Source organism: Rhamphochromis sp. 'chilingali' (assembly GCF_963969265.1).
Source record: "Rhamphochromis sp. 'chilingali' genome assembly, chromosome: 12".
Taxonomy (NCBI): domain Eukaryota; kingdom Metazoa; phylum Chordata; class Actinopteri; order Cichliformes; family Cichlidae; genus Rhamphochromis; species Rhamphochromis sp. 'chilingali'.
Genome location: NC_137939.1, coordinates 14,488,180 through 14,632,358, shown reverse-complemented (window position 1 = coordinate 14,632,358; position 144,179 = coordinate 14,488,180). Strand labels below are relative to the sequence as shown.

The following is a 144,179-nucleotide window of genomic DNA, read 5'->3' as shown; positions in this document are numbered from 1 at the left end:
ATGTAAAGGGGGGCCAAGTCAGTGCTGTGTCTCCTGAAGTCAACAATGAGCTCTTTGGTTTTCTTAGTGTTCAGTGCCAGGTTGTTTTCTGAACACCATGCTGCCAGCTTCAGGACTTCCTCTCTGTAGTCTGCCTCATCTCCCTTTGAGATGAGTCCGACTACCGTGTTGTCATCAGCAAACTTGATGATGAGAGTGTTGTTGTGGGTTTAACTGCAGTCGTGGGTGTAGAGAGAATAGTCAAAGCCAGATGTTTCCCAGATGTCTCTATATAATATTTACGAAGGGTATGTTGTGACTTATCTTCACAATTACAGTGGTCCCTCGCTATGGTTCAGCTTAAGCAGCCTCGCTGTTTCGCGAGTTTGCATGCTTGTTTTTTTTTGTTCTGCGTCCTGATCAGCTGTAGACCATTGTCGATCTCCTCCGTGCTGTCTCTCCTGTACAGTACAGAATCGCTTCATCAATCGCTAGCAGTGTGACTCTGAAGTGCTGTACTGTATGTTTGTAAGTTTTCTCCCCAACAAAAAACAATGTCGGCGAAACGTTTTGCACCGTCATAGGCAGCTGACTGAAAACTGGTATTGATCTTCGGTTTCATTCTATAATACTGGATTTTTTTTTCTTGAACTTTGAGAGTGTTTAAACGAGAGAGAAAAGTGGGACAATGTCGATGCCTGTCTGAGAAAAGTGTATAAAGTGTGTAGTGAGGGGTTTTACAGCCTTAAAACATATAAAATAATTGTAAAAAAAATAAAGTTGGCTATTTTGCGGATTTCACCCATTGCTGGTTATTTTTAGAACATAACACCCGCGATAAAGGAGAGAACACTATATACAAATACTGAGAAATATTCTCTATTTTGCTCTGAGGCCAGGGGGAAAAGTATCGACAAGTCGATGAACGCCATCTACAGATGTATTCGGTAAATGCTCAAGACATCTTGAGAAATGTAAATCGCCACTTGAGTCATCCATTTGGTTGACTTTTTTTTTTTTTTTTTTGGAAATAATGACCATAAACAAGGTGCGAATATCACACCGAAAACGAAGCGCCTTACAGGAGTTTCCCCACCAGAAGTCGCATATGCTAAGGTACACATAGTCTATTGGTAAAAAATATATAAGAGATGGTAATAACACGACTAGATTTTCATTCTTTAACCTGGTCTGATGGTTGTAGAATGTGAAAAGCAGTGTGTTTGTGTCTTTGTAACAAATGACTTTAAAAATAAGAATAAATTAACCCTTTCACACAGCTATTCAAAGGTTGTTTTCTTGTATTTGTGTCAGTGTTGCTGGTGTACTTGCACATAAACCACTACATTGGACACTGATGTGTCACTCCATACCTTGCCTCCCACTGGTCGTCTAATGTTACTATAGACGTATGACATGTTTCATTGTAATTATTGTTATTTAACCCTTGTGTGTGAATGTGTGTGTGAATGGGTGGATGACTGGATATGTAAAGCGCTTTGGGGTCCTTAGGGACTAGTAAAGTGCTATATAAATACAGGCCATTTACCATTTCATGCATGAATTGTGACAACCTCAATCACAATTTTTTTCTTAGGTAGTTTTATTTATCTTTTCATGCCTAAAGATGAATAAAAATACTTAAGATCCAAATCTGGATTGAGGTTGTCATAATTCATGCATGAAAGGGTTAATTTTATTATAATTTTTTTTATCTTAAGGTGCCGGTGTTGGCCCAGTTATCCACATTGGTAAACCGACAGTTATCACGGTGGACGCCAAGGTTGCCGGACAAGGCAAGGCCACATGAGGTCACGGGTATCTGAATGCCAGCTTGACAAAGACATGGTTGAAAATGACGACGGCACATTCGACATCTTTTACACACCACCACAGCCTGGCGCGTATGTGATCTGTGTCCGCTTTGGAGGGGAGCACATCCCTAACAGTCCATTCCAAGTCATGGTGAGTGATCTGCATTTAATCCGACATACCTATGTCCTTTGTTGACAACTAGAATTTCATGAATAAAACTGAGTTTTCAGTCTCAGTCAAAACAATCGCAAACAGGCAGAGTACAGTTATCAAGAATGACCCTCGAGTTAGAGAAGCAGTAGTGTCTTGTGATGAGTCTTAAGCTGCGTCCACGGTGAAAGCAGGTTGCAGCAAGCTGGTGACCCGAGAAAATAGAAAGTCAACGACATGAAGCACCTAACCAAATATTAGAATATATCAAATATATATAATTAATAATAATTAATAATTGCTTTATGTGATTTGAAACTTCCCTTTCAAAGTATCCACCAAGGGACTTACTGTTCTTTAAGAACTTTAAAGATATCAGATCGAATAGTGATAAAACAAAGTCATACTTAATACACTTAAGGCCTGACGATCAGTATGTCAACTTGAGGGAAGATCAAAGTTCACATCTATGTTCACCCCAATTGTGAATAACCTTGACTTTCAACCTGGGATGTTCGATACAGGTTTTAAGCAATGGAGGGACAAGGGGGTTCATAGGCTGAGGGACTTATTCTCCGACAATGTGGTTATGCCATTTGACCAAATGGTGGAGAAATATTCTCTCCCCAAACATGACTTCTTCTGTTATTTACAGATAAGGCATTATATCTTGCACAGTACTAATTTCAGTGAGAACCATGAAAGTTCTCCTGTTGAGAAATTATTAGTTTGAACAGACAAAGAGGTACCTGTGAAGATATTTTATAAGGCTTTATATCTCGCACATTCATGTTACAGTCTTAAAGGCACATAAGGAAAAGGAATTAGATAAAATAATTGTTGATGAAGAGTGAAAAGATGTCCGCAATTATTCCAAATCAATCTCAGTCTGTAATCACACCAAAGCAATACAGTTAACAGTTAAAAATTATACACAGAATGCACATATCTACATACCGCAGACATCAATACAATCCTACCCTTTTACCCTCATATGTTTAGGAGAAATGTGTGGGCTCTAAAGTGCATAGAGAAAATAGTTTGGAAGGAAGTCACTAACCACTCTTTTTCTCTCTGTCAACAGGAAGTCCCTTGCAGTTCTACGTGGATTACGAACGGTGCTTATGGCCCTGGCCTTATCCACGATCCATCTGGAGATCTTCCAAGACTACATGCCTGGAAACATTCTGCCCGAAACCCACTGCTTCACCCCATTCATCATTAGTGTGCCCTAGGAATCACCAGGGGACAGCCTCTCTTACAACACCCTCGGTGCAAGAGGAGCCCTGCCTGCTGATGATTCTGCGTAGCGTCCATCTGATAAGTGAGAAGTTTGCCAAACAATGAGACTCATCAGAATCCAAATACTTTATTAATCCCTGAGTAAAAGACAGAGGGGGAAAGTAATAAAGTTAAAGCGTGGAGAAAGAAGCAGGAGCAACTGAGACAGGCTGCATGCACACACAAGAATAAGCGTTAACCCTCATCTGTTTTGTCTGTCTGTCTTAGGAATTTCCTTTGTTTCCAAGGAGATTGGTGAGCACCTTGTTAACATCAAGAAGAACGGTCATCATGTTCCCAGCAGCCCAGTTGCTGTTATGATCAAGCAGTCAGGGATTGGTGATGTGAGCCGTGTGAGTGGGCCGAGGCTGACCAGGCCAGGACTTTTCAGCCTGCAGAGTTCATCATTGACACTCATGATGCAGTTATATGCTCAGTGAAAGAATAGATAGGTGAGATCCTTTGGTGTGAACAGGACTATTCTAAGGACGTTCTACGACACTGTGGTGGCGTCTGCTGTCTTTTATGCTGTGGTCTGAAGTTCTCCAGAGGCCTGGTAATGAACTAATCATTTGATTCAGGTGTGTTGATCCAGGGTGAGATCTAAAACCTGCAGGACACCGGCCCTTGAGGCCTGGAGTTCGACATCCCTGGTAAGCTAACATCCATCATGGACAGCCCCTCCCACCCCCTGCATGAGACTGTACGAGCACTGAGCAGCTCGTTCAGCAGAAGACTTTTACACCCACAGTGTAGGAAGGAGCGCTACCAAAGGTCATTCTTACCAGCAGCTGTCAGACTCTATAATCCAGTTTAACATGGTTATCTGACTCATCATCTGTTTAATTGAAATATCAAATGTTTTTAATTGCTGCTGCTCACTTGCAGCTTGTTTGCACTGTATATTTCACCAGGATCATTCACCACTTGTGTACATATCTCTGTACACTTTCATCTTTACATGTGAATTTCAGTTGCTTACTTTGTGTCTTCCTTCTATATTTTATATTCCTCTTGCTATAAGAGCTGTGTAACACCCAAATTTTGGAACTACCGGTACTGGAAGGACTCTCTCTCTGCAAAAGGTGGCGTTACAGAGGATATCGGCTTGGAGGGACCTCTTCCAGGTGGATGAAAGATGGTGCTCAGCTCTTTATGAAACTGAAGCTGCTCACCAAAAAGCCCAATTGTCACATAGGGAGAGAATTTTCACAGACTGCATCCAGCTGAGGTGGCTAGAACTGATATCGCTGTGTCTGGATGCCCCCTGCATCAGCATGCCTCACCTACTCCAGCTAATCATGGATGACATGGAGCATGTCATCCAGCATTTGTCACGATGAGTTGTGTGGTTGGACCCAAGTGCAGCCACACAAGTGAGACAAAACATTAACTTAAATGGCGGCTTTACTTGCTGTTGCGACAAAACTGGGAATACATAAACAAAACACAAACTAACTAGACTGAAGATGCATAGCAGGGCTTGACTTAACCTGGAGATAGACGACGAGGAATACACACACAACAAATGTGGAGGACGCAACAACTGGCAGGGAAAAACACAGGGCTTAAATACATACTGAGGTTGAAAAATAAAAACAATTAAAAATGAAGCCAGTACAGCTGTGACAAACAATGTGATTCCTCCAAGAGTCATTCTCATATAAGCTCCCATGTCCACCTTTACAGCAGGAAAAAAAAAGCTGTTTGTGGACAGCATGGGCAGTTTCCTACTTTCACAGCAACACAACATATGTGACTTTATTGGCTTTAACAAAGACATTAAATCAGAGCTTTGGCATCTGGGACTGCTTATGCATTTACTTCAACCGGTGGCATCTGTCACTCTTATTAGCACTCACTTAAATTGCTTATGTAGAATTTGAGAAAAGCTTATCTTGGGTCTTGCCCACGTCCTATCAACTCAAGTTATCTCACCCATAAGTGCTTCATGTCGTTGACTTGACGCAGCTCAAGACTCATCATAAGACACTACTGCTTCTCTAACTCGAGGGTCATTCTTGACAACTGTACTCTGCCTGTTTGCGATTGTTTTGACTGAGACTGAAAACTCAGTTTTATTCATGAAATTCTAGTTGTCAACAAAGGACATAGGCATGTCGGATCAAATGCAGATCACTCATCATGACTTGGAATGGACTGTTAAGGATGTGCTCCCCTCCAAAGCAAACGATAACTTTTCCGTTACGTCTGATCTCTGTGAAATGCATAGCCAGTGCTCTGACACAGGGCCATCAACCTCTGAATGCTTAAAAAGCACCAGTGTATATAGAAAACACATTATATGTCGTGATAAATGCCCTGCCCAAGTGTCCCCTCTCCCCACTGCCTTTCAGCGGCAGCCAGCAGCAAACAGATCGTCAGAGGAGGCCGAGATGATGATCAAGTTTAACATTGTCTACAATATTGCCAAAGCACTTTAAGCACAAGCACTTTTTCAGTAACTTATCTTTCCTGTAGAATTGTGCTCCAAATAAAGAACTTTGTGTTGACAAGCTTGTTAGTTAATCATTTACAAATCAATATTATCTGTATGAACAGCAATTAAAATAAAGTGAAACATGTAAAACAGTGGGGTTTGAAAAATTTGGGTGCACCTAACTTTTGTGCTGGTCCACCTAAGAAAAAAAGTTAATCCATACAATCTTAGTGATATTGATCACTAGTTTTAAATGTTAAAATTCAAATATTCAAGCAAGTCAATATTCGAGAAAATGCACGTAAAATAAATTAATATTAGTTGTAGTTGGCTTTAAACTTTGGGGTACCACCTCTCTACTCATTGGCTCTTTTGCCTCCAACAGCCACCAGGTTTGGTTCATACCTGAGATATTACAGATTATAAAGTCACATCTACCTTTTTATGCAATTTCCTTCTCACATGTACATTGAAACAGAAAAGGTAGGACTGACTAACAACCACAAGAGCTTTCAGAGACTGATTATATACTGATTTTGAGTATAAACACCACCAAGATGCAAGCTTTGCTGCAGCAGATGTCATTGACTGCTTCAGGGGTTGCTCCCAGCAGCTGGACGGTGTCCTGGAGTAAAGAACTACATATAAAAGCATTTGAATGAAAACAACGGAATTTCAATAAAAAGAATGGAATTAGAATGAAATGAATAGAATTTGAATGAAAACAAAGGAATTAGAATGAACAGAACAGAGTTTGAATCAAAACAATGGAATTTGAATGAAAACAACAGAATTTAAATGTACAGAACAGAGTTTGAATGAAAACAGTGGAATTAGAATGTACAGAACAGAGTTTGAATCAAAACAATGGAATTAGAATGTACAGAACAGAGTTTGAATAAACACAATGGAATTAGAATGAACAGAATAGAATTTGAATCAAAACAATGGAATTTGAATGAAAACAACAGAATTAGAATGAAAACAACAGAGTTTAAATGAAAACAACGGAATTAGAATGTACAGAATAGAGTTTGAATGAAAACAATGGAATTAGAATGTAAAGAAGCGAATTTGAATCAAAACAATGGAATTTGAATGAAAACAACAGAATTTGAATCAAAACAACGGAATTAACATGAAAACGACGGAATTTTAATGAAAACAACAGAATTTGAATAAAAAGAGTAGAATTAGAATGAAAACAAAAGCATTTGAATGAAAACAACGGAATTTCAATAAAAAGAACGGAATTAGAATGAAATGAATAGAATTTGAATGAAAACAACGGAATTAGAATGAACAGAACAGAGTTTGAATGAAAACAATGGAATTTGAATGAAAACAACAGAATTTAAATGTACAGAACAGAGTTTGAATGAAAACAATGGAATTAGAATGTACAGAACAGAGTTTGAATCAAAACAATGGAATTAGAATGTACAGAACAGAGTTTGAATCAAAACAACGGAATTAGAATGAACAGAACAGAATTTGAATCAAAACAATGGAATTTGAATGAAAACAACAGAATTAGAATGTACAGAACAGAATTTGAATGAAAACAACAGAATTAGAATGTACAGAACAGAGTTTGAATCAAAACAACGGAATTAGAATGAACAGAACAGAATTTGAATGAAAACAATGGAATTTGAATGAAAACAACAGAATTAGAATGTACAGGACAGAGTTTGAATGAAAACAACGGAATTAGAATGTACAGAACAGAATTTGAATGAAAACAAAGGAATTAGAATGTGCAGAACAGAGTTTGAATGAAAACAACGGAATTAGAATGTACAGAACAGAGTTTGAATGAAAACAACGGAATTAGAATGTACAGAACAGAGTTTGAATCAAAACAATGGAATTTGAATGAAAACAACAGAATTAGAATGTACAGAACAGAGTTTGAATCAAAACAATGGAATTAGAATGTACAGAACAGACTTTGAATCAAAACAACGGAATTAGAATGTACAGAACAGAATTTGAATAAAAACAATGGAATTTGAATGAAAACAACAGAATTAGAATGTACAGAACAGAGTGTGAATGAAAACAACGGAATTAGAATGAACAGAACAGAATTTGAATCAAAACAATGGAATTTGAATCAAAACAACAGAATTAGAATGTACAGGGGCCTGTTCTTCGTACCGCGCTAAGTGAGTTAGCTGGATGAGATTGTTGACGATTTCGCGTGATCCTGGATCGTTCGGTTCCCCGAAGCCCATCCGGGACTTGCTGTCATAGCAACAGAGCCGTAAGCGTAAACCTGCTGGGGAGCAGAACAGAGTTTGAATCAAAACAACGGAATTAGAATGAACAGGGCCCTGTGCTTCGTACGTCGCTTACTACATCCAAGATCAAATGAAACATCCAAGACCAAACCATCGCGCTAACCGTGAGCGCGCTAATCCGGTTCCCCGAACACACCTGCTGTTGACGATTAGTACAGCTGGACGCAGTAATGTGACATCACTGGGTGTCGTAAAAGGGGCTACGCATCGATAGTAGAAACATTGATCGGCAACCCTCTGATTGGTCGGCGAAAATGTCGACGGAGCGCGCTCGGCTCGGTATTTTTCGGCAGCAGAGCAAGAACTCTTGAGTGAGGGATTTCAGGAGTTTCAGAGTTTAATCAGAACGCAAGGGAACACTGCAAAGGCTGCAAAAGCAAGGAGCGAGGGCTGGCAGGAAGTTGCTGACAAATTAAACTCGTAAGTAATTTAATAATAACAATAATAATGGAGTGGATTGATATAGCGCTTTTCAAGGCACCCAAAGCGCTGTACAATGCCACTATTCAGTCACTCTCACATTCACACACTGGTGGAGGCAGCTACAGTTGTAGCCACAGCTGCCCTGGGGCAGACTGACAGAAGCCAGGCTGCCATATCGCGCCATCGGCCCCTCTGGCCAACACCAGTAGGCGGTAGGGTAGATTTATTATATTACACTATATTATCCAATATTATATTACATTATATTATAATATGTTATATTTTATCCTCTGTCACATTAGAGCCACGACAGGACCCACTAGAACATGGGAACAGGTAAAAGTGAAATATAAGAATATTCTACAGAATGGTAATATTTATCACTTATATTGCTTTTAGTCTCTTGGAAAGAGACCCTGGAATAATCTGTTTGTTTATAACAGCAACCAAGAAAAGGGCAGAGCAACAAAAGACAGGTGGTGGTCCTGCACCCCCTTGTCAACAAGTTGGTTAAGTAAATAATACCCTCACGGGAAAATCGATATCTCTCTATGAGCACACTGTCGCGCTGAGCTAAAGGATCCTGTCTGTCCCGCAATATACGCTGAATTCTGAGGACTCTCCTTATCAATCTTGCACCTTCCGCAATGGGTGGCTCGCGTATACGGACAGGACATGGCTGCGACAGACTTCCCAAATCCACCTTCGCTTTTATAGCTGTGGTCTCTCATCTTGATTACACGAAGTAATTTACAATTGCTACTCTGAAATATGAATTAAATCTGTAATAATCACATACATGTAATAGAATGTTAATAGTACATTTCCCTTTTTTAGGAAATGACCTGTGTGAAATCAATAAATGGATCAGGTGCTGCATTGTCTTTAGTTACATTGATGTTATTTATTTATGGTGAAACAGTGGTGGAATATCGCTGTTGCTTTCGTATGAATGACGCGGGCATACCTGCGTGGCCGCGATCTAATCCTGTTTACATAAAGTAAACCTGCTCCCCAGCAGGTTTACGCTTACGGCTCTGTTGCTATGACAGCAAGTCCCGGATGGGCTTCGGGGAACCGAACGATCCAGGATCACGCGAAATCGTCAACAATCTAATCCAGCTAACTTACTTAGCGAGGTACGAAGAACAGGCCCCAGAACAGAATTTGAATGAAAACAATGGAAGTTTAAAACAAACAAAAGAATTAGAATAAAAACAACAGAGTTTGAATGAAAACAACAGAGTTTGAATGAAAACAACGGAATTAGAATGTACAGAACAGAGTTTGAATGAAAACAACGGAATTAGAATGAACAGAACAGAGTTTGAATCAAAACAATGGAATTTGAATGAAAACGACAGAATTAGAATGTACAGAACAGAGTTTGAATTAAAACAATGGAATTAGAATAAACAGAACAGAATTTGAATCAAAACAATGGAATTTGAATGAAAACAACAGAATTAGAATGTACAGAACAGAGTTTGAATGAAAACAACGGAATTAGAATGTACAGAACAGAATTTGAATGAAAACAAAGGAATTAGAATGTGCAGAACAGAGTTTGAATGAAAACAACGGAATTAGAATGTACAGAACAGAGTTTGAATGAAAACAACGGAATTAGAATGAACAGAACAGAATTTGAATCAAAACAATGGAATTTGAATGAAAACAACAGAATTTGAATGAAAACAATGGAAGTTTAAAACAAACAAAAGAATTAGAATGAAAACAACAGAGTTTGAATGAAAACAACAGAATTAGAATGTACAGAACAGAGTTTGAATGAAAACAATGAAATTAGAATGAACAGAACAGAATTTGAATCAAAACAATGGAATTTGAATGAAAACAAAAGAATTAGAATGTACAGAACAGAGTTTGAATGAAAACAACGGAATTAGAATGTACAGAACAGAATTTGAATGAAAACAAAGGAATTAGAATGTGCAGAACAGAGTTTGAATGAAAACAACGGAATTAGAATGTACAGAACAGAGTTTGAATCAAAACAACGGAATTAGAATGAACAGAACAGAATTTGAATGAAAACAATGGAATTTGAATGAAAACAACAGAATTTGAATGAAAACAATGGAAGTTTAAAACAAACAAAAGAATTAGAATGAAAACAACAGAGTTTGAATGAAAACAACGGAATTAGAATGTACAGAACAGAGTTTGAATGAAAACAACGGAATTAGAATGAACAGAACAGAGTTTGAATGAAAACAATGGAATTTGAATGAAAACAACAGAATTAGAATGTACAGAACAGAGTTTGAATGAAAACAATGGAATTAGAATGTACAGAACAGAGTTTGAATCAAAACAATGGAATTAGAATGTACAGAACAGAGTTTGAATGAAAACAACGGAATTAGAATAAACAGAACAGAATTTGAATCAAAACAATGGAATTTGAATGAAAACAACGGAATTAGAATGTACAGAACAGAGTTTGAATGAAAACAACGGAATTAGAATGTAAAGAACAGAATTTGAATCAAAATAATGGAATTTGAATGAAAACAACAGAATTTGAATCAAAACAACGGAATTAACATGAAAATGACGGAATTTTAATGAAAACAACAGAGTTTGAATAAAAAGAGTAGAATTAGAATGAAAACAAAAGCATTTGAATGAAAACAACGGAATTTCAATAAAAAGAATGGAATTAGAATGAAATGAATAGAATTTGAATGAAAACAACGGAATTAGAATGAACAGAACATAATTTGAATCAAAACAATGGAAGTTGAATGAAAACAACAGAATTTGAATCAAAACAATGGAATTTTAAAGCAAATAACAGAATTAGAATGAAAACAACAGTATTTGAATGAAAACAACGGAATTAGAATGTACAGAACAGAGTTTGAATGAAAACAACGGAATTAGAATGTACAGAACAGAGTGTGAATGAAAACAACGGAATTACAATGTACAGAACAGAATTTGAATGAAAACAAAGGAATTAGAATGTGCAGAACAGAGTTTGAATGAAAACAACGGAATTAGAATGTACAGAACAGAGTTTGAATGAAAACAACGGAATTAGAATGTACAGAACAGAATTTGAATGAAAACAATGGAAGTTTAAAACAAACAAAAGAATTAGAATAAAAACAACAGAGTTTGAATGAAAACAACAGAGTTTGAATGAAAACAACGGAATTAGAATGTACAGAACAGAGTTTGAATGAAAACAACGGAATTAGAATGAACAGAACAGAGTTTGAATCAAAACAATGGAATTTGAATGAAAACGACAGAATTAGAATGTACAGAACAGAGTTTGAATTAAAACAATGGAATTAGAATGAACAGAACAGAATTTGAATCAAAACAATGGAATTTGAATGAAAACAACAGAATTAGAATGTACAGAACAGAGTTTGAATGAAAACAACGGAATTAGAATGTACAGAACAGAGTTTGAATGAAAACAATGGAATTAGAATGTACAGAACAGAGTTTGAATCAAAACAATGGAATTAGAATGTACAGAACAGAGTTTGAATGAAAACAACGGAATTAGAATGAACAGAACAGAATTTGAATCAAAACAATGGAATTTGAATGAAAACAACGGAATTAGAATGTACAGAACAGAGTTTGAATGAAAACAACGGAATTAGAATGTAAAGAACAGAATTTGAATCAAAATAATGGAATTTGAATGAAAACAACAGAATTTGAATCAAAACAACGGAATTAACATGAAAATGACGGAATTTTAATGAAAACAACAGAATTTGAATAAAAAGAGTAGAATTAGAATGAAAACAAAAGCATTTGAATGAAAACAACCGAATTTCAATAAAAAGAATGGAATTAGAATGAAATGAATAGAATTTGAATGAAAACAATGGAAGTTGAATGAAAACAACAGAATTTGAATCAAAACAATGGAATTTTAAAGCAAATAACAGAATTAGAATGAAAACAACAGTATTTGAATGAAAACAACGGAATTAGAATGTACAGAACAGAGTTTGAATGAAAACAACGGAATTAGAATGTACAGAACAGAGTGTGAATGAAAACAACGGAATTACAATGTACAGAACAGAATTTGAATGAAAACAAAGGAATTAGAATGTGCAGAACAGAGTTTGAATGAAAACAACGGAATTAGAATGTACAGAACAGAGTTTGAATGAAAACAACGGAATTAGAATGTACAGAACAGAATTTGAATGAAAACAATGGAAGTTTAAAACAAACAAAAGAATTAGAATAAAAACAACAGAGTTTGAATGAAAACAACAGAGTTTGAATGAAAACAACGGAATTAGAATGTACAGAACAGAGTTTGAATGAAAACAACGGAATTAGAATGAACAGAACAGAGTTTGAATCAAAACAATGGAATTTGAATGAAAACAACAGAATTAGAATGTACAGAACAGAGTTTGAATTAAAACAATGGAATTAGAATGAACAGAACAGAATTTGAATCAAAACAATGGAATTTGAATGAAAATAACAGAATTAGAATGTACAGAACAGAGTTTGAATGAAAACAACGGAATTAGAATGTACAGAACAGAATTTGAATGAAAACAAAGGAATTAGAATGTGCAGAACAGAGTTTGAATGAAAACAACGGAATTAGAATGTACAGAACAGAGTTTGAATGAAAACAATGGAATTAGAATGTACAGAACAGAGTTTGAATCAAAACAATGGAATTAGAATGTACAGAACAGAGTTTGAATTAAAACAATGGAATTAGAATGAACAGAACAGAATTTGAATCAAAACAATGGAATTTGAATGAAAACAACGGAATTAGAATGTACAGAACAGAGTTTGAATGAAAACAACGGAATTAGAATGTAAAGAACAGAATTTGAATCAAAATAATGGAATTTGAATGAAAACAACAGAATTTGAATCAAAACAACGGAATTAACATGAAAATGACGGAATTTTAATGAAAACAACAGAGTTTGAATAAAAAGAGTAGAATTAGAATGAAAACAAAAGCATTTGAATGAAAACAACGGAATTTGAATGAAAACAACAGAATTTGAATGAAAACAATGGAAGTTTAAAACAAACAAAAGAATTAGAATGAAAACAACAGAGTTTGAATGAAAACAACGGAATTAGAATGAACAGAACAGAGTTTGAATCAAAACAATGGAATTTGAATGAAAACAACAGAATTAGAATGTACAGAACAGAGTTTGAATGAAAACAATGGAATTAGAATGTACAGAACAGAGTTTGAATGAAAACAATGGAATTAGAATGTACAGAACAGAGTTTGAATGAAAACAACGGAATTAGAATGAACAGAACAGAATTTGAATCAAAACAATGGAATTTGAATGAAAACAACGGAATTAGAATGTACAGAACAGAGTTTGAATGAAAACAACGGAATTAGAATGTAAAGAACAGAATTTGAATCAAAATAATGGAATTTGAATGAAAACAACAGAATTTGAATCAAAACAACGGAATTAACATGAAAATGACGGAATTTTAATGAAAACAACAGAATTTGAATAAAAAGAGTAGAATTAGAATGAAAACAAAAGCATTTGAATGAAAACAACCGAATTTCAATAAAAAGAATGGAATTAGAATGAAATGAATAGAATTTGAATGAAAACAATGGAAGTTGAATGAAAACAACAGAATTTGAATCAAAACAATGGAATTTTAAAGCAAATAACAGAATTAGAATGAAAACAACAGTATTTGAATGAAAACAACGGAATTAGAATATACAGAACAGAGTTTGAATGAAAACAACGGAATTAGAATGAACAGAACAGAGTGTGAATGAAAACAACGGAATTACAATGTACAGAACAGAATTTGAATGAAAACAAAGGAATTAGAATGTGCAGAACAGAGTTTGAATGAAAACAACGGAATTAGAATGTACAGAACAGAGTTTGAATGAAAACAACGGAATTAGAATGTACAGAACAGAATTTGAATGAAAACAATGGAAGTTTAAAACAAACAAAAGAATTAGAATAAAAACAACAGAGTTTGAATGAAAACAACAGAGTTTGAATGAAAACAACGGAATTAGAATGTACAGAACAGAGTTTGAATGAAAACAACGGAATTAGAATGAACAGAACAGAGTTTGAATCAAAACAATGGAATTTGAATGAAAACGACAGAATTAGAATGTACAGAACAGAGTTTGAATTAAAACAATGGAATTAGAATGAACAGAACAGAATTTGAATCAAAACAATGGAATTTGAATGAAAATAACAGAATTAGAATGTACAGAACAGAGTTTGAATGAAAACAACGGAATTAGAATGTACAGAACAGAATTTGAATGAAAACAAAGGAATTAGAATGTGCAGAACAGAGTTTGAATGAAAACAACGGAATTAGAATGTACAGAACAGAGTTTGAATGAAAACAATGGAATTAGAATGTACAGAACAGAGTTTGAATCAAAACAATGGAATTAGAATGTACAGAACAGAGTTTGAATGAAAACAACGGAATTAGAATGAACAGAACAGAATTTGAATCAAAACAATGGAATTTGAATGAAAACAACGGAATTAGAATGTACAGAACAGAGTTTGAATGAAAACAACGGAATTAGAATGTAAAGAACAGAATTTGAATCAAAATAATGGAATTTGAATGAAAACAACAGAATTTGAATCAAAACAACGGAATTAACATGAAAATGACGGAATTTTAATGAAAACAACAGAGTTTGAATAAAAAGAGTAGAATTAGAATGAAAACAAAAGCATTTGAATGAAAACAACGGAATTTCAATAAAAAGAATGGAATTAGAATGAAATGAATAGAATTTGAATGAAAACAACGGAATTAGAATGAACAGAACATAATTTGAATCAAAACAATGGAAGTTGAATGAAAACAACAGAATTTGAATCAAAACAATGGAATTTTAAAGCAAATAACAGAATTAGAATGAAAACAACAGTATTTGAATGAAAACAACGGAATTAGAATGTACAGAACAGAGTTTGAATGAAAACAACGGAATTAGAATGTACAGAACAGAGTGTGAATGAAAACAACGGAATTACAATGTACAGAACAGAATTTGAATGAAAACAAAGGAATTAGAATGTGCAGAACAGAGTTTGAATGAAAACAACGGAATTAGAATGTACAGAACAGAGTTTGAATGAAAACAACGGAATTAGAATGTACAGAACAGAATTTGAATGAAAACAATGGAAGTTTAAAACAAACAAAAGAATTAGAATAAAAACAACAGAGTTTGAATGAAAACAACAGAGTTTGAATGCAAACAACGGAATTAGAATGTACAGAACAGAGTTTGAATGAAAACAACGGAATTTGAATGAAAACAACAGAATTAGAATGTACAGAACAGAGTTTGAATGAAAACAATGGAATTAGAATGTACAGAACAGAGTTTGAATCAAAACAATGGAATTAGAATGTACAGAACAGAGTTTGAATGAAAACAACGGAATTAGAATGAACAGAACAGAATTTGAATCAAAACAATGGAATTTGAATGAAAACAACGGAATTAGAATGTACAGAACAGAGTTTGAATGAAAACAACGGAATTAGAATGTAAAGAACAGAATTTGAATCAAAATAATGGAATTTGAATGAAAACAACAGAATTTGAATCAAAACAACGGAATTAACATGAAAATGACGGAATTTTAATGAAAACAACAGAATTTGAATAAAAAGAGTAGAATTAGAATGAAAACAAAAGCATTTGAATGAAAACAACCGAATTTCAATAAAAAGAATGGAATTAGAATGAAATGAATAGAATTTGAATGAAAACAATGGAAGTTGAATGAAAACAACAGAATTTGAATCAAAACAATGGAATTTTAAAGCAAATAACAGAATTAGAATGAAAACAACAGTATTTGAATGAAAACAACGGAATTAGAATATACAGAACAGAGTTTGAATGAAAACAACGGAATTAGAATGTACAGAACAGAGTGTGAATGAAAACAACGGAATTACAATGTACAGAACAGAATTTGAATGAAAACAAAGGAATTAGAATGTGCAGAACAGAGTTTGAATGAAAACAACGGAATTAGAATGTACAGAACAGAGTTTGAATGAAAACAACGGAATTAGAATGTACAGAACAGAATTTGAATGAAAACAATGGAAGTTTAAAACAAACAAAAGAATTAGAATAAAAACAACAGAGTTTGAATGAAAACAACAGAGTTTGAATGCAAACAACGGAATTAGAATGTACAGAACAGAGTTTGAATGAAAACAACGGAATTTGAATGAAAACAACAGAATTAGAATGTACAGAACAGAGTTTGAATGAAAACAATGGAATTAGAATGTACAGAACAGAGTTTGAATGAAAACAATGGAATTAGAATGTACAGAACAGAGTTTGAATGAAAACAACGGAATTAGAATGAACAGAACAGAATTTGAATCAAAACAATGGAATTTGAATGAAAACAACGGAATTAGAATGTACAGAACAGAGTTTGAATGAAAACAACGGAATTAGAATGTAAAGAACAGAATTTGAATCAAAATAATGGAATTTGAATGAAAACAACAGAATTTGAATCAAAACAACGGAATTAACATGAAAATGACGGAATTTTAATGAAAACAACAGAATTTGAATAAAAAGAGTAGAATTAGAATGAAAACAAAAGCATTTGAATGAAAACAACCGAATTTCAATAAAAAGAATGGAATTAGAATGAAATGAATAGAATTTGAATGAAAACAATGGAAGTTGAATGAAAACAACAGAATTTGAATCAAAACAATGGAATTTTAAAGCAAATAACAGAATTAGAATGAAAACAACAGTATTTGAATGAAAACAACGGAATTAGAATATACAGAACAGAGTTTGAATGAAAACAACGGAATTAGAATGTACAGAACAGAGTGTGAATGAAAACAACGGAATTACAATGTACAGAACAGAATTTGAATGAAAACAAAGAAATTAGAATGTGCAGAACAGAGTTTGAATGAAAACAACGGAATTAGAATGTACAGAACAGAATTTGAATGAAAACAAAGAAATTAGAATGTGCAGAACAGAGTTTGAATGAAAACAACGGAATTAGAATGTACAGAACAGAATTTGAATGAAAACAATGGAAGTTTAAAACAAACAAAAGAATTAGAATAAAAACAACAGAGTTTGAATGAAAACAACAGAGTTTGAATGAAAACAACGGAATTAGAATGTACAGAACAGAGTTTGAATGAAAACAACGGAATTAGAATGAACAGAACAGAGTTTGAATCAAAACAATGGAATTTGAATGAAAACGACAGAATTAGAATGTACAGAACAGAGTTTGAATTAAAACAATGGAATTAGAATGAACAGAACAGAATTTGAATCAAAACAATGGAATTAGAATGTAAAGAAGCGAATTTGAATCAAAACAATGGAATTTGAATGAAAACAACAGAATTAGAATGTACAGAACAGAGTTTGAATGAAAACAACGGAATTAGAATGTACAGAACAGAGTTTGAATGAAAACAAAGGAATTAGAATGTGCAGAACAGAGTTTGAATGAAAACAACGGAATTAGAATGTACAGAACAGAGTTTGAATCAAAACAACGGAATTTGAATGAAAACAACAGAATTTGAATGAAAACAACGGAATTTGAATGAAAACAACAGAATTTGAATGAAAACAATGGAAGTTTAAAACAAACAAAAGAATTAGAATGAAAACAACAGAGTTTGAATGAATACAACGGAATTAGAATGAACAGAACAGAGTTTGAATCAAAACAATGGAAGTTGAATGAAAACAACAGAATTTGAATCAAAACAATGGAATTTTAAAGCAAATAACAGAATTAGAATGAAAACAACAGTATTTGAATGAAAACAACGGAATTAGAATGTACAGAACAGAGTTTGAATGAAAACAACGGAATTAGAATGTACAGAACAGAGTGTGAATGAAAACAACGGAATTACAATGTACAGAACAGAATTTGAATGAAAACAAAGGAATTAGAATGTGCAGAACAGAGTTTGAATGAAAACAACGGAATTAGAATGTACAGAACAGAGTTTGAATGAAAACAACGGAATTAGAATGTACAGAACAGAATTTGAATGAAAACAATGGAAGTTTAAAACAAACAAAAGAATTAGAATAAAAACAACAGAGTTTGAATGAAAACAACAGAGTTTGAATGAAAACAACGGAATTAGAATGTACAGAACAGAGTTTGAATGAAAACAACGGAATTAGAATGAACAGAACAGAGTTTGAATCAAAACAATGGAATTTGAATGAAAACGACAGAATTAGAATGTACAGAACAGAGTTTGAATTAAAACAATGGAATTAGAATGAACAGAACAGAATTTGAATCAAAACAATGGAATTTGAATGAAATCAACAGAATTAGAATGTACAGAACAGAGTTTGAATGAAAACAACGGAATTAGAATGTACAGAACAGAATTTGAATGAAAACAAAGGAATTAGAATGTGCAGAACAGAGTTTGAATGAAAACAACGGAATTAGAATGTACAGAACAGAGTTTGAATGAAAACAACGGAATTAGAATGTACAGAACAGAGTTTGAATCAAAACAACGGAATTAGAATGAACAGAACAGAATTTGAATGAAAACAACGGAATTTGAATGAAAACAACAGAATTTGAATGAAAACAATGGAAGTTTAAAACAAACAAAAGAATTAGAATGAAAACAACAGAGTTTGAATGAAAACAACGGAATTAGAATGTACAGAACAGAGTTTGAATGAAAACAACGGAATTAGAATGAACAGAACAGTTTGAATCAAAACAATGGAATTTGAATGAAAACAACAGAATTAGAATGTACAGAACAGAGTTTGAATGAAAACAATGGAATTTTAAAGCAAATAACAGAATTAGAATGAAAACAACAGTATTTGAATGAAAACAATGAAATTAGAATGAACAGAACAGAATTTGAATCAAAACAATGGAATTTGAATGAAAACAACAGAATTAGAATGTACAGAACAGAGTTTGAATGAAAACAACGGAATTAGAATGTACAGAACAGACTTTGAATGAAAACAATGGAATTAGAATGTAAAGAAGCGAATTTGAATCAAAACAATGGAATTTGAATGAAAACAACAGAATTTGAATCAAAACGGAATTAACATGAAACGACGGAATTTTGAATGAAAACAACAGAATTTGAATAAAAAGAGTAGAATTAGAATGAAAACAAAAGCATTTGAATGAAAACAACCGAATTTCAATAAAAAGAATGGAATTAGAATGAAATGAATAGAATTTGAATGAAAACAACGGAATTAGAATGAACAGAACAGAATTTGAATCAAAACAATGGAAGTTGAATGAAAACAACAGAATTTGAATCAAAACAATGGAATTTTAAAGCAAATAACAGAATTAGAATGAAAACAACAGTATTTGAATGAAAACAACGGAATTAGAATGTACAGAACAGAGTTTGAATGAAAACAACGGAATTAGAATGTACAGAACAGAGTGTGAATGAAAACAACGGAATTACAATGTACAGAACAGAATTTGAATGAAAACAAAGGAATTAGAATGTGCAGAACAGAGTTTGAATGAAAACAACGGAATTAGAATGTACAGAACAGAGTTTGAATGAAAACAACGGAATTAGAATGTACAGAACAGAATTTGAATGAAAACAATGGAAGTTTAAAACAAACAAAAGAATTAGAATAAAAACAACAGAGTTTGAATGAAAACAACAGAGTTTGAATGAAAACAACGGAATTAGAATGTACAGAACAGAGTTTGAATGAAAACAACGGAATTAGAATGAACAGAACAGAGTTTGAATCAAAACAATGGAATTTGAATGAAAACGACAGAATTAGAATGTACAGAACAGAGTTTGAATTAAAACAATGGAATTAGAATGAACAGAACAGAATTTGAATCAAAACAATGGAATTTGAATGAAATCAACAGAATTAGAATGTACAGAACAGAGTTTGAATGAAAACAACGGAATTAGAATGTACAGAACAGAATTTGAATGAAAACAAAGGAATTAGAATGTGCAGAACAGAGTTTGAATGAAAACAACGGAATTAGAATGTACAGAACAGAGTTTGAATGAAAACAACGGAATTAGAATGTACAGAACAGAGTTTGAATCAAAACAACGGAATTAGAATGAACAGAACAGAATTTGAATGAAAACAACGGAATTTGAATGAAAACAACAGAATTTGAATGAAAACAATGGAATTTGAATGAAAACAACGGAATTAGAATGTACAGAACAGAGTTTGAATGAAAACAACGGAATTAGAATGTAAAGAACAGAATTTGAATCAAAATAATGGAATTTGAATGAAAACAACAGAATTTGAATCAAAACAACGGAATTAACATGAAAATGACGGAATTTTAATGAAAACAACAGAGTTTGAATAAAAAGAGTAGAATTAGAATGAAAACAAAAGCATTTGAATGAAAACAACGGAATTTCAATAAAAAGAATGGAATTAGAATGAAATGAATAGAATTTGAATGAAAACAACGGAATTAGAATGAACAGAACATAATTTGAATCAAAACAATGGAAGTTGAATGAAAACAACAGAATTTGAATCAAAACAATGGAATTTTAAAGCAAATAACAGAATTAGAATGAAAACAACAGTATTTGAATGAAAACAACGGAATTAGAATGTACAGAACAGAGTTTGAATGAAAACAACGGAATTAGAATGTACAGAACAGAGTTTGAATGAAAACAACGGAATTAGAATGAACAGAACAGAATTTGAATGAAAACAACGGAATTTGAATGAAAACAACAGAATTTGAATGAAAACAATGGAAGTTTAAAACAAACAAAAGAATTAGAATGAAAACAACAGAGTTTGAATGAAAACAACGGAATTAGAATGTACAGAACAGAGTTTGAATGAAAACAACGGAATTAGAATGAACAGAACAGTTTGAATCAAAACAATGGAATTTGAATGAAAACAACAGAATTAGAATGTACAGAACAGAGTTTGAATGAAAACAATGGAATTTTAAAGCAAATAACAGAATTAGAATGAAAACAACAGTATTTGAATGAAAACAATGAAATTAGAATGAACAGAACAGAATTTGAATCAAAACAATGGAATTTGAATGAAAACAACAGAATTAGAATGTACAGAACAGAGTTTGAATGAAAACAACGGAATTAGAATGTACAGAACAGACTTTGAATGAAAACAATGGAATTAGAATGTAAAGAAGCGAATTTGAATCAAAACAATGGAATTTGAATGAAAATAACAGAATTTGAATCAAAACGGAATTAACATGAAACGACGGAATTTTGAATGAAAACAACAGAATTTGAATAAAAAGAGTAGAATTAGAATGAAAACAAAAGCATTTGAATGAAAACAACCGAATTTCAATAAAAAGAATGGAATTAGAATGAAATGAATAGAATTTGAATGAAAACAACGGAATTAGAATGAACAGAACAGAATTTGAATCAAAACAATGGAAGTTGAATGAAAACAACAGAATTTGAATCAAAACAATGGAATTTTAAAGCAAATAACAGAATTAGAATGAAAACAACAGTATTTGAATGAAAACAACGGAATTAGAATGTACAGAACAGAGTTTGAATGAAAACAACGGAATTAGAATGTACAGAACAGAGTGTGAATGAAAACAACGGAATTACAATGTACAGAACAGAATTTGAATGAAAACAAAGGAATTAGAATGTGCAGAACAGAGTTTGAATGAAAACAACGGAATTAGAATGTACAGAACAGAATTTGAATGAAAACAATGGAAGTTTAAAACAAACAAAAGAATTAGAATAAAAACAACAGAGTTTGAATGAAAACAACAGAGTTTGAATGAAAACAACGGAATTAGAATGTACAGAACAGAGTTTGAATGAAAACAACGGAATTAGAATGAACAGAACAGAGTTTGAATCAAAACAATGGAATTTGAATGAAAACGACAGAATTAGAATGTACAGAACAGAGTTTGAATTAAAACAATGGAATTAGAATGAACAGAACAGAATTTGAATCAAAACAATGGAATTTGAATGAAATCAACAGAATTAGAATGTACAGAACAGAGTTTGAATGAAAACAACGGAATTAGAATGTACAGAACAGAATTTGAATGAAAACAAAGGAATTAGAATGTGCAGAACAGAGTTTGAATGAAAACAACGGAATTAGAATGTACAGAACAGAGTTTGAATGAAAACAACGGAATTAGAATGTACAGAACAGAGTTTGAATCAAAACAACGGAATTAGAATGAACAGAACAGAATTTGAATGAAAACAACGGAATTTGAATGAAAACAACAGAATTTGAATGAAAACAATGGAAGTTTAAAACAAACAAAAGAATTAGAATGAAAACAACAGAGTTTGAATGAAAACAACGGAATTAGAATGTACAGAACAGAGTTTGAATGAAAACAACGGAATTAGAATGAACAGAACAGAGTTTGAATCAAAACAATGGAATTTGAATGAAAACAACAGAATTAGAATGTACAGAACAGAGTTTGAATGAAAACAATGGAATTTTAAAGCAAATAACAGAATTAGAATGAAAACAACAGTATTTGAATGAAAACAATGAAATTAGAATGAACAGAACAGAATTTGAATCAAAACAATGGAATTTGAATGAAAACAACAGAATTAGAATGTACAGAACAGAGTTTGAATGAAAACAACGGAATTAGAATGTACAGAACAGACTTTGAATGAAAACAATGGAATTAGAATGTAAAGAAGCGAATTTGAATCAAAACAATGGAATTTGAATGAAAACAACAGAATTTGAATCAAAACGGAATTAACATGAAACGACGGAATTTTGAATGAAAACAACAGAATTTGAATAAAAAGAGTAGAATTAGAATGAAAACAAAAGCATTTGAATGAAAACAACCGAATTTCAATAAAAAGAATGGAATTAGAATGAAATGAATAGAATTTGAATGAAAACAACGGAATTAGAATGAACAGAACAGAATTTGAATCAAAACAATGGAAGTTGAATGAAAACAACAGAATTTGAATCAAAACAATGGAATTTTAAAGCAAATAACAGAATTAGAATGAAAACAACAGTATTTGAATGAAAACAACGGAATTAGAATGTACAGAACAGAGTTTGAATGAAAACAACGGAATTAGAATGTACAGAACAGAGTGTGAATGAAAACAACGGAATTACAATGTACAGAACAGAATTTGAATGAAAACAAAGGAATTAGAATGTGCAGAACAGAGTTTGAATGAAAACAACGGAATTAGAATGTACAGAACAGAGTTTGAATGAAAACAACGGAATTAGAATGTACAGAACAGAATTTGAATGAAAACAATGGAAGTTTAAAACAAACAAAAGAATTAGAATAAAAACAACAGAGTTTGAATGAAAACAACAGAGTTTGAATGAAAACAACGGAATTAGAATGTACAGAACAGAGTTTGAATGAAAACAACGGAATTAGAATGAACAGAACAGAGTTTGAATCAAAACAATGGAATTTGAATGAAAACGACAGAATTAGAATGTACAGAACAGAGTTTGAATTAAAACAATGGAATTAGAATGAACAGAACAGAATTTGAATCAAAACAATGGAATTTGAATGAAATCAACAGAATTAGAATGTACAGAACAGAGTTTGAATGAAAACAACGGAATTAGAATGTACAGAACAGAATTTGAATGAAAACAAAGGAATTAGAATGTGCAGAACAGAGTTTGAATGAAAACAACGGAATTAGAATGTACAGAACAGAGTTTGAATGAAAACAACGGAATTAGAATGTACAGAACAGAGTTTGAATCAAAACAACGGAATTAGAATGAACAGAACAGAATTTGAATGAAAACAACGGAATTTGAATGAAAACAACAGAATTTGAATGAAAACAATGGAAGTTTAAAACAAACAAAAGAATTAGAATGAAAACAACAGAGTTTGAATGAAAACAACGGAATTAGAATGTACAGAACAGAGTTTGAATGAAAACAACGGAATTAGAATGAACAGAACAGAGTTTGAATCAAAACAATGGAATTTGAATGAAAACAACAGAATTAGAATGTACAGAACAGAGTTTGAATGAAAACAATGGAATTTTAAAGCAAATAACAGAATTAGAATGAAAACAACAGTATTTGAATGAAAACAATGAAATTAGAATGAACAGAACAGAATTTGAATCAAAACAATGGAATTTGAATGAAAACAACAGAATTAGAATGTACAGAACAGAGTTTGAATGAAAACAACGGAATTAGAATGTACAGAACAGACTTTGAATGAAAACAATGGAATTAGAATGTAAAGAAGCGAATTTGAATCAAAACAATGGAATTTGAATGAAAACAACAGAATTTGAATCAAAACGGAATTAACATGAAACGACGGAATTTTGAATGAAAACAACAGAATTTGAATAAAAAGAGTAGAATTAGAATGAAAACAAAAGCATTTGAATGAAAACAACCGAATTTCAATAAAAAGAATGGAATTAGAATGAAATGAATAGAATTTGAATGAAAACAACGGAATTAGAATGAACAGAACAGAATTTGAATCAAAACAATGGAAGTTGAATGAAAACAACAGAATTTGAATCAAAACAATGGAATTTTAAAGCAAATAACAGAATTAGAATGAAAACAACAGTATTTGAATGAAAACAACGGAATTAGAATGTACAGAACAGAGTTTGAATGAAAACAACGGAATTAGAATGTACAGAACAGAGTGTGAATGAAAACAACGGAATTACAATGTACAGAACAGAATTTGAATGAAAACAAAGGAATTAGAATGTGCAGAACAGAGTTTGAATGAAAACAACGGAATTAGAATGTACAGAACAGAGTTTGAATGAAAACAACGGAATTAGAATGTACAGAACAGAATTTGAATGAAAACAATGGAAGTTTAAAACAAACAAAAGAATTAGAATAAAAACAACAGAGTTTGAATGAAAACAACAGAGTTTGAATGAAAACAACGGAATTAGAATGTACAGAACAGAGTTTGAATGAAAACAACGGAATTAGAATGAACAGAACAGAGTTTGAATCAAAACAATGGAATTTGAATGAAAACGACAGAATTAGAATGTACAGAACAGAGTTTGAATTAAAACAATGGAATTAGAATGAACAGAACAGAATTTGAATCAAAACAATGGAATTTGAATGAAATCAACAGAATTAGAATGTACAGAACAGAGTTTGAATGAAAACAACGGAATTAGAATGTACAGAACAGAATTTGAATGAAAACAAAGGAATTAGAATGTGCAGAACAGAGTTTGAATGAAAACAACGGAATTAGAATGTACAGAACAGAGTTTGAATGAAAACAACGGAATTAGAATGTACAGAACAGAGTTTGAATCAAAACAACGGAATTAGAATGAACAGAACAGAATTTGAATGAAAACAACGGAATTTGAATGAAAACAACAGAATTTGAATGAAAACAATGGAAGTTTAAAACAAACAAAAGAATTAGAATGAAAACAACAGAGTTTGAATGAAAACAACGGAATTAGAATGTACAGAACAGAGTTTGAATGAAAACAACGGAATTAGAATGAACAGAACAGTTTGAATCAAAACAATGGAATTTGAATGAAAACAACAGAATTAGAATGTACAGAACAGAGTTTGAATGAAAACAATGGAATTTTAAAGCAAATAACAGAATTAGAATGAAAACAACAGTATTTGAATGAAAACAATGAAATTAGAATGAACAGAACAGAATTTGAATCAAAACAATGGAATTTGAATGAAAACAACAGAATTAGAATGTACAGAACAGAGTTTGAATGAAAACAACGGAATTAGAATGTACAGAACAGACTTTGAATGAAAACAATGGAATTAGAATGTAAAGAAGCGAATTTGAATCAAAACAATGGAATTTGAATGAAAACAACAGAATTTGAATCAAAACGGAATTAACATGAAACGACGGAATTTTGAATGAAAACAACAGAATTTGAATAAAAAGAGTAGAATTAGAATGAAAACAAAAGCATTTGAATGAAAACAACCGAATTTCAATAAAAAGAATGGAATTAGAATGAAATGAATAGAATTTGAATGAAAACAACGGAATTAGAATGAACAGAACAGAATTTGAATCAAAACAATGGAAGTTGAATGAAAACAACAGAATTTGAATCAAAACAATGGAATTTTAAAGCAAATAACAGAATTAGAATGAAAACAACAGTATTTGAATGAAAACAACGGAATTAGAATGTACAGAACAGAGTTTGAATGAAAACAACGGAATTAGAATGTACAGAACAGAGTGTGAATGAAAACAACGGAATTACAATGTACAGAACAGAATTTGAATGAAAACAAAGGAATTAGAATGTGCAGAACAGAGTTTGAATGAAAACAACGGAATTAGAATGTACAGAACAGAGTTTGAATGAAAACAACGGAATTAGAATGTACAGAACAGAATTTGAATGAAAACAATGGAAGTTTAAAACAAACAAAAGAATTAGAATAAAAACAACAGAGTTTGAATGAAAACAACAGAGTTTGAATGAAAACAACGGAATTAGAATGTACAGAACAGAGTTTGAATGAAAACAACGGAATTAGAATGAACAGAACAGAGTTTGAATCAAAACAATGGAATTTGAATGAAAACGACAGAATTAGAATGTACAGAACAGAGTTTGAATTAAAACAATGGAATTAGAATGAACAGAACAGAATTTGAATCAAAACAATGGAATTTGAATGAAATCAACAGAATTAGAATGTACAGAACAGAGTTTGAATGAAAACAACGGAATTAGAATGTACAGAACAGAATTTGAATGAAAACAAAGGAATTAGAATGTGCAGAACAGAGTTTGAATGAAAACAACGGAATTAGAATGTACAGAACAGAGTTTGAATGAAAACAACGGAATTAGAATGTACAGAACAGAGTTTGAATCAAAACAACGGAATTAGAATGAACAGAACAGAATTTGAATGAAAACAACGGAATTTGAATGAAAACAACAGAATTTGAATGAAAACAATGGAAGTTTAAAACAAACAAAAGAATTAGAATGAAAACAACAGAGTTTGAATGAAAACAACGGAATTAGAATGTACAGAACAGAGTTTGAATGAAAACAACGGAATTAGAATGAACAGAACAGAGTTTGAATCAAAACAATGGAATTTGAATGAAAACAACAGAATTAGAATGTACAGAACAGAGTTTGAATGAAAACAATGGAATTTTAAAGCAAATAACAGAATTAGAATGAAAACAACAGTATTTGAATGAAAACAATGAAATTAGAATGAACAGAACAGAATTTGAATCAAAACAATGGAATTTGAATGAAAACAACAGAATTAGAATGTACAGAACAGAGTTTGAATGAAAACAACGGAATTAGAATGTACAGAACAGACTTTGAATGAAAACAATGGAATTAGAATGTAAAGAAGCGAATTTGAATCAAAACAATGGAATTTGAATGAAAACAACAGAATTTGAATCAAAACGGAATTAACATGAAACGACGGAATTTTGAATGAAAACAACAGAATTTGAATAAAAAGAGTAGAATTAGAATGAAAACAAAAGCATTTGAATGAAAACAACCGAATTTCAATAAAAAGAACGGAATTACAATGAAATGAATAGAATTTGAATGAAAACAACGGAATTAGAATGTAAAGAAGCGAATTTGAATCAAAACAATGGAATTTGAATGAAAACAACAGAATTTGAATCAAAACGGAATTAACATGAAACGACGGAATTTTGAATGAAAACAACAGAATTTGAATAAAAAGAGTAGAATTAGAATGAAAACAAAAGCATTTGAATGAAAACAACCGAATTTCAATAAAAAGAATGGAATTAGAATGAAATGAATAGAATTTGAATGAAAACAACGGAATTAGAATGAACAGAACAGAATTTGAATCAAAACAATGGAAGTTGAATGAAAACAACAGAATTTGAATCAAAACAATGGAATTTTAAAGCAAATAACAGAATTAGAATGAAAACAACAGTATTTGAATGAAAACAACGGAATTAGAATGTACAGAACAGAGTTTGAATGAAAACAACGGAATTAGAATGTACAGAACAGAGTGTGAATGAAAACAACGGAATTACAATGTACAGAACAGAATTTGAATGAAAACAAAGGAATTAGAATGTGCAGAACAGAGTTTGAATGAAAACAACGGAATTAGAATGTACAGAACAGAGTTTGAATGAAAACAACGGAATTAGAATGTACAGAACAGAATTTGAATGAAAACAATGGAAGTTTAAAACAAACAAAAGAATTAGAATAAAAACAACAGAGTTTGAATGAAAACAACAGAGTTTGAATGAAAACAACGGAATTAGAATGTACAGAACAGAGTTTGAATGAAAACAACGGAATTAGAATGAACAGAACAGAGTTTGAATCAAAACAATGGAATTTGAATGAAAACGACAGAATTAGAATGTACAGAACAGAGTTTGAATTAAAACAATGGAATTAGAATGAACAGAACAGAATTTGAATCAAAACAATGGAATTTGAATGAAATCAACAGAATTAGAATGTACAGAACAGAGTTTGAATGAAAACAACGGAATTAGAATGTACAGAACAGAATTTGAATGAAAACAAAGGAATTAGAATGTGCAGAACAGAGTTTGAATGAAAACAACGGAATTAGAATGTACAGAACAGAGTTTGAATGAAAACAACGGAATTAGAATGTACAGAACAGAGTTTGAATCAAAACAACGGAATTAGAATGAACAGAACAGAATTTGAATGAAAACAACGGAATTTGAATGAAAACAACAGAATTTGAATGAAAACAATGGAAGTTTAAAACAAACAAAAGAATTAGAATGAAAACAACAGAGTTTGAATGAAAACAACGGAATTAGAATGTACAGAACAGAGTTTGAATGAAAACAACGGAATTAGAATGAACAGAACAGTTTGAATCAAAACAATGGAATTTGAATGAAAACAACAGAATTAGAATGTACAGAACAGAGTTTGAATGAAAACAATGGAATTTTAAAGCAAATAACAGAATTAGAATGAAAACAACAGTATTTGAATGAAAACAATGAAATTAGAATGAACAGAACAGAATTTGAATCAAAACAATGGAATTTGAATGAAAACAACAGAATTAGAATGTACAGAACAGAGTTTGAATGAAAACAACGGAATTAGAATGTACAGAACAGACTTTGAATGAAAACAATGGAATTAGAATGTAAAGAAGCGAATTTGAATCAAAACAATGGAATTTGAATGAAAACAACAGAATTTGAATCAAAACGGAATTAACATGAAACGACGGAATTTTGAATGAAAACAACAGAATTTGAATAAAAAGAGTAGAATTAGAATGAAAACAAAAGCATTTGAATGAAAACAACCGAATTTCAATAAAAAGAATGGAATTAGAATGAAATGAATAGAATTTGAATGAAAACAACGGAATTAGAATGAACAGAACAGAATTTGAATCAAAACAATGGAAGTTGAATGAAAACAACAGAATTTGAATCAAAACAATGGAATTTTAAAGCAAATAACAGAATTAGAATGAAAACAACAGTATTTGAATGAAAACAACGGAATTAGAATGTACAGAACAGAGTTTGAATGAAAACAACGGAATTAGAATGTACAGAACAGAGTGTGAATGAAAACAACGGAATTACAATGTACAGAACAGAATTTGAATGAAAACAAAGGAATTAGAATGTGCAGAACAGAGTTTGAATGAAAACAACGGAATTAGAATGTACAGAACAGAGTTTGAATGAAAACAACGGAATTAGAATGTACAGAACAGAATTTGAATGAAAACAATGGAAGTTTAAAACAAACAAAAGAATTAGAATAAAAACAACAGAGTTTGAATGAAAACAACAGAGTTTGAATGAAAACAACGGAATTAGAATGTACAGAACAGAGTTTGAATGAAAACAACGGAATTAGAATGAACAGAACAGAGTTTGAATCAAAACAATGGAATTTGAATGAAAACGACAGAATTAGAATGTACAGAACAGAGTTTGAATTAAAACAATGGAATTAGAATGAACAGAACAGAATTTGAATCAAAACAATGGAATTTGAATGAAATCAACAGAATTAGAATGTACAGAACAGAGTTTGAATGAAAACAACGGAATTAGAATGTACAGAACAGAATTTGAATGAAAACAAAGGAATTAGAATGTGCAGAACAGAGTTTGAATGAAAACAACGGAATTAGAATGTACAGAACAGAGTTTGAATGAAAACAACGGAATTAGAATGTACAGAACAGAGTTTGAATCAAAACAACGGAATTAGAATGAACAGAACAGAATTTGAATGAAAACAACGGAATTTGAATGAAAACAACAGAATTTGAATGAAAACAATGGAAGTTTAAAACAAACAAAAGAATTAGAATGAAAACAACAGAGTTTGAATGAAAACAACGGAATTAGAATGTACAGAACAGAGTTTGAATGAAAACAACGGAATTAGAATGAACAGAACAGAGTTTGAATCAAAACAATGGAATTTGAATGAAAACAACAGAATTAGAATGTACAGAACAGAGTTTGAATGAAAACAATGGAATTTTAAAGCAAATAACAGAATTAGAATGAAAACAACAGTATTTGAATGAAAACAATGAAATTAGAATGAACAGAACAGAATTTGAATCAAAACAATGGAATTTGAATGAAAACAACAGAATTAGAATGTACAGAACAGAGTTTGAATGAAAACAACGGAATTAGAATGTACAGAACAGACTTTGAATGAAAACAATGGAATTAGAATGTAAAGAAGCGAATTTGAATCAAAACAATGGAATTTGAATGAAAACAACAGAATTTGAATCAAAACGGAATTAACATGAAACGACGGAATTTTGAATGAAAACAACAGAATTTGAATAAAAAGAGTAGAATTAGAATGAAAACAAAAGCATTTGAATGAAAACAACCGAATTTCAATAAAAAGAACGGAATTACAATGAAATGAATAGAATTTGAATGAAAACAACGGAATTAGAATGAACAGAACAGAGTTTGAATGAAAACAATGGAATTTGAATGAAAACAACAGAATTTAAATGTACAGAACAGAGTTTGAATGAAAACAATGGAATTAGAATGTACAGAACAGAGTTTGAATGAAAACAACGGAATTAGAATGAACAGAACAGAATTTGAATGAAAACAATGGAATTTGAATGAAAACAACAGAATTTGAATGAAAACAATGGAAGTTTAAAACAAACAAAAGAATTAGAATGAAAACAACAGAGTTTGAATGAAAACAACGGAATTAGAATGTACAGAACAGAGTTTGAATGAAAACAACGGAATTACAATGAACAGAACAGCGTTTGAATCAAAACAATGGAATTTGAATGAAAACAACAGAATTAGAATGTACAGAACAGAGTTTGAATGAAAACAACGGAATTAGAATGTACAGAACAGAGTTTGAATCAAAACAACGGAATTAGAATGTAAAGAACAGAGTTTGAATGAAAACAACGGAATTAGAATGAACAGAACAGAATTTGAATAAAAACAATGGAATTTGAATGAAAACAACAGAATTAGAATGTACAGAACAGAGTTTGAATCAAAACAACGGAATTAGAATGAACAGAACAGAATTTGAATCAAAACAATGGAATTTGAATGAAAACAACAGAATTAGAATGTACAGAACAGAGTTTGAATCAAAACAACGGAATTAGAATGAACAGAACAGAATTTGAATCAAAACAATGGAATTTGAATGAAAACAACAGAATTAGAATGTACAGAACAGAGTTTGAATGAAAACAACGGAATTAGAATGTACAGAACAGAATTTGAATGAAAACAAAGGAATTAGAATTTGCAGAACAGAGTTTGAATGAAAACAACGGAATTAGAATGTACAGAACAGAGTTTGAATGAAAACAACGGAATTAGAATGTACAGAACAGAGTTTGAATCAAAACAACGGAATTAGAATGAACAGAACAGAATTTGAATGAAAACAATGGAATTTGAATGAAAACAACAGAATTTGAATAAAAACAATGGAAGTTTAAAACAAACAAAAGAAGTAGAATGAAAACAACAGAGTTTGAATGAAAACAACGGAATTAGAATGTACAGAACAGAGTTTGAATGAAAACAACGGAATTAGAATGAACAGAACAGAGTTTGAATCAAAACAATGGAATTTGAATGAAAACAACAGAATTAGAATGTACAGAACAGAGTTTGAATTAAAACAATGGAATTAGAATGTACAGAACAGAGTTTGAATCAAAACAATGGAATTAGAATGTACAGAACAGAGTTTGAATGAAAACAACGGAATTAGAATGAACAGAACAGAATTTGAATCAAAACAATGGAATTTGAATGAAAACAACGGAATTAGAATGTACAGAACAGAGTTTGAATGAAAACAACGGAATTAGAATGTAAAGAACAGAATTTGAATCAAAATAATGGAATTTGAATGAAAACAACAGAATTTGAATCAAAACAACGGAATTAACATGAAAATGACGGAATTTTAATGAAAACAACAGAATTTGAATAAAAAGAGTAGAATTAGAATGAAAACAAAAGCATTTGAATGAAAACAACCGAATTTCAATAAAAAGAATGGAATTAGAATGAAATGAATAGAATTTGAATGAAAACAACGGAATTAGAATGAACAGAACAGAATTTGAATCAAAACAATGGAAGTTGAATGAAAACAACAGAATTTGAATCAAAACAATGGAATTTTAAAGCAAATAACAGAATTAGAATGAAAACAACAGTATTTGAATGAAAACAACGGAATTAGAATGTACAGAACAGAGTCTGAATGAAAACAACGGAATTAACATGAAAACGACGGAATTTTAATGAAAACAACAGAATTTGAATAAAAAGAGTAGAATTAGAATGAAAACAAAAGCATTTGAATGAAAACAACAGAATTTCAATAAAAACAACGGAATTAGAATGAAAACAACGGAATTTGAATGAAAACAACGGAATTTGAATGAAAACAACGGAATTAGAATGTACAGAACAGAATTTGAATGAAAACAATGGAATTTGAATGAAAACAACAGAATTTGAATGAAAACAATGGAAGTTCGTCCTCCTTCTGCTCCGTTCTCCTGCTCCTCGCAGGTGAGCGCTTAGCCTTATGGGCCTCGGGTTACGCGTAAACTGGCATTCGCGACGACCGGGGATGCTCTCTACTCCATGATTACTATGGGGTCAAATTGTACCCACGATGGGGTATTTCACAACCCAATGCACATTCGTAAGTTACGATGGCAAACACTGGGGTCTGGAGGGACCCTGAACCGCCGGAGCAATCAACTCTCAACTTCACATCATCATCATCATCGTCGTCGTCTCCTTCTCGGCAGTGTTCGCGTAAACGGGTCTAAGTCAGGACCTCGGACTCTCCCTGCCTCCTAGTCCTCCTTCCTCCTTCTGCTCCGTTCTCCTGCTCCTCGCAGGTGAGTGCTTAGCCTTATGGGCCTCGGGTTATGCGTAAACCGGCCTTCGTGAGGACCGGGGATGCTCTCTACTCCATGATTACTATGGGGTCAAAGTGTACCCACGATGGGGTATTTCGCAACCCCAATGCACATTCGTAAGTTACGATTGCAAACACTGGGGTCTGGAGGGACCCCGAACCGCCGGAGGAAACAACTCTTAACTTCACATCATCATCATCATCATCGTCTCCTTCTCGAGAGTGTTCGCGTAAACCAGCCTAAGTGAGGACCTCGGACTCTCCCTGAGTCCCCTTCCTCCTTCTGCTCCGTTCTCCTGCTCCTCGCATGCGAGCGCTTAGCCGAATGGGCCCCAAGTTACACGTAAACCGGCCTTCATGAAGATCGGGGGTGCTCTCTGCTCCGTGGGTACACTGTGACCCTTTTATAATCGCGATGGGGTATTTCGCAACCCCAATGCACATTCGTAAGTTACGATGGCAAACACTGGGGTCTGGAGGGACCCTAAACCGCCGGAGCAAACAACTCTCAACTTCACATCATCATCATCATCAATGTCTTCTTCTCGGCAGTGTTCACATAAACTGGCCTAAGTGAGGACTTCAGACTCTCCCTGCCTCCTCGTCCCGCGACCTCCTTCTGCTACGTTCTCCTGCTCCTCGCAGGTGAGCGCTTTGACGGATGGGCCTTAGGTAACGCGTAAATGGGCCTAAGTGAGGACCACGGGTTCTCCGTTGCTCCTCGTCTTCCTTGCTCCTTCTCCATCGTTCTCCTGCGCCTCGCTAGTGAAAGAGCAGCTGCTTGGCCTGCCTATTACGCAAACACCGCCCTCCAGTTGGACCTCAGGCTCTCTGAGCCTCCTCGTCCTCCTTGCTCCCTCTACATCCTTGTCACGCTCCTCGCTTAGGTTTGCAGAGGGTGGGTTTTGCGAAAACCGCCGTCGGTGAGGACATTGAGCTCTCCGTTGCTCCTCGTCCTCCTTGCTCCTTCTCCATCGTTCTCCTGGGCCTCGCTAGTGAAAGAGCAGCTGCTTGGCCTGCCTATTACACGAACACCACTCTCTGTTTGGACTTCAGACACTCCTTGCCTCCTCCTCATCTATGCTCCCTTTACATCGTTCTGATGCTCCTCGCTAGCGTACACATAGGTCTGCGGAGGGCGGGTTTCGCGAACACCCCCTTCGGTGAGGACCTTGGGATCTCCGTTGCTCCCTGTCTTCCTTGCCCCCTCTACATTGATCTCAAGTGCCTCGCTAGTGAAAGAGCAGCTGCTTGGCCTGTCTATTACGCGAACACCGCCCTCCGTTTAGACTTCAGAAACTCCTTGCCTCCTCCTCATCCTTGCTCCCTCTACATCGTTCTCATGCTCCTCGCTTGCGTACGCTTAGGTCTGCGGAGGGCCGGTTTCACGAACACCCCCTTCGGTGAGGACCTCGGGCTCTCCATTGCTCCTTGTCCTCGTTGCTCCTTCTCTACCGTTGTCATGCCCCTCGCTAGTGAAAGAGAAGCTGTTTGGCCTTCCTATTACGTGAACACCGCCCTCCGTTTATGCTCCTCGCTAGCGTACGCTTAGGTCTGCAGAGGGCCGGTTTCGTGAACACCCCCTTTGGTGAGGACCTCGGGCTCTCCGTTGCTCCTCGTCCTCCTTGCTCCTTCTCCTTCGTTTTCATGCGCCTCGCTAGTGAAAAAACAGCTGTGTGGCCTGCCTATTATGCGAACACCACCCTCCAGTTGGACCTGGGGCTCTCCATGCCTCCTTGTCCTCCTTGCTCCCTCTTCATCGCTCTCATGCTCCTCGCTAGTGAAAGAGAAGCTGTTTGGCCTACCTATTACGCAAACACCACCCTCCAGTTGGACCTCGGGCTCTCCGTTGCTCCTCATCCTCCTTCTCCCTCTACATCGTTCTCAAGTGCCTCGCTAGTGAAAGAGAAGCTGTTTGGCCTGCCTATTACACGAACACCGCCCTCCAGTTGGACCTCGGGCTCTCCGTTGCTCCTCATCTTCCTTGCTCCCGCTACATCGTTCTCAAGTGCCTCGCTAGTGAAAGAGCAGCCGTTTGGCCTGCCCATTATGTGAACATGGCCCTCCGTTTATGCTCTTCGCGAGCGTACGCTTAGGTGTGCGAATGGCTGGTTTCGCGAACACCGCCCTCTAGTTGGACCTCGGGCTCTCCGTTGCTCCTCGTACTCCTTACTCCCTCTACATCGTTCTCAAGCGCCTCGCTAGTGAAAGAGCAGCTGCTTGGCCTGCCTATTATGTGAACACCACCCTCCAGTTGGACCTGGGGCTCTCCATGCCCCTCGTCCTTCTTGCGCCCTCGCCTTCGTTCTCATCTGCCTCGCTAGTGAAAGACCAGCTATGTGGCCTGCCTATTACGCGAACACCGCCCTCCGTTTGGACTTCAGACACTCCTTGCCTCCTCCTCATCCTTGCTCCCTCTACATCATTCTCAAGAGCCTCGCTAGTGTACGCTTAGGTCTGCGGAGGGCGGGTTACCTGAACACAGCCTCCGTTTAGACCTCGGACCCTCAGTGTCTCCTCATCCTCCTTTCCCTTTTTAAAAACATTTTCCTCGCTCTCACGCGCCTCGCTGGCGAGCCCTTAGCTTTGGGGAGGGTGGGTTTCGCGAACACCACCGTCTGTGAGGAACCCAGTACCTCCTACACACACACACATACAGGAGGCAGTGAGGAGTAGAAGGAGGTTGTTGCTACGCCTGCGTCGCGACACCAGGGCTCATTGTGTGTGCGCCCGGAGCAGCTACGGGGGAAACACATGGGACAACCGACCAGTTTGGGGCCATGGTTTATTCAACGTGTATTTTCAGTGTGGTTTAACTTGCTAATCTGATCTGAAATACTTTCCTTGAATGTGCCTTAATTTCACCTCTTTTTTCTTTCTTCTATTCTTAGCTTACTGAAAATGTTGGCGACCAAAGGCCGGATCCAGGGATGTGTGCTGCTTGTGCTACTGGCGTTATGTGGGCAAACTGCTCGCTGTCAACATCGATACAAAGGTAAAGTGCAATCCCAGGGTTGTGTGCTGCTTGTGGTACTCGCTTTATGTGGACAAACTTCTTTCTGTCAACATCAATACAAAGATAACAAAAGAATAGCCTAGTGTAACGTAGTGTTTTATGTTTTTTTTTTCTAGAATGATTCAAATGTTACCATCATTTCCCCAACCCCGCAGGCTCTGCGACCCGTGAAGAACTGAGACTCCTTCTGGTCGGTAAAACAGGATCGGGAAAGAGTGCATCCGGAAACACCATCCTGGGGGATGCGAACGCTTTCAAAGAAGACGTTTTGCCTGAGTCTTTCACCGACGGCTGTCTCAGAAAAGAGGCAGAGGGCGAAGACGGTAGAAATATCGCTGTGATCGACACTCTGGGGCTGTCTTTTGGATGAAATAGATGAAATGGTGGATTTCAATGGAGGAAACCACTACACCAACGAGATGTATAAGGCGGCCCAGAAGAAACTCGAAGGAGAAAGGCTGAAGAGGAGAAAGGAGGAAGAACAAAGAAAAAGGGAAGAAGAAGAGAGGATCGAATTGAAGGAGCGGTGTAAATTCTTCCGCCTCGCTTCCCTGGGATTATTTGGCACAGGAGCGTACTTTACATCTTATGTTCTCATGGGGCTCAGTGGAGCCTTTGGATATTCTCAGTTAAAGACGCCAAACTTGACGGTTGGGCATCTTCTTTACTCGTCGATACCGTGAAAACTGCGTAGGTGTATCACCTACTCGACCTAGTGATCAACGAGTACCGCACCGAAGCATGCAACGGGTGCAAGACCAATCACCCCAGCTAGAGACAACACGAGTGTCTGCGAGTCTTGGTGTCAGGGTCCCTGTGCCTACCCGGTCGGCTCAGTATGGCTACATATGTTTTTCATTTTGTTCCTGCTCTCTCCCTTCCTCTCTTTCCCTCCTCCCTCTGCCAGGGCGGAGCTCACCTGTGGGCTTCTGCCCTTGGTCCACGCACCTGGTCGCCATCACGCACCTGTGGCTCATTACGAGAGTGTTCCAGCTCCTTTGTAAGACGGCAGCTCTGTGTTTCTCGTCGCTGGACCGTTGCCGACCCGCATTCCCTGGACCAACCCTTGTGTTTCCTGAGTGATTGAGTGTGCGAGGAGTGGAGTACGTCATCGTGTTTTCTGTGGAGTGTGGAGAGGAGCGTGAGGAGTGGACGGAGTGCGTGTGGACTTTCAGCGTCTTTTCCCTTTGTGTGTGGACCCCCGGAGCCTGGCTTCCCCCTCACCTCTGTAAATAGATCACCTGGTGTGCTGTAATAAAGATTCTTGTGTTTCCCAACTCAGAGCCTGCGCGTGTGTCCGTTCTATCCCGCTGTGACACTTGGAGGATGACTTTTACGCTGAACATTATTACAGCATCAGGAAAAGACTCCTCACGCCGCGTTTCATTCCTTCCATTCAACGTCTCCTGATCATGTATTCACAGCCACCGAAGGCGCTGTACAGCACCGAGCACCTGAAACACGGACAGTTTGTTGATATTGTAATCAAAAATACAGCCCCGGGGGGGCATTTTAAAAACGCACCCTCCCTATTGCGCATGTCCCTTAAAAGTATGGCCTTCCAGATTGCCTCAGTTGTATCGTGAGTGTAATTTCAAATAAAATGAAATAAAACTCAGAAGCGTCTGTGTGTTGTATTCTTCTTTTTCTTCTTCTTCTTATTATTATCATCATTATTGTGATTATGCTTCATTTTTATGTACTGGGGTATCAATGACCCCCACGCTGCCACAGCAGATTCTGTGCGTGGCCCCCAAGTGCTACGTTTTGTTTCCCGATCCCCTGACGAACCTATTAGAATCGCTCTGGGGCACTCTTCGACCCCAAATGATCGTTCTGTTTTTTTCATTTTCATTCACCTGTCTCTACTGAGGGTGGGGTACTTTGGGACCCCCGGGGTCTGGGGCTGCCCCGAAGGGGAGCACAAGGGTTAACAGCGGCCTCCCATGGACGAACATGATAGAGCCTGCCTGAAACTAGGAGAAAAATTGAAACGGGAGTGTCATTCAGGGAGGGAAACATGGGTGTACGGGGCAGGAGCCAACCCTGATGCGCGGCCTGTGAAATGCGACCCAGGGGTACTCTGGGACCCCCGGGGTCCGGAGCTGCCCCAAAGGGGAGCACAAGGGTTAATACAACTCAGTGTTTATATAAGTAAAAATAAACTATGGGGGTGTCCAAATTCAGAGGCTGCATCCTCCTGAGGCCACATTTGTAGGCCGATTACGTCACAGCGAAGCAACGAAGGCTGTCCAAATTCGTGGACTCCTCTAAATGCAGCCGACAAATGCGTCAGATTTGAAGGATGCGTTGGGTATGTCCATCGTGGCCCATCATATCCCACAATTCATAGCGTAGCCCAGCCGGCGGCAGCCACTTAGTTTTAATATTACTCTTATTACTCTTTCTGGGTCATAAAATAAACTTGTAAGATGTTTTCAATCTTACAAGAGAATGTAGCTGTGTAAACAAATATCTGCTCAGTTTATCAAGATATCACATATTTGCAAAAGTGCACTGACATTTTCAGAGACGGCTGTTACCCACCAGCTCGATAGCTAGCCGGGGGGTTCTCATTAGGTTTTCCTTCAACCCTCAGTTATGTATTGATGTATACACTGTGATGGAAACTTCATGGAAACAGCTGTTTAACAGCTGCGCTGTAGTGATGTGTTGGTCGCAAACGAAATGGCTCTTAGGCTACGTTCACACTGCAGGCGAAAGCGCATCAAATTAGATTTTTTTTGACCCTATGCGACCCATATCCGATCATGGTATGACAGTGTGAACGGCACAAATCCGACATTTTCAAATCCGATCTGGGTCACTTTCGTATGTGGTACTGAATCCGATACATATCCGATGTTTCAGAAAATGACTGCTGTGTGAATGGTCAGGTCGCATCAAGTCCGTCTTTTATGTCACTGACACAAGACAGACGCCAATTATCAGCGCCAGAGAAGCGCCCGATAAGACATCGCGAACGCTTCCTGGCCATCCAGTGTAGATGTTAGTGAAACTGTTGGGAAGACAACGTGAACATATTATTTGTACTGTATAATTTGCAGATTCTGACAGAAATCTGCAACTATCCTTTGAAGCACGGCTACTCTCTAAAACAGCAATAAGGATAATTATTAGGTTATTTACATTATTATGCAAATAATAAACAAAATAATTTAAAGCAAAGATTGGGAAACGTAAAGTCCGAAGTCTTTATATTAAGGGCCATCAGTCAAACAATATTGTTTGCTCTGGGTCTGAACAGAGCGCGTTGTGTGTGACGTCTTCTTTTGCGCATGTGGGCCGCTTTGAGGGTTCACACTAGAGCGCGTTTGCTGTCGCATTTTATTTCTAGTGTGAACAAGCAGACAAAAACATCAGATTTGATCAAAAAATCGGAATTGAGCATTAAGACCTGCAGTGTGAACGCAGCCTTAGAGCCGACTCTTTGAAGTGAACGACATGAGCCAGCTCCTTATTGGGAGCCGTGGGGTTTTTTTTCTTTCTCTCACCCTCTGTCTCGCACTTTTTTTGCTTCACTCCGCACGCGAGCCTTGTGCTTTGCGCTGGGAAGCGGGGGGAGGGGTGGTACACTCGCAGTAGCACAGGAACAGAGCCGGAGCTAAAGAGAGAGGGAAAGAGAGCCAGGGACAACAACGTCACATTAGAAAGGTATAGTAATTATCCACAACTATTTTCAGTTGCGTATGATAAAAGATTTATTCATGCAGACCCATATGACAGAGAATGTGCATCTTCTTTTTGTTTTCATATTTGTTTATATTTATATTTAATTGTGTTGTGGTTTGCAGTGTTTTGTGTTGTTTCACTTTAAATTTGTTTAAAAGGAAAAAGCTGAAAATTTAAATAGTTAAAAGTTGAAATGTAAATAGTTGTTTTTTGTATTATATGACATATTTGTTACATTTTATTTGGAGTGAATAAATAAAAGTATATTTACGGTGGCCCCTAGAGACAAAGCATGTACAAACTCCAAAACACGTAAAAACTCTATAGCACGTACAAATCCCGAAGCACATACAAACTCCAAGACACGTACAAAACATAACAGAAGTGCTCCAGGATGCTAGAGGCAGTGTCGAGCTTTTGTTACCTAGTTGGCTACACAAGCCAGGAAGTACCAACGCCCAGATTTGGTGTGTGGTAGTAACAGGTAAATGAATTTTTTTTTAATTATTTGAATATATATGAGTGCCTGTGTATAAATACACAAACAATACACATATGCTTTCAATTGTGTAATTTAAGTGATCTAGGTAGCTCTGTTTTGGAAGTTCAGTTAACGCTAGAAATGTGCTTTGGAGTTTGTACGTGCTTTGGAATTTCTTGTGCTTTTTGGAGTTTGTACGTGCTTTGTCTCTAGGTGCCACCGTATATATTTATATATAAACATATATAAATAAAACCACAGGGTTTTTTTACATCAGTAATTCCTTTCGTGCATAATTTTATATTGTTGTTAATAATAAATTAATTAAAGCAACAAAACAACTTCAGTTTATCTCATTATACTCACTGATCTGGACCTCTTCAGGTCCTGCGTTTGGTGCAGCAGTGCAGTTGGTTATACTAATGGCTTATCAAAGGTTGTTGTACGTGTAATTCTATCTTATGTATTTGGAAGCAGTAATTAGCAAATACCTTGGAAGTGTTTCACAGAGCTGTTGAATCTATCCATCAAAATGTTCTGACATCTTTAACACAAGCTGAAAATCTGAACCTTTTTCAGTGAGGATTCTTTCCATTACTGATATCAGGTCAGTGTAACTAATAAACTGACAGTTCTCGTAGGACAAAAACAGGGACATGTTGTCCTCTGGTCTGTGCGCTTCTCAAAATGGACCAATTTCATAAAAACTGGAGGAAGTGGGAGAGATTTGTTGAAGGTGCTAATGTGGGATGATGGGCAGTGGGTTATATAACCAGAGCTTAGCTTAGCTATGTTACTTAGTATTTTCACGCAACCACTGGAAGAAGGAAAGCTTGCTAAGGACGTGGCCACTGTTTTTAGAAGGCAGCTCTTAAAAGAGACTGGAAATACCCTTCCGAATATCACCAGGGGTGGACCGTAAAGTGCTCAGTGGACAGCAGTGTTGGGCAAGTTACTTTGAAAAAGTAATTAGTTAGAGTAACTAGTTACTTCTTCAAAAAAGTAACTCAGTTAGTAACTGAGTTACAATATTATAAAAGTATTTAATTACTAGGAAAAGTAACTATTGTGTTACTTTAAAAAAATGTTTAAATATGTAAAACAACTTGGATCCAGTCTTAATCAAAGTTACTAAAATAATAAAAAATAAATTACTAAACATACTTGAACATACTAAAACATATATGCAACTCTCTGTTATAAAACCAAATATATAATTGAAGTAAATAGGCACTTTACAGAAGGAACTAACAGTAAACATTAATATATATGTATACAAACTATTCAAATGTTACTGTGATAATATGACAAAACACCAATCAGATAATATTTTATAATTGTAGAGAGAAGTATTTTTTAAATTTGTCATAATTAATACAATAAAACACAACAGATGTGTCAGAACCTTTGATATTTATTGCACATAAACAGGCTGCAACTGGCTGTCAAATAAGCATTAAATTAAATTATGCTTTTTAAGCAATGTAGTGCAAATTAAATGAGCCGAACTGTAACAGCTTTAGAGAACTCTGGCTAAACAAGTATTTTCCTCCATGCAAAAGTAAATAGTTGAGGTGATTTCAATTTAACACAGAAAAAATACACTGTATAATAAAACTAAAAATTTTTATAAGGTATAAAAATGTAAACAGATAATACAAAGTTTCAACTCCATGGCCATTTAAAATCTATTTGAAGTCAAACGTGCTGTTCTTGCAGTATAGGCATATTAGAGAGTACTGTTTTAATGTCCTCTGCGTTTTTAAAACATGGAGAATTCTTATTTGCCACATCCACGAACCCCTTACATCCATTCATCCTAGCCATTAAACCAGTGGTTGTATCTCAAAACAAGGAGCTTCTCAAATTTCTCATCAGAAAGTCTGTTCCTCTTTGGAGAGAAGATGAGCTTTCCCAAGCTAAACAGTCTTTCTACTGGTGCACTGGATGGCGTGGATGCATTGTATCTGAGTGAAATCCTGATTTGAAATAATCTATGACTTGACTTTCTGCAGTAGCAGAGGTGTCGTCCTCATCTTCAAAAGGGAAAAGAGTCATCCTCTGTGGCTGAGTCTGTGCTAAGTTGGCATGTTGGTGTGCTGGTACCTGCTCGCTGGTCTTGGTCAAGGACAAATTTCCGGCACTCTGCCAGCAGACTTGCCTTGGCCTTGTCCTTCCTTTCCTGTGTCCGCAGCCAACGTAGTTTGAACTTGGGCACAATCATAGCAGCCAAGAGAGCATCTTCACTTTCCAACACCTCTGAAAATCTTGTTTTGATTGCCTGAAAGTAAAGTATGTAAAGAATATATTATACAACCTATCTATACACATAGACACACACACCACATTATATATCATGTGGATCTTTAAAAATATATTGCATTTAACATTACATTTTTCATAATTGTTCTTTTTAAAGTACATGGTTTCTGTTCTTGCTTTACAGCAAAAGGTCTGATCTCTAGTCATACAACTCTAAAGCGTAGAATAAGATGTATAAACTAATAATATGCATTTTCCATCCATATGTATAAAATACAATTGATTAAAAATACAAGTTCTTACTGTGACAACTGCCTCTGGAAGATTTTCAAGAATTTGCAGGCCACTGCTCAACTCCAGGGTCTTAAACATCAATGTCTCCAGTGTGGGTAGGAGTATCCCATAAAAAGTGTTGTCTTCTCCCTGAAAAATGTCCAGTGCCACTGTAAGTGGCCTCATGACAGTGCAGTACTCCCTGATGAACTGATGTTCCCACTCTGTCATGGCTGTCAACCCAAACTTGGAGAAGATGGTGTTCAGCTCAACAAGCGAAATCTCACAGATTCGAGCCAGGGAATCATAAAACGAATTCCATCTTGTAGTGCTAGGAACTAGCAGTTTCTTTCCAATAATGCCATCCACTGTCTCTGCAGCCACTGTTGAACGGCTGGCCTTGTTCTATAACCCTGTGCACTTTGTGGTAGCGCTTCTATATACTGCCTTTGTTTCTGATTGTGAAAGTAGCCACTTGTCAACATCATTACAAGAAACAAGACTTAATGTGTGTGATGCACATCTCTGGTGTGGCGGCAGAGTGATCATCACACCTACATTTTCGTCGTTGTCATTATCATCACCAACACTGTTTTTTTAAGGCATCGTTCATGTTTGTAAAAGTTACCTCATCCTCATCATTCTCAGAGTCATCCTCCTCAACTGGCTGGTACTTTTTAAAGGCCTTGACAAAATTAGAGCCATTGTCCGTCACAGTTGATGTTATGTTGTTTTTACTGTGCCATTATGTTATTGCCATTGTGTATTATGTTTTGTTTGTTTGTTTTTTGCTTTTGGGTTTTTTTTTGTTTTTTGTCTATTTATGTGGATGACTGTCATAATTATAAAACATAATAATCAATAAAAATAAAGTATAAAAAAAAAGAAAGGTGGTGGATTAGCCAATTGGTCATGATCAACTGTAGGCTGGATCAATTACAATACATCTGTATTGAGGGGAAAAGGAACACGATTCGTCCCGTACTTCAGCTAGAATGGAAAAAAAAGACACAAAGCTGAAGTTATTCTGTGGCTTTGCTGCAATGCTGTTTCTTCTTCTCTCATTCTCTCCCCTCTCTCTCCTATTGCTACTTCAATCATGAAACTGATCGATGATCATCCGATCGTCTCTCTTGTTTGTTTATCGCCCACTTTGTGCCAGAAAAAGGAAACCAGCGGATGTTGTGCTAAACAACAGCAGCACGTTCAAGTTTGATCAGCTGTTGTTATAATTTATTTAATATTCCTTTCTAGTATCAGCTGATGTTTGCTGGAGTGACAGCTGTAAAAGCTGCTGCTCATGATATCGGTTTGGATATGTGGTGAGAGGGAAACATGAAGATGATACAAATCATACATATATACCAACAAGACAGTGTACAGCACTGTCACAACAGCGTTTGTTTTAGTTCAAAGGCTTTATGGTTTTTCCTATAATACCTGGTAGTGTAGTCGGACGATTTTTTGTCAGTTCAGCCTTATATATTATGTTTAACCCGAGTGACCACCCGGTCAGCTGGTGGGTAACAGGCATCTCCGAAAATGTTTAGAGCACTTGTGCAAATATGTGATGTCTTGATAAATTGAACAGATATTTGAAGTTTACACAGCACCATTCTCACATGAAAATATCTTAAAAGTTTATTTTGTGACCCAGAAAGAGTAATATTTCAAACTCTGCCACTCTGTGTTCCTCCGCCACTGCCTCGTTTGAGTTTTGGGTGAAATGGATTCTCGAATATTGCATTTCGTCATTTCGAGCTGATTGGAGACCAGAACAGCCAATCAGATTTTTTTACATCCAAGTCTGTGATTGGCTGGTTTTGTGGCACAAATATAACGGTGTATAGAAAGAGTTGAGCACGCACGGGCAGAAATGTTGAGAGCGCGAGCAACACATTGCGAGCGAGTGCAAATACAAAAACTGAGCGAGAGGGGCTGCTTTTGTGTGTCTGTATGGATAATAGAAAACACTGAAATACATTTTTTGCATGCAGCAATGAATTTGTTCATTCAAATTTAGCTTTTCTTTGCTCAAAATAAATTTCTCCTCAAAATGCAACACTTGCAACTGCAATTTTTTTTTTACGTTCGCTCAGAATAGTGGCACAAAAATAACGGCATACAAATCCTGGACATGGAGGAATGGTGGTTTGAGCGTGGAGTCAAGGAGGCAATTTACGTGAAAAGGGAAAGACCATCTCTAAATCGAGGAGGGGGCCTAAGGGTACATCTTTCGCCATCTAAGGCTACGTCCACACTAGCCCAGATAGATTTGAAAACTGCGTTTTCATCTGAAAATGCTCCGCGTCCACACTATCGTTTTCATTCGTTTTCACAGAGTTGTTCGCCCACATTGAAACGACCGAAAACCCTTACGTTCCTGTACTGCGCATGCCTGAAACGCAAGACAATTCCACCTGCCTCATTTCTGCCTGCGGTTTATTTACTTTCCGGCTCTTTGAAACGTCGCGGCAAAATGTCGAGGAAAAGCACCGAGTTTTTGAAATGGACTAACAATGAGGTGGAGTTGCTGCTGCGAGTAACACAAAAGGAAAAAGTTGCAAAAGCGAGTGAGAATTAAAGAATTTGAAGAAAAGCTATCTGGAGCATCTACAGACTGATATTAATCTTAAATAGGACTGTCAAAATTGAGAGCAAACAAATTAACTGCTGTATAATGCCCTCCGCTATCTTAGTTTAATTGGTCACATGACTGCAACACATGACTAAAATGTGTCGTCATTTTCAAAAAGTTTTTGCTGTCCACACTGCCCTGCGATTTCAAATGTATTTTTTTTGAGAGCGTTTTCCTTCAGCGAAAAGGCCGTCCCAGTGTGCACGGGAGGCCGAAATGGAGAAAAAACGATGTGTGGATGTAGCCTTACAGTGCTGTGATTGCAACCATTACCCAACTCTCTGTGAATGGTACTCAGGGGCTTTGATCAGTGGTTGTTGATCAATGGTCATGAGAATTTGCATATTAATGATCGAGGAACTGACCTCCCAGCCCTTCAGTGGTGCTAGTTTCAGTTTCATTACTGAACTGTACTGTTTATGAAGCTGGGGAAACCTGCAGTCAGCTGAGACTGAAGCAGTCACTTGGATGAGTGATGAAACGTTTCTCCCACTGAAAACGCTACGTCCAGATGAACAGACAGTGGCGTGTCCAGCGGGGTGGCCTGGGGGGGGGGGCCACAGGCCACCCCCCCAACCAGACTGGCCACCCCAGGTGCCACCCCAAAGCTAAAACAATAAAATTCAATGAAATATCAAATGTACGATTATGTTTTCACAGTGAAGCTCAGATATCCGAGTGTAAGTGAATACAGCATCGGCTTCTGCACTATGAGCATCATGTTAGCAAAGGTAGGAGAGCCAAGCACGAAAGACGGCACCGCAGAAAACAGTTTTTTGGGGAAAGATTAACAGTTTAACATAGCTGGACTGGCCATCGGGTATACCGGGCATTTGCCCGGTGGGCTGATGACTTATTTTTTGTAACAGTATAAACAATGAGAGGTGGTGGATTGGCCAGATGCTGGCCGATGTGTAAAAATAAGTCAGTTGTTTGGTGGTGGCTATGGCGGAGCTTCCACAGAGGCCAGCAGGTGGATGAGGGAAGGGGAGGCAGGAGGAGGAGAGACACGAGGCAGCCGCCAGTCTGAGTGTCAGGTGAACTGAACTTCAGGTAAGAAGTTATGACCTGCAGTCTATCTGGGTCAGATATAAACCAAGTTTAGGTGTCGTTTATTTTCGTTGTGCTGACTTTTTACAGTCAGTTACAATAACTCGTACTAGCTAGCATGACAGAGTTTCTATACAGCTGGGTGGGTGCTATGTTACTGATAGTGAACTTTATTTTATTCATAAGGTTAGTTAGTAGAGTTGCCAATGGCTCCTTAAAAAATGGAATGGTCTCGTATTCAGAGAAAATATTATGCGTTTTGTATTGAGCTGAGAAGAGACGCAGTTTGTCCCGGACTTCAGCTACAATGAAAAAGACACAAAGCTGGAGTTATTGTGTCTTTGCTGCACAGCTGCCTCTTCTTCTCTCATCCGCTCCCCCTCCCTCTCCTGTTTCTACTTCAATCATGAAACTGATCAATGATCAGCTGATCGGCTTTTCTCTCTTGTTTGTTTATCGCCCACTTCGCGCCAGAAAGAGGAAACCAGCGGATGTCGCGGTAAACAACAGCAGCACCTTTAAGCTTGATCAGCTGTTGTTAGAATTTATTTAATATTAATTTCTAGTATCAGCTGATGTTTGCTGGAGCCACAGCTGTAAAAGCTGCTGGTCATGATGGTTTGTATATCTGGTGAGAGGGAAACATGAAGATGAAACCAGGAGATGTCCTTACTGAATCATCAGAGCTGAACAGGTGATGGAGAAACAGGTTTACCTTTTAGGTGACATGAATGAGTTGAAGGGAAGTTATGAACTGTTTCTGAGAGACAAATAACACCAGGATCCTTTTCTATGTAGCTGACAGCTGGTAACTGTGCAGGGGCGGATCTAGCAAAGTTTTGCCAGGGGGCCCAGGTAGGGTATTAACAGGGAAAGGGGGGCACAAAGAAATACTTTTCTTTCTTATTCTCATTTAAAATATCTAGCTTTTATTAAATAATTATCTGAATCTTGCGAACAAAGTTTTTATCTGACGTAAAATTTATAGAAATCATACATATACCAAAAAGACAGTGTACATCACTGTCACAACAGCGTTTGTTTTCATTCAAAGGCTTTATGGCTTTAATACCTGGTGGGCCAGTCTGCAGTGAAAATTAGTGATGGTAAATTTGATTCTTTTTACTGAATCGAGTTTTAATGAGTCACTCACCAAAGTGAATCAGGTTTTTTGAGTCATTTGATTCACTGAGTCAGTTGACCAGAGAGTGCAAAAAAAATGTACATTTTCACTCAAACTTAATTTGTTTCTCTTTTCATGTAAATCCTACTGCTAAGATGAATGATTCTAAAAAAAAAATCCAACTATTTTATAGAGCAAAAACATTTCTAAAATTAAGCAATTTCCTATAAAAATTGGTTAATAAACATTTATTTTGTTTATTTTTATTTTATTATTATTTTCCTTAAATGTGTTAAATGTATATTTTCTCATCTAAATGTCCACTGAGCTGTGCGCCAGGGGGCGGTAATGCGCCTTAACATTGGTTGCCAACCAAGAAGAAGAAGAAGCTGTGAGCCAGGAGGGAGGGGTGAGTGAGTGAGTGAGTTTTTTAGTTTAACATTTATTTAAGTGCATTATACATAAAAATCTGATCACAGTGATTGTACAAGGTTTTAAAACATTTAGTCAACAAACAGTTTTGTGGAACTTAAAAACACTGCCCTGCATGTTAAAATACATCAAACACATCTAAATTTAGAAATGAATGAATTTAAAATACATTTTCCACATCTAGGAAGCAATTCTGAACACATAAATTGAGGCCACACACTTGAAATCTTAAGTGGTAGCTGTTTTAAACAGACATTTGATGAAGTAAATTTGGCCCCTTCCTTTTTAATGCATAAAATGTAAAAAAAAAAAAAAAAAACTCACATAGATAACATATGTGGCATGCATAAGACATAATATTTTACTTAACAATAGTCTTCTTTTGTAAATCTGTTTCTGACTACCACTGACTTTCACAGCAATTACTAGAGCAAATATTCACATTTGTTTATTTTATAGTGCAACGTTCAAAACAGCATTCCATAGAATTTAGTCTTGCTCAGCATTTGCCCCTGAAACTTGGCATCTTTTAGCCTGCACTAGTGCATCAATATCAGGCATCGTATCCTGAGTAGCAGCCAGTTTCAGAATCTCATTTAAGTGCTTATGTGTGAGCTTTGAGCGTAGCTTTATTTTATTAATGGTCATGAGTGAGAAAACTTGCTCACAAAGGTAGGTAGTCCCAAACATGGACAACATTTTTGCAGCCAGTGCTGTCAATTTAGGATAGCGTGGTAGGAGATACTTGTAAAATGTGTCCAAGCCCACAGAGGCAAATTTGTCCTTCAATTCTACATCACACTGCAAATCAATGATTTCAAGTTGCATGTCAACAGGCACATCAGAAGCTCTGACTGTGAATGGTGAGCGAAAAACTGCGAATTCTGTCTCGAGTTCGCTAAAGACCTGAAATCGTTTCTCAAATTCACTCAGCAACCCTGAAATCTTGTCTTTGTACTGTTTCACGTCAGGATTAACACTTGCTGCGCACACATCTCGGAGCAGGGTCTCCGCTTGCTATCTGCGTCTCCCATAACGTGAGCTTTAACTTGAATGCATGTATGCTGTCATAATACTGTGTTACAATTTTTTTGCGTCCCTGCAACATTCTGTTCAGATTATTCAAGTGCTCTGTAATATCAACCATAAATGCAAGGTCCTGCAGCCAAAGTGGGAACTGTAATTCCTTAACAGGTTTTCCTTTTTTCTCCATAAATTGTCCGATTTCCCCACGTAGATCAAAGAAGCGCACAGCACCTCTGCTTAACCACCTTACCTCAGTGTGGTCTGGCAGACCATGGGTAATGTTACAGTCACTGAGAAGGCTGTCAAACTGACGATGATTGAGACCTCTGGCTCGGATGAAATTAACAGTTCGGACAACCACCTCCATGACGTGATCCATTTTTAAGGACTTGCAGCATAATGCCTCCTGATGCAAAATGCAATGAAATGTCCAAAAATCACCCCCTCCAGCAGTGTTCGTACAATATAAATATTATATTGTACGAACGTGATCCTATATTGTACGAACGTGATAATTATGTATATTGTAATAACGTGGTATTATGTTGTTCAAACGTGAAAAGTATATTGTACAAACATGATAGTATATTGTACAAACAGGAAAAGTATCTTGTTAGAACAATAAACCTTTCACGTTATAACTTGATACACTTGTATTTTTCTTTTGCCTGGGTGGCAGCTCTACGCTTCCGTAGGACAGCTCCAGATTTGACCTCACACTTTTACTGCTTTTTTTTTTAAGACGTGTCAATAAAAAAAAATGTTCAGAATGGAATTTGTTCTTTTATGAAAATATCTCAGCACCAGAAACATTCAGGCACACGTCACACTTGGGAAGTAAAGCTGACCCTCTGCCAGCAGAGGGCAGTCACGCATCGTTGTGGTTGGTGCAGACAAGGAGGAGAGTCCCGGCTTTTGACGTCACTTCATTTTCATTCTGAAGGACTTCCAAACTAGACTTCACTGGAGATTTAAACAAACAAAAACAACCACAAAACTTCCTCAAAGATCCGTGACGACAGCTTTCTTCATCATGATCAGCTGCACCTTAGTGAACCCTTGTATGGTCACATACTGTTATCTAAACTAATAAGCACAGGGAATCCAGATAATGTGGAACTGTCAGAGAATATAAACTTTTCTCTCTGTATGTGGTCTGAGCAGGTTTGAATTACATCCGTGCTTCTGCGTGAAATCTGTCACCACGCTCCATGAACTTACACCCTGCTGTCAAGCCGCAGGAGAAGAGTAATACGTCTGATGTGGATTTTCAAAAATAATCCTCTCATGTTATAGAGCCTTGATATAGAACACGGAAGTATGGATGAAGTTAAGATGGAGACAGAGAAAATAAGCAAGATAAAGTGTGTGTGTGTGTGTGTGTGTGTGTGTGTGTGTGTGTGTGTGTGTGTGTGTGTGTGTGTGTGTGTGTGTGTGCGCGCGCGCGCGTGTGAGAGAGAGCAAGAGTTTTGGATAATGTTAATTGAACTTACTAGGGCACTTTTGAATCATTTCCATATTCCATTTCCATATTCCACGAACGAATAACATTATGTTATTCACAGCCGACTGCAGAAAGCATTCACCATGGTGAATGTAAATACAAATATCTGTGATCCTCAAGACTTACACACCTTTTACTGACAACTATTACTTCTTATAATAACAGCAATTATTATTAGTTAGGCTCCAGGCCTTAAGAGGGTCATATGATGGGGTTTTTCTCTGTATGTATCATTGTAGTTTCTACCTTAGAATATAAAACGCCTTGAGGCGACAGTTGTTGTGATTTGGTGCTGTATAAATAAAACTGAATTCAAATGAATTGACTTGATGGACTCTTCTGACAACTAATTGAGGGATTTGTTAAATTTCGACAGAAGTAGAGATATTTTCTACTAATACTACTACGAATTACAATAAACAGTCGAGGCTTTTATTTTGTAGGCTAGACTATCATCCGGTCTCGGGGTACAGACTCGGAGATTGACGCTCACTCAGCCTCACGCAAAGCTGTTGAACCCGCTCAGCTGAGTAGAGGTCCCCGTCCTGCGGCCAAACAACAGACCGCTCCTGGTTCTGAGGGGAACACCCACCCACACCCACAAAACCCACCGGACAGGACTGGGACTTTCTTTCTACGTTCAGTTGTTTTTTTCTAAACTGCGCTGAGAAATCCTTTCTTTCTCTTTTTTCCTCCCCGTCTGAATCGCGAAGTAGAGGTTAACCCCATCAGATACTTTCTGCTTGTTAGCGTGGATGTGAGTCTCCGTTTCACTGCAGTCAGCACTATGGACGGCTGATTCACCAGCTTTACACCTAACAGGTAAGTTCAAGGCCGTCCTTGATTAAAATTGATTAAAAAAACAACAACAAAAAACAAGCAGGAGTTGTGGCAAAAGAACCTCTTGTAAAATTAAGAATAATAGCCTGTTATTCTCATTCAGTTTTTCTTTGTTAAAGACAGAAACCTGCTTGGTGGCATAATGCGCATAATGTAATGTAAGTTTAATTCATATTAGATACTTGTTTGACATGGAAGGTGGGCCTGCTTTGTAATTTTGCAATATTGTGCTCACAGTTTGTTTGGATATAACAGAATTTGTCAGCGTAACGCACAGTCTCCGTGCCAGCTTACCCAGCACACTCAGACCAGACTGCTTTACAATGGACATAGAGCGGGGCCACCGTGCGCACTCTCTTTGTCAGCTGATGTAGGAATGTCCATGAGCTGTGCGAGCCCATGTCAAATGCCTTGCTCACCTGCTAACATTCTCCTGGACATACGCGGCTGCCTCTTTACTGCCTCGTTTAGAAAACAGAAATCATGCACTTTGTGTTCACTGAACTTGGACGGAGTTCACTGGCGTTTAGAGGCGTGAACATGGGCTCGCTCTCACTGTTGGGTAATGATTGTGGATGTTGTTTATGTCGCGTGTGGTGACGAGAAACATCTCACCAGCCTTTAGACAATGAGGAAGCTCACCCTAAGACAAAGACGTTTCTCTCATAGATTGATGTTCTTGAGTGCGGGGTGAATGCATGGTTTGGTTGAAATGGCTAAAAAAGGGAAGCTTGACTTTAGCTCAACAGCTGGTTCTCCTGTTTTAAAACAGCTGTCAGATTTAATCCAGCAACATGAGAAACAGCTTAGAGATTGATTAAATCAAATCAGAGCCTCCAGAAAAACTCTCCTCTAAGTATCGTGAGAGGTCAGTGATGGAAAGCAGGTTTTCTTCCCATTTTTTTTAAAGGGGTCAAATGTTTTGATAGGACAATTCATATGCATTTTTAATGGCTGCATAGCCCGGTCTTGAACCTTGCTTATGTAGGTCCTGTCATCCAGACACTTTTGGAATAGCTGGCCATCTGCTTGCTGATGGTCTGTTCCAAAGCACGATATCGCATTACCCACGATGGACTGTGGGGGATGAAAGAAAGTGCTTTTTATTGCTTTATCACTTTGTAGAAAAGTTACACTGTTCATAGATTTAAAGCCAGTTTGTCAGTTGTGCGATGTAAGCTGACTGTAGAGATGCTTGAATGAAAAGTTTGTAAAAGGGAATATAAAACTTTGTTTCTTTGAGGGTTTTTATCTTACAATATAAAGTGCCTTGATGTGATTACTGTTGTGAATTGGGACCATATAAATAGAATAAAACAAATGTAAATGTTCTTTGAAGAAATATACCAATATAGCTTATGGTTGCCAGTATTTTTTGGTATCAACATTTTTGCGTGATATCAGACACACTGATTGGATTGCCTATTGGCAAACAATATATTACCAATTATGGTGGCTAAGGTTTTTGTCACAGTGTCACAAAATAAGGTGTTGAAGACCTGAAAGATTGTAAATCTGTTTCTTTTTGTAATGAATATTAGAGCCAAACTGCTATAGACATTTGAGGACAATATCGATATTTGGACACTTATCAATATATCAACCGATAGTTTATTTTTAAGCTAATTTCCTTAGCATTTTGTTTTAAAATCTAAAATGTGTTATTTATTCACTTGTTTATGCATGTGTGGCATTCCAACTAACTGTTGTCCTTATTAGGGAGTTGCAGAGTAACTTCTGGTGGACAAACTATGCAGCATCAATACTCATATCATGGCTGAATGATGATTTTCCCTGTCTCTTCTTTGCTTTTAAAATCTTTATTTATTGGCTATTAAAAATGATGATATTGGTAAATCATCATATACCTAATATCACCTGATAACATTAGTCTGTAAGTAAATTGGTAGAGTTTTAATGAATCATTTTGGTTTGGAACCAGTCTCCTGGAGAGGGGCTGGACTCTGTCTCAGTCTCAGTCTGGACTTGCCCCTGGTGAGAGGCGGCGAGCTGGGGTGGGTATTTTAATATCCCCTCGGCTTGCTGCCGGTATGTTGGGGTTTTTCCCGGTGGATGACAAGGTTTGTTCCCTGCGCCTTAGGGTCGGGGAACGGTTCCTGACTGTCATCTGTGCTTATGCGCCGATTGGCAGTTCAGAGTACCCAGCCTTCTTAGAGTCCCGGGGGGGGGTGCTGGAAGGTGCTCCACCTGGAGACTCTGTTGTCCTGCTGGGAGACTTCAATGCTCACGTGGGTAACGACAGCGAGACCTGGAGGAGCGTGCTTGGGAGGAATGGCCTCCCTGATCTGAACCCAAGCGGTGTTTTGTTATTGGACTTCTGTGCAAATCACAGTTTGGCCATAGCGAACACCTTGTTTGAACATAAGAGTGTCCATAAGTGCACGTGGCACCAGGACGCTCTAGGCCGCAGGTCGATGATCGAGATCGATTTTGTAATTGTATCACCAGACCTGCGACCATATGTTCTGGACACTCGGGTAAAGAGAGGGGCTGAGCTGTCAACTGATCACCACCTGGTGGTGAGTTGGGTCAGGTGGCGGGGGAGGACGCTGGACAGACCCGGTACACCTAAACGCGTAGTGAGGGTGTGCTGGGAACGTCTAGCAGAGACCCCAGTCCACGAGATCTTCAGCGCACACCTCCAGCAGAGCTTCAACAGCATTCCGAGGGAGACTGGGGACATTGAGTCCGAATGGACCATGTTCAGCATCTCCATTGCCGAAGCTGCTGCATTGAGCTGCGGCCGCAAGGTGGTTGGTAATCCCCAAACCAAATGGTGGACACCAGAGGTGAAGGGAGCCACCAGGCTGAAGAAGGAGTCCTATCGGGCTTGGTTAGCCTGTGGGACTCTGGAGTCAGCCGACAGGTATCGACAGGCCAAGCGGAATGCGGCTCGGGCAGTGGCTGAAGCTAAAACTCGGTGTGGGAGGAGTTCGGAGAGGCTATGGAAAAAGACTTTCGGACTGCCTCGAAGAGATTCTGGCAAACCGTCAGGCGTCTCAGGAGGGGAAAGCGGTGCTTTACCTGCACTGTGTATAGTGCTGGCGGAGCGCTGCTGACGTTGACTGAGAAAATTGTCAGGCGGTGGAAGGAATACTTCGAGGACCTCCTGAATCCCACTGACATGTCTTCCGAGGAGGAAGCAGAGTCTGGGGATGAGGGGAATGACCCACCAATTTCCGGGGGCGAGGTCACTGAGGCAGTTAAACAACCCCTTGGTGGCAGAGCCCCTGGTGTTCATGAGGTCCGCCCCGAGTTCCTGAAAGCTCTGGATGTTGTAGGGCTGTCCTGGTTGACACGCCTCTACAATGTTGCGTGGAGATCAGGGGCAGTACCCCTGGACTGGCAGACCGGGGTGGTGGTCCCCATCTTTAAGAAGGGAGACCGGAGGGTGTGTTCCAACTACAAGGGGATCACACTCCTCAGCCTCCCTGGGAAAGTCTATGCCAGGGTGCTGGAAAGGAGAGTTCGTCCGCTAGTCGAACCTCGGATACAGGAGGAACAATGCGGTTTTCGTCCTGGTCGCAGCCAAGTGGCGGAGGGCTTTCGCTTTGGTGGCCTCAGAATCTCATCTCTGATTTTTGCGGATGATGTTCTGTTGGCTTCATCGGGTGAAGGCCTCCAGCTCGCACTGGAACGGTTCGCAGCCGAGTGTGAAGCAGCGGGAATGAGGATCAGCACCTCCAAATTTGAGGCCATGGTTCTCAGCCGGAAAAGGGTGGAGTGCCCACTCCGGGTCGGGGATGAGTTCCTGCCCCAAGTGGAGGAGTTCAAGTATCTCGGGGTCTTGTTCGCGAGTGATGGGAGAAGGGAGCCGGAGATTGACAGACGGATTGGGGCTGCGGCTGCAGTGATGCGGACGCTGCACCGGTCCGTCGTGGTGAAGAGGGAGCTGAGTGTAAAAGCGAAGCTCTCAATTTACCGGTCAATCTACGTCCCTACCCTCACCTATGGCCACGAGCTGTGGGTAGAGACCGAAAGAACGAGATCGCGGATACAAGCGGCAGAAATAAGCTTCCTCTGAACGGTGGCTGGCCTCTCCCTTAGAGATAGGGTGAGAAGTTCGGCCATCCGGGAGGGGCTCAGAGTAGAGCTGCTGCTCCTCCGCATGGAAAGGAGCCAGCTGAGGTGGTTCGGGCATCTGACAAGGATGCCTCCTGGGCGAGGTGTTCTGGGCATGTCCCACTGGGAGGAGGCCCCGGGGCAGACCCAGGACACACTGGAGAGATTATATCTCTCGGCTGGCCTGGGAATGCCTTGGTGTTCCCCCGGATAAGCTGGAGGAGGTGGCTGGGGAGAGGGAGGTCTGGGCTTCTCTGCTTAGGCTGCTGCCCCTGCGACCCGGCCTCGGATAAAGCGGATGAAGATGGATGGATGGATGGATTTTGGTTTTACCTAACACTAAAAGTGGAATAAAAACAACCAAAAGAAAATGGCGTTGTTGTTCATAGGTTTTTCTAAATACTGGTAGCCAAACTTTAACAGTCAGTACATCCATGATCCGTATACTGCTGTACTGCCTTGAGCTGTAGCTAGTATAACCTAGCAAACATTTTAGCTTGAATTAGCTAATGAGAACTTGCATATATTCATATATTGTCTTCATTTTTAGCGACATCTTTCTTGTCTTTATCAAGGTCCACAGTAGTAATAAGTTGTGTATTCAGTCTGTTTAATGTATTGTAATTTTCTGAACTAACTTAAAAGTTGGAATCGAAATTAGCTCATGTTTTTTGTTAGCTTTAAATATTAGTCTATTTTACTTTACTGTTTCAAGTGTTTCTGATGTATGACTGACAATAGATAGTGAATCTATCTGGAAGGCTGAATCTATAGATAGTGAATCTATTGTCTATCTATTACACACACAGAGAGATCCAAAAGTAAAAAAAAAAAGAAATACATACAGTGGACATTCAAAAATATGGGAGTTTAAAAATTATAGTAAAAAGTGAATGATAATAGAAAGCCAGAATGGTTAAAATAACATGTAAGGATTTATATGCTTTCAACTAACACACATTAATTTAGTTCTGTTTATCACTTACAACCTTTTGTTAAATTTTGTTAGGCTTCAGACTCCATACAGCAAGAAATCTTCTGGGTCACACCCAAAACAGTATCGCAGGGCGGCTGCCATTTCTACATGGAGAGCTTTTGAAATCAAACTGTGGCTCATTATGCTCATTATATGTGGCATACAGCTAGCATTTAGGTTTCTTCCGGAGCCCAAACCTCTCAGACACACGGAGAGGAATGGGTCGAAGGCCACTTCAGCTGCAGCTGGTCATTGAAAAAGTGATGCTGCTCAAACCACCGCTTTCTAGCCCTTTCTGTGAGTCACAGAAGCAGGACTGCTCAGCACGCATGCAGCAAGGACAGGGCTTTTTGATTTATAGGTATCAAGTGTTGACTGCACTGTAGGTTAAGTAGTTTGCCTTTAAACAGTGAGAAAAGTGGAAATGAGTGGGAACAGTAAACGGAGTGCTTTTTCCTTTTGAAATCAGAAGCCTCCCCAGCAGGCCGTCTCATCCATAACCTTCTCGGGTGTCACATACCGTAGTAGGATGTGAGATATATTTTTAGCAGCATTTTTAGTAACACAGGCATCGGTTGCTAATCATAAAAACAGGAAAGGATGTGATCCCTTGCTGAGTTTTGATGAGCGCTTGTTAATGAGTAACTGTGTTGTTAAGTTGTTAGGTGATTTCAAGGCACTTGTTTGCTTAATCATAATCAGAAACATGAACTGGCATGGAAAGAAATGAGAGAGCAAACAGCCTATCCAAGTAGGTGCATCAGTGTTTGAGAGGGGGACAATGTGCACACCAGATTCTGATGATAGAAGTATTAGGGCGTTCCCCATATCGGTCACTGCAACAGCTGGTGGTCCCTTATGGTACATTCTTCTGAGTGTGTGTGTGTTTGTGGTAGTAGGGTGTGGGAGTGGAGACTCTGCAGAGAACACTTGCTGGGGCACCACTGTGGCCACAGGCATCCCTAGGAAGATAAAGGAAACTAAAAGGCATTGTTCAAGCTCTCGGCCTGTATTTTCTTCTCTTCTCTAACTCCAAGCTGCTTCTTTTATCGGTTTTCCAAGCTTAGTTAAGACAACTCACATTTGGTTGACCCTGCTTCAGATACGCTTGCTATCTCCTGGCTAGATTGGATCTTAGGCCTCAGTAAGCCCTCGCGGGAGTTGGCTGACAGTCAGATTGGCAGCCTAATAAATACTCCTTTTCATTAGGAGCAAGCTTTCATTCACTGTACTTAAATGGAAACCCCCTTTCAATTCCCCCATCCTATTGACCATACAGGATTTACAATAGAGGCGCAGGGCGTTTGTCAAGAAAAGCGCGCGAACACACGCACGCACGCACGCACGCACACACACACACACACACACACACACACACACACGTGTCACATACTGAATCTTGATTCATATCTTTGGTTCCGCTGGAAGGGTGCAATATAATTCAGCCTGAACTCTTCTTGGTAGAATCAGTTAACTAAGCAGATGGATGGGGGTGCCCAGATAACCACCAATCCACAGATAAGGTTTCTTTTCTTGGCGGTGTTAGGAAGTGGAAAGCTCGTTACTCATTGTCTACAACACCTTATCTAACAATTTATCTCCTATGATTTAGAACATGCCCCTTGGAAATTGTAGGAAAGATATTTTTTTAGTGGGAAATCTGACAGGTTTGTAGAAATTTGAATTAGATTGACTCAAAAAGTACAATTTCATTGTACTTTTGTTCTGAGGAACTCCACAAAGAAAAGTAGTAATATTCTAGAATAATTTAGAGAAATTTCAAAGGCAGACTTCTTGTTTTGTAGTGCTTGACTGACAGTGTCCTAAAAATGTTTCTGCAGTGTGGTGTACAATACCTGGTATTTCATTTGAGTTTAGAAGAAAGCATAATGCGTCCTATGTGGTTGCCCCTTAATTTGATTGAAGATGTGTTACTGCCCAGGTGTTAAGAATATTTACCACACTTACCTTTTTGTTCATGGACAGGAAACGGCATTTTTTATACAAATAAAATAATCTCACAATGAGTGTAGATGTGACAGTAACTTATATTACTAATAATGTTTATTTTACAAAACTTTCCATTGAGCAAGCTACTTACCTCATCGCAGAATAATGCTGGCGGATAAAGGAGTGCCTTGTTCTCTTTGTTGTGTTAGCAGCTCTTTCCTAGCTGATATTTTATGAACACATTAGTAGTTTTTATCTTGCTGTCCGCCCTTTTTTTCTTTTTTCTTATCAACTTTTAATTGGGTTTTTTATTTTCCATAACTAAATTATTCATCTTCTCCCTTTGTTCTTTGGATTGCTTATCACACTTGCACATGAAGCTGGAAAGCTTGAATATTATACTGATGTTTTCTTGGGGGGGTTGATATTTCCGTAATTTTGGCCTGTAGGTGTTTGTGTACCGTGGCTGAATTGTAACTTTAATATTGCTCTCCCTTTCTGCCGGGCAGCTTCGTCTGAGAAGACGATGTTCAGAATGAAGTATCAAAATTTGGATTAAAAAAAATTCAATATCCGGAATAGCATAGAATCCCTAGCTAATACAACAATAAGGTCAACATTAATCCTCATTCATGTAATCCTTTTTGAAAAGGTAATCTTCTTACAATAGGTCCGAAGAAGGCATGCCTTATTAAACCCAGAGGGTGTGGCTTTTATTGTTCTGAAGCAGCCCTCAGCCGTAGGACAGTTGTGCATGTGCCACTATCCACCAGTGCCCTGCCTCAGCCACATCCCTGGTCCCTTTACCAAGCTCCCTGGAGAGCCTCAGCTCTGGCTGCAGCTCATGCTCTAGACAAAACCCTAAACCCCCAGCTGCCCCATTCTGTATTACTGCTTTAGGCCCCTAACTCTCCCTCTTCACTGCAGAGTTACAATACATATAAGGCACTCTTGCTGAATTGGGTTAATTAATTACAACAGCTAAAAGGAAATGACATCTTGATCTTGTTCATGTCAAAACCCAGAAGCCTTCAGAAGAAATGTCACTAATAAGCATAATTTATATTCTGCGTTGAAGGTTGAAATGACTCTGCTGTAAGAACTCGATCTGCATCCCCCTCAAATGCCATTTTAGGGACTGTTCAAACAGCATCTGTTTGCTGTACATAATGCAACCATTTTTATTGGATTTCAGATTTGACTTTCCGCTCTTTTCCAGTTCTTTGTAGAGGCTTGTGTCTGAGACATCACTGATGACGTTGGATCTGCTGATGGTAATCAGGGGTCTGACTGATTGCTGAGCCTAGTCCTTGGTGGCACTAAAGAGAGTTGTGTACATATTTGAGTCCATGCTGCCTAAACTTTTAGACAGTTACATGTATGTCCAGTTGCTGCAAAGCTGGAAACATAAACCCTCTTCCCACTAAACTGTTGTCCCTGAAATCCAGCCCTAGGCATCTGGGCAGTTGCCTTTGGACCCAGTAGAGTTATGCTAGTGATGTGGCTGACTCACAGGTGGAGCATTCCTTTTTTATAAGACATGCCTAAGCTGCTTGAGCTCTTTGGTATACTGGCAACTGCCATTTAATGCCATGGGTGTTATCAGTGTTTCACAGTTAGTTCTCAAGATCAGGCTTGAATTAATGACTGCTAGTAACAATTGAAAATCACCAGTGGTCAATGAATGATCAATATAATTTGCACAAATGTCAAGATAACATTGTGAGAATTGGCTGATCAAACACACCCAACTCAGCTGCTTCACTCTGCTGTCAGTTGAGCTAATGGATTACTTGTTTGTATATTTGAAAAGTAAGGTCCAGAGGCTTAGTCAGCTTTGCTTTCTTCATTGTCTGCAGGGGTCCGCTGTTACTCGGCTGTTTGTCTAATCCTCAGGTTTATCAGCAGTGAAAGGGATTTTTAGAGTGTCAGTCTAGATGTCAACAGACAGTAGATGGATTCAATCCCCTTAGGCTACTCAAGAGAGGGGATGAGGGCAGAGCTGTAACTGTCCAAGGCTATTGATCATCAGTAAACCATACTGCTGCCATTTACTTTGTCCGTGTTAAACAGTCACTGGTATTAATGAGGTTATTTGAGCAATAGCTCTTTGGATTTGAAAAAGTTGAATTTAGTTTAGACCCTACTGAAAATGCAACTCGCTACTTAACTGCTTCCTTAATTGGATAATATTTACATTTGCTGCTCTCGATTATTCTTTCACTTTCAAATCAGCTCACTTGGCACTTTTCATGGTGGATAAAACTAAAATCCTCTTATGCTTCCTCCTGATTAATGAGAAACTGGGGGAAAGTTATAAAAAGTTGAAGAGTAAACCATAAAACCTCAAGGAACGATCAGCATGAAGTCCACTTCAAACGGAGCGTAGGGAAGATAAAGCTGGCCTTTGCTAATTTAAAAACAAATCACAAACCACATGAAAGTTTTGATTGATGTTTGGACAGTCGCATGTGACAATGAGCCTTCCAGATTACATGTATGCTAACAGGATGTCAGAAAAGTCAAGGATATGGAAGGGCTGCGGTCTGTGGTCTGAAATAACTTAAAACTTGCAATAATGTTCCTGCAAACATTAGGTTAGCAACCATAGCTAGTTGTCTTGGTATTATCGTGTTGATGTACCTCACAGTCCCATCCTTCATAAACCAAACAATGCAGGACTTGAACCCTGTTGAATATATTGTTTTCCAAGTTATATTTTTTTCTCAATAGTCTGTTGGAAGTAATTGGCTTCACTTCTGCTTTTCTAATGAATGCAAACATCTGGGTAGCCTACTTCTGTGATTGCCATTGCTTTTTTGTACAGAAGTTACTTGATTTCCTGTGCAGCACGGATTCAACAGTTACATGCACAACTGACCTGACAGCTAATCTGCAAATTCTGGCTAGAATTTTTTAATCTGTCTGACGAGTAAATTCAGAAAGCTATGTTCTACAATCAATTAACTTAGTTTCTTTGCGTTGGTTGTATGTTTTATTTAGTTGTGCAATAAATGCTGGCCTTCCAATTATGCTTAAACAGTAACTCAGCAGGAAATGCTGATCTCATTCTATGTGAGATTTCTCTGGAAGGCTGGTATTGAACCTGAAAAGTGGCTTTAAATTACCCTGTTCTCTAGCTCATGGGAACTGACAGATAGATGCTTTTCTGCCAGACTGTTCCGAGCGTTTGAGTGGCTGCTCACTCAATGTTATATTAGATGAGGAGACGAGCAGAATGGTATAATTTAGTAAAGGATCTTGGCCTTGTGGGCGGAGTGTAGCAGAGAAAAACTGGGATTTGGTGTGTGCTTACTCCAAATGCAGCAGCTGCAGCAGAAAGAGGAGGAAATCATTTAGATGGTTTGTTTGACCGGTTCGACCGTGGCAGTCCACTAGTCTGCCGCATTTCTATGATCCAGTTGGCAGTCAGCCATAATCAAAACATGCCTTCTTATTAACATAAAGCCAAGGCTGTTGATATAAGGAAGCTAGAACCCTAGTGGAAATTGTATTTTTTCCTTGATTTGTGTATGTTCATGTCTAGGTCAGTGCTGAAGTTATGCACTGTAATAATCCTATAGTCAAATCCATTTTGAATTGGCTGAGATTTTTGTCTCCTTTCCCCCCTGCTATGGTAGATGCTACGTTTCACTTTAAAAACGCAGCTGGTTTTTAGAATCACTGAATTAAAAAAGTCATAATACATTTTTTTTTACCAATTTTATTTTATGTTTGAAAAAGAACTAAAGAAACTAAACTCCTGAACCCCTTTGTGCAGGTTTTAGAAAATATAGGCCCTAAAAGGAAGGGCCCATATGTCACGCAAGGACTATAAAGTAAAGTGAGAAATGGTCTGCTTAGGGAGTAAAGCTCCTACTGCTATACTGCTTCACTTAGTTAACATTTGTCCCTCTCCTCACCCCCAACCGGCCGCAGCAGATGGCTGCCCCTCGCTGTGCCTGTTTCTGCCCGAGGTTTCTTCCTGTTAAAAGGGAGTTCTTCCTTTCCACTGTCTGAGAAAACCCTAATAATCAGATGTCCTCCTATAAGCAAGGATTCAAAGGGGGTCAGCTGATTGTAGGGTCTTTACTATATAAATCGCATGTAGGTTATTTAGCACTATATAAATAAAACTGAATTAAATTTGACATGTGGCTGCTGTTATACATTTCTGGTTAACAGTGGCTGCAAGGTGTAGTGGTTTACACATTCACCTAAAAAGTAAAAGAACCCTGGTTTGATATCAGAAGGAAACACAGATCTCTTTGGGGTTGTGTCAGGAAGGGCATCTGGCATTAAAAACCGCCAAATCAAATACATGGAGCTACCTGCTGTGGCAAGCACTTGTGATTAAGCTTTAGTTGAGTCATAATTTGCTCCACGACACGTCACAGCATAGTGAATAATGCCTGCCAAAGCAAACTTTATAATTTGCTTCATTTACGTGATCAAAAGCCCCAAACTTTCCAACTTGCATTGGCTGATTTTGCATGATTATTTTTTTTCTTGTCTTGTGATAGTAAACCCTTTGAGGTCTAAGCCAACTCTAACCGTAACCATAGCCTAGCCGCAGACTTTGTTTGGGAAGTTTGTGAATTGTTTTGATGTTTGTCAGAATTATGTTTTCTTCTCTTCTTGCACAGAAGAAAAGAGGATGATAAGTGCATTAATCATATAGCAGTCATACACAATTTAAGTACCAAAAAATAAATTATTTGTAGCAGGATAAAACAGTATCAGTGTTATTTTCCTATCAGTCACTTCTGCACGGTTAAGATCTCAGTGGGTTCTTGAGTCATGGTTCATTAATAGATGGTGATCAACAATAACTCTTGTATGTATAATGGATAAAATATACATTGGGTTATTTATTTATTTATTGGCATGGAGTGTGGAAGTGTAATTTCCTGTTGCAGGAAACAAGTATATGGATGCTCTCGGCTATGTTTACTTAATATGTATGTAACAGAACAAGTGATGTGGCAGTGGGGAGGCTAACCAAAGTGAGCACAGTGTGTCTGGGTGTAGTCGGGGAGTATAGATTTTCATAGTGGTTACAGCATAGTCGACCACACAGTAAGTGAACAGGAGGAAATGATCCAAACACAGTAACTGGATCTTTATAGACACCTGAATGTTTGACAGCTTGATGTGCACCTCTGTAGTTCTGTCACACTCCGGGCTCACCTGCTCTGTTGGTCACAGCAAACTAGGTATTTGGAAAATAGCACAGTGTAAGAAAATGACTTATTTTCCCAACATGAACGAGTAAATCTGTTTTGTTGTACGATTCACAGGCTGTTGGTGCGAAGGAAGTGAAACTGATATAAAGATTTTTGCACAGCAATTCAACCGAAAGCAAGTGTCTCTATTGTGGGACTGTTTTCACTTCAGAAAAATGAATTTCATGTTCAGCAGTAGATTGAAGTAGTGACGCATTTTTATATAAAGATTCTTACCACACCGGAAAATATAGAATGAGAATAGGTAATAGTTTAAGAAGACTTCTTTTTATATAAAAATAGTCAATTAATTTAACAATTAATAGGTGTGTTTGTGATATCTGAGGATTCACATAACTTAGTAACTCTAAACAAGGGAGTCACTAAAGCAAAAAGTTATTATTTGAAAGATAAGAGGATAGGCTAACCTTAGAGATTTAAAAAAAAAAAAAAAAAGAGCTTCACCTGCACATAGTGGGTTTTTTTCTTTTCTTTTTCTTGGCCAAGTTATTTAACGTGAATGAATTTGCAACTTAAATGTTGCCTGCTAACCAAGGTCGCTAGCATTACCTGATAACTCCAGCCTCTTTCCCAAATATAGTAACTTGTAGTTCCAAAAAACTAACATGGTGGTAAAACATTAATGTTGAGGGTTCAGAATACACAGAATACCAGCGGGTGACTGTGTCCATCGTGTACAGTATGAGTCTTGGAAAAAGGAAGCTGCTTGAATCTCATGTCTGTGTGTTGGAGGTTTAAGTACACAGCAACACAACAATGTACCAAAGTATTGACATAAAACAATTTGAATTTATTACAGGCAGAAACATAACATAACAAATACAACATAACAGACATAATATAATACATAAAAGAAAATACTGCAGCAAAGTTACATGTCGGTGTAACAGTAGATGTACATACTGGAGTTGACAGAAACATACCAGCACCCTTATTTTTGCACCTCACCTACCTTTGCACCTTCCCTTTGGATGACATCAGGCTAGCTGTTTTTCCCAAGTTCATTGACACAGCGATATTTAATATATGGAGCTTGACTACATGGTTGTAGACAGAAGGTAGCTGCTACACGGCATCTATCTCCAGGTGGGGTCCTTGCCCCCTTTTATTGTTCTGAGTTTACACCAATGATACCTCCCAACAGGCTCAGCCCACAGGCTATGCAACCTGCTTATTATTCTAAGATCAAGCTTTCACATAAAAGAGGGTGCTGGCATTATGAGAAACGGCCCACAAGTTGTTGTTATTGAGCCTGTGTGTGTATGTGGTCTCCATTAGTTGAACAGTAGTCAGACCAAGTCTGTTTGTCCAGCTGCTGAAGGTCCCCCCCCACCCCACCAGACTCTAACTCATACACTCACACATCCACATCCACACACACGCACACACTTGCACACGTTTGCACTGGCTACAGTCATTCCCAATCCTAAACTAACTTTAACCCTTGACTAACCAAAGCTGATTTTTTTTTTTTAACATTTAGTATGCATTTATAAAAATCTTTTTGCCTTGAATATTGAACTGCTTTTTACAGACCAGATTATCCTTATCCCATCAGCATCACGACCACACACACACACACACACACACACACACACACACACACACACACACACACACACACACACACACACACACACACATATGCATACACACCTTGGCCTTCTGGCTTTGTGTTCCATTTAAATGGATCTTCCTCTACCCCCTCTTCTTACAGAGCCATATCTATACAGGCCATGTCTGCCTGCCTCTCTCTCCTCCCTCTGTCCCTCCCTTCTGTCATTCTTTGAATCTTTTCTTATCCTGGGGGTCCACAGTTTGACCCCAGTTGCCCTTGACACATGCACTTCTAAAGCTTCAGCCAATCAATAGAGACTCCAGTGTCCCGGTGTCAGATGTTGGCTCCGCTAATTGAAACCAACAACAACCCGTAGTGAGCACGAATGAGCATTTTTGCCTGTGTGTTGAGATGATGAATGAGGAGGATGGAGGAGCTGCCACATTCACATGGTGATCACCCAGTCATCAGCTATTGTCAGGACCTTCATTTTTGCAAGATTAGTGAGAAAAATTGTACCCCAGTCATGTCAGCTGTATGACAGCCAGACAAATGTGGCTCGAGAATTGTGGTTTTAAGGTAGCAGCAGCACTCTCACTTGCAGGCTGAGGCTGGCACTATTCTGTATTCTTCTTGTTTTCAAAAATACCTTAAAAACACCACTGCTTTACACCTCTGTATAACAGCTGGGCACAAAATGAAAAGCTTAAAGAGAAAGTGGAGGAATTGTTGATGCCAGCTTGGAGCTGTGCTTTGATACACACTGCTTATAGTGTAGAATGCCATGAAAGTGATTTTGGTATTGATAATTTTAAATAATCAGCTGTGTTATTGTTTGCCATCATGAACAGTGCATTTTTAGTTGTTTTTACTAATTTTACTAGTTTTTCAGCAAACAGTGGAACTTTTTGGCGTGACACGACAGACGTGCATCACGCTTATTGGTAGTTTTTGATTTTTCTTGGAATGTAATGACATTCAATTGTACACAGTGTAAAAGCAAAGCTATCAATTTACCAGTGTTATACTTCCCTATCACCTATGGTCACAAGATCTGGGTAGTGACCCAAAGAATGAGGTCACCGATACAAGCGTCAGAAATGAGTTTCCTTTGAAGGCTGGCTGGGTTCTCCCTTAGAGGTAGGGTGAGGAGCTTGGTCATTTGAGAGGGACTCAGAGTAGAGCCGGTTGAGGTGGTTCGACCGTCTTACTAGGATGGCTGCTGAAACGCCTCCTAGTCGAGGTGTTTTGGGGCCCGGGGCAGGCTTTATATTTCTTGGCCAGCTTGGAAAAATCTCAGCGTTACCCCGGATGAGCTGCAAGAGGTGGACAGGAATAGGGAAGTTTGCTTGTCTGTTTAGATATACTACGACCTGAACCTGGATAAGTGGTAGAAAATGGATTGATGGATGAGAATTGCTTTGGCTCAAACAAGGAATTTTACCTTCCTTCCCTCTCCCTTTAAACTAGGCTTCTTCTGATTGACTGCTGCTCTCAACCGAAAGATTTGACCAGCAGGTAGGTGGTGCCTTTGTGCTCACACCAACAGCTGCGGGCTCGAGATAACAATGTTAATATCTGCTCTCTGTGAGATCACACAGAGCTAAGAGTAAAAAAGAAAAAGGCGTTTTATTTGATTACAATAAATGATTATAAAGTGTGACAGCTGCAATTACCTTTAGTTATAAACTTATATATATTATTTTATTTTAGTTATATAAGTATAGTCCTATTTTTGTGTTGTTGTTTCTTTTTCTTTTCTTTTTTTTTGTTGTTGTTATTTTCATTTCAGAGGGAGAAATAATCTGGACATAGGGAGCCAAATAAAAGTGCAGGATATAAAGGTAGTGATCTAACCTACCTCAAATAACTGTAAAAATTCCAAAGAGGAACTCGGACTGATATGAGAATGATTTATTGCCTCATGTCGTTCATTTGGAGCATTTATTGCCTTAAATGAAATGATTCATAAAGCACTTATAAAAGCAAAGTCTCACTAAAAGAGCTTAAACACATGTTGGCTGTGCTATTGTGATGTCTCACCCAGCTGCATTATCAGGGAGCCTATTAACAGAAGAGGTTACAAGTGGTCTAAAGGGAAAAGGCTCTCAGCTTTTTAGCTCTTGACCATGTGACCAAGCAGGTGACAAAAACGCAGCCAGTGCAACTGTTGCTCTGCAAAGTGTAGAAAAATACGAGGCGTATGGCATGCTTTAGAGTGTGGAGTGCAAATTATCTAACCACACGGTAATGTTTTCACTATCAAGACTCTTGTAAACCACTTGCACTGTTTAATTTTCATCTTGAATGAAAAGACAAAAAATATTGCTGGGTTCATTGTTCTGACAAAAAAAGGGAAAGGGGGGGGGGGGGGGTCCTTTCATAGCTACTGTAATTAATCCCAAGCATCAGTCAGACTATTCTCATTAATAATGCATTTCTTAGCAGCAGTGCTGACACAGGGAGTGGATTTGAGTCTTTATTCAGACATTCAGCAACAATGCCAGGCAACCCTCGGAGCCAATCTGCTTTACTCGAAAGCCAGCCGCCGAGAGAAGCAGGTTTCACTGCTCAGCCGTGCCCTACGTTTCCAAACAATGACGATTACAATACACGTGGAGCTCAACAACAACAGTCCCATAATCTGTCTTCTAAATAAAAACACACCACCCTTCTAGATTCAATGTATTAAAAAAAAATGTGTGCACTTTTTTCTACTTCCCTTTTCTGTACTTAAACCACCTAATGTGTTAAAGGTTCAGTTTGCAGGACTTTATCCAATAATACATTCAGCCCCAGTTTTACTCTTAGTTTTGTGTAATCAGACTCAAATACTATATACATTTCACTGAACTCAAGAGTACAAGACTATCTGCATTTGGATTTTAATAGATATTTGAGTCACATGTCTAGTTTGAACATAGTACCAAGCAGAGCAGCCAAGTAGCCAATGTAAGCTGCTATGCAGGGGTCTTTAGCAGTGGTTTGAGGTACTCAAGATCCTTTAAACGGCTTCATCAAATAAAGCATATTTAAAAATGCTCCATCTACATGAAGGGGAGCCTTTGACTCGAGTACACATCACTGGATTCTTGATACTGATGCATCACTGTGCCAGCCAGTATATGTATATGTCAGTGAAAACTGGCATATACATATGCCGAAATAACAAATAAACACTAATGCTGACTACAATTGACCAAGTGTAGCATTGGTAGACATTTCCTTTGCTCTCCCAGCTTTGTAGTGGTCACAGTAAGCAAGTCTCCATTTCAACTGTGAAGAGAAGAGAAGTCTTCAAGCTGCAGGTTTGACAGGACGAGTTGCAGCAAGAAAGCCATCGCTAAGACATCAGAATAAGACAAAGAGGCTTGCCTGGGCCATGAAACACCATCACTGGACTACAGAAGACTGGAAGAAGGTTTTATGGATTGATGAATCAAAATTTGAAATCTTTGGTCCATCATATAGGATCTTTGTAGGTCGCTGAGTAGGCGAAAGGATGGTTCCACAGTGTGTGGCATCAACTGTCAAACGTGGAGGAGGAAGTGTGGGGCTGTTTTACTACATCCAGGGTCAGTGACTTGCACAGAGTGAGAGGCGCCCTGAACCAAAACTGCTACCACAGCATTCTGCAGCACTATGCAATACCCTCTGGTATGCGCGTAGTTGGTCAGGAGTTTATCCTCTACAGCAAGATAATGACCAAAAACACAAGTCCAAACTATGTCAGAACTACGTGAGGAAAAAAGAACAAGACTGTAAGCTTGAAAACATGGAGTGGCAGCACAGTCTCCAGACTTAAACCCCACCATGCTGGTTTGGGATGAACTGGACAGAAGAGTGAAAGCTAAGCAACCTACAATATCTGTTATATCTGTCAAAGTTGGCTGTATCAAAGGTTTTAGGTTAAATTTTGATCTATAAATTGATTTGATGATTTCTTTTTAAACTCCAAATGCTTCTTTGTACTATGCTTTCATTTCAGAGTGCAATGAGACATTAAACTGCATAATTGGCAATAAAAAATGGAAAAACTGGGGTGTTCTAAAACGTGTGACTGGTAGTGTTTATGTTGAACTAGTGCAAAATAAAAAATTTAAATACATTTTATATGTACTTTACATTCAAAATGTAAAATATTAGAAATAAATATCTAGTTTCACTCATTAAAAGCTAAGAAAGGTCAAATAATGTTACTTAATTTAGTTTTATTTTGAACAAATGTATTAATCAACTTGAAATATATAAAAACAATGCCAACTTTATTATAGAAAGAACCCTCTTGTTTTGCAGTTTTAGAGTAGTTGTTGGGAGTTGCTCATTACCCATAGACATCTGAACATGACAATGGGCACAAAGGAAAACCACTTTAGCCTTATTATAGCAGATTTTGCATGGTAGCCTTTGAAATCGAAACGTAGTACTCTATTTGTGTAAATGGACTTAACCTACTTTCTACCGCTGGGGCCTTTTTTAAAGCTGGTGAAAGTAAAAGACATTCAGTTTTTGTTGTTGGTCTAGTCTGACCTGTCCAATGATGTAGTTTATATCTATATAAGTTACTCCCTCTCTCTGTGTGTGTGTGTGTGTGTGTGTGTGTGTGTGTGTGTGTGTGTGTGTGTGTACCTAGCATTATCTTCTAGCCCATACAGATCAGTCTAAGATTCTGTTTTCCTTTCACTGGTCTGAGCCCAGCCAAAACCATGTGGGCAGGCAGCGGGATCTCTTTGGGGCTGCAGCGGTTTGGCTTTGATGGGGATGTTTGCTTCCACAGCGGCCTCTCTTAGATTCACATACAATGAACTGAATCTGGCTTTCCTTTATCCTCTTTTGTTCTGGGGTTTTTTTTTTTTCTTTTTGCCCACTTTGGTTGTTTTTTTCTGGTCTTTTCTGTCTTTTGTCTTGTTAGAATTTGCTCTCTCTCTTTCTCTTTTATTATCACACATATAGGCACTCACACATAAAACAGCTTTCTTTGTATTTCTTGCCTCTTCACTCCCCCCCCCCCCCCCCCCCTCCTTTCCAAACCCATCTCTCCCTTGGTTAAAGCATCTAGTTTGATCAATCATTGATGATCCCAGGTGTCCTAAGACCTCTGGGGAAATCCTGATTGGCTACACAGTCCCTATGCAGACTCCCCACCACACACACAGACCTGCAAGGCCCAAATATGCGTGTGCGCACACTCACACACACAAACACACACACCCTCCTTGCTGTTTCAAGATTTGAGTTAAATCTTATCCTAACCTTCTCCAGTCTCTCTCTGGGTCTCGCCTTTGCTCTTTCTTATCTCACCCTCTCCTCTCTGTACCCCACTCGATGTCAGAGAGCCAGCTTCAATTAAAGAAGCAGTGGGGTTCCTTAAGCCATTAGCCATATTAGTGTTGGGTCCTTGCCCGCGCCCCTTCTTGAACAAAGACCTCTGAATGCTTCCTGGAGTAGGTTGGTTGGCATTTGTTTGGATTCACTGATTTGCAGCAGCCACGTACCCTCTTGACGACCCAGTCGGAGGTGGTTGTGGTTTGGCCATCTCATTATGGAGCACATTGTCTTTGTGGCTCCCTACATATTCAATTATGCTTTAACACATGTTAAAGAAAGCATTGATTGGATCACACTCTAAACCAGGGCTCGAGGGCTGGACTTTACCACAGTCGATGTTACTGCAGCTGATTACCACAAAATGTCAGTGACACTGTTGGTTATTGACTGAAATAGATGACATTTGAATATAAACAGCAGTTCTTGTGTGATTAATGATATCTAGGAGCCTCCTCTTGCCTTCCTGAGAGTTTCGTCATATGCTTAACCTTTGGCAATAATTCCTTTGTCCCCAGATCACAATCACACACCTTAGAGCTTCAACACAACCAGACTCCACTCATCAATCATCTTTGATTTTCTGCCACCTATTTAGATAGCAGGGTAATGTCTGCAAGTATGGACACTCTCAGAGTGTGTGTGTGTGTGTGTGTGTGTGTGTGTGTGTGTGTGTGTGTGTGTGTGTGTGTGTGTGTGTGTGTGTGTGTATTTGCATATTCCTGAGGAAGATGGAGAGAGCACAGTCTATTAAGCATTTGACAATTGAAGACCTCCCACTCTAAAAGACCTGCTCAGATTGTTCCCTCGCCCTATCCCAGGAAGCTGGGGGGTGGGGGTGGCATAGGCGTGTCCACGAATTGGTGGTGCGGGGGTGTGGGGCGTCCATTTTCTTTCTAATGAAGCTGTCCTTCACACGGCTTGTTGACAGAAGGCAAGGATGTTCCTTCCACCTGTCTACACTCCAATACCACTTTTGAAGCTAAATGAGCCGAAGACGTTTTTGAACATAAAGGAACCAACAGGAAATGGTAATCTGTCAAAATATTATGACTTAAGTCTTCAGTATTTAGCTCCCTCATTAAATGTACTCTTTCAATTGTTCCTCACCAGTGGGCATTTTCTACAGCAGTTGCTAAATCCTGCTACAAGATTTGCAAAGTCAGTTAACTCCACAGTAATCTGGTAATCTGATGGTTTTTACATAGCATACATACATACACATACATATTTAATAGGTATTTCTTTGAAAGAATAGGTGTTTCAAGTGCAAAGAAAAAAATAGAGCTTAAATGAGAATATTAGACCAGTTGTTCTGACAAAGCATACTGGTGTAATATTTTATAATGTGCATCTGTTTTTTTAATGCTCCATTTAAAAAAAATATTTGCTTTATCATGCAGGCCTACTTGTTGTTCCTAGAGTATTTAAAAGTAGAATGGGAGGGAGAGCCTTCAGTTTTCAGGCCTCTCTTCTGTGGAACCAGCTTCCAGTTTGGATTCAGGAGACAGACACTATCTCTACTTTCAAGATTAGGCTTAAAACTTTCCTTTTTGCTAAAGCATATAGTTAGGGCTGGACCAGGTGACCCTGAATCCTCCCTTAGTTATGCTGCAATAGACATAGGCTGCCGGGGGATTCCCATGATGCATTGAGTTTTTCCTTTCCAGTCACCTTTCTCGCTCACTATGTATTAACAGACCTCTCTGCATTGAATCATATCTGTTATTAACCTCTGTCTCTCTTCCACAGCATGTCTTTTATCTTGTCTTCCTTCTCTCACCCCAACCGGTCGCAGCAGATGGCCGCCCCTCCCTGAGCCTGGTTCTGCCAGAGGTTTCTTCCTGTTAAAAGGGAGTTTTTCCTTCCCACTGTTGCCAAAGTGCTTGCTCATAGGGGGTCATATGATTGTTGGGTTTTTCTCTGTATCTATGAAGCGCCTTGAGGCGACTTATGTTGTGATTTGGCGCTATATAAATAAAATTGAATTGAATTGAATTGAATGTTCTTTTTCATCAATGTCAATAATGACCTTCAATGTGGCATGACGTCAGGGTTTGCTGAGTAAGACCTTTACTCCACTCGTAACCACCAATACCTAGTTACGCCTTACTTGGTCAACATTGCTCAATCAATTACATAGATTTTGTTTCTACTTGGATAATTGCCCAACTATCTTTTGTTAGTGTTCATGACAACGTTTTGATATTAAAGCTGTTTAACCAACCATTTCTACCTTCTGTAAAGACCTCACCAGGACCAGGAAGTGCCCACCAGTAATGGACAAAAAAACCCCTGCTGGACTGTAGAGCATGATCCAGAATGAAATGTGAATTAGGAACGCCTGTCACTAGTCCCTTTTAGAGGCTTCAGGGGGATTATGTCAGCATGGGTGCCCTGGCTGCAGATGAAACACATCTTACATGAAAGTAGACTGCCTTTGCATGCATGCAAGGTGACTTTCTAGTGACTTATTAGGGACAGGCAATGACATGTCAGGTGGTTCCTAACAACCAAGTAGCAGCAACCAATCCAAACAAGTTTTTCCTCGTCTTCCCAAGGCTGGGAGAAATTAATGGAGGAATGTTTATAGTCACCATAATTTGACATCCTTCATCAGAATCCTTTGCGTGAGGGCTAACACAAGTAGCCTAAAGTAGCCTATTCTCTTGCTGATATTTGATTTGTGCAAACATACAGAAGAGTCAGTGTGAAAGCAGAAGTGACCCAGCTCATTTATCAGTCTGCCAGTAGTTTCATATTTCCAACTGGTTTGACCATGTTTTCAAGTAAAGTTTAAAATGGGCCTGTCTAACCTCTGGAAATGATTTCTGTTGTTTTTAAGAACTGATACAATGATTTAATGGTGCAGGACAACAGCAGCAAAGACTCCCTCACCAAGCATTCAGAAAATGTGCGGCATTCAGATAGGCGCCTGAGATACCAGCATTGGTGGCGGGGGGGCTATGGTGAGAGAGAGAGGGAGAGAGAGAGGGAAAGACACAGGCGTGAGTATATATTGAGATGGGTGAGACAGGAGGGGATGCAGGACTGGCTCCACTTAGCATGTTATGAGTCAAGGGTTGGCTAGGGGTCATGAGCTGCATGAATAAAACAGATCATGTTCACGGGTCTTTCTTTCAAACTCAAACATCCAGCAATAAGTTCCTCTGGGAATAGAAGAGGGTTACTTTCAGCTTCTTCTGGGTCGCATCTGAGAAGACACACTGCGTGTTTCATAACCATAAAGCTTATTAAACTGAAGGTTTGGCACAAAGCAGAGCAGATTTTCTGGTTTCAGGCCAGGCATATTAACGGTTATTGGTCTCGTGGTTACATGTGGCACTTTCTTCTGTCATTGTCAGCTCTGTAATTCAATAATCCAGCTGAAAATCAGGGCTGATGTTGACCAGAGCCTCTGAATCATAAAATAATGGTAGAAAAAAAAAAAACTAATAAGAAGCAACTCTGGCTTAAAGAAGGGCAGAGGAGAGCTCAAGTGTTCTTAGTCCACAGACAGTGTGACAAGCTGATTAAAATGCCCACAGACTGGGAGAGCTGGACCTCCACTCTCTATTCACTGGATCCAGGCACGTCGTCACGACAACGAAGGACGACAAAGGACTTTTTCTCAGGCTATTGAGTGCCATGAAAGAAGAGGCAGTTGTGTGTGTGTGTGTGTGTGTGTGTGTGTGTGTGTGTGTGCGCGCGCAACTTTGAGTAGCGATGTGGTTGTACAAGTTGTAGGTGGTAATGTATGCAGGCCATCCGCAAACAAATGAATACACATGCACGTCCCATTGCTGCCTCCTTAGAATTCTGCCACACAATGAGCGTACTAGTGTGTCCTTGATGACGTGATGCTTCATCCGAGCATATGGCCGGTCTGAAATGAGACCCTCAGCTGGCACAGGGATGCTATTTAAACTTCCTTTGTCTGTTTGTTGACAGAATGCAAATGGCCTTTTGGGTCAGTTTTTGCCATAATTTTCAGTCTTTAGTATGATAAAACCTTATGAAACAAATGGAATAGAGCCTGTGTGTTTATTATAAAATATTAATGCAACTCTGCTATAGAATCAATTCTTCTTTCTCTCGTCATTAAGGAGTAGCAGCTCAGCCTAGCAAAGGTCTTGTTACTCTTTAAGCTTTAGAGACATCTACTGTACCCTGAGACTGTATAACAGATCTACTCAGTTCTGGATTTTGAATTTTGAAGCCTCAGTGTTAGGTTTTGGGTGTTTGTGTGTTTATTTTTTCATATTTAATTTTTTTAGATTTTTCATTTAATTACATTTTTAAGAATGACCACACATGGGTGAAAAAGTTAGCAGGGCATAAACTGCGTTACATACATACACTTTTTAGACAACCATATTGGGCCATACGCATCTTTGAATTCAGGTGTTGCCATTACTACAGGCATTAAAAATCATGCTACTTAGACAAACATTGGTGAAAGGATGGGTTGTTCTAAAAAGCTCACTGAATTCCAGTGTGGTACTTTAATGGTACTTTACCGTTCCAATAAGCCAGTCTCTGAAAATTCTGCCCTTTCCTCAAAGAGTTCCAAAGTGTTCAATGAACCATTGCAGCAGTATGCACACAATACATCAAAGTTACACTCTGTAACTGGAGTTCCAAACTTTTTCTGGGGTTAACATCAGCTCAAAACCTATGTGCTGGGAGCTTCATATTTGTGGTTAGTCTGGTACTTTGTCCATATGGTGTACTTTCTAATAACAATAAATGGCACACTTCACAAAAAATACATTACGATGAGCAAATTTCTAGTAACTTCTTGACTTGGCTGTACCTCACATGTCATATTATTTGTTAGATAATTGTATTAAAATGTATTAAAACAGGCCTAGTTGACTGTGACTGTCTACAGCTGCTCCTCTCAGCACATCTGTCCACCAAAAACTTTTTACTAACTTTTCAGCCTGAACAGTGTTCAAAAAGATGCGTTATGAAAATTTGCATACACTTTGCAGTTGTTATGAATGAGAAAAATATTAATAGAGGCTCAAACTGTGCTTTGTACCATACTGTAGAAATGCTTTTTAAAGCTATCAGGTTATGCATTTTAACAATGGAGTGTATGGGCTTTAATGTACTTTCAGAGCCAGCCTGAAGTGGCCCGTACAGAAACACTTCCTCCTTGCAAGGGGCAAGTCCCAATAATACAAAACATCCTACAATAATAGTGCAATGTTCCAGCTGACTCAAAATTCATACCTTGGAACTCGGGAGTGACGTCAGCCATGATGTCAGTCAGTGTGTTCTAGTTGGAAAGTTGGAAAAGCATGAAAAACACAGGACTTGTTTTGCTTCTGAGCAAGGTAGAGCCATTCATGCATTTGTCACTTAAAAGCTGTGGCACATTGATTGGTAGAGCCTGGTCAGAGTCACAGATACATAACATTGTTAGACAGATTTAAATCCTTAAAGTTTAACTACTGTTTATGTTATATGTCTGTGAAGATTCTCAGTCATCCAGGTCATCGTAGTCTAAGGAGCTTGGAAAGAAAAGCATCTGGACTTCTTTAAGTTGCTTGAAGATGTTTCACCTCTCATCTGAGAAGGATGAGAACTGAACTGAAGAAGCTTCTGGGATGAGAGGTGAAACGACTTCAAGCAACTTAAAGAAGTTCAGACGCTTTTCTTTCCAAGCTCCTTAGACTACTGTTTACGTTTACATCCTACTCTAAGAAGTAGTCTTGGATTGTTATTGTTAGTTGGAAATCCGAGTTTAGGTGGCCTTACAGTTGAAAATTCCAGCTTCTGACTCAATCTGGAACGCAACGTCATTTCGTTAGCCCGTTTCAGCAGTTTCATACACTGCTTGAGTTCTGGTATTCACTTTAGATTGTCTTGAGTTTTAAGGACTAGTTCAGTACTTGGAAAGCTAAACAAAAATGTAATACCACTTAATAATATCTGTCCTTCGTTATATATAAGCTGCAGATGACAGGTGGTCGGCCTAACTGAAGATGGGCTTTAGGGCAGTTTTTGTTTTATCATCCTTTCCTGATTTTTTTTCTCATGTTGTCATTCCCGGTAAGGCTGACTGACTTACTCTCCTATGGAGGCCAGAGACTTGAGGTCTGTAATTGTGGCAGCATTTGTTGGCTGCTTTCCATGCTGTTGTGGTACAGCCCTTTCAGCAGAAGCTCCTTCTAAGGATCTGACCACGGGCCACTTAACACACTCTCTCTCACACACGGGACAATGAAAGCACACACTTCTCACTATTATTATCTTCATTTAACTATATGGTCCAGTTTCAGTTTTAGTTCAAAGTGTACCTCTTGAGATAGACGGGATTGTGGAGGCTGTGTATTTCATCAAAAACTATAATCAAATATCCACTTTGAGATTTATAGCAGACATAGTTATTAAGAAGCCATATTTTACTGCCCTCCAGAGCCAGTTAGGTCCCACAGCCGTTTGCTCCTCCCCGATTAAAGTTAAAATTGAGTCTCAGCTGCAATTGTCAATCACTCTCTGTCCTGTCTCTCTTTCTCTCCCTCCCTCTCGCTGAGCCCGTCCACCCCCTGCTTCCTTTTGACTGTTCTTTGATCCTTCTGCCTGTTGAATGTTGAATTGAAGAATTGCAGCACCATCGGTTCCAGTCTGTCATATGTCTGTGACAGCATAAGTTGCCCCTCTCTCCCACCTAGTCTACGTCAAAAGGTCAAAGACTTTGTGTTATGCACAGAGGAACCAGTTGCACCGTACAATGGAAATGTCACTCTCTCTCGTCAGAAGCTGACATGTAAACCTTTTGCACAGTGTGTGACACTAGAACTATTTATAAGAATTTCCAATGAGCAGGGTATAAAAAATAGATGAAGATCAATGATACATCAAAGTGTTAAAAATAACTGATAGACTCATTTTCTCTTTCTTGCGATTGAGGAGATATTTGAGGCGCTGTCAGTTTCCTCTCTTATATTTTCCTCATGAGAAGTCAAATTTATTTCATCATGGGCATGGTGAAATCAATATTTAAACAAATATTATCATCATGATTGCTACCACCACCACAACTGTCAGTCAAAAGACCTTTTACATGTCATTACTAACAAAATGTATGCTAATAAAAGCAACCCAAACATTTGTAATTGCTGCATTACATCTATGCTACAGTTACACTGTGGAAAACATTAGTGAGACTGCAGTAATATCAAAATGATCCTGGTTATGTGCAATGAACAAAGATTACTTTAAAGATGAACACCGGGTCTGCGACTGCTTGCAGTCAGTTGGCATCTTTAAAATGACTTCCAAAAGACAAGAAGACGGCATCACTGTGCCATGAGTTTGTGACTGAATGGGGTCAAGTTGGCATTTAAATTAAAACTAAAATGTGGTGAATAGTTGTGATAAATCGTAAAAAATCTAATTGCTCTCAGAGTCCAGAATTTTGCACAAAAACATAGCTGCTTTGCATTGTTACAATTTAACTGTAAAATGATAAAGGTGCTTGACAACATTGGTTCTCCATTGCAGATGACATGGACTCACTGGCACAGAGTGACTGAGATTGATTGCAACCTGTCGACAATCATCTGTATTTATTCTGTATTTATTTATTGAGATTCTACGCGGCGCGGAGAACAGAACAAAAGAAGTGCCGGGGAAAACGCGCTGGTATTAGGAACAGACTGAGACAGCAGGCGCATCGCGCACCACTGCCCAGTATCCTACTGGCCAATGTACAATCCATGGAGAACAAGCTCGATGACCTAAGAGCAAGGGTCACCTTCCAACGTGACATGAGGGACTGCAACATTCTGTGCTTCACGGAGACATGGCTGACCCCCACCGTGCCGGACCAGGCCGTAACTCCGTCGGATTCATTCTTTGTGCTCCGCGCGGACAGAACGGCAGAGTCGAACAAAACCAAAGGTGGGGGAGTGTGTTTCATGATAAACAGAAAGTGGTGTGATGCCAGGAGCATTTCTACTCTCTCCAGCGGCTGCTCGCCACATCTGGAGTTCCTGAGCATTAAGTGCCGCCCTTTCTATCTGCCCCGTGAGTTCACCTCAGTCATCGCCACGGCGGTCTACATCCCACCCCAAGCGGACACAGGTATGGCTTTGTCCGAATTACATGATGTGCTGAGCTCGCTTCAAAACAAGGACCCGGGCGCAGCCCTCATTGTAGCAGGAGACTTTAACAAAGCGAACCTCAGACAAGTCATGCCAAACTTTTACCAGCATGTCTCATGTCCAACGAGAGGGGATCGAATTTTGGACCACTGCTACACGCCATACAAGCAGGGCTACAAAGCTGTCTCACACCCGGCTTTTGGGAAGTCTGACCACAACGCCATCTTCCTCATTCCCCAGTATAAACAAAGCATACGGAGGGAAGACGTGACCAAGAGGGAGGTAAAACGGTGGACTGCCCAATCAGAAGCTACGCTACAGGACGCACTCAACGACGTAGACTGGGACATGTTCAGAGCATGCGCAGTCGACATCAACGAGTTTACGGAAGTAGCAGTATGCTTCGTCAATATGCTAGCGGAGGAGATTATCCCCACTGCGAGAGTCACCACATTCCCAAACCAGAAACCGTGGATGGACAGATCGATCCGCACTGCAGTAAACACCAGGACCGCCTCCTACAACGCGGGTCTCGCCACTGGCGATATGAGCGCCTGCAAAGCGGCCTCATACGGCGTGCGGCGCGCAGTGAGAGATGCCAAACGCCGGTGCCGGGAACGTGTGGAGTCCCGCTTCCACCAGGGCGACACACGGAGTATGTGGCACGGACTACGCACCATTACGGACTACAAAGCCAGGGACACTGCGCCGATCAACGCCGACTCTGCATTCACCAACGAGCTGAATCGGTTCTACGCCCGTTTCGAGGTTAGCCAGGCGGCTAATGCTATCTACCGCCTGACTACCGAGGACAGTGACGTCATCAGCGAGAGACCGGTGACCAGCATCGCGGAGCATGACGTCCGAGCGGCACTGAGGAGAGTGAACACAAGGAAAGCGGCGGGGCCAGACGGCATCACCGGCCGTCTGCTGCGCTGCTGTGCTGACCAGCTAGCAGGTGTGTTCACTTACATCTTCAACGAGTCCCTGGCGAAGTCTGTGGTCCCCACATGCTTCAAAAGATCCACCATCATCCCTGTGCCCAAGAACAGCAAACCCTCATCCCTGAACGATTACCGGCCAGTTGCACTGACCTCGGTAGTAATGAAGGTGTTTGAGAGGCTGCTGAAGAACATCATCTCCTCCTCCATCCCAGACACCACAGATCCGCTGCAGTTCGCCTACAGATCCAACAGATCCACAGAGGATGCCATCGCCCACGTCCTACACACCACTCTCAGCCACGTGGACAAGAAACAGGGTAACTATGTGCGAATGCTGTTTGTTGATTACAGTTCAGCGTTTAACACAATAGTGCCCTGCAGACTGTTCACAAAGCTGAGGGATCTGGGACTTAACAGCCGTCTGTGTGCATGGGTGTTGGACTTCCTCACTGGCAGAACTCAGGTGGTGAGGGTGGGCAGGTGCTTCTCCAACAGCATCACCATCAACACAGGAGCACCTCAGGGATGTGTCCTCTCGCCACTGCTCTACTCCCTCTACACTTCAGACTGTGTGGCCACCCATGGCTCCAACACCATTGTGAAGTTTGCTGACGACACAGTGGTGTTGGGTGCCATCTCCAACAACGATGAGGCGGCCCACATTCATCAAGTGAAGAATCTGGCATCGTGGTGCCAGGACAACCACCTCCAGCTGAACGTCAGCAAGACCAAGGAGCTGGTGGTGGACTTCAGAAGGGGTCAGCACAGAGACTACAAGCCCATCATCATCAATGGAGCTCCAGTGGAGAGGGTGCAGTCCTTCAAGTATCTTGGTGTCCACATCTCCTCAGACCTGACATGGGCTGCCCACATTCAGGTCCAGACCAAAAAGGCTAGGCAGCGCCTGTATCACCTACGACAACTGAGGAAGTTCAGGGTCTCTCCAAAGATCCTCAGGATTTTCTATACAGGCGCTGTGGAGAGCATCCTCACACAGAACATGACATCGTGGTTTGGGAACAGCTGTGTGAAGGACCAAAAAGCTCTCCAGAGAGTGATCCGTACAGCAGAACGCTGCTGCAGGATTGCTCTCCCCCCGCTTCAGGACACCTACACCAGGAGACGCCAGACTAGAGCAGCGCAGATACTGAAGGACCCGTCCCATCCAGGCAACAAACTGTTCCAACTTCTGCAATCTGGTAGAAGGTTCCGCATCTTCCGGGCAAGGACAGAGAGACTCAAGAGGAGCTTCTATCCCCAAGCCATCCGTGCCCTAAACACACACACCCGCCCGCTCACATCATCTATAATTGACTGAGACAGGACTCTTCCAGACACTCTAAACCAAGGCACAATGTACATTTCAATTCCTTTAATTTTAAATATGTTTATATTGTCTATCCTGTAAAATAGTCAGATGTCTATTCATATTAATGCACAGAATTCACCTGCTTGCTGCTCCCACCAATCAAAAGTGGTCGCCACAACTATTCTCAATCAATCGTTGACAGGAAAAAGTGATTGCCATGCTTTTTTTTTTTTTTTCTGTGTGTGTGACTGTGTCATTAGGTGAATGAGTTGGCTTTTTTAATGCATTTAATTAATGTCATATTTAAAGGCATTGGATTGTCCTTAACACATTCATTTTTTCTGCTAGGACTACTCTTAGCAACAAAAATATCCAGCTAACAATCTAGCTTATGTTGGCTGTACAAACCAAAACAGGAATATATTTTTTTGCTACGTCATGCATGTTTTTTTTTTAAAGCATCCTGTCTCTCATGAGTGAGTGAATTAAATAGCTGGATGCTGCTTAAGCTGTGGCTCTCAGTTTAACACTAGGTAGCACAGCAAATTGGCAAGTAAAGACCGTTAAGATAAATAGCAGCTACCTGATGCATATGAATCTCTAATGAAGGCTTAGCTGGCTAAAATATCAGAGCTTGACTGCCACTGAATCGTAGGTGCTGATGTCAATACAATATAATTCATCTCAATTAACTAATGACACATCTTTAAATGAGCCTTTATCTTTTTGTGTCTCATGTTAAAAGAAAACAAAATCCATGTTGGATTATATTAAACAACATTTTTCCTTTCCTAAATATCTGCTACCAGTTCAGCAGCAAATGCAGGTTGTTGAACTTTTAAACTTCTAATGCTGAGTTGTGCTTTTATACTTTAATTTACTGCACCAAGTAATTGTTTTTTTAATGATGTATACTATTTAAAGGTATTTTTATTTCAGTATTGCCTCATGCACAAAAGACATGTTAACATTTTGTAGCAGGAAAAGCTGCTGTAGTGTTAATGGCTCTTATATTTTGCTGTTTTAATCTTACACAGTGTGAACCAGTAAATAGAATTCAGCCTGCATTGCTTTATTTTTTACTGTGATGTGTTGTTATATCTTCTGTTAATGCAAGTTTAATTGTTTTTTTTAACACTTTGGTGATCTGATAAAATAAAGATAAAATTTGATTTTCTTTCTTTCATAGTGTCATCAACCTGCTATATTGACATGAATAGTCTTTTTTACTCATAGACCAGTTTTGTTAGCACACTGGTGCAGAGGTAGCAGGAGATAATTAGTATTAGATTTGGCAGATGAAAGCCAGTGGCGCTTACAATGCATCTCAGGTTGAGGGGGACACGCTGGACCAAGCAGCTAGGCTCAACACCTGCTTCTTCCGGGCAGAGCACTACTGCCTCCAGGGTGAAAGGATCCTGTCATAAAACGGGCTAAGTAAGTGCATGTGTGGGTAGACTCTCTTTTTAAGGGAAGTGGCTTTTATCCCGTGTCCGTTAACTGTAGCCACTTGGTCAGAGAGCTGTGAAAGGGACACTATTCCCTGCTGCAGCAGACAGAGAGCTCCTTCAGCACACCGGAGGGACAGAGAGAGAGACCCTCTGTGTCTGCATGTGAACTGCGGGGGGAGAAATGGCCATTGACCCTAAAGAGGGCAACGGATATGGAAAAAGGCCAAGCATGTGTGCATCTGCCTCTCATAATATTAGTGATCTAAACATACTGATCTAACTATCTAAGTGGAGAGACACAACCAGCAACCACACTGTTGTTCCAGTAGTTCTAGTATGCTATGCTTGCAGGACACACAACACTAGACAATGGCATCTTGTCTATCAGGGATATGCTCCGCTGTTGTTCATGTTGATGGTTGATTGGAAGACTCCAGCTGTCAAATCTTTGTTCTCTTCTTTGACAATCTAATCATCATTTGTATGAAAATATGAGCATCATGCTTCCAAGCACTCACACAACCAAAACACGATCCAGAACTTGCTGCAAATGAATAGTTTAATGTTGACTCATGGGTATTTTCACATCTGCATCCATGTTGTGGGGGCAGGAATCTAAGCAAAAATGACCAGACCTCCCTTCTTCCGTCCTGGGTCCAGAAAGCATTTCAATGAGATCCTTCAACCATCTCGACTGAATAGCTGAGCTCCTGTCCGGAGAACCTGTCTCTAAGTCTGAGCGCAGATACCCTTGTAAGATAACTAATGTCCCCTGATTGTATCTGTGATCTACCCCCTGTTCATGGTCATTGGTGAGCGTAGGACTGTAGAACATTATGTCCACAGTCATACATTCATTCTCAGATTGCACTTGACCACAACTGTGTGGAGACTTTCTGCTCAACTCTTCCCCTACTGGTGAACGTGATCCTGAGATACTTCAAGTCATCCACTTGGTAATAGGAACCCACTCTTTTTAGACTGAGAAAGTCAGTGAGTGCTAATTCTCATTACAGATATTTCACACTTGAACACCTCTGTTGATGCAGATTTTTTAAAATTATTAATTTACCCTTGTTCTTTTCTTCTTCTTGTTGTTGCTTCTACCTTTATATCAGGGCAGGGGTGTCCTACTCTAGACCTCGAGAGCCAGTGTCCTGCAGGTTTTAGATGTGTCCTTGATCCATCACAGCTGATTTAAATGGCTAAATTACCTCCTCAACATTTCTTGAAGTTCACCAGAGGCCTGGTAATGAACTAATAAGGGTGATATTTAAAACCTGCAGGACACCGGCTCTCGAGGCCTGGAGTTGGCCACCCCTGGGTCAGGGAAACTAGTGTACGCTACCACACACATTGTCAAAGAACTGAAGCTACTTCCAGCTACTCTCTGCTTCTGATCAGGATGCTGCTGAATTTGCTGTTTGTTGTTTATCTTTATCTGGATGTCTGCAACTGAAAAAATTCAGTTCTTCTCCACCATCATTAGAAACCTCACAAACACTGCAAGTGTTCTCATAGACTTTGTTTGTAGTGAGTCAGTCTCACAAAGCTCTCTGCAGTTTTTTTGTCATAAATCGATTTCAAGCATTTCCTGATAAATACATGTTCCTGTTCTGTATATTCTCACTTGCATCCTATTTGCGTGTGGCCACTGAAAGCCCTGCTGATCTCTAACAGATCCTTTGCCACTTCCTCTACTGTATTCTCTGGAAGGGATCCACAGATGCTACTGTTGCAGAGCCCGGGGCCTGGGGCGAGACGCCAGCCAACCCACCACTACATAACAATGCAAGGCAGTGCTCCATGGCTCCGGGCCCAGTGTCCCCCCACTGTCTCTGCGCTGTTGAACTCACATATTTTATGGGGTCTTTGGTGGTCAGTGGGCTGTCGCGGCTCATTAGGAGCTTTAGAAATGATCTTGCACAGCAGACTCTCGCAGTGATTAATAAACATGGACAGAGAGAGAGCGACAGGAATGGGTAGGGTGAAAGTTCACAGATGAGACCGCATTCTGAGACATTTATAGAGGTCATTAAATATGCTGGGTAGCACAAACACAGTACAGTAAATCACCATTTCTCTTACAGTTTATTGGGTTAAACTAATTATCATCTCTTTAGTAGCCAATCATCCAAAAAGAAACATGAAAATACGACATTTGTGAGAAAATCCCAGATAAACTTTTGCTTTTGCTTTGTTTACATGTCACAGTTTACTTCATAGTTTCTATATGACGACCCTTTCCCCTCCCCTTTTCAGCTGAAATGGGCCAACAAGAGGTTATTTATAGGTTGCTGGACTGCGTCCCATGGCTGAATATGCTGCATACCAGACACAACTGATGAACACTGGAGATTGTTGATGAAAGGCATGAGAGAGGCCGCCCCTTTGCAGCTCTAAAGGGTGTCACTGGTATTTGTTTGACTACCAAGCACTTCTACAGACCAGATGTCGTGAATAAAGCAGAGCTCAAGGACAGGAAACGTTTAAAAGTTATAAAATGAAAGTTGTTGGATGAAGTAAAAGACATGGAGTTAAATGATTTTTTTAGAAGAAGCAATCCAAATTTAATGATTGCTCATTTCATTGATGGATGAAGCGAAAATGTTGCTTATCTTTAAAAGGTCTTATACACTGACAGAAATATCCCAGATCGGACTTCCCCTCTTTGACTTTTACATTGACTACGACTCTATTTCTCACGTCTCTGTTCCTTCCCATCCCTCTCTACTCTGCCCCACACCACAGTCATTCAGTCTGATCTCATGGTAGCTTGTAGGAAGACATCACTGATGACTAGCAAGAGGAAGTTCCCATGGCAATGGGGTCACAGTTGGCTATAAATATGTTGACCTCGTCATGTTGTCCGGTCAAAGAGCAGGTGAGGACGCCTGTTAAGAGTGGCAGTGAGAATTTGTGTAGAATAGTTCCCAGGCTCTCCATTACAGAGGCTGGATAGGCCTAAAATATCCAGCTTAACAAGTTATTAGCCCTGACACAGTAATTGTTTTAAGTTAGTTTTAGATTGGAGTAGATTAAATTAGTCTTTATTGTCCCTCTTAAGAAAAAAAATTGTTCTGGGAAACGGCTGGCATAGTTCCATCCAAGTGCAATCAAATGCAGCATGCTGTATCACAACTAGACCAGAATATATTTCACAGTATGGTACACTGTACTTTACTGGATCCACTGAATTATAGTAGCTAGCTTCATTATTACGTTAACCTGTAAAATAAAAACAAACCCCTTTTAGTCTGAGCACCGCAGTGTTTCTATGATCCTAATGCGAGACTTTCAGTGACAACAACCGTTCTCTTACAGATGAAATCCCATTCATACGTAAACAAATATAAACCCCCCCAAAAAACTAAATTTCGAAGCTTCCTCAAAGTAATTTTTTATGTTATAGCTGATTTAGTACAGGCAATAGCAAAAGACAGCTAGTGTTAGCCAATGTTGGCAAACCTTACCTATGAAGTTATAAGGAGAAGTCTTAAAGTCAACTTTATTACTGTGCTATGACTCTTTATGACTTATGCTTTATGCGACCATTGAGCATGTATTAAGTTCATGCTCATGAAGCCAGGCATAGCCGTTCACACTGAGCACAGCACCCACTAGAGGAGGTCGGGGTCTCAGGCCACCCTCAGTGTCCTGCTGGAGGTCATTTTTACATCCTTGGCAGTGCTCATCCTGTTCCTCCTTGCACAAAGGACCAGATACCATTCTTGTTGATGCGTTAAAGATCTTCTACAACCCTGTCCAGCTCTCCTAGAGTAACTGCATGTCTCCTGGAATCTCCTCCATGCTTTTGACACTGAGACATAGCAAACCTTATGGCAATGACATGTTTATTGATGTGCCATCCTGGAGGAGTTGGACTACCTGTGCAACCTCTGTAGGGTCCAGGTATTGCCTCATGCTGCTGGTAGTGAGAAAACAGTCAATAAAATATCAGAGGCATCCATGTGTAAAAGCATTTCTGTTTTGGGGATTGTCTCATTGTTGCCCCTCTAGTGCATTTCTTGTTAATTTCAATAACACCAAAGCAGCTGAAACAACCCCCTCTGCTACTTACCTGACCAGATCAGTATCTCACAAGTTTAGCTGACTTAAATCTACAGGGTGGGCCATTTATATGGATACACCGTAATAAAATGGGAATGGTTGGTGATATTGAAGTCCTGTTTGTGGCACATTAGTATATGTGAGGGGGTAAACTCCTCAAGATGGGTGGTGACCATGGTGGCCATTTAGAAGTCGGCCATCTTGGATACAACTTTTATTTTTTCAATAGGAAGAGGGCCATGTGACACATCAGACTTATTGGTAATGTCACAAGAAAAACAATGGTGTGCTTGGTTTCAACATAACTTTATTCTTTCATGAGTTATTTACAAGTTTCTGACCACTTATAAAATGTGTTCAATGTGCTGCCCATTGTGTTGGATTGTCAATGCAACCCTCTTCTCCCACTCTTCACACACTGATAACACTGCAGGAGAAATGCCAGCACAGGCATCCAGTATCCGTAGTTTCAGGTGCTGCACATCTCGTATCTTCAAACCATAGACAATTGCCTTCAGATGACCACAAAGATAAAAGTCTAAGGGTGTCAGATTGGGAGACCTTGGGGGCCATTCAATGGACCCACGACGACCAATCCACTTTCCAGGTAACTGTTCATCTAGGAATGCTCGGACCTGGCACCCATAATGTGGTGGTGCACCATCTTGCTGGAATGTGCCAGCTTCAGTGCATAAAGAGGGAAACACATCATCGTGTAGCAATTTCAAATGTCCAATGACCTTGAGGTTTCCATGAAGAATGGACCCACTATCGTTGTACCCCATATACCACACCAAACCATCACTTTTGTTGTTCCAACAGTCTTGGAGGGATCCATCCAATGTGGGTTAATGTCAGACCAATAGCGGTGGTTTTGTTTGTTTTTCTTCACCATTCACATAAAAGTTTGCCTCATCACTGAACAAAATATTCTGCGTGAACTGAGGGTCCTGTTCCAATTTTTGTTTTGCCCATTCTGCAAATTCTGTGCTGCAGTAGCTGGAGTTTGTAAGGGTGCCATTTGTGAGTAGCTAATATATTTACCGAAGAGATGTTCGACTAATGCCACTCTCCAGTGACATGCGGTGAGTGCTACGCTGTGGGCTCTTGCTGAATGAAGCTAGGACACCCACTGATGTTTCTTCATTAGTGACAGTTTTCTGGCGTCCACATTTTGGCAAATCCAACACTGAACCAGTTTCACGAAACTTAGCAAGCAGTTTGCTAACTGTAGCATGGGAGATGGGTGGTCCCGTAGGGTGTTTTGCATTGAAATCTGCTGCAATGACCCGGTATCACCAGATATCAACACAATTTCGATCCGCTCCTTACGTGTTAACCTCTTCGACATGTCAATGGCTGTGAACAAAGAGAAACTTGTAAATAACTCATGAAAGAATAAAGTTAAGTTGAAACCAAGCCCACCATTGTTTTTCTTGTGACATTACCAATAAGTTTGATGTGTCACATGGCCCTCTTCCTATTGAAAAAGTTGTATCCAAGATGGCTGACTTCTTTTTTTTTTTTTTTTTTTTTTTTTTTTTGATATACAATTTTTATTCGTTTATCAAAAATAGCATAAAACAACACAACCAAACAGAGAAGAAGAAAGAAAAAAAAAAACCCCAAAAAAACAAAAAACGGCTGACTTCTAAATGGCCACCATGGTCACCACCCATCTTGAGGAGTTTGGCCCCTCACATATACTAATGTGCCACAAACAGGACTTCAATATCACCAACCATTCCCATTTTATTACGGTGTATCCATATAAATGGCCCACCCTGTATATTCTGATTTAAAAGTGTTCCTTTCAATTTTCTTTTTCTTGAGTAGTATACATGTAGTGTTGTTAATGTTATTTCAGGACAAAAAAAAACATTACACTTCACCATTAAATTAAAAAAGGAAATGCGCTTCCATTTGTAACATGGTCTCACGAAGCCAAAACATACATGAACACTTTTGATGGAAGTGTTTTGAATGCATCACGTCAGTGTTTATGTAAGCATATGATAGCAATGCGTGTTGTTTCAGTGGACGCGATCATAGTTTCAAGTGCGGTATTTCATTTTGCAAGATGTGTGTGAGGTTATGACAACACAGATGATTTGGGAAAATGATCCACAGTTTCTTGTAGTTTCTGTTTCAGATGTTTGAGAAAATCCGTCACATGCATGAACACCAAACAGTGACACTGGTCATACTGGACAGTTCTATTTGAGAACCATTCATTCAGTAGCCAAAAACTGTTGGACTCCTGACATCGCCCATTGGTCACATTGCCTTTTACTTTTAGGATTGCTGCTTACCTGATTGAAAACAACATGGATGTGAGGGCTGTAGGCAGTGTGAATCAATAAAACATGAGAATTTGTTTGTTTTATATGCATATTTCATGAAGACTATTCCTCCCATGTCTGTACGATTTTGAGCCCTGTTTAATAGAGTGTACTCATTGGCTTCTCACACACAGTGTATAGTATTAGTGTATAGTGCATCATAAACCGGACGCAAATCCTTTGACAGTGGGCGTGGAGGTTATTCCTTATAATACTTCTTATTCTGCTCATGAATAAGTAAAGAGGAGGCCTTGAGACACACTCACTCACTTACCACACACACGCACCTGCTCCTGGATGGCCTCTGGTTATGCAGAGATGCGCACAGATCCACACCCATTCCCAGAGATTCCCCTCCCCTCCCACCTCCCTTGTCTTTGTCCTGATTGCAGCCCCAGGGGGTAGACAGTTAGGTGAGATGGCACTGCATGTCTAATCTCTTAGAAATCTATTTGCACTTCAAGGTAATGCTGCACAAAATTGCATTTTTTTTAATATCATACTCGTATTTTTCAGAGTCTGTCATTATGCTGTGTGTTTGGCCAGAAGTAATACTTGCCAGTGCTCAGTTTCAGTATTCTTCATATCCCTGGTTTAGGGCTTATACTTGTGTATTAGAATCTATACATTTTTAGTGTTTAAATTTTTTTTTGTTACGAGGCTTCAAATTATTGATGTTTTGTTAAGACTAGATGTGTTTATAGTAGCTATCATGAACATAAACTCTCCCTTTAGGATAAAAAAAAAAAGGTGGAAAGAGGCACTATTGTACAGAGGAGTTGTTTAATTCTATATGACCCTTTCCAGGGTCAGTGAAAGGTCTGGGGAACCTGTTCAATAATTGAAGGAGTTTTATCTGTAATGTGAAAGCTCTCAGTGTCCATACACCACTTTCCTCAGAGGTGTTGAGTGATGGCTGTGGAAATGGGAAATGATAGGAGTTGTTTTGAATGTTTCCAATGGTAAGGGATACTGTGGCTGCTGGTGTTTCGATTCCATTAAATGCACTCTGCACAGCGACAGAGTTAAACGCTATGCAAGTAATCTTACACGCTGGTGCTATGACATTTTCAAGAGGGGGAATAAGAGTCACCTTAAATCTTGCTTCTGTATGTCATGAATTTGCCATTCTTTTCCTGCTTTGTGTGCAGATTGGATATCCCATGTGTTGCTGCTGTCCAGACAGATGAAAGGATGGGGATATAATTCTGGATGATAAGGTGAAGAATTTCTTCAGCTGAACAGAGAACATAAATGGTGAGATCCCATTTTTCTGAACAAAGCACCATTTTAAAAAGGCTAAAACCAAAAATGTGCTGTCAGATGTTAATAACCTGTCTGCACCCAGTGGACCCAAATCAATTTGTTCATACAAATTTCAGTTGGGCAGATATCACTCAAAGATAAATAAATAGTTCATTTGCTGTTCTAGCTTTATATTAATGTATACAGGTAATGGTATAAATAGGGGGAATGACACATAATAATACAGAGCCCATTTCTGTTAGTGTGGCAAAGAGGAATATCCTGTTTCAGACATAATACCTGCTAGTGGGTCCGTTTGGTGTTGGCTTTGGTCATGTTCGGCAACTGTCATAAGAAAGGTACAGGATATTACTTGAAGGCATTTAGTTAAACTGTGTGCATGCTTGGAATAATCAGCATTAGTTAGAAAAAAGAGCATTTTCTTGCTAGCTTAAATTCTTAAGAGGTTTTCAACACGTAATATTTCTGATGTTAAACCTAAGCTCTATAAAACTCTTAAGTTGCACTTTCCTTAGCTATATGGAAGCAGCTTTTAGCCTTATTAAATGCTGATGTTCAATCTTAAATATACGCTAGTGCAAGCCTTTAACCCTTTTTTCCCATCCTCAGAGTGTTTGCCATGCTACATGGGAACTCCACCCTGGTCTTACTGTTCATCCTCACCATTTTTGCCACTGTCTATGGTCATTCCTACCCCCGTTTTTCCCGTAATGACACTGAGTTCCAGCACCTGGTGCTCCACCCCGACCCCTCTGCGGGGACTGTGTACGTGGGGGCCAGGGACCACCTTTTCCAACTGGATGGCTTAGATGGACTGCGGTTGGAGCAAGAAGAGAGCACTGGACCTGTAATCGACAGCAAAGAATGCCTGCCCCCAGTCACTGACACAAATTGTCCCCAAGCCAGAAGAACCAGTAATCACAACAAATTACTGCTGGTGGATCCTAAAGCATTGGAGTTGATCACATGTGGCAGTGTGCACCAGGGCACCTGCCAGAAACGTAGCCTGAGGTCAGTCAGAGAGGTTTTGTTCTCTACCGAGAGGCCTGTGGATACCCAGTATGTTGCAGCCAATGATCCATCAGTGTCAACAGTTGGTTTGGTAGTGCGGCCAAGTGGCGGAGATAGAACTGTGATGTATGTTGGTCGGGGCTATACCGCCAGCCACCCACCCATCTCCACACGCCACCTTTCATTAAAACCCATCTTTTCCTATGAAGAGACAGCTAAACTAGCTGTGGCTGGGCGTCTTTCGGAGTATGATCATCATTTTGTGACAGCGTTCACACGGGGCACGTACGTGTACTTCTTATTTTACCGCCGTGACATCAAGTCACCATCAAGGGACTACCGGACATATGTCGCCAGAGTGTGCATGGAAGACACTTCCTACTATTCGTATGTGGAAATTCCTCTTGTCTGCCTATCACAGTCCCATTCACCTAGGAGTTACAATCTGCTCCAGGCAGCCCAGGTATTGAGTCAAAACATTATGAACACTTGTGCCTGATATCTTGTTGGTTCTTCACATTGCATCACAACCATTTTATTTTAACCATTTTATTTATTAGTGATAGAATTGCCACCCCAATATTTTTGGTGGCCCCCATTTATTTCCCTTAAATAACTAGAATCAACATTTAAAATTGTGCTTTGTATTTCCTTCAGTTAACTTTGTCTAATATTACAATTATTTTGATGATCTGAAACATGTAAGTGTGACAAGTATGCTGAAGAATAAGTGTTCATCAGGGTTACGCTGACCCTTTTTCTGTGCCTTTGTTGGAACAGGTGGGACACGGGCCGGGTCTGCAGGGTGAGGATCTGCTAGGAGTCTTTTCCACCAGCACCAGCCCCACAAACGACAATCCCTCACATGAGTCAGCTCTGTGCATTTTCTCTCTACACGAGCTGGACAGATACATCAACTCAACCCGTGACCTCTGCTACACCAAAGATGGGCGGGGGGAGGGAACAGGAGAGGCCTACATAGAATATGAGGTCAAGTCCAGCTGTGCCAACCTGCCCGTGGTAAGAATACAGGAGTAAATGTTTTGGGGATTAAGCGCTGACCTGCTTTTGATGTTGATCTTTCCCGTGAAAACAAATATTTTTTTTGAGCCTTTGCATGCTCATGTGAACCTTTCAGATTGCTGAGAGAGAACATCCTTAATGCTTTGTGCTAGTTATAGCAGGAAAGCCTCACAGTAGATACATTAAAACTCTCTATCATAAGGACTTATTCCCTGATGTCGACCCATACCTCAGCTATATCGACTAATTTGATGTAAGTGTTCAGCGGAAGCCAAAACAGATACAACCATGTAACGAAGAATGACAGGACTGGTAAGATTAAGTGTAGTAACAAGAAGAAGTAGTGACTACATATAATGGATGGATGAAAGTGAAGTAATGAGGTCCTTGTTAAAAAAAACCCTAAGGTCTCTAAAGCCCCAGGAGTAGCTCTGCCCAGCTGCAGCCATTCAGAGACCCTCTCCACTGCCCTGCAAACTGCTCAGGTCCTGCCAGCCCACAGAAGCATTTAATGGGATCGTTAGGGATCAATAAACCAAACTACCCCTGAATCATATGTGAAACTGCTTAATGAGCTCTGACAAGGAAGGACGAGTCTTCTTTTGAAAGCCACGGGCAGAAGAAAATAGAAAGGGAGAGAGGGGAAGAAACAGAGACGTGAAGAGAAAGCCTGTGGAATATAGTGCAAAAGAGGAGGAAATGAAAGTAAGGAAATAGATGAATGGGGAAGATAAAGTTGTATTAAATCATGAAGTTCCCCTCCTAGCAATGATGAAACGTTATCATTATTTTCTTAATAAACAAACTGAGCAAACTAAAAAAAGATCTCTCATTCTACCCACTCCTCCTCCTCCTCCTCCTCCTCCTCCTCCAGGGCCAATTATCTAGAAGCAGAGCTTGGAGACTTAGTGGAAAAGCAGAATTTGGAGTGGTTGCTTTGCAAAGCCAAAGGAAAGGAGAGACCATGTCTCTGAATGAGTCTGCTTTAATCTATGGTGCAATCCTCTTATGATGTATTAAGAGGATTCAGAGGCTCTGAGGCAACAGTGGGAATATAAACTTATTTGCTCTAAAGCTTTAGATGTTTGGCATGACTTAAAACAACAAGGGAAAAATAATAGCTGTATTTGAAATGCGATATAAAAATTTAAATGTAGCTTGAAATTGTAGCAATAAAAGTCTCTGTTGTGTTTATTTGAAGATGAACCAGCAAGACAAACTCTCTATCCCGTCACATGTTTTAGAATACCCTGAAGGCATATCCCTGCGGCTCCGACCACACCCCAAGTCCAATGGCAAACAGGGAACCGCTGAAAGCTAAACCTGCATGGCACACCTCATCTGCCCGTCTCACCGCCGTGGCAGTCAGTGTCAGGGATGGACATAGCATCGCATTCCTGGGAGACTCCAAAGGGACCCTTCATAAGGTAGCTCAGACTTTTAGTTTTTGTTTCTGTGTGACCTTGGAGAGCCTCCCCTGGTGCGCAGAGTGGGAGGCAGGGAGAAACCCCTGACTCATGGAAATATTTCTACCAGTTTCTTATTAACCCGGTGGTCTAATTTTTCATTCATCGCGCTCACATAAGTGTCAGGGATTAACTGGATCTGTGTCCACGCAGGCCTGCCTTTGTGCTCTAACTTGTCTATGATTCACATCTCAGCAAAACACACCTTACACCACATAAAACACCCTGAAACACACAAATCCAATTTCAAAGATATTTAATCCAAGTCCACGCCAGTTCCCATATACTTCTACATCACTGTGTGACTCCGGCCTGGAAGATTCCTATCATTCCAGCATTCACAGTGTTCCAACAAACACAGGCTAGCATACCTTTGTGATCCCACGCTTAACGGGTTTGCTTTTTCTTCTGCACACTGCAACATGTTGGAGACAGGGTCTTATTTTGGGGGGGTTTTTGTTGGAAAGTTTCGTCCAGAGTAGATTTCTAACATCACTTAGACTTTTTATCAAAGTCTAAGTGATGTTTTCAGCTCTTCTGTACAAAACAAAACAAGAAAAGAGAACGCTTCTACCTTCTGAACAACATCTGCATAGATGTGATAGTTACATGAAGGGATCAAGATAAGAGGATTGTAGACACAACCTGTTTTGCTCTGTTTGTGTGTGTGTGTTCTTGTGTCAACTAGAGAGAGTGAGACACAGAGCCAGACTTAGTACTTTTAGGTAGCAGATCAAAGCTGCACTCAACGTAGTCATCTGAAAAAAGCTATTGTAACAGGATTAGCGTATCACAGCAGGACAAATTCCACAGCATCCAGATATGGGACTCCATTTGAGCGCGTGTTTGTGTTTCAGAGGAAAGAGGTTGACAACTGGTGACCCACTTTAAATGTAATACTGCAGTAATATGTTGATGGTCTGTAATTGGTGTAACTGACTTGATTTTTGTGGTTGTAGTCAGCAGGCTTTACCTGCGTTGCTTTGTTGGAATTAAAAGACCATTTCTGCATTTGCCTAACTGCGCATATTTGTTTTCACACCAAGGTTTCAATAAAACAATCGATACTGCTCTTACATTGGTACATTAACTGTGGAGCTAGAGCTGGAGGTTGTTTGGCTTACGCGAGCATTATGGATGGAAGCATAAAATGGAAAACATAACAACGACCATCTTACTGCTTCCTTGTTTAACTGGTACAAAAACCACACTGAACATGTAGGAACTCGAGTGCAGGAAGTACAGTACTTTTCATCCACGCAGGTTGTAATTATATTTATTCTGTTTATAAAATTTGCAACTTTGCAAATCTAATCTACGCCGTGCTATCGTGTTCTTTTTAGAGAGAAGAGGCTTTGTTGCGGCAATTCTTCCAAATAAGCCATATTTGTTCAGTTTTTTAATTATGCTGTTAAGAACTTCAACATTTACCTGTATAGTCTGAGATGAAGCTCTCTGGCTCCTTGCAGTTTGCCTGAGCAATGAACAATCTGACCTTGTCTGTAAAGGACCTTATGACCCTTCCCACATTGATGGGAGCAACAATTGCTTCTCTAAGATCATCGTCAATGTCTTTTCTCCTTAGCAGTGTGTTACCCACACACATAAATTCTTCAGACAGGCAAACTGCTGAAACCTCTGCTTTTATAGAGATGCTCACACTTGCTAATGATTCATTAATGTGCATTTGATTAGGAGCACCTGCCTGCTACTTACCCTCTTATTTCCTACAGAAGGAGTAAAGGTGTGCTTAGGTTGTCAAACAACACTTTTTAAAAATAATAATACGTGTTGTTGTCCAAACAGATTGTCTAAGGAGCGTGTAAAAAAGGTCAATGGACTTGTATCAATTTCTTGAATAGATTTCACCTCTCACCTAAGGCTTCTTTGGGGTTGTTCATTTAATTTTAAGACTAGATTATTTGTTATTAAGTTATAGGTGTGTGAAGAGTGGGTACATTTTTTTTCATGACTGTAGATTCAGAATTCTTTAAATTCTGCTGACAGTTGGTGCTTAATTTGGCTTATAGTCTCTCCTTTCAGACAATTTATAAGGATTGTGTTGCTGAATGAGTAAATAACAGTCTCAGGGTATGAAAACTTGTCGCAGAATTAGGAAAGGACTCACTGTACAAACTATCTTATGAAGACGATGGGCTAGTGGATGTATAATTCTGAATGAATAATGACATTTTTAAGAAACAGTGTCTGTGATTTCTTTGCTGGCTTGGTTTTTAGAGCCACAAGTGAACATATTTTTGAGGGCTGACTACAGCTGTCTACTGCAATAGACAGACACAGACACCTATTAATTGGTGCTAAAAGACTAGAATTTCACTAAAGTGGAGCCAAAGCATCTTGGAAAGGTTGCATCACACAGAGGGCCGTGATATTTGTCAGATAATTCCATTAATAACGATCCACCACAAACACGGTCAAAAGGTCCAGTTCAGTGAACGAAATAGCTGAGATAAGTGAGTCCCATCAGACAGGTGTTGGCTACACAGCCCTAATTTTAAGTATTAACAAATGGGTGAGTGATTACGAAAAAACATCTCCCTTATTGGTGTCAGAAGGGGGAAAATTAGGTATAGACACTTTAAAGATGGATGTTGGATATTTTGACATGGAGCTCTTTGGAGATTGACTTGCTTTCAGAGACAGCCTTCAGTGCGCATTAGATGCTGCTCTGGGCAATTAAGTATTGGCTTTGTTTTTCAGGCCTGATGATTGCCACTTAATACCTTAAAGAAGCATTAGCGTGGTGGAGATACAAGTCACCTGGACGTCTTGATGGTTAACTTCCTTGTTTTGAATGAGCAAGTGGAAGAGCAGTGGTGTTCCTGAATTGGTTTATGTCAGAAGTTTCAAAATAAAAGTCAAAACGGGATGGTGTTGGTCGCTATCCTGGAAGTGGGTTTTTTTTTAATCCCAGCAATAGTAAAATGACAAATAATGGAGGAACATTGATTTACTGTTAAGGAGCAGTAGGCTAGAGTCAGGTTGTTGCTCATAGCTAGCTGTTTCCAGGAGATGGCCTGCCATTTTCAGCTTAAAAAAAGTTTCTATGATGGACACATCTCTTTAATGTTCCAAAGTCACAGAGCATTACAAAGCAGCTTCCCATGCCATTATGTGTTGAGTGCATCCTCTTAATGGGATAACTGATTCTCCATTCTGTCCACAGTGATCTCATTAACATGAAGTAACATGAGAGTTTGAATGCCTGGGAATTGCTTAAGCCAGAGGTGTCTTCCTGTACTTCATATTAGATTTGACTGTGTGATAATCACATTCATGCCCACTTCTACTGCGCTCCTTTGCAAGTCTGATTTGATTTGTGTTTGAGTTGTACGCTGAAGAAGGTATTCGTTTGTCTTTTATTTTTTTGCCTGTCTCAGTTTAGTCCTGCAGTGAGGGGAATAGATCACGCTCATCCTTTCTGTCCTGGAAATTCAAATTGAGTTGGACTGATATTTGCTACGTCATGTATACCACGAATTCTATGTCTTGTGCTTTTCTGCTATAAACGTCCAGGTTTATCTTGGCCGAGATGGCACTGTGGAGGTATACGAGAACACAACGATCCACCCCAACTCTCCCATTAACAGTGACCTTTTGTTGGATCAGAATGGAGGACATATCTACATCATGACCAAAACCACGGTAAGTTTACAATGAATTATAAACACTTTAGGATAGTTTTAGGTTTCCCATATTTTAAGTCCAAATATTCAACAGCTGCAGGGTTTGTTTTTTTGTTTTTTTTTGACTGAGTATCCCCATTCAACCACTCAACCAGATGTCTCCATACACAAGACTGAACATGGATTGTAATCCATCGTCAACACTATTTATTGTTTGTCAGAGTTTTTCAGGCTTTGCGTCTTCCTCAAGCTGTTTCTCTCTCACTAATAAAAGAGGATAACAGAATATAAGCCAAAGAGTAAAAGAAAACACTGAGGCCAGCTGGCTGTTGAGGTCAAAAGTCACTAACCCCACTGTGAGTTGTACAACAGTCTGCAGGAGGTGTAAAGTCGCTTTTAACAATGGTATTGATCAGAGAAAGTGGCCTCCATTGTGTTGGCACACTCCCTACAGAGTGTGTGTGGGTAGCTATAGATGCTGATAAATGGACTTGGGGAAACTGCAAGTCTATACACAAAATTGATTGTGTCAGTCCGACACCACGGAGCACCTGAATGTAGCGCAGCAGAAGTTACATTTAGCATACACATGTGAGGCAGTTCCAGTTTCCTCATATACATTGCATTTGTCAAGAGACTGCTGGTATATTTGCATGCGAAAAGTGAAGTTCAGTTTATGGTAGTTAGAAAAAAAATTATGTGGTTAACCAATGCCAACAATAAAAGGGATAAAAGACAATATGTAAATAGGAGAGCTCCTACTTCCTAAAGTTTCTTTTTCATAGTAATGTGTGACAAAGATAGCATTAGCATTCCTAAATCCAAGCTTCTTTTTCTGCATTAAGTTAAAAAAGTACATAAATAAAAACACACAGTACAGCATCAGCCTTGCGTCAATAAATAGTATTACTTTTTGTTACCTATCTTTAGTGCTTGAATTTCTAGTTAGATTAAGTTTAGCTGTATTATTGTAGGGTCATTAACTTACAATATAAAGTGCTTTGAGGCAGCTGTTGTTGTGATTTGTTGCTATATAAATAAAACTGAAAGTGGATTGAACTCAATTAAATGTCCAGTAGATGTTTGTAGGCGAGCAGCCAGTGTAAATATTTGTTAGCTAGTCAGCCGAGCTAGCTACTGACTCATATTGGTCTGGCTTGAAGAAACAGGACACACAAAGGGCCATAACACTGTTATTATAGTTACTGAGACAAACATAGTTAAATGTGAAGCTAAGATTAGAGAGCTAGAGATTAAATATCTCGCTTCGTACGTGTCGGTAAGTATGGCAGATTTATTTTGTAATGAGCAACTTAGCCATCTTTAGTAGTCTGATGTGAATAAAAAGGAAATATAAACACAATAAAACTGTCATTACAAGCTGAAACAAATATTGAGTATAACATTCAAACTAGCTAGCTAAAGATTACATGTATAGCTAACTAAATATTTAAGAATTGTTTTTATGTCATTTTGCCATAATTTGTCTTTATTTCCATTTTCACTAAAGCAAAGCAATTATCACATTAAAAACCAAAGACAACCTCTTCAGTATTTGCCACAGTAATGCAATAAACCAATTATCAAGTCCAAGTTATTACATTGTGGTTGCCAGTTTGATGAGTTCCCAGGGACTCTGATGCAAGTTAAAATCTTTGTAAAGCCATATGCCTATAAAAAGCATTCACATTTTACCACAAGATTATTGACTTACTCATGATTATCCATGTTCACATATGAACAATTTTTGCTTTATTTGAAGCTGAAGATTTTATATATAAAAAAAGATTGGTTCACTTTAAAGACTTCATAGGATTCATAGGACATTAGTGCCATTGTTATCTACTTTAATCACCTCACTAGTTTAGCCTTACTACTTCTTTCTTTCTTCATTTCAGGTAGAGAAACGTCCAGTGGCAGAATGTGGGGATCACTTAGACTGTCAGTCCTGTCTGTCTGCCAGAGACCCCTATTGTGGCTGGTGTGTCCTGGAGGGACGGTAAGAAATGTATTATTATTATTATCATATTAATTTTCCTTTAAGATATAGGGAGATGTAAATGCATCTTTACTGTGGCCATGATTCTCTTTTCTGATCTTATTCGATTTTCTTACATGTAACATTATTCAGCTGTGGTCAGCGGTGGGAGTGCCAGCGAGGATCTGAGCAGGGTCACTGGTTGTGGAGTTTCAACCAGACACAGCAGTGTCTCAGTATCCAACACCTCAGCCTCTACAATATCAGCCGTGGAGAGGAAACTGATGTAATACAGGGGGAAAGGGGCAGCAGATCGAAGCACAAGATTACGTTGTTGTTTCCAGTTCTTGAATTAAACCCTCAGTGGGTAGAGTTAAAAAGTAACCATTTACTTTAATGAAATGCCCTCTTTGTCTCTTTTCCTCCTTTCTTTCTTCATACTGTCCTTTCCTATGTAGATTACAGTGTCAGTAGAAGGCCTACCCAGTCTAAAACAAGGCGAGGCCTATTCTTGCTTCTTCCAGTATACAGAAACACCGGCTTTGCTCACTACTGCTGGTGTGATATGTTCCACCCCTGATGCCAGCAGTCTGCCCCCCATTAGCCATGGAGATGGTGGGTGTTGCATCCACTCATGTAACTGTTGTAAATAGTGGCTGGAGTGTTTTTGGACTGATTCACAACTTGCATGTATTTGTTTCTAAGTGGCAATGTGAAAGCTACTTCCTTCTAAAGTGCAAACAATAGCTAGTGTCAGATGACAAAGATACATGACATATATTCAGGTTTTACTTACTATTCTCTTTGTAAAAGCAAAGTTGAGGCTGCCCTCAAATAGTGTCCTCCAGTCGCTCACTGAGAATTTCAAAGAATTTGTATGTAGTTACTCCGTGCACATTTTTGATTTATTGATCAGTCAACTTGAAGCTAACGTGTCCTGGCTTACTTGTTGCAGAGTTTGTAATGGTTACCTTATCGCTGCGCTTCATAAATGTCACGGTAGCAGAGACAGAATTCACCTTCTACAACTGCAGCTTGGTGCAGCAGCTGTCTGGACGCAGGCCGTGAGTACCTCTCTAACCAAGACACATGCGTACACACACTCACATTATTAAATCTAATTTGGCGAAATGCATTAGATGCTAGTAAGGTGTTTTCAGCTTGTTACTGCAGTAAGAATGCCTGTTTGCACATTAGGTGTCTGAGTCTCAATTGTTAGCACTTTGGCTTAATTAACCCTGTTGTGGATACGGACATGGACAACTGGACACACTATGGCTAAGTAGCTATTCCTGGTATACTTCTTTGAAGTCCACCACCTGGGCCACTTGTTTAGTTGGTGCATTGTAACAGAAATTTTTCAGTGAAGTCTGCACGGTCACAGAAATAGCCCTAACCCGATATTTCCATAGGAATTGCTTGGAAAAATTCATAATAATTTTTATATGTTTCAGTTACAATGATTATTTTCTTTGTTTGTATAGTAAGTGTAATGTAGCGTTGGGTTGTGTGAAAGAGTCTGATTGTTGTCATAACAGCCCTTTCAGAGATTGCGATCATGTTTTTTTAACATTGCTGTGTTCTCTCCCAGATGCCAAGGGTGTATCAGCAGTCGTTGGGGGTGTAACTGGTGTATCCACCAGCATGTCTGCACACATAAACATGTCTGCACCGAAGGAGTGACTATCTACAACCAAAATGTGAGTCTGCACGACACAGAGAGGGCTTTTAACTGTGCTGTGCATATAGATTCTATAAGGGGAAACGGATAGCCTAAGAGTGTTGTTTGTTTTATGAGCATTTATCATACTGCTTTTCGCACCACACATACCAATTTTTGCATGCATTTTCTGTTGTTTGTTGTAGTTCTGTTTATTTTTTTATTTACTGTCCCTGTTCTATTTTTTGGTTTACCATGAATGTTTTTATGTTACTCATAAGTTACTCCTTAATGTTTTTTTGCTTTCACCTTCTGTTTTATCCTAATTTGTCTTCCCCATGCTTCTTTTCCCTTCCCCTCCCCCTCCCCCCTTTGCTTATTCACTTGTGTTTCCTCATCGTCAAGTTCAAACCTCCAACCCCCACCACACCAACACCCAGCAGAAAACTGACCCCTCCACCTCCTACTGTCCCGACTGCTACAACAACAACTACTGCAACAACACAGCCACCACCCACAAAGACATCTGCTCCCACCACTACAGCTGTCCCCACCACTACAATCAAAGTAATGCCACCAACAACCCCCAATGCTGAATCCATCACACCTATTGGCCTCCCTACAACTTCTCCCTCTGTCAGGACCTCTACGGAGCACACTGAGGTCACCACCATTGGCTTCTTCGATGTGGGAAGAACAACAAAGGGTACTGATGAACCTACCAGAGGTTTTTCAAAGGATCAGCTCACTGATAGCTTAAATATCACACAAAGACACACAGTCACTCCATTACCCAGCAGCACTAGTCACCAAACAGACTCTCATTCTTTTGAACCATCTGGTGGATCTTCCTCTGAAATGAGCATGAGCGCTTCCAGCGAAGTAACCCTTTTATCAGACCCAAGAGATTCCAAAACTCAAGAGAATGACTCACCACTGTGGCTGAACAGGTCGACGAACCCAGAGAGTGAGGTGGTCTCAACAAGTTCATCTGTCATTCCGACATTTGTATTGACACAATCACCTGAAACAGATATTGACCTCAGCTTTGATTCTGGAGAGAACTCCCAATCTGATTCTACAATTGACTCTTATTTTCTGGTGAGTGCCAAAGCCAGAAAAAGAACTACTGTCACAAGTCACCAAGAGGAACCACTTAAATCCCCTAAATATACATTTAGGGGAATAGGCTTATTTGTCTCCTGTTGACAGGTAAAAAAAATCAGTGCCATGCACTGTGAAGCTACATGTATCTGGCAGTTTGCTTAGCTGAACAGACAGCTTAAGTTGCTCGTACTCACTGATTTCTGTCTATTAAAGCCTCAATATTAGCATTTTTACTACCAAAAGGAGATTTTGAAGAAAGAGCTGTCAGCCAACTGTAGCTAGCTTGGTTAGAAAGGTGTGTGTGTGTGTGTGTGTGTGTGTGTGTGTGTGTGTGTGTGTGTGTGTGTGTGTGTGTGTGTGTGTGTGTGTGTGTAAATAAATAAATAAATACAAAAAACAAAAAACTCAAATTGCATCTACAAAAAATACCCTTTAATAAGGCTAGGTAAGCAAATAGTTCTTATATAGTGCTTTTCTACTCTATCTTGAGTACGCAACTTGTGCATTCACCCATTCGCACAAGCACTTTTTTCTAAGTTCTTCCTAACAGACTAGGATCGAACTACCAACCTTCCAGTTAGTAGGTGACCTGCTCTACCGCCTGAGCTACAGCCACCCCAAGTTTAGGTTTAAAGCTTTACTCTAGGTGGTTTGCAAAAGGTGCCAAACCAGCAATGACTGACATTACTGGAATTTTTTTGAGGTTCAGTGGATTGTCTATCATCATATCATAGCTGTTAACTTGTTGAGCACTAGCATGATATTACAGTGCTACAAGCTAAGCGTCCGTCCCTGTGCTTTACTCATACATCTTATGCTACATTGTGGGACATGTCTTTGTGTTGGTTATCGTCTTTTTGTTTCTCTTAGTTTTATATTTTGTTTGCATTTTTTCTAGGACAGCAACGTTTTTTATGGGATTTACTTTTCTTTGACAGCTTGTATTTCAAAGATGAACAGAAGAATTCTTATCCATAATATACATCATTATCTATAGTAAGGGCACCATCTTATTTTTTAAATGGACAGTTTAGTGGGGTTGTTCTTAGTTTGGTGGATGGAAGTAGAATGTGGCTTGTCCCAAACTACCTTTTATCCATTGCCTATATCAAATTTGTCCAAATCAGAGTAAAAATATGAACTTTAAAAAATAAACAAACAAACAAAAATGTCCAGAGCTGGAGAATTAATTAGGATTTTATTAACCCTGAAGATTTTAGTTCTTATAGATGTTCAGTGAAAGAAAAAAGAAATGAGCAGGTGCCTGCGTAACATTAAACGTTGAGGGCAGGATGCATGTGCAGGTCTATAAATGGCTGTATTGTCTGTATGTGTAAATGATTTTGCCGTGTCCTCAGGAATGCCCGTGTGTCGAGAAAGTTCAGGATTCTCCTCTTCTCCCTGTCAATGTTGAGCGGAAGATCACTCTGGTGGGACAATACCTAAACCTGTTTCAGGTTTGTCTCATCCTTAAATCTCAACATATATTCTCTGTTACATATTTTAAAATTGAGATTTGTTTCACTTTGTCAGTCAAAAACACTTTTAGAAACTCTTTTGTGTTGATACCAGGACACATAAGTTAATAATGTGTTTATTTTGGAATGTATTTGTGGGTCCACTCTGTACATTCAGGATGAAGATTTAAACTACGAGTGTGTACTGGACATTGAGAATAAGTCAGTGGTAGTGGATGCCTCAGTGCAGCCGGATACTGCAAAGCCATCAGTCTTCTTTATCACCTGCCAACCGCATCAGGTCAGATTACTGCAAGTCTGAAAGACTGATAACTACTCTGATTGTCTGTCTCAGTGTAACTGAGTAAACGTCCTGTGTGTGTTTGTACACCAGTTTCAATAAAAAGCTGCCTTTAAATGATGATTTATAAATACTTATTTATTAATGATAACCTGTTTAGCACAGCCAACATTACAACTAGTCCTATGTTACACCAATAAACGAGGGACATGTGCTGAACGAAGCCTGTTTTTGCATCAGTGAGCTTCATTAGCTCTCAACCAGATAACTGGACGTACGCTGTAACAGCTGTACACATGGTTTGCATCACACGACCTTGTACACATTATTCTTTTTGACTGCTCGTCTTGTTTCAGTATGTGTACTCGGTCTCGCTGGAGGAGTACCCAACCACAATCAATGTGAGGAGAAAAAACAACTTCCTCATTGACAGCGCTGAGGATCTGTATGGTGGGTTTGCATAGCTGTGCATAGTTGCACTATAGACAACTGTTGTTTAGAGTACAATAGTTTTGTGTATAGTGCATTCATTTCATATTTACTACTATAGTGCTCTCTGTTTACTTTATACCCTCTCTTGCTTCAGTGACTCTGTTCAATTGTTCGGTGGGGCGGTCAGACTGCAGCCGGTGTCGCACAGCTGACCCCAAGTATGGCTGCGTTTGGTGTGGTGGGGCCAGCAGTTCTCACTGTGTGTACCAAGACTCCTGCACCGATGAGATCAAGCACACCTGCCCAGCACCAGTCATCCACTTTGTAAGATATTTCTACCTTCTTTCCAACACTTTACTCACTTTCATTAAGTAGGGCTGAAAGGAAAACCAAAAAGTTTTTCGTCACACATGGGGCATTGTTAACTCTCATTTAACATAAAACTAACATAACTGACAATGTAAATTCATTGTTTTCTACTTATCTGAAGCTGGATTGTGATGGCAGCAGGCTAACCAGGCTTCCAGCCACACTTTCCAGTTCTTCCTGGGGAATCTTAGAATGAACTGTTCTATGGACACAGTTCTAGAGTTGGATGTCTCGAGACCACTTTTACGTGGTCTTGGTCTTGTCTTGGTCTCGACGGACTTTGGTCTTGGTCTTGTCTTTGTCTCGCTGTCTTGGTCTTGCTTTCTCAGATCGACATAGTGTTCGGAGATTTGGAGTCAACCATCGGCGGAGCGCGGGGGGGTGGCTTACTGGGCTTAAGCCTGGGTCATTTTTTCAGAAGCCCGGAGTCTTTTGGAGTGTAATTTGTTTCATAGTTAGATGCCTTATTGACAACTGTATAAAACAAAAACTACACACAATATTCAAAACAAATAGTGCACAGTCATAAATTCCCCCTAATTTTGGTATGATCTGAGCTCAGGCACTAGGTGACTGAGCACAGCACTTGCGCATGCATGTGAGCGAGGGGGGAGAAGCTGCTGCCTGCGAGTTTGCTGCAGACAGAGGAGAGCTTAAATTTGACCAGGTACCAAAGCAAATCATTCGTACTTTACAAATAATGTAAATATGACTGTGTATCACAAAAGAGTAACCACTGAATAAGCACTTAACAGCTTAGAAAAAGTGATTGGATGAATGAATTAGTTATATAAAGAGCTTTGAGTGCTCGGGTAGAGTAGAAAAGCGCTGTAGAAGAACCAGACCATTGGCATGCAAACCAGATGCTGAAACCACCCAAACTGGCTGCTTTCGATATGGAGGAGCAATGGCTCTACTCCAACTCCTCACCCTACCTCTGAGGCTTAGCCCATTTGATCTCATTTTATCTGCTTGTATTCATGACCGCACTCTTTCAGTCATTACCTATATTTCATCACCATGAAATATGACTTATATATGAACCTCCACCTGATGTGGAAGGTGCATGATCTATGTTATATTTTCAAGCATGCCTGATTAAGCCCTATGGACACAGGCCTGATCAGCAGACACTTGCCTTCAAGTTCCCCTTCCCAAGCTGGGTTCCAGGAAAGGTTCCCATTTTCTTGCTTCCGGGCAAGGTGGTTGAGCTGCAAATCTTCCTCTTCATTTGTGTTTTCCGAATCGCTCGTTTTGCCAGTGGGAGACCATAAGAGTGGCTAATGCCCCAGAAACAATGGCTCCCAGGATCACACGGAAATGCAGACCTCTCCACTACTGAAAAATTGTGATTTGCTGAGGGGGAATAATAACATGTGTCTCATATGTTTTGATTTTTTATCATACAATCAAAGTTGAAATCAGATTTAAGGTGAGCACACAGATAATGTCCACCTTCAGCAGATGCCTAGAGAAACAAATTTACTGTGTCATAATCTTATCATTTTATGCCATTAAAGGCAAATATCTACGTTCCTCACAGTATGTTGAGAGGTGCTTGCTCACAACACCTGTGCATTAAAGCGGACTCCAAACCCTCATCATTTCATTTCTTCCATTTACATTCAAAATAATATACAAGATAACAACTGACGTTAAAACCCCCCACATATATCCAACAGTCTGATGAGCCCCACTTTTATTGTTGTTGTTATGTTGCTCATGCGAATATGTGCATGCTCACCTTCTGCTGTTCACACAGTTCATGCTGGCATACTGGTAAAGTTTAGAGCGTGTTTCCCCTATCTTTGCCCTGCCACCCCCAGCAACAATTCTTGCTTCAGGAAATAACAAAAGACTACAAGGAGATAAAAAAAGAAGAAGTTTTAATTCATTACAATGTCACTCTGTTTTGCTTTATGGTGACATTAGTTCTTTTTCTATGCTCAGGGATTCACTGTGAGCTAATCAGATGTAGAAGTAAATGATAGTAACTCCAGCTGAGGAACCAGTACATATGGGTCAATCATACCATGAGTACATCCTTATGTCCCCGCTGGTCCCTCATTTCTATCCTCCTAACTTGGCCACTGAGACATATCAGTTTTGATCATGCACAATATTCAGTTTGCTCTTGTGTTACAGCTGGACCCAGTATCCGGTCCCGTCGAGGGAGGGACAGTGGTGACCATTTCAGGCTCCAACCTTGGTCAGAGAGCCGAAGACATCCAGGGCTCAGTCACAGTGGCAGGTGTTCCTTGCAATGTGATCCACAGCAGATATGAAGTCTCCTCAAGGCAAGTCAGGGGCACACCTGTGTGTACACCGTTCTTTTATGTACCATACTCCCTTTGTGACAGTTCTGTGACTCTGTTGTGTAGGATAGTATGTGAAACTACAAGCAGTGGAGGGGAGAAGAGTGAGCAGGCCTCAGTCAAAGTGATGGGAGGAGGAGTCGGGCTGTCAGCTCAGTGTTTCCATTTCCAGGTAAATTAAGCAGCCATCAGTGTGTTTACATTAAACTGTAAAATGAAGTATGTGTGTGTACAAATCTGTTTTTCCTGTCTTCCTTCTTTCATCCCAACCGGACGCGGCAGGTTTCTTCCTTTTGAAAGGGAGTTTTTCCTTCCCGCTGTGCTTGCTCATAGGGGGTCATATTATAGTTGTTTTTTTTCTCTGTATGTATTATTGTAGGTTCTACCTTACAACGTAAAGCACCTTGAGGCGACTGTTGGTGTGATTAGGTGCTGTATAAATAACATTTACCGTAAATCCCGGACTACAGAGCGCACCTGATTAAAAGCCGCATGCTCTAATTTTAGAAAGAAAATCAATTTTGTACTTGAACAGGCCGCACCGGATTTTAAGCCGTATGCGTTTCAATTGTAATATAAGATATTTACACAGAGGTATTACATGTGAGGATTTTTAACGTTTAATTGAATCCGTAAGGTAACATAAACATGGTAACATAAATGTTAAGGTAACATACAAAAACACATACTGCAAATGCTTTTTTTTCTTCGAACAGCGCCTGTTACACGGCTACCTTTAAGTATACGTACGTATCAGTAACACACAAATTACGTTGCTTATGTTTTTTTTACGGAACAGTGCACAAACAACATTACAACGTCTCTTAACAACCAGTAAAAATATATACCGTATATATACTACTTAGAAATTTTATTGGTCTACTGTTACCAGGCAAAATGTTTTTGGCCGCAAGAAAAAAAATATGCATTAGCCGCACATCAGTATAAGCCGCAGTGTTCACAGCGTGGGAAAAAAGTAGCGGCATATGACCCGAAAACTACGGTAATTGAATTGTTTAGTCCAAAATCCAGCATTTGCAAAAGAGGGACGAAAGGAGAACAAAGCAAAACAAAATATAATAATACATTAGGTTGTGTGTATGCACACATGTTCAAGAAACAGCAATGCTAAAGAGAGATTTTAGGAGAAAGGCCTTGCAAGATGTGTGTCGAGAATGACAAAGGATGAGGTCCACAATTAAGAGGCTGAGGTTGGCTCAGTCAGCAGCCTATTTGTTCTGTATTTAATGAATTGAACATTTTTTCTCTTATCATTTATCTTGATTTGTGTCCATTTCGGTTATTTAGACTTACTCGTACAGTGTTGAGTCAACCCCAAACTGTTCAGAAAGAAGCCTGTTCACTCTTCAGAGAGCTCCAAATTCATATTACCCAGCTACCACGAATGGGTCAAAAAGAAAGAAATAATGCACTAAAAATGTAAATAAAATGAAACATTTCAAAAGTTTAAACTTCAAATGGGAACATAACAAAGTAACAAACGTAACAAAGGACCTAAAGATTCAAAGTAAAAGGAGTTGTTTCCTGAGAACCACTGTTGGGTTTTATAGTGGCTCAAGCACTGTATCAGTCAGCATATGACATATTGACATATTGTACTTATGTGTCTGTGTAACCGGTTTCTGCTTCATACCGCTGCAACAGTTCGGCCCAAACAGACTCCTTGACTCTGCGTTGTGTTGTGTTTTTAAGAAGACAAGGAGTCTCTGATCGATCGTTGCCACTTTATTTCCTGAATGGAAACAACGGTGTATTATCAGTGCACAGGCTCGCCACACACCACTCCGCACAGCACATTCTCGTATGGCTACGGCAGACTGGCAGCGACTACTGCAGCCATATTACAATTTCTAATATACAATAAAATAACAGCAACAACAAGTGATGTACCTGAATGGAAACAACGGTGTATTATCAGTGCACTGGCTCGCCACACACCACTCTGCACAGCACACTACGGCAGAACATCTCATTAGCATTCCGCTTTAGCATATAGTTTCACACATTAATAAACAAATGAAAAGTACATAAAATTGGTGTTGGACATGTGTCCACTAAGCACTTATTACACTCGGTGCCCATCAGCTAATCAAACATGTTTTATGTGTCTGTACTACTTAGCTATATCGTGTGTGGAACAATACAACTCACCTCTCGTATGGCTACGGCAGACTGGCAGCGATTACTGCAGCCAGCCTCACCTAACCAGCCACACCGAGAGGGGGGGCGCTGTTTCCCCATTACACTGACATTTGTGGCAAGTGGAATAATACCACATAAACACTGTTACATTCCCCCCTGCTGAATTCCACTTGCACACTCAAATAAACAAACACCACAAACAAAAAAAACACCCTTAAAAAAAAACAGGTACACCACAGTCACCATAACACAGAGGACAAAAACCCAATAATCCTTAAAAAAAAAAATCCAATAGCTAATCCACAGCTACCAACATGTGATAAATCTGCTCAGTAATACCAGGTCGTACAGTCACAAAGAAAATTCAGTCAGAGGACTATCCCCAAAGGAAGTAGAAGAAGAAGTTGGCCAGACCCCTTCCAAAAAAAGAACAAAATATGCCAGTTACATATTTCATCACATCATAACTGTACGCCACTCTGACACAGAAAAATCAACGACAAATAATCAGTTTCAATTCTAAAGATCAAAGTCCCACTTCAACAACAATAGAATCAACTCACCATCATCAACAATATTTAAACTTTAACAGGTCTCTGATGCATCATTTCAATCAACCTGGAAACAGGCTTAAGTAACCGTCTCCCACTCGATCTAGCACGAGTCCCCACCACCCTGTTAACATCAATCGAGTCTGCGTTGGGCGGAACAACTGTGGTCGAGACATGACCCTCAATAGCAGCTTCATTGTCCTGGTCGCTGTCAGTAATGGCTGCAAACTCCAAAACAGAGGAGGCTGCAACTGGGGCCACAGACATAAGCAGGTCAGAATGTTGACCACCAGAGGTGGCATCTACCTGCTCCTCAGTGTCAACAGGGGGAACACTGGTACAGGAAAGCTCTTGATCCACCATGCTGCCTTCTGGTCGAGTAACCTCTGTCATCAGCGAGTCGCTGGACACTGCAGACGGTAAGTCAGACACCCAAGCTGTCGTCCTGTATTCAGCCGTGCCCACTGATGAGTTGCAGACAGCTTCTCCGTCGCATCCAACCATCAGCGAGCCAGACTCAGAAAGCTCATCTCCATCATCCTGAACTGAAGCACCACTGAGAAGAAGGAAGTTCACTGGCATTATCAGGTTGCGATGCACAACTTTCACTTGCCCTGTGGAATCATCCATCAGCTTAAAGGTGTGACTCTCATCATTTTTGTCAAAAACTGTATAGACAACACTCTCCCAGCGATCAGCAAGTTTTCTTTTGCCACGTCCCTTTTTGTTGGCCAAAAGGACGTGATCACCAATCGCTACTGGGGCTCCCCGCACCTTCCGGTTGTAGAGGTCCGTGTGACGCTTCAAATTTTTGCGTGCCACCTCCTGCGCCAAATCCATGGCCTCTTTGAGGTCCCTCCTCAATGTCTGGACATATCGATCATAGTTCATGATGTCTTGGTGCTCAATAACAGAGCCAAAGATCACATCAATCGGCAGTCTTGGCACTCTGCCAAACATCAGCAGAAATGGCGCATAGCCAGTTGTCTCATGGACTGTGCAGTTATAGGCGAATGTGAGAGCTTTCAGTGCATCAGGCCACCTTTGCTTGGCTCTTGGGGGTAATGCACGAATCATGTTGCCCAAGGTACGGTTCATCCTCTCGCAGGAGCCGTTTCCCATCGGATGGTATGGGGTCGTGTGAGACTTCTGGACACCTGCCACATTCAATAGCTCGGCAATGAGCACACTCTCAAAATTAGCTCCCTGATCTGAGTGAAGGCGTTTCGGAAAGCCGTAGATGCAGAAGTAGTTATGCCAGAGTTGGTGTGCCACCGCCTTAGCAGACTGATAGCTCAGGCCTTTCTATGCCCCAATCTTAGTAAAGTGGTCTGTGACCACAAGCACATCCACTGATTTGTTCGCCGAATCCTCCGCAGACCAAAAATCTATGCAGACCAGTTCAAGAGGCTCTGATGTTCTGATATTCTCCAAAGGTGCTCTCGCCTCTGGCTCAGGCGACTTGCTAACAACACACGTTCTGCAGCACCGTACATACTCTGACACATGTTTGGCCATACCAGGCCAGTAGAATCTATGCCTGGCCAGATTAAGTGTTCGTTGTTGTCCCTGGTGAACGGCTTCATCATGGACGCCTTTCAGTACAGCGAGCCGCAAGGTTGGCGGAACAAATGGTAAATGGCCTGCATTTGTATAGCGCTTTTCTAGTCCATAGGACCCCAAAGCGCTTTACACTACATTCAGTCATCCACCCATTCACACACACATTCACACACTGGCGATAGCAAGCTACATTGTAGCCACAGTTGCCCTGGGGCGCACTGACAGAGGCGAGGCTGCCGGACACAGGCGCCACCGGGCCCTCTGACCACCACCAGTAGGCAAACACGGGGTTAGTATCTTGCCCAAGGATATTTGGCATGCAGCCAGGGTGCAGCCTGGGATCGAACCACCGACCTTCTGATTAGTGGCTGACCTGCTCTGCCACCTGAGCTACAGCCACCCACAACATACAGATAAGTCTTTGTCTTTGAGATTGGATTCTTGGAGACTCGATACAGCACACCATCTCTCACAGTTAACTTGTCCCAAGCCCTTAGAAATCTCTTCGTATCAACCGGTTCACTTGCCCGCTCCCTCCTCGAGGGTCTCTGTCCCCTTTCCACATAGGAGATCACTCTGCACAGCACATCATCACGCCGCTGGTGTCCCACTAGGTCATCACGCGAGAAGGGTTGAGAGTCAGACTGGTTTGGCGTAAGCACAGTCTGAGAGCACTGGGGCAGAAGGAGAGCATGTGGCCACACCCTGGACTCATGTTCACTATGGGCCTGGAAGACAGCTCCCACCTCAGAAGATGTCAGCATTCCTGTCTGTGCAACAGCCGTGCACTGCGAAACAACAGGCTGGTCATTGCTTGAGGCCTTATCAGCTGAGTGAACAGTCCATCTGAAGGCCTCCTGAACCCCACCAGTGGCGACTGCCTCTGCTTCTGCCAGAAGTTCCTTATATGGAACCCTTATCAACCGGTGGGAGGCCCTGGGGTGCACGAAGGGCCCCCTGCTCAGCGCGTCAGCAACCACATTTTTAGGACCAGGAATGTACTTTATGTCAAACTGGAAAGGCGCTAGCTTTGCGATCCACCTCTGCTCACATGCATCCAGTCTTGGCTTAGAAAGTATGTAAGTGAGAGGGTTATTATCCGTCCATACGGTAAACTGATGACCCCTCAACCAGTGATGAAACTTGTCGCACACTGCCCACTTCAGTGCAAAGAACTCCAGCCTATGCGCTGGGTACTTGGACTGTGCATGATTGAGTGTCTTACTGGCAAAGGTGATCGGACTTGATGTAGAAGCCCCAGTAGGAACTTGCGACAACACGGCACCAAGGCCACTGCTGGAGGCATCAACAGAGAGCAAAAAGGGCTCCTCAAAATTAGGATGGGCCAGGAGCACTCGATCCAACAAGGCCTGCTTCAGCTCATTGAAAGCTGCCCTGCATTCATCCGTCCAGTCCTCCTCACACAGCTTTGTATGCACCAGCACTTTGCCGTGAACCACGAGGGCCTTTATCCCCAGATGTCAGCCGAAACAGAGGTTTTGCGATGGATGAGCAGTTCTCAATAAATTGTTGGTAGAATATTACCATCCCCAAAAATGAGCGGACCTTCTGTTGGGATGGGACACTCGAACCCTCTTCCATAAGGTCTGCCTCTGCAAGGGATGTAATGGATGCTATTTTGTCAGGGTCTGACTGTATCCCATCAGCATTTACAATGTGCCCCAGGAATTTCACAGACTGTCCCAGAAAATGGCACTTCTTTGGAGCCAACTTAAGGTTGTGAACCTGGAGTCTCTGGAACACCATATGCAAACGCTCCAGTGCCAATTCTTCTGTCGGGGCAAAAACCAGAACATCGTCAAGATAACACAGCACACTGAGGAAGTTCTGATCCCCAAAAATGCCTAGCATCCTCATGAAGGTGGCCGGACTATTGCACAGTCCTTGTGGCATACGATTATATTCGTACAACCCAAATGGAGACGTAAATGCCGTGTACTTACGGTCCTCCTCATGCACCTCCACATTATAATAACCCGAAGTCAAGTCCATTGTGGAGAACAATCCGTTCCCTCCCAAAGCAGCCAGTGCGTCAGCCGGATGTGGGAGTGGGTGAGCATCTTTGACAGTTCTAGCATTAAGCCAGCGAAAGTCGTTACAGATTCTTAACTCACCGGACTTCTTCCAAACTAAGACCAGGGGTGATGCAAACTCACTGCAAGACTTCCGAATTATTTCCCGTTCCTCCATGTCATTCAGAACCTGTCTTAGTTTTTCATAATGAGTCGGCGGCACACGTCGGCATGGCAACCGGAATGGCTTATCGTCCACAACTTGAATTCGATGTAGGCAGCCGTTAGCCTTGCCACAATCCAGCTTGTCTCTCGAGAAGATAGACTCAAACTGGGCAATAAGGCCAGTTTTTCTTTGCCAGCCGTTGAAACTGCACATGAATCAATGTCGATATCAGACAGCCCCAGATTTTGCAGCACTGCATGTAAGGGGCTACAACCACTTGTCACCTCCTGTGAGGGTAAATCATCTGGCAGAGTGGAAACATCAGTGACTAGACTCTGCTCATCATGGCACCAAGCTGAGCCAGTAGACCGTTGCATGTTCTGTTGCAAGTAGGAGCCAGTGGGGCTGAAGTTCTCCACTGCTGCACAGGGGGACATGTCAGCCAACTTCATGTTCCGTTTCAGTGTTATCAGCTTGTCAAAGGGGTTCAGCACTTTCACAGGGAGCCACCCATCACTGTTTAGATGCGCTACAGTTCTCCCAACCATAACTGACCTCGGTCCAGACCTTGACTCGGTGGGCTCTACAACTACAGCACTGCCCACTTCCCCATTATTCATTAGCTGCAGCCTGCCCCAAACAAGGTGTTCTGTCAAGGGCTCTAATGCTACAGCTCTCTTTAGCTTGACAGTTCCGATCTTATCACCAACATGCCCTGGGGCCACCACTCCTGACATTGAACTCAGCAGATTTTTATTAGGCTGTTCTTCAGCACTCAGGGTCTTGCTGCATTCCTCTCCTAAATGTCCCTTTTCCCTCAGGCGATTACCCAGATACCTCATTAGGTTTCTGCCCAAAATGAGGTCCTCACTCTGCCCTGCAATCACCAACATTGGCACAACAACTTTACAGCCATACATCTCCACCGTAATGTCACACACACCTGATGGAACGGTCCTCGAACCACCACAGCCAATCAGGACGACATCCGTGGGTTGCAAGGTGGTAATAGTAATAGTTGGGGCATCATATTGGTGCTGAGGGTGCAGGCCATAGAGCCACTGTCAAGCATGGCTTTAACAGACACTTTGCCACCCAGGGTCACATTTTCATAGAACAGCTCATCATGCTGTGTTAGTCTGTGTGTGTTCTGAAGAACGGGTCTCCGGCCTAGCTGGCGCTCCTCACAAACAGTGTGTAATACAGATTCTAAATCATCAAAATCATCCTCTTTGGGGGCAATTTCAGGCCTAACACTTGCCCCCCCCACATGTAGGCCATCTAGTTTCCCAGCTGCTGGGTGGCTGATTCAGGCCCCCTCACTCTGACATTCACGGCCCTGGGGCATTGAGCCCGTGTGTGGTTCCCAGCATGGCAGATGAAACACAGCTGATGGGCTCTACAGTGGTGATACGTAGAGTGTTCAGTGTCATCACAAATCACGCAAGGCACAATTTTGTGTGTTTGGTTCCGGGGGACCCTTACATCATCCTTAGCAGGCAGTTTTGCTTGTCGAGGCTGTCCCTCCAGGACTTTCTCTAACAGGGCTATCACATGATCAAGACGATCAGTAGGTGGTTTTGCATGAAGGTCGGTAAGTGATGCTGAGACAGAGGTTGGTGATGGTGTAGTACACTTACTGTTGCCTGTCGCCTGCTGCACATTAGGACTCACCTCCTGTTGCTGAAAACTCAAGGCACTGACTGCACTAAACTGAGGGGTGCACTTCCGGTCCTTGCCATGCTTCAGCAATTTCTCGTGCACATCAGCAACCGTCCACTGCTGCAGGGGCTTGCACTTGAAAATAAGAGACAGTTCTGAGTCTGGACTAGGGATGGGTATCGTTTAGGTTTTATCCGATACCGGTGCCAAATCGGTACTTTTGAAACGGTGCCGGTGCTCAAACTGTGCTCAAACCGGTGCTTAAAGAATGGAGAACACAAAATTGGTCCAAAAACCTCTCATGTTCAGCTGGTTTTTTGTAAAAAGATAACAATGTTAGCCTTTTCTGCAGCAATGGGGCATATATGGTATCACTCTTGGCTGGAAGCAGTGCTTAAACAATGGAAAAAACACAAACTTTGTCCATAAACCTCTCATGTTTAACTGTTTTCCACTTTTTCTTTGGTCATTTTAGCCTTTTTGGCCAGGGTGAAGGGAGTATCTGCCATCAAACAAGAAGACAGCCGCATGTAGCTATGATGATGTTTGCTAGTTTACCTTACCTGCATTAATGTAATAACGTGGTTAGCCTACTCAACGTAAATTACACACGAACAACATTAAGCTACTCACGCAGAGAAGAATGGCTGCTGCTGCCATCATCATCCTCATCATTTCTGCTACACTGGCAGGGCTAGGGGCCAGGACTCTACTCTTCGTGTTTTTGGGGGATGTTGCTAACTCCGGGTCCGATAACAGGCAACAGGCGAGTAGATGCGCTCGGTGTGGTGTGAGGTCTCGCAGCAAGCTATCAAATACGGCGCATTTCTCAGCTTTTAAAAAAACCCGCTATGCATCGCCAGGTGTTTCATCGGATTCGAGGTGTTACCTCCTTTGACAGTATCACAGTATCAGCTTAAAGCACTTGTTGCAGGCTGCTGAGTTTGCATATTTTGCTGTGAAGTACAGCCAGACTTTTGACCGCTTCGCCTTGGGCATTTTTAATCTGTAGCTCTGCTCTAAAAAAACGTACGTACCTGGACCCGCCTACTATCCTCGGAAACGTAAAATGATTGGCTAGAAGTGTATCACAGCTCAGGAAAAAAAAGCACCGAAATAAAGCACCGAAATGTGCGCTGCTTTTCGGTCTGGTTACTACCGTTTGTCAGAACCGGTGCCATCATGGTACCGGACACCGGTACCCATCCCTAGTCTGGACAGTGGCGGATAAACATAGCAGTCAGCTCTTTTGTCAGATATGCAAAGGACTTATTTTGTCTCTTCAGACAGTCTTCATTCACCTCCATGGCTCTGTTCAACCTGAGCCAGTAATCAAACGGTGTTTCACCTGAGTTGGGTAGTGTTGCATAAAAGTCAGCTAAAGGCATGCTTGAACAGGCAGTGTCACTGAAGTGCTGCTTTAAGATCTCAAAAATGGGCTCTGGGCCCCTCTCAAGACACACAGATGGCTTACTACATATGCCCACCTTGACTATTTCTCGTGCCCTCCCCAGCAGTTTACTTAGCACATCATCAGCTTGTTCAGCAACTGGTACCCCTCTTCTCTTAAAAAAAAGTCATCATTTCCTCCCATTCCTGAACACTGCATGTATCACAGCCATCCCCTCTAAAACACACAGGTTCTTTAACATCAGACTTTACAATCACATTCAATAGTGAGGGTTCTGATAACACATTATTGGCAGATCCAACAACACTGTTTCCCACTCCAGAGCCCAACCGAGATTCAAGACAAGAGGCAATGCTTTCCCCAATAGAAAACCCAATTTGCGTTGCAATCTCTGCATAAAGGTTCTCTTTTGTGGGACTGGTTTCTGATCTAGTATTTTGTAGATTATCACAGTTCCCATCAATAGGGTTTTCATTTAACTCAGCAAGGACAGGCTTAGGTGTGGAGGAAACTGGGGCTGTCAGCAACCTTGATCTGCCTCTGCCAAATGAATGCAGAGGGGTAAAACCAACTGCCCCCCTTCCCCTGCCAAAACTGGGAAAATCTGCCATGGCTCAGCAATGTGTTTCTCCCCTTTTTTATTTTTTCGTTTTTATTTTTTTTTCTTTCTACCTCTCCAAAAAAAAAAAAGAAAGCACAGAGCCCCACCCCGATGTCTCTAAAGAACGCAGAAAATGGCAGGACTAAGAAAAGCCAGTCTCCCGCGACTTTTCCACCTTCCAGGAAGTAGACGCCCCCCGTTGCGGTCGCAGGATTGCAGGAGCTTGGGTCACGGCACCAGTGTAACCGGTTTCTGCTTCATACCGCTGCAACAGTTCGGCCCAAACAGACTCCTTGATTCTGCGTTGTGTTGTGTTTTTAAGAAGACAAGGAGTCTCTGATCGATCGTTGCCACTTTATTTCCTGAATGGAAACAACGGTGTATTATCAGTGCACAGGCTTGCCACACACCACTCCGCACAGCACACTCTCGTATGGCTACGGCAGACTGGCAGCGATTACTGCAGCCATATTACAATTTCTAATATACAATAAAATAACAGCAACAACAAGTGATGTACCTGAATGGAAACAACGGTGTATTATCAGTGCACTGGCTCGCCACACACCACTCTGCACAGCACACTACGGCAGAACATCTCATTAGCATTCCGCTTTAGCATATAGTTTCACACATTAATAAACAAATGAAAAGTACATAAAATTGGTGTTGGACATGTGTCCACTAAGCACTTATTACACTCGGTGCCCATCAGCTAATCAAACATGTTTTATGTGTCTGTACTACTTAGCTATATCGTGTGCGGAACAATACAACTCACCTCTCGTATGGCTACGGCAGACTGGCAGCGATTACTGCAGCCAGCCTCACCTAACCTGTTTCCCCATTACACTGACATTTGTGGCAAGTGGAATAATACCACATAAACACTGTTACATCTACATATTCTCATGATGTCAATGTATATGAACAACAGTGTGAAGCCCTTATAGATAGCTCAGGCAGGCACTTCCAGCTGCACTTCCTCACACACTTGCAGTCTGTTTCTATCTATCTACAGATTTTCTCTCTGACATGCCTGCAGTACCTGCTCTTTCAACCCCTTCATCACCTTCAGCATCCACCTCAGCCTCAGTGGAAGGGGGAATATTTATGCATCGCTCACTAATGTCTTTCTTTTGCATGGTCCTCTGATTGGCTCAGAAGCTAGACACCTAAATTCTGTTCTTTTCTATTTTAACATCTTGAGATCAAAAATCTTTTTCCTGTGCGTGTCCTAGGCCAACATAAGCACCATTAATCTGTCAGTTAAATGTGAGCTTTCTGGCTGAACTGTTATAATCAAAATGAAGTTTACAGCAGTAACAGTTCTATTCATAGCAGTAGAGCTGTAACTACATACAGGGAGTGCAGAATTATTAGGCAAATGAGTATTTTGTCCACATCATCCTCTTCATGCATGTTGTCTTACTCCAAGCTGTATAGGCTCGAAAGCCTACTACCAATTAAGCATATTAGGTGATGTGCATCTCTGTAATGAGAAGGGGTGTGGTCTAATGACATCAACACCCTATATCAGGTGTGCATAATTATTAGGCAACTTCCTTTCCTTTGGCAAAATGGGTCAAAAGAAGGACTTGACGGGCACAGAAAAGTCAAAAATAGTGAGATATCTTGCAGAGGGATGCAGCAGTCTCAAAATTGCAAAGCTTCTGAAGCGTGATCATCGAACAATCAAGCGTTTCATTCAAAATAGTCAACAGGGTCGCAAGAAGCGTGTGGAAAAACCAAGGCGCAAAATAACTGCCCGTGAACTGAGAAAAGTCAAGCGTGCAGCTGCCAAGATGCCACTTGCCACCAGTTTGGCCATATTTCAGAGCTGCAACATCACTGGAGTGCCCAAAAGCACAAGGTGTGCAATACTCAGAGACATGGCCAAGGTAAGAAAGGCTGAAAGACGACCACCACTGAACAAGACACACAAGCTGAAACGTCAAGACTGGGCCAAGAAATATCTCAAGACTGATTTTTCTACGGTTTTATGGACTGATGAAATGAGAGTGAGTCTTGATGGGCCAGATGGATGGGCCCGTGGCTGGATTGGTAAAGGGCAGAGAGCTCCAGTCCGACTCAGACGCCAGCAAGGTGGAGGTGGAGTACTGGTTTGGGCTGGTATCATCAAAGATGAGCTTGTGGGGCCTTTTCGGGTTGAGGATGGAGTCAAGCTCAACTCCCAGTCCTACTGCCAGTTTCTGGAAGACACCTTCTTCAAGCAGTGGTACAGGAAGAAGTCTGCATCCTTCAAGAAAAACATGATTTTCATGCAGGACAATGCTCCATCACACGCGTCCAAGTACTCCACAGCGTGGCTGGCAAGAAAGGGTATAAAAGAAGAAAAACTAATGACATGGCCACCTTGTTCACCTGATCTGAACCCCATTGAGAACCTGTGGTCCATCATCAAATGTGAGATTTACAAGGAGGGAAAACAGTACACCTCTCTGAACAGTGTCTGGGAGGCTGTGGTTGCTGCTGCACGCAACGTTGATGGTGAACAGATCAAAACACTGACAGAATCCATGGATGGCAGGCTTTTGAGTGTCCTTGCAAAGAAAGGTGGCTATATTGGTCGTTGATTTGTTTTTGTTTTGTTTTTGAATGTCAGAAATGTATATTTGTGAATGTGGAGATGTTATATTGGTTTCACTGGTAAAAATAAATAATTGAAATGGGTATATATTTGTTTTTTGTTAAGTTGCCTAATAATTATGCACAGTAATAGTCACCTGCACACACAGATATCCCCCTAAAATAGCTAAAACTAAAAACAAACTAAAAACTACTTCCAAAAACATTCAGCTTTGATATTAATGAGTTTTTTGGGTTCATTGAGAACATGGTTGTTGTTCAATAATAAAATTATTCCTCAAAAATACAACTTGCCTAATAATTCTGCACTCCCTGTACTGATGTAATGATGTAACGGTATAGCAGTTCAGCACGTTCTTCAATTCAAACAAGTCGGGTTACTCAGGCGTTACGCACGGTGAAATGCTAAGCAGACTAGTTCATTTTCTGTCTCTCTTATCAGACACGCACAGATACACGCACTCATGCGCGCGCACACACACACACACACACACACACACACACACACACACACACACACACACACACACACGGTCTGCATATGTGAGAATCAGATAAGACATTGCTTTTCTTTGTTGTGAAATCTAGCTGCCAAGATCACTTATGAGGAAAACTGGGTTATATTCATACGTGATGTTAAATGTTTATGTGTCCATAAACACCCTTCTTATCTGCAGAAACTGCTGCAGCACAGTGCAGCAATTTACAAGAAATTAAACAAGCATTTCAAAAAACCAAACAAAACCAGGCCATCTCAGGGGCATTTTCACACCCAGATCACAGGCAGCAGTTATTTAGTTTGAACTCTGCTGTGATTCCCCCTGAGTTTGCTCCAGTTGCACATGCAAGAACACGCTAATCGCCCTGGGGTGTGGACCAAAGCAGATGGACCCAGACCTGACCGAGATGGGCGGGAGCGGGGGGGTCCCCTGGTATTTTTTAAAACGCCTCCTTTGGAGAAAGTGATGAGGCTGCAATGTGTCAGCACTCGAGTGTGGCATTAGGAAGAGTCGTCCACAACTGCTGCTGTTTGTGAGAGAAGCTTTCTCACAACAGAAATCTGGCCAATTACGGAAACCTCAGCTCCCACATGGATTTTCTTAATAAGGCCTCAAAGTGTGTTTGAAATGCAAGAAAGGCACTGCAATACAATACAGTAGGAGCGCATCTACTTATTTACATAGCAGAAGAAGGACTGAAGCCCTGATGGTAGACTTAATTAAGTCTACCATCTTTGCAAATGACAAGCAAATGAATTGCTACCTTCAACGGCCATCAGGCACACTACCAGTGTTTCCCAGAATGCCCTGGCCTTTCTTTTTATCTTCCCTATAAATCTTCATCTTAGTATTGAGTTATCGATTACACTTTTATTCTTTGCGTCTCATGCTTGATCTCTCTTCTCTCTCCAGAATCCCGTGCTAAGCAGCATCTTCCCCCACAGAGGGCCCAAAGCAGGTGGCTCCTCTCTCACCATCACAGGCCAAGCACTGAGGACAGGACACCTGAACGAAGTCAGCGTCTTAATTGGAGGAATACCGTGTGATGTGTAAGCACTTCCAGAATAAATCCTGTTCATGCTGCAGGATTTGATTTGTGGGTTAAAATCTAAAAGACGTTCCTCTTCTCAGGCGCGACATCCAGAAGGATCACATCAGCTGTCTGACCCGAGGCAGCAACAGGACGGGAGAACACGGCATCACTGTGCGGTTTGGTGGTGCAGAGCGCCACCTGAAGGGCTCGGTGTATCATTACACCCCCAACCCAAACATCACCAAGGCTGCTCCGTCCAAAAGCTTTCTCAGGTGCTTTAGTGGAATATAACTGTATACATCTAGTCCATTAATGAAGTCAAGTAAAATGCTTTTAATATTATAAAATCCATTTTTATTAAATCACCAATAAAATGGATCATCACCCATATTATCTATTTGATGAGCTTAAAAACTTTAGTTTCAGAGTCTAAAGAGAAACATAAGTTTTTCCATATTGAAACAAACCTATAGAAAGCTATAGAAAAGGGACACACACGGTTTATAAAACAAACCCCAATCCAAGATTAATACAGTCACCTCACAGCAATCTGCTGGCCGGCCGGGGCCTTTCTGTGTGGAGTTTGCATGTGCTCCCTTTGCCTGCATGGGCTCTCCTCCCACATCTTAGGGATTTTGGTGATTCTAAACTGGCTTTAGGTGAATATGATTGTGAGTAGAGGACTGTAACTCTGTGTTAACCCTGTAATGGACGGTCAGTGTGGCCGGCGTGTGCTCTCCTCTCACCCAATGACAGCTGGAATGGGCTCAACACAGGCTGGGTTAGCCCCCCAAATTACACTTGTATCAGTGCATGTGTAAGGTATTAAGCAATTCGGTATTAAATATTGCAGTATTGTAAAAGTGACGACAGACATATTAAATTAACACAAATCCACTGAACTCATTTTCTTTCCTACTGCTTTCCCCCACAGTGGAGGCAGAATCATCACAGTTTCTGGTCAGAACCTGGATGTGGTCCAGGAGCCAAAAATGAGGGTTACCCTCAGTCCTCGTGATACTCTCCCTCCCAGGAGGCGGAGAAGTGTGGTTAAGAAGAAAGAAGGAAGCCTGAACCGAGGACAGGATCACCAGGGTCCGCTGAAGAGATGGAGGAGGATTGTTCCAGAGGCGGACTGCCCTGAGGGGACGCTCTGCCATGTCAAACAGGTGTCTTCATGGGATTGTACAGAAATGATTATTTACTGCACTGATTTTGTTTAAAATACGCATCCAAGGATTATCTTCTTTTTCACTTCCCCCGTGCTCTCTTCCAGTACGAGTCTCGCTGCACGGTGAACAGCTCCTCCCTCATCTTGTGCCCGACCCCAGCCGTGGGCCCGGAGGCCATTAATGCAAGGGTCAAAGTTCACTTCCTGTTGGACAGCCTTCATTTTGACTTCAACACCGTGGGTAAGGAAGCCTTTAGGTATGAGCTCAACCCCACGCTCTACAAGCTGAACCGGAATGATCCCAGCAAGCCGTACCATCACAAACCCGGCAGCATCATCTCTGTCGAGGTGAGTTACGGGAACCTCGAGCTCGAAATAAACTGGCACCACTTTGTTTCTGCTCAAGACTGTGTTAAACAAACAGTCTCACAGTGTTGTTGAAGTCAGTCTGAAAAAATAAAATAAAACGCTAACAATGAATAGAAAACGCAACAACATGCCACTTTATGGAAGAAGTAGTTGTTGTGGTTAGATGGACAAAACTCTCTGGTGACAGGTCTGTCATTTCCTGTTTCTGTACTACTTTCAGCAGTGTGGTAAGTTTTAACAGTCAGTTTCTTTAGTAAGGTCCCTACCTGAGAGAAGCAACCTCTCTGCACTGCAGTAAAGTACACTGCGCTGCAGGCATGATAAGAGCTGTATGAATGCTCCTAATATGGAAAGGAAATTGGATAAAACCCATATAAATCCCACATTTAATAATTGCACACTATCAAAATAGTCATAAAAACGATCATCGTGATTGACAAAGTAATGCAGATAATGTGTTTCCTATTTCATGTGGAGTCATTCTCAAGGCACACTCAGACCAAATGCTGTATGCATACATTGCCTCCTTGTGGGCACAATATGCAACTACATCTTTAAATAACATAAAAGGCTTTAAGAAGTCTGCATAGGACCACCTCCTATCCTCAGTAAGTCTTTCCACTTACTGGTTCAGGTTTCAAAGAACATATTGAGAAATAAATCATATGAATGTCCTTCTATAAAATATAAATGATAATAACATTTTATTGAATGCTGCAGCTGAGTGGAAGAAGAGCAAAATTACATTCTTTCCGCAGAGGCTGGGTTTCTTCTGACTAAACACATGAAATGCTGTTGTGTTTTGTCAGAGCTGCTTTAGAAAAGCCATACTCTGTTTTTTTTTATCAAGGGAGAACATCTAGATCGAGCCATGTCCAAGCGCGAGGTGGAGGCTTGGATAGGTGACGGCCTGTGTTCGGTGAAGACCCTGACACACAGCCACTTGTACTGCGAGCCACCGGCTCAGCAGCCCTCGGTGAAAGGTAGGAAGAAGCAGGATGGCGTGGACAGTCTGCCTGAGTTTACGGTGAGTACATGATGCAAAGAACTGTGAATTTGAGTTCAGTGAACCCCCTCTAGTTCATATAGTAAATACTTAGGATTTCTTGCTGTAGTGTTAAACTTGTTCTTTTTCACCTGCTTTTCAGGTGAAAATGGGAAATCTGAACTTTTCTCTGGGCAGAGTAGAGTACGACAGCCAGACACAGTCTACATTTCCTCTAGAGGCTCAGGTGGGAGTCGGTGTTGGAGCATCCATAGTGGCTCTCATTGTGCTCATCATAGTGCTCATATACAGGTAAACATGTTCAATTCACTGAGCATCAGTTTCTCCTTTGATCAACATATTGGTTGGTTTTGGCTGTAATATTGCCTTTTCATCATGGCTTGTGGGTCAGGAGAAAGAGCAAACAGGCCATGAGGGACTATAAGAAAGTCCAGATCCAGCTGGAGAACCTGGAGACCAGTGTCAGAGACCGCTGTAAGAAGGAGTTCACAGGTAACTTCCTCTTTTTCTTCGGGACTTTTAGAGAATACATGTCCTTAAAGTTAGACTAAACCAAGACCTTTATTCTTTTTTTTAGACTTGATGACAGAGATGATGGACATGTCCAGTGATTTGGTGGGCTCTGGGATTCCCTTCCTGGATTACCGAACGTATGCTGAGCGTATTTTCTTCCCGGGGCACCAGGAGTCCCCACTGAGACGAGATCTGGATGTCCCAGAGAGTCGAAGGCAGACGGTTGAGCAAGGGCTGATTCAGTTGTCCAATCTGCTGAACAGTAAACTTTTTCTCACTAAGGTAAGCCTGCACAGCTGCTTTTTATTAAATCTGTGTTTATTTATTTATGCTGCCTACATTTGCAAAGCAAGCCCCTTTGCAACCCACAGAATTGTTGGTTCTATTTTGCTGCTACTACTCTCCAATGTCAGCCTTATGTGCATGCAATAGAAGGATGGGGAGTTCCCATACTAGAGATACAGAGCTATTCTGCCAAGGTTTACCTGGTCTCGACAGAAACGAGGGGGATTTTTCACACACAGATTAATTAACTCCATATTCTCACCTTTTTTGTTTTTCTAGTTTATTCACACTCTTGAGGTGCAGCGGACCTTCTCCCCCAGGGACCGGGCCTACGTGGCCTCTCTGCTGACTGTAGCTCTGCACGGTAAACTCGAGTACTTCACAGACATCCTGAAGACGTTGCTCAATGACCTAGTGGAACAGTATGTGGCCAAGAACCCCAAACTGATGCTGAGGAGGTGATGCCGTTTTTTTAACCTGTCCTAGTTGGCGAGTAGGAGATGTTTTTCATCCACGGATCATTTACATGTGTCTCATTTTTTTCCTCCCCAGAACTGAATCAGTTGTTGAGAAGCTGCTGACAAACTGGATGTCCATTTGTCTCTTCACGTTTCTGAGGGTAAGTTGTTTTAAGGTTGACCAGACATTAGCTGGTTAGACACTGGCGGTCAGTGAAACATGACGAACATCAGTTACTACTATAGTGTTATTTGAAGTTATAAAAAAGAATATTTTTACTGTCTCTTTACTGTGAAGTTTTTATGTCAGGAAAATGTTTTAAGAGCCTGAAAAGGGGGGAAATCTGCTAAAATTGTGCTTTCAAGGTCATTTTTAACAACTTTGGTACAGAACTGCTAAAATTTCTTCCCTTTGAAACGCACAGCACAGTCTTAGCATTAAGATGATCAGAAACATTCATTAGTTTATATTTTTTGTTAAAAAAAAAAAAATTAATTCAATTTGATTTACTTAATTTTTTTAACCCTTTAAGGGGTATAGTTGGTAGAGTTTACCCTTCCTCTTCCTCTAAAAGACAGTGTTAGGGTTTTATCAGAAAACCTTTTATGTTCAAATGATTCTGAAAAAAGACAAGATAATTCTTGTTCTAAGAAATAAAGCAAAAAATTTGATTAAAATAAACTAATAAAAAAAAAATCACACGATGGTGTGTACTATTTTCTTCACAGTATTAAAGTATTAAAACTGGCTTTAATTTCTTTTTTAAAGAGCAATGGGAGGCTCCGGTGTTAAACTAAGCAAGAAGACAAGTCCATCTAAATCTCTAGTTTGAGGCCTGACAGTTCCTCAACAAGCAGTGTCGTTAAATAGTACCAATAATACCATGGGAACACACAAGTGCTTGATGCTAAAAACTCTCATCTTCATATGATTAGATACTCCAATAAATGTTACAAATAAGCAGGAAGGAGTGCTAACTGCAGCGCTGCATGAATTTGCTGTCAGTTGTTGAATTATAACATTGAAACACTTCATTATAGGAGGAACAGATGCGCTGTATTTAAAGCACATTTCACAGAAAGTCAGTGGAGATCAAATGTCGCTCACCAGTAAGACAGTGTGACTGATCAGAAGTGGAATACCACTTTAATGAATGAATTCTTCATGCCTGGCCAGGAATCAGCAGGGGAATCTTTCTACATGCTGTTCAGAGCAATAAAGCACCAGGTGGATAAGGGACCTGTGGACGCTGTGACTGGAAAAGCCAAGTACACACTTAACGACAACCGACTCCTGCGAGAGGACGTGGAGTACCGCACACTGGTTAGAACTCACACATCCTTTGATTGCAGCATTGTTAATGTTGGAAGGAGAAACCCATGTTTTCCTGTTTGGTTTATTATCATATGCTGATATTTAACTGAATAAGCTAATAAGCTAAGTACGTCCTTACTGTTTCCACAGGAATTAAGAGATTTAATCAAATGCCTACACATCAACGTGTTGATGATTAATTTGTCATCAAGACTTGAGAACCTTTATAAAAGCAGATTTTTGTCACTTTGGTCTGGAGCATTCAGGGTTGCATAAAAACAATACAACAGTCTTACCAGGAGTGGGTGTATCAGGAAAGAATGGTCAGACAAGCTTGAACAAAATTCAAGAGCTCCTCAGTTTAAAGTTGATGACAGTACAGTTAGAAAAAGGATGAATAAGTGTGGCTTATTTGGAATTCCTGCCAGAAGAACATCAAATTGGGTCATGTGACAGGACAATGCTCCCAAACGCAGCAGCAAATCAGCTACAGATTGGATGAAAAAGACAAGAATCAAGATGTTGCAGTAGCCTAGTTGAAGTCCAGACATCAACCTGATTGAAGTTGTGATGGGGCCTTAAGAGAGAGCGGTGCATGGAAAAATGTTCACTAACCTCAAAGACCTGATGTGAGAGTGGGACAAAGTGTCTTAATGCTTAAACTGATGACATTTTATGTTATTGTTGCTAAAGGTGGTTATACAAGCTACTGAGTAATGGGGTGTGCTTTTCACATAACTTTGACATCTTTAAAATAAAACATGACTAAAATTAATGTAAACGTCAAACTGTTAAGATTTAAGCTTAAACAATTTAAAGTCAAACCAGTGTGGATGGTTGCACACAAGTGAACACTCAAACACTCCTCCAAAGTGCCGTGTGTCCTACAGTGTTATCAGTGTTACAGTGTCCTACAGTGTTACAGTGTGTTTTATCCATAACCAGCATTTGTGTACATGTGTCCAGACTCTAAATGTGGTGATGCCAGCTGCAGCTGCCAGCGGCGGCACCACAGCGCAGACGGTTCCCGCTAAGGTGCTGGACTGCGACACCATCACACAAGTAAAAGAGAAACTTCTGGAACAAACCTGGAAGGGAACATCTTTTTCTCAGCGGCCGCACATCGACTCGTTACATCTTGGTGAGTCAGATTCATTTCACAACAGCATAACTCTTTCTTGTGTTTCAGTCTTCTCTTATGTGAGGATTTTAATTATAGAGATGCAGACGTTTTTTTTTTTTTGTGTGAAGTGCATAAGAGAAAACAAAACAACTGTCATTGAGTCAGTATTTAAACATTAAACAACCTCACCAGTCATCTAAACAACACTCGGTTCTGGTTTGAAAAAGTAAAAGGTGAAAACGCATCTGCTGAAAAGATATCACTTCTAAATCTGAAATAGAATAGAAACTAGTGTATAATTACATCTTCCAACAAATTCATACATTGTGATGAACCTAGAATTAATCCATAAAAATGAATAGGAGTGGAAGCTGCCGTATTGCTCTTCCATCTTGAATACAATGGCCGATGGAATACAATGGAAATCGCCACTGCAACGAGCACATTTCATGCGTGTGACCAGCCACATACGTAGTACATCAAAGGTGGAGGAAAAGAGAACTTGCAGGTATTAATGTGCCATAGAAGTCAAAACACTTTCATTAATGTTTGTACCTTTGGACTCAAGCTATGAAGGATCGTACCTGTTTCATCATCAGAGAAATGAGTGAAAAGCCGAAGGAAAGAGACAACGCCACAGGCATCTTAATAAAATGTCATCACCTGAGCAGACGTCAGGGCTCTAACACACAGAAATGTGCAACAACATGCTAATTTATTCCTGATATTGTCAGCAGATTAGACATTTGACCCTCCCGTCTCCGAACAGCTGCGACACCCGACTAAATAGCATCAATAGCTGGTTATAGGATAATATTATACCAGCTAATGTTAAGCTCGAGTGGCCCGAAAATCACACTTTCCATCTGATAAACAGTTTGAGTCATTCTCACACACTCAAGTCAGCAGTGTTAGATCCATTTGACAGACACGTTCAGGGTACCCTCAGCAACTTCTCAGTATCTCTGTCATCAGTGAGAGGTGAATGTCACTCGCTCATCAACTCGTATCTGTTTAAATTTTACAGCCTGCGCCAGAGTAAATAGACATGGACACATTGACAGTTGAGGGAAACAGGAGACTGGCGGCCAGAGATGTTTGTCTGCTGTTCATCTGTAATCTGTCACTGCCTGCAGTCAGTGACAGATTACAGTCACTGTAGGTAGGATCATGCATTTGAATTGGTGAGGGGTAAGAAAGCCAAATTCAGCTGACTGCATTCTGCAGTCCACTGGTGTGTAGTTGTGACATTTTACACAGTGCACCTTTAAACAAGCAAAGCTGCCAGCTGGTCTACCAGATTCAACCCAGGAAATAACATCTGTGGTCCCTGAGGGTTTTCGTTTTTATCAATCCTCAAAGTTTACTGTCTTAATTCTGCAGCTATTAGCACAAGCTCAAGGTTACCTGAACATTTCTCCCTTCAGAGTGGCGTGCAGGTGTTGCAGGTCACCTAATCCTATCAGATGAAGACCTGACATCAGTAGTGCAAGGTTCATGGAAGCGCCTTAATACACTGCAGCACTACAAGGTGAGTGCTGACATCACACAAACACTGATACACACACACACCTCAACTCATTAAAGTTTTGGAAGCAGTTTTAATCACATTGTGAATGTTGTCATGTGACTGTGTAATCAGGTCCCCGACGGAGCGACGGTGGCCCTTGTTCCCAGAAACAACAAACATCACCTTCACGACAGCCACGATTACATGCCAGGAGAGAGTAAGTTCATTATTATCTGTTACCCCTGTGTTGGTATTATGGTTATACGTTGCTGTCTGTATGTAGACAACTGCATCTAATGGCAATGGTTGGCGACCTTCATTCAGACGTTTTATCTGAGCAGATGAACTCAGTCTAAATAACCAGAGGAGGGCGCTGTTTGACTGTTTATGCATATCCTATTTTACAGTGGCCGTGACTTAGGTGTGAAGATGAGTTTGTGGGGGGAATAAAAGCTGTAATAATGAACAAAAACATCAGTTGTTCACTGCGTACAAACACTTGAAACAAAGACAAACAGCTCAAATGTAGTGACCTGTTTCTCACCTACCCATCCAACTGTTTGTCCCCTCCTACCAGAGACCCCTATGCTGGATGATGGGGAAGAAGGAGGCGTGAGACTGTGGCATCTGGTAAAAGCCAGCGAGGAGTCTGAGCTGCCCAAGCACAGGAGAGGTAGTGTGAGAGAGAAGGGTGGGGAGCGAGCCAAAGCGATCCCCGAGATCTACCTCACACGCCTGCTCTCCATGAAGGTAAAACACATGGTCTGAATGGGGACAAACAAGGTGGTGGTCACTCACTAATATCTTAATAGGTTTTGTATATTTAAATTGAACAGACATCAGATGGTACTTATACCTCTTTTTTATTTTTCATAAACAAAACGTGTTACTGAGTGTTATTCAGGTTTGTGTTGCCTCCAGGCAGCAGAGTAAACAGCTGGGAACACCAAATGTAGTGGTTTTGTTGTGGATTCTCCACAGTTGATATACAAATATGAAATGAGTCAGCAGCAAGAAGGTGTGATGTGCAGAGACATGACATACATGTTCACAACAGAGATGCCACAAAACCCTGCTACACTCGGTCCAATCCAACAAATCCAAGTTTTTTCATTTAGAGATTACATAATTGAAAAACATATTTGCTCATGTTCCATATTTTCCTTATGAGCCAGCCAACACTGAGTATGTGAACACGGTGGCCTTTGTGACTATGACGTGGTGCTATTTTGAGCTCACGTTTTCACAAAGAAACCTTTGTCAGTTAGGAACCAGCGTGAGTCTAAATTATTTAGAGCTCATGAAATATTTATCTTTATAATGTATGTTGACCCAAGACGTTATGTAGTAATGATGAACAATGAATAAACTGGGAACACAGTGGATTTAAGATGCACAAATGTCAAATAAATATTTGGCTTGTTTTTGCCGTTACTATTACATTAATATTTAATTGAACATGTTTCCATAGTTTCATGTCAGCGGCTCTGGCATATAACCACCCCTTTTACACAAATAGCATCCAGCTTTGGACCTCTGCACACCTTGAATGTGCATGTGAGGAGCTGCTACACTGATGCATCAAAAAACAAGAGGAAGAAGAAAGGATTTCTTTTTTCCTTATCACTGTGATACTGTCACCGCGGGTTTATGACTGACGCCTCTCACTCCATGTGATCTCCTGGTGACCCTGAGCTAATTAAAGGTTTAAGAAAATAGATGATTAAGTGAGGATAAGATGACCAGACAAAATAAACGAACTGTATATTTCATAAGTTGCAATGTATGCCTGTGCTGCTTACTTGCAGAATTGTTTCAAGAATTTAAATTGGCCCATCCATGATGGGAGACTTTAAAAAGTCCCCAAACAAACAAAAATAAAAATCTATTTGTCAAATTCTGTACATTAGAGGTCAAAATGATGCACTTTCAGTTTTAGATTTAAGGCTCAAGAAACTTGGGATCCTGTATTTCCTACAATTCACTGTTTCACTATTAAATATAACCTGAATATGGTCAGAGCCCCTGTGACATCATCAAACTCACTGGTTTACAGCATGTAGCTTTTTTTTTTTTTTTTTGTGAAAAAAACCCCATATTTCATTAAATAGAAACTTCCATCAATTGAACGCCTTGCATATTTCTTATTTTTGCACCAAACACCATGGTTCATTATCCCATGGACCATTAATATAGAATCTTATTCATTAAATATGACAGAAACCGCTCAGTTCAGACAGGTGCCTTAAGGGTCAGTCCTCTGGGCTTTCAAGGGGTAAAGAGTTAAATCCAAATTGAGAAAACCTCCTGTGACATTGGGATGGGAAAAAATAGACGCGGGCTTGTTCAGAGCCTCAGGAAATGCTACATAACTGTTAGATCAGCAGTCCCCAACCTTTTATGCGCCACGGACCGACAATATTTTCACGGACCGACCTTTAAGGTGTCGCGGATAAATACAACAGTATAAAACTAGTACCGGTACCGAAAAAAAGAAGATTTATTCATAACACATGTGAAAGGACCCAGGAAAACCGAGTTAACGCTAAAAACGCTAACAAAATAACGCTGAAAACCGATAAAAACCCAGAAAACCATACATTTCACACCTGAGCCTCAACTCTCGCGGCCCGGTACCAAACGACTCACGGACCGGTACCGGTCCGAGGCCCGGGGGTTGGGGACCGCTGTGTTAGATGACACATGTACCTTAACTTCAAATTCAAATTCAAATTCAAATTTTATTTGTCACGTACACAGTCATACACAGTACGATATGTAGTGAAATGCTTGGACAACTGCTCGTGACCTAAAGAGACCAAAAAGGAAAAGGCTATGAATAAGATAGGAAATAAATATGAAAAATTAAAAAGGGTAAATTTAACTAGGAAGGAATAGAATATAAATTAAGGTTAAAAATGAAATAACTGTACAACACAAATTAGAATGAAGGGTAAATTTAACTGGGAAGAATAAGATAAAGATAAATATATAAATTAAAGTTGAAAATAAAATAACTGTACAACAAAATACACAATACACAATATAGAACTATATAAGAATGTATGAAGAAATCTAAATATAAATAAATATATACACAATAACAGCAGCTGTACAAGTATTAACCGGAAATGAAGAATATAGTGACCAGTGTTGTGCAAAACCAAAGTCCAGAAAGTCCAGTGTGTGTGTAAGAACTGTATGTGTGGGTCAGTACTGTGTGGTGGTGTGATTGAGAGACTTAGCTTCATGTGCATAATCTGTGGAGTGCCCCTTCAAAGAGAGCATCCCCTCTTTGTTTCATGGTTTATTTATCTCTGTCACTTTCTCTGCTCTGTCTCAGGGCACTCTGCAGAAGTTTGTGGATGATTTATTCACCGCCATCCTCAGCACCAGCCGTCCTGTACCTCTAGCTGTCAAATACTTTTTCGACCTGTTGGATGAGCAGGCTCAGCAGCACAACATCATGGACCCGGAGACCATCCACATCTGGAAAACCAACAGGTAACTGGGTGAAAGACGCTTATATTGGGTTTGGATGTTGAGAGGCAGAGTTGGAAGCCAGGAATGGGTCATGGGCCGTGAGACATATGAAACACAGCATAGATATGCTTCGAGGGGAATTTCATCCATCGAGAGATTGAAGAAGCACCCCACACAGAACATATGGACAACAGCTGGTTTTATGGTGTTACTGTACTAGGACTTTACTTGCAGATCTTGTGGAAACAGCAGAGATTTGCCAGGGTTTGCCAGGGCTCATGAACCTTGCCAGAGACTTATTAAACTGCTTGTTACTTTGAAGCATTTGGTTGATACACGAGGAACATATGACATCTTAGATTAGATTTTGTCACCTTTGTATACATCACTGCTATGTGGGTCTTCCGGGGAAACCCATTGTCACTTAGGCTACTGACAGTGGGTCCACCTGCACTTGGCTGCATCTTATTTGTTTTCTATGTACTTGTAAAGAGCTCACCAGAAAAGTGGTGATGATTTCACAGACCGTGGACCTTACATATTGTGAATAATGACAAATAAATATACAAAGGACACAAAAAGAAGTGTCTTGTATGTTTGTCTTATTGGTGATAACAACCATTCCTGTGTGTTTACCATGTTTCTCATATTTTAAACTCTCTAAAAAGGCTTTAAGTGTATTTTTGTGCAAGCTTGTTAATGCGATTACTCAAGGATAAGGTGATTATTTATATGTGCTCTTTCTTTAAAGCTTATCTAGTCAGTCATATAAATGTTATGGCGCTCTTCATTGATTCATGTCGTAACCAAACCTCCTCAGAGTAGTTCGTTTAGACATCACGTGAGCTTTGCGTTTTCACCACATTCCAGATACACGAAACCAAAAGGCCCAGGACACCAGAGTGTGTTAGAATCAAACAAAAGGGATGGAAGCACCAGTAAAGAACCTGCACTTTTTTTCTGCATAAGAGTGGATTAGAAGCATTTTTTAAAATCTGATGTATAACTGTACTTTTACATTACAATCACTGCTTAAATGTGTAAATGTTTTCTTGCTTTACCAAACAGCTTGCCACTGCGGTTCTGGATCAATATCCTGAAGAACCCGCAGTTCATCTTTGATGTGCAGACATCAGACCACGTGGATGCTGTGCTGTCTGTCATAGCTCAGACCTTTATGGATTCTTGCACCATAGCTGACCATAAACTGGGACGGGTGAGCTTCATTTGTAAAGGACAAATATGAGACACTTACAGAGGGAAGAAAAATAGCCTTTTGGCTAATTCTGACACATTAACATTGATTTGTAGATTAATATGCACTGTCCCTTTTTTTTAAAAAGAAAAAAGAAAAAAAAGAATTTGAATTAGATTTTAACTTATGTCCTTCTGTGTTTGTGAGCCCTGTGTTAATTATGTACGTTTCATTTTAAGATGGTCCCAAAATTAGATTCCAGAGAATGAAGCAATTGCATCTGCTGTGACCCTCCTTGCAGCATTGCTGTGCACACTTTTTGTCTTCATAGCACTTCAGTGTCTACCCATAGTAGATGTGAGAGAGGCCTTTCATTACTTAGAAGTTAACCAGGGTCTCTTTTTACCTCAGAGACGATAACACACCTTGTTATTAGTGTGCTGTTTGTTGGGCGCCTTTTTCTGTGGAGCATTTTCTTAGACTGTCTCAATGTGGACATTTCAAAATCTTTAGAGATGTAAAAAATACTTTTTTCTAAGATCCAAAGATCCTGTGTCTTAATCCTGCAATATACAATCCCACACTTTCAAACTGTGAAGGTCAGAGGGTTTCACACCTGATTAATTCACAGCCGACTCTAATTAAACATAAAAGAGCATCGTATAGTTTTCCTCAGTACATAACCAAATCTAATAGTCTGGGCTGGGTTTTGTCTACTTAAGACTTAACACATAATATGTAGCAAGGATCAGATATTACACATCATCTCGTGCGTAATAGGAATGTGAGTCTAATGAGCCCTGCAGCCTTGTTTTGTACTCAGTGCATGTTGACATCAACAAAATTATTTGTGCACATTATTACTCCTTGTTTTACATGCCTCGTTACTCTTATGTGACATCTGTCTTCCTTACTCAGGACTCTCCTATCAACAAGTTGCTGTATGCCAGAGACATCCCCCGCTACAAGCAGATGGTGGAGAGGTAAGAATATGGCAGCCGGTCGTCCCACTGACCCCAGGCATAAAAAACACTCTGGAAGAGAGAGGAGGGAGGGGTGGAAGGAGAGAGTGAGGCACAGGACGATCTGTCAGTGCCAGACAGAGGGTAGACTAAGCCCGCGAGGCTCCATGCATGGATGGTCTAAGAGCAGACTGCTACACTTACTACTACCTTCTGCACATTAAGCTCGGCATGTCGCCCTGCTGAAATAAGTGTTGCTAGACAAGATTTTAGGTAACACATGTGCTTGTTTTCGAAGCCTTATTAGCCTGATCTGCATTTAAAAATGATCACTTCATCTTTCTCTACATGTTTTCCCCACTGATACACCAGAGACTCATAATTTGTCATATTTTCTTATTTAAAATTAAACAAGTCAAAAATGAACTGACAGTAATCAGTGGAGAGAGTGGCGAGCTCTTAGGGGTAAACATCTCTCTTGCATTTGGGTTCAAATTTCTGTGGATTTAATGTAAAAATCTGTGATTCCCTGTACCTCCAGGTACTACGCAGACATCCGTCAGACCATCTCTGCCAGTGACCAGGAGATGAACTCGGCCCTAGCAGAACTCTCCCGTGTACGTTACCTACTCTTGTTTTCCCATTTAGTCAAAGTAACCTTTTTTTTACACAATGGCTGAACACATAAATACTTTTAGGACCTGGAAGATTCCATTTAGCTGGGAGAATGACAAGCTGGATGTGGAGTTTGAAATAAAATATGAATAGCAACCGATGCAGTTTTTAACAGCTTTCCACCGCTGACGTTTCTTCGCCTCTCTATTTTTTACTCTCCCTGAACAGAATTACGCTGCTGAGGTCAACTGCCTCGTGGCTTTACATGAACTTTACAAGTACATCAACAAATACTACGATCAGGTGAGTATCACAAAATTACGCAAACATGATGCTTGCATTGCATAGTATGCTGTCAGGGGAGAGATTTACTAGTTGTGAGCTGACAGGGATTTTATGTAATCATTATTTAAAGAGCTGGCTATGTGCATATGTATGAACTGTCAGGAGTGTAGCTCAAGTTATTGATTGACAAACTGATTGAATTCCCTGAAATATTTGGATGTCCGATCTCTGAAGTCCACAGTTGTCTCATACAAAACAGCATTAAATACTCAACAGAAACAGTATTTGCTTTTTGTAGTTCTTGTTATAATTTGAATCTCACATCCCATTCGCCAATATGAAGTGGGCAGGGTTTACGCTCTGTATTGCAATCTATTTCCAGACAGAAATCAATATTTCAGGTTCACCACTAGGATCTGTCATGTCATCTGGTTTTTGTTTTTTATATATATATAGTCCCCACAAAGTGGAGTTTGTGGGGATAGGTTAATTAATTAATCCAAATTACCCATAGGTGTGAATGTGGGAGTGAATGTGAGCGCAAATGATTGTCTGTCCCTGTGTGTTAGCCCTGCGACAGACTGGCAACCTGTCCAGGGTGTACCCCGCCTCTCGCCCTATGACAGCTGGGATAGGCTCCAGCGCCCCCTGCAACCCTGAGAAGGATAAGCGGAAGTGAATGGATAGATTGATATATATATGTAGTCCTCCTTTCCTGACACATAGGATGATCACAGTGCACAACGCAGACTTAAGGTTTCATATGGCATTGCTCAAAATTAGTAACTGAGCCCATAAACTCACCAGGAAAAGTGTTTACTAAGGTCAGCGCAGATGGCTGTTTCCTCAGACTTTCACTGAGATTTTGCAGCAATGTGCTGTTAACTTGTCTGCCATTTTAGATGTGTCACACTGTACGCTCAAGGCTCCAGTCATAGAGGCTTAAGCTGGGCAGACACTGTACGATTTTTTTCAGTCGCGTTATTCAGCTTCTGCTCAAACTGTACGATTGACTTGCAGGGGTTAGAAGTTCGTAGGTCACGATGCAGGGTCTCACACTATACGGCCCGATGCTCTGATGCAACCCGAGTGCTCAAACTGTGCGTCCATAAAAATGAAGGTTATAACAGAAAATCTGTCGCTCGCTCTCCCTCTCTGTCTTTCACTCACACAGACACGCACACCACCATCAACTTTGCTAAATTGCTAATGAAAAACATTGATCAGGCAGCTGTGATTGAGCAGCAATGTAAATCCAACTATTTTCACGGTTGTTGTGGTCGTGATGATTTTGTGATGCCACATCGAAAAGGCTCGGATGAGCTTTCCAAAGTTCTACAAGTGCCTCCATCGCTTGTGTCCAGATCACACACTGTACTGCCGTGCTACTCCGTCTTTTTCACCGACGTTTATGTGTTTGCGCGTGCGCAGTGTGAGCGGCTGCGGTGACGGGAGGTTTGAAATCCTCCCGACCAAGCGATTGATGATCAGGAGCTGGTCGTGAGGTGTTAATCGCTTCTCGTTACCCCACATATACTACACGATGCACGATGAAGGCCAAAATCAGGTCGATCACCAAAACGGTCGCACGACTGAAAAATCGGCTCAAAATGGGCCAAAAATCGCACAGCTTTAGGGACAAGTCCACAATGATCTGGCAACCACTGAAAGGAAAACGTGTATTCCCAACCAGTTGATTCAAACTTTCTTGGAACTGTTTTGATTCTAGTAGATTTCCAAAGTTGCCTGTAGTTTGCATGGAAGATGCCATCTTGTCTGCAAATGTGCACCCAGGAATATCCTTAAGTTGGGGTCTTCAACTACACTTGACTGCAGCAATCTACTAGCAACCAAAGCGTGAGAAGCTTCTATAGGAGTGAAATCATTTCAAGGAAGATAGCTCATTGCTCTAACTTTAATATGTTAAGTAAGAATTTTAATTGAACTCTTTTTGCCTTCTATCAGATTATCACAGCTCTGGAAGAGGACTGCACGGCTCAGAAGATGCAGCTTGGATACAGGCTCCAACAGATAGCAGCTGCCGTTGAAAACAAGGTTACAGACCTATGATTTCCACGGCTGGGATAGACATTTGTGGAAAGAAACTTTCTTTGACATCTCCTTGGAAAAAACAAAACAAAAAGAAAACGTTTTTTTCCCTGAGAAAAGGGACTATTTGGTCCCATACTGTGATTCTGCTGTCATTTTGACAGACTAATTGTTAGTGAGGTGTGTTTCCTGTGCTGAATCGGTGTGCACAATTACACTCCTCTTTTGTCTCATTTTGGGAGCAAAAAGAGCGCCACATCGCTGAGGAGGGGGAAAAAAACTGAGAAAATGCACATCAAAACAAAAGAATTTCTTCTGAACCTTGGATTTCTGATGTTTAAGTCACCTAAAGGGAAATTAATAACAAAACAAAAGAGATCATTTTGGGGGGGGGTTCTCTTTCTTGATGGACATTTTTCAGAGTTACTGCACAGAACATTCCTGCCCCGAGTTTAAATGTAGATTTGTTGGAGAAAAAAAGAAAATCTAAGTGTGCTGGAGGACAAAATAAAGTGACAAAAGGGAAAAGGAGGATTTGACCTTAAACACCAACAGCTTTGGAGTTTTCTACCATGTTTTCTCAAAGTCTTACAAATTGATAATGACACTGTCAGTGGTCTAAGTTATCACGTATTGAATCTGCTTCCAAGTCTTACTCTGTTGTCATGTTCAGTTAGCTGTTATTGGATGGTTTCCCTGGGTATATTTCATTTTTTAAACTCGTCATTACCAGTTCTTTTACTATAATTTGTAGCTGCTGCCTAATTTAGTTTAAAGCCAAGACTAATGTTTTATAAAAGCTCTCAATCTGCTTTTTTTTTTAAAGATAACCTACAGCTTGGGGAATTTTCTTTTTTAAGTAAAGTTTCACAAATTTTGTTGCATTTTGCAATCTTTGCTTTTATTTGCAGACGCAAAGCAGTTTGACAAAGACATTTGTAGCTGACTTAAGAACAATCCGTCCGAAAGTCAAATCTTCTACACAAGTTAAACTACATGCAGACAAAATTCATACGAGATCAAACCCGAACTTAACTAGCAAAAATATTAAAAATAAAATGCACAAAAGAACCGAGGAACACTTTTAGAAATGTCAAATACTGGGGACATTTACTTTTGATTTTAAAGGTGTCTCATAGGTTGTTCTAGAGAAGCAAAACAAATAAAATGTGGAATAAACTCAATGAATACTTGATTTGTACACTAAACTATGATGAAATCATTTTCCCTTTAAAGTCAGGTTGAATCTAACACAAGTTTTCTAGGGTCACTGTCTAAAGTACACAATTAAATAAAATTATTTATGTATTCTTTCTCACTCTGGCCCATCCTGCATAGATCAGCTGATTGTTGCGTCTGCCGTTCCAAACACGTTGCCAACCCTTACAGAGTGCCCTCGTGTCACCAATCGATACACTGTCACCACATAAAATAGTAGAAAGGTGTTTCTCCCGTCTCTGTTTTACTTACTTTTTAATTTCCATATATTGGCCATTATAAATCCTGACACCAACAGATCTGTGAATAGCTAATATTGGCTAATGACATCAGCCCGTTGATAAATTGGTCGGGCTCTACTTTATATATATTTTCAGAAAGACCTGTTTTCTCTTCTCTGTGGTCACATGACCACTGCTTAAATTCATTGTTTCAGGAAAAATATGTTTTCGCTGAATCTTGTTACGCTGATGAAGCAGTGTCAGTGTATGTAATTTTTTTTTCCTTTACAAAAAGGGGGGAAAAGCTCATCTCTGAGACTTATAATCACACATTGTAATTGCCTAACAAAGGTGCCTGTTGCTCTGCCACGCCTCATGCGAGAATCCTTTTATTTTCCCAGTTTAATTTATTGTTTATTTATTTTATTGCATATGTTGTTGGATTTTTCCTTACAGATCTATGAAACATTTATTCCCATCAATTTCAGATGTTTTTTGTTTTGGTTTTTTTTTTTTGTACATCGAGTTGGATTTGAGGAGTTTCAAACTTCAAACTCAAATCCAGTTGTTCTCAGATGCTGATTATTTTTGAACATTTTGGACCCATTTTAAATGTTTCAAGGCAGTTATCTTGTAAATTTAAAAAAGCAAACAAACAGGATTTTTTTTTTTTACCATGCGCATTGGTGTTGCTTGTGTAAGCAAAGCTCAGTTCTGATGTTTGTTCTGTACATACTTTTCCTAAGTAATCATGACTTTAGCGTTCTCTAACCAACTGATAGGATGAACCTAACAACAGTTTAATGTGATGCAATAAACAGGTCCAGATGTTAACAGAAGTTTCATTTTTTGCATTATTAAATTTGTGTGTAAATATTTTTTGGAACATGAGTTAATTTTGACTTCTTTTGAAAGAAGGAGGATCTTGATGTGTTTTCAGGAGCAAATATGGTTCACTTGTACAGTTCAGTTTAATTCATGTCTAGTTCATTTTCACTTCAAAGTGCCTTTATATAATTTGAGGTAAGGATCCTAAAACATTTCAAAATTTTTTAATATATGTGATTCTCTCCTCATTAAAACACTGTAACTGAACACCTCCGTCTATCCAGACGCTAGTGAGCCAGCACAATATATATATATATATAGCCACTGGTAAAAAAATGGGAAAATGTAACTCGGGCAACTAACTAGGTACACTTTTCTTTTTCTTTATTTTTTACTATGACAAAAGATGGTTATCACACTAAAACACATACTCTTCATTAGGTATGCTGATTTTTCTGGAACCAAAAGTTGCCATATTTACTGAAGAACAGCTGAAGTTAACGAGTTTTTATCTGCTGTTTAGTGTTAGTTAACATGACAAATAAAATACTAGAATTTCACTGACTTCTTGGATTGTCATTTATCAGACAATTCCAATAAAATGCTCAAAAAAGGCACTAACAACACAAATACAATCAACAGGTTCAGTTTATCAGATTGATTTGGTGAAAGTAACGTCAGCAATACATGCTGCAGACGCCTGTTGGTGCATTTTTACATGAAACGGCCTACACCTAACACCTCTAAGCCTCAACATACAGAGAAATGAGCTACAGAAAAATATAGAGAGAAATGCACTTGTTACAGAGACATTAATTGGCAATTATGACGTGTAAACTCCAGTTAGGCATTTTAATATGGAGCAGGCTGCAGGGACTGACTGGCTGTTGGTGAAACAGCAGGTTTTAGTAGTGTTAAGCTCCACTTTTAGTCCCACACACTGTCTTCACCAAGTTTGTGGTAAACACTTGGGTCCGTCCCTAGTACTCATGCAGTATTGTAGCAAAAAATAGTCAGGTCTCAGCCAACATGTCACAGTCCCATTTCCATTGCAAGATGATCTATTTCTAGAACGAGAGCGTTAAAACCTGGATGGATCCAGCTCACAGATCCAGTCCAGTTATTGTCACTGCTATTAGTTCGATCGGTCACTTTTTCTGTCTAAATGTTAAACAGGTGGCAGCCACAGGCCTTTGTTGGGAAGCTGAGTGTATCAAACACAGTATTATCATAGACTCAACAATATACAGAATGTATTTCATTTCCAGTGTTATTGGCAGGACACGTTTTTTGTTTTTTGTTTGTTTTTAAACAGCATCCCATCAGCACTGTGACAAGTCCCTGGTTCTTGATAGCGATTAGTGCAGTAGCTGAGTGTCAGCTCGTATATTAACTGCTTCCTGTCATCAGTAATCCAGGATAGAGACTCCATATTTAGACGTCTGTAAATGTAAGAGTATGAGCACCTGTCACATGCAGCTGGTAATGCCACACCATGCTCCACACAGAGATAACAGCAATAAGTATGACTGCTCAGATTATCAGTAAAAATATGAAGTATTTCTATATAAGCTGCCAGTCAGTGTGGTGTTTGTATGTGTTTTCTTGAGGCAGGCGGGCGATGAAACGTAGTCACCCCTGAAGATATTTAATGTGTGCGTTCTGTGTATATGTTTCAAGTTGTAAACCAAAGACAGGCTGGCTGACTGTGGTCATAGCAAAAAACAGTGCAGGTCACAGTTCAGTCTGTAGTGGGCGGGGGGATCAAACGCATGAGTTAGCATGTATACTTTAAGGAAGAAGTTTGTTGCATTATCTATTTATTTATCCCTTACTAACCCAATGATCTAAATTTGTGCAGGTGCTATTTTGATTTCTCCACACAAACACACACACACACACACACACACACACACACACACACACACACACACACACACACACACACACACACACACACACACACACACACACACCGATTGCTCCTGTGGGAAGTGTGTTATTACAGCTGAGTGCAACTGGAGAATGGTAACAGCCAGCACAAGCTTTTAGGATTAAGATTGGACCAACATTAGAGAGTAATACCAGGACATGAGAGGATGGGCTGGAAAACAAGAATGGACACCTGCTCGCTCCGACGCTGTGCAACAAAACAGCCTAGTGAGAACTTTAAAGAAGCCCTGGCTTGAGCTTTGTTTGTTCTACAGTCCAAACAGGCTTGGAATATTTTTCAAGAGATCAGTATAACAGCCTATATTTGTAAAAGTACTCAGTAGGTTAAGGCCTGTGTTTAATCCTACATTCTGAACCTGTGAATCTCTACATGGTCTCCATGGTCTGCTGAGCGTTTGGTGGCCTGAGCTGGAAAGCAGTGCAGATGGAGTTTGTTGTTTTGGACCAGAACTGGTCGAACACGTGTTTTGATTTTCGGCTTGAATCTTTACAGTGATACCTACTATTCTCTAGCATTTGATTCACATCATTTTTTTAAACAGACACATACTGTGTCAGCACATAACAAACACCTTAGCAAAAAACCCCATTTAAATTCACATCTTTATACACTTACTAGCAGCCTGTTGCAAAAACATATAATTTGTTCCCATTTCTTCAGTTACAATCTTTGGAATCTATGAAAAATGCCAAAGATAACAGCTTGGCAGGCTTAAAATAGGATTTTTGCACCCAAAATACCATTAACTGTTCTTACTAGCTATTACCTGAAAACCATATGGGCATGGTGTGCAGCCTCCATCCATTTGCTTCCGCTTATCCTTTATCAGAGTCGTGAGGGGGCTGGAGCCTATCCCAGCTGTCTTAGGGTGAGAGGCAGGGTACACCCTGGACAGGTTGCCAGTCTGTCGCAGGGCTAACACATAGACACAGACACCCATTCACTCTCACATTCATGCCTATGGATAATTTAGAGTTTCCAGTTAACCTTTCCCCAATAACTGCATGTCTTTGGACTGTGGGAGGAATCCAGAGTACATGGTGAGAACATGCAAACTCCACACAGAAAGACCCTGGCCTGATGGTGGAATTGGACTCAGGACTGTGAGGCAACAGTGCTAACCACTGTGCTGCCGTGTGCAGCCTGTCCTTAAAAAGAGAACTGAGGAAACTAGACAAGTGGAGGACAAAGAAGTGGCAGGCCTAAAAATGATCTACAGCAGATGAACAGTATCTGAAAGTTATGCCCTTTAGAAAAAGTAAAGAAAATGCAGCAAAGACAGAAGCAAAGAGAGATCTTCATCAGAAATGGTCTCAGTGAAAGGCTGGCTGAGACAAAAGGCTGAAGTATGATGATATCATCTGGAGGTTAGGATTGTCTGCAGTCATGTACAGTAAACACACTCCAGCTATAGTTTCGTGTGCTTTGCAGCTGGAAAATTTCAAGGAGACGCAATGCCATCATGTGTCATCTGACTATTAACAGTTCTTCATGTGAGGTCAACAGGCCTCTTGATATC

General features: G+C 39.9%; 2 protein-coding genes across 3 annotated transcripts; both read left to right on the top strand.

The window, feature by feature from the left end:
- Positions 1 to 52,068: 52,068 nt before the first annotated feature.
- plxnb1a (plexin b1a) lies at positions 52,069 to 140,708 on the top strand. 2 transcript variants are annotated; one of them, XM_080899930.1, is made up of 39 exons: positions 52,069 to 52,382; positions 90,927 to 90,995; positions 91,651 to 92,515; positions 92,833 to 93,072; positions 94,320 to 94,502; positions 98,079 to 98,207; positions 100,087 to 100,187; positions 100,320 to 100,452; positions 100,625 to 100,781; positions 101,122 to 101,230; positions 101,758 to 101,866; positions 102,232 to 102,927; positions 104,292 to 104,390; positions 104,569 to 104,691; positions 105,048 to 105,141; positions 105,278 to 105,447; positions 107,638 to 107,789; positions 107,874 to 107,979; positions 121,980 to 122,116; positions 122,199 to 122,372; positions 123,035 to 123,269; positions 123,377 to 123,619; positions 124,491 to 124,667; positions 124,789 to 124,937; positions 125,038 to 125,138; positions 125,224 to 125,441; positions 125,724 to 125,902; positions 125,997 to 126,063; positions 127,080 to 127,226; positions 128,184 to 128,358; positions 129,768 to 129,871; positions 129,983 to 130,067; positions 130,428 to 130,600; positions 133,194 to 133,354; positions 134,402 to 134,549; positions 135,447 to 135,511; positions 136,032 to 136,107; positions 136,334 to 136,408; positions 138,356 to 140,708. In XM_080899930.1, exons 2-39 carry the CDS (start codon positions 90,988 to 90,990, stop codon positions 138,458 to 138,460), a joined length of 6,468 nt encoding a protein of 2,155 aa, XP_080756056.1. In that variant the 5' UTR covers positions 52,069 to 52,382; positions 90,927 to 90,987; the 3' UTR covers positions 138,461 to 140,708. The 2 variants fall into 2 exon arrangements, with proteins under 2 accessions (XP_080756056.1, XP_080756057.1); XM_080899931.1 differs by lacking the exon at positions 102,232 to 102,927.
- Positions 67,712 to 82,857, top strand: LOC308406612 (uncharacterized protein). Its single transcript, XM_080897692.1, has 4 exons — positions 67,712 to 67,731; positions 79,057 to 80,741; positions 80,780 to 80,919; positions 81,059 to 82,857. The coding sequence occupies exons 2-4, from the start codon at positions 79,272 to 79,274 to the stop codon at positions 81,918 to 81,920; spliced, it is 2,472 nt and encodes an 823-aa protein (XP_080753818.1). The 5' UTR covers positions 67,712 to 67,731; positions 79,057 to 79,271; the 3' UTR covers positions 81,921 to 82,857.
- Positions 140,709 to 144,179: the final 3,471 nt, after the last annotated feature.

Bases quoted from the DNA above. Each gene is read 5' to 3' on its own strand.
- plxnb1a (XM_080899930.1), top strand. The intron at 130,068-130,427 runs GTAAGTTCATTA...CCCTCCTACCAG, and splicing joins CGATTACATGCCAGGAGAGA to AGACCCCTATGCTGGATGAT. The intron at 130,601-133,193 runs GTAAAACACATG...GCTCTGTCTCAG, and splicing joins CACGCCTGCTCTCCATGAAG to GGCACTCTGCAGAAGTTTGT.
- LOC308406612 (XM_080897692.1), top strand. From the start codon at position 79,272: ATGGAGAACAAGCTCGATGACCTAAGAGCAAGGGTCACCTTCCAACGT. The intron at 80,742-80,779 runs GTTGCACTGACC...GGTGTTTGAGAG, and splicing joins CCCTGAACGATTACCGGCCA to GCTGCTGAAGAACATCATCT. The intron at 80,920-81,058 runs GTAACTATGTGC...CCTCACTGGCAG, and splicing joins CCACGTGGACAAGAAACAGG to AACTCAGGTGGTGAGGGTGG.